Below are 144,179 nucleotides of genomic sequence, written 5' to 3' on the forward strand. Positions count from 1 at the left end.
GGCTTGAATACTGGGGAGAGAGGATTTCTGGGCATGCAACCAGATGGGTGGTATGGCATTTTCAAAGACAAAGAAGAATGGGGATATTTCAGATGTGATGGAGCAGGTCATGAGTTGGCTTTGGTGCGTTTGAGTTTACAGTGCTTCTAAAATATTTAAGTACTGATGTTAAGTTGGGGATGCCCATGCTTAATGTAACCTGAAATCTAATCTAGTCAGTATTATCTCATGACCATCTAGATAGCTTTCATTTGTTTTTCGAAGTCAGTCTTAAGTTTTTTTGTTTTAAAATTCAAACCTTTTTGTAACTGGAGAAAATAGGAGATCTTAGTTTGCATCATATTTGTAAATTAAATGTACACAAAATGTCCCTGGAACTGCTTTTCTCCCCCCCCCCTTTTTTTTTTAGCCTGAAGAGGTGCTGTCATTTAAAGTAGTAAAAATCATACAGGGGTCAAAGGTCTACCAGAGCACAGGAAAACAAAAACAAAAACAAAACAAAAACCAACCCAGGTAAGAGAAATGAAGTTTGTCATAGTATGGAATCTGTGTCTTCTACTCAATCTTAACCAGCGTTTTCTATTCTTCTCCAGATCATATACGTTTGGTGTGTCTACTCAGCAAATACAAAGTATGGCCACATGGTACTGATCTGGCCAATATGTCAGGGTGAAGCCTGCATTTAGACTACCCACTGGGGGTTCAGAAATATGTCCACTCCATGTTCCCTCCAACTAGCTTGAGAAATGTCTCAGAATTTTCCGTGATATTATTCCGAATCACTCCATGAAATAAATGTCAAGTATTTTATCTCCATTTCCCTAAAAGAGAGAACGGGTTGCTAGGGGAAATGCCCAAGTCAGCCATAAAGCATTTCCAAAGGGAAGACATATTGAATGAAAATGATAATTCTTGTCTTGTTTAACAAGCTCTCATGGCAGCTCCTGGGGGTAGTAAAATTTATACCCCTACCAGGACAGCCCCAGAATACGGCATCAGCACACGATGGAGGGCAGTCCTGGGAAACTGAGAACAATGCTGTTGTCAGCTTCCCTGTACTCAACTGAATAATTTGTCTCTGTCGGATCTGGGAGGTTTGCACCTCATGGGGTGGGAGAGGGTGCAGTCAGTAAGAAATGTTTTACCTAGGCTTTTCTCAAGAAAAAGGATGACCGAGTATGGGTCAAAGTGAAGCAGAACTGAGTTTAAAATTTACAGTACCCTAAAACTGAAGCTGGGTACTGATAATGGATTTGTACTCTTTGAGATGCCCTGGGCTGAGAGAAACGGGGCAGCTAGAGAGATCCCAGAGGGACTTGAGGGAAGGAGGTGCAAGTCATCTTATGGCCTCACAGAACACAGAAGTGGGAAGGAACACGAGGTTGCAGTAAACGCTGGGTTTACTCCCATTCCATACTTATGCTTTATGATTTTCGACTTCTCATGAGTCACATGGAATCACTAAGACTTACCTTATAAGGTACTTGTGAAGAAGAAATGAGTGAATGATGCCAGGGTTAGAGCAACACCTGACACCTGGCAGGAGGGCTATACATAGCGGATGATTAATATGGAAGTAAAGGTTCAAGTATTATTATTAGGAAATTATTTTGGAGCATAATTTGTATTTGTTATTGCACATGAGATTCTCATATAAAGAAAAAGATCCATTTAAAATGAAAAAAAAAAGTGACACTTCCGCCTTTTGTCATGAGAGGCAATTCATGTTTAGAGAAAAATAAATCAGAATATTCTCTCATGCCCACAAAAACCAGTGGGTACGCAGGCTATGCCTAAGAATTTGTGATGATGTTTAAGGCAAGGCTACCATGTTCAGACTTTGAATACTGCCTTTTTTCTGACAAGCCCTTGCTGATCATTTCTGACTGGGTCAAGAAGAGTCCCAGCGTGGTATTTTGGAAAATTCTCTTTTAAAAAGGGAAAGTATCATCTTTTATATATTTTTCCTCCACCCCTTCCTGCTGCGTGAAATTTACATCTAATGGTGGGTGCTTATAGAACCATTTTGGGTCATGTCTTTAATGGAAATCAAGTGAAGTAAATCAACAGTATTGAAAGGTTTGTGATTTCAGATACCCGACTAGTACTATGCTAGCTTTGGACTGCTGTATTAATTGTGATAAAAGCCATGCTTCTTTAGAAAAAAGAGCCCCTCACTCTGATGACTAAAACAAATTAGAAATTGATTTCCTTTTCCTGGTTTGGAAAAGACCGAGCGCCTCAAAAATCACCCAGGGACCCAGACTGTTAGGGCACTCTGCCGTTCTAAATACGCGGTTTCTAGCTTGCTTAATTTTTATTATTTCAAGCCAGTGGAAAGAAAAGAGCACAAGGAGCACACACCCAGTGACAGAAGGCACATATCACTTCTGCTCACGTGGTTTGGGTGAGACCATAGCCTTTCAGCCACACCTGCATGCCGGGAAAGCTAAGAAATTCTCAGCTGGACAATCAGCTCCTGTGCCCAGCGACCGTTTTATTACAATAGAAGAAGGGTATAGTGTTTTAGTGAGCAAATTACAGTCTCCACCAAGACCGCTAATCCTCATATTCTGTCCAGATAGTAGAAAAATATCATCCATCTTGTTTAAGGTGCATTTGGGGCTTTTGTTGTTCGCAGTTGTACATAATCTTAATCGATACTCTCTTTTCTCATTTCATGGTTTATTCAATGAACTTCTTATCTGTAAATCATATATTTGGATTGGTAGATAAATGCTACATTACATTCCAGCTCTAAAATTCTAAGAATCATCAATCCTTTCTTTCCCAATGTTCTTAATGAACAACTTACAGGTTAAAAAACAAGCATTTAATTTTTCCCCCCACCCTATGGCATTGTAGCAGTCACTTGCAGAGGGCCCCACGGTAAGCTCGTTTGTGTGAAGGTGAGAAGGCAAGCATGGCTGCGAGCTGATTCCACCAGAAGCTGGAAAGGATAAGTCTTTCACTGATGGAGGATGTTGATGGAAGATTTTCAACTACGGTGAAGAATAGCAGTTAGAATATCAGGTTGGAGAGTCTCTTGTTCTAGAAGGCTTCATCTTCTTAGCCTTCCTAGCAAAAGTCACTCCCACAGGATAAGGGGGTTATATTAGTGAGAACACTTTTGTTTGAAAGCGACTGAAAACGTTAGCCAAAAGGATTTAATAAGATATGACTGATGTATCTAGAGATATATTTGTTTGGGGAGAGAATTATTTCGAGGAGAGCTTGAGTCCTGGTTCAGATGATGTCACCAGATATATTTCTTGGTTCTGTTTCTTTGGAGTTGGCTTCTCTCTTTCTGTCTCTCTCATCACCACACCTCCTTCCCTAGAAGATTCGGGTTTACAACCACACAAAAGAGAGAGTCTGCCTCCCCATTCAGTAGTTTGAGAATTGAGTCTCACTGCCCTGATTAGGCAGCCTTGGTTTGTATCCCTGTCTATGGCCCACGCACTATGACCAGGAAAGTGGAACAAACAGATGACTTAGCTTTGTTCCCACACTGCACCCCTGAAGGACAGGCAGAGAAAGCTTGAAGCCAAGCACACAAGCTGAATGTGGGACAGTCAGGGCATTGTGGCCGTAAGAAGAGAAAATAGAATAGTGAGTGTCAAGAACTCCATACATTCCTTTCATTTTTGTCCCAGACGTGAAACTTCAAAGGGACAGAGTTCAAGGTCTCATCTAGTTAATGTTTCCATCTTCAAGTGCAACATCTCTGAGTAATGTACAGCCCTCCCAAGTCATGTTAAGATGTTGGTGCTCGTGGTTGATTGACCCATGGTTAATGAGTAAGTTTAACTAGCCCAAGATACTCAGTGCACAATGGTAGTCTGTTGTCCCATGACTAACTAGTAAGTTTAACCATCTCAACACATGCAGTGAACAATGGTGGAAAAAGGACAAGGTAACTGTAACCAAAACATTTATTTAGAAAGCAGGGTGGGTGGAAAACAATGCACACTGAATTCCAGGTCATGGTATGCATCTTAGTCTAGGGGCAGGGAAAGCAGTGACTCATTGCCTTGACAGGGAAAATTTTGTTCACTCGGTCTGGTTGACCTTGGTTTTATTCTCTGACATCATTGCCCATCATCATTTTTTTTTTTTCTTATTGCTCCTGTTTCCAGTCTGTGGAAGGATCTCCTTTGTGCCTTGTCTTGCTCAAGAATTGGGTACTGGGGAAGATGCTCTTTCAAGATGCTTTTTTGGAACCCACTTCATTTTGGTATTTTCAGAGGTCTGGGAATTATTTTACATGTTAGCCAGAAATTTTTATTGACCTATCTCCTTACCTCAGTCAATATCACATTCTAGCTACTAACTTTTGCAAAACATCATTGAAGGAATTAACTTTAATATAACATTACTCTTTTACTTGAAAATGATTAGAAGCTCAACTCAAACTGGTTTAAGCAAAAGGAGAAATTTATTGATGTAGATAATTGAGAAGTCCAGGAATAGCATTGGCTTCAGGTAGAACTTATTATGTTCAGATGTACACTTATCTATCCATCTACTTCTTCTACATCCATTCCATTCTCAGACTTCATATGGGGGCTTCCAACAGCTTCAAAATCATACCAGAATATCTTGGAGGTCTTTCTCCTTCCAAGCCAATTAAGATAATTTGGCTAAATAAAAAAGGAACAGATTCTGAGTAACATAGACACTTGCATGCACACAAAACCACACCATACAAATCTACTTAAAATGTGGGTGGAAATGTGGAGCTTACTGGTGTTTCCTCATATTCCCCATTCGAGAAGAAATCTGAAAGCCTGGATTCTCTACATGGGGGACTGAGTCTTAGAAAACATGTCGTTTAACCTAGATGTCACCAGCCCGGTGGAGAATGCCGTGTGAGAAAAGTTGCTTAAATAATTTGTTATTTTTGATTTTGTTGTTCTAAGTACATTTTGTCCCTGAGACTCCTGAAGAACAAACATTTACATCAGGGCAGCAACAATAACATAGTGACTGAGATGATAGTAGCTATGTAGCATTCTCTCTGACCTGATGGTTAATTTGTGTCAACTTGGTTAGGCCATATACCTAGGTATTCTTTCTAAACATGGCTTTGAATGTTGCCTGAAAGTTTTTATTTAGATGAGATTAACATTTAAATCCATAGACTTTGAGTCAAACAGATTCATGTCATAATGTGGGTGGGCCTCATCCAATCACGTGAAGGCCGTAGGGGAAAAAAAAGACTCAGGATCCCCTAGGAAGAGGGAATTCTACCTACAGAAAGTCTTTAGAATCAAGTTGCTGCATTAGTTCTTCCCCAGGGTCTCCAACTTGCTCGTCAACCCTACAGATTCTGGGCATGCCAGTCTCCACAATCACATGAGCCTGTTCCTTAAAATAACTTTTCTTTCTGTCTCTGTCATTCTTCTTACACACACACACACAACACACACACACAGACACACACCCTGCTAGTTCTATTTCTTTGGAGAATCCTACTACAGAGAATCCTACTACGTAGAGCTAATGTAGGTATGGTACTAATACATTGGGCAGGGTCAACTCAGTTTCCTATCACTGCTGTAACAAATGACCCTCAATTTAATAACTTCCAACTGCACACATTTATTACCATTAGTTTCAGAGGTCAGAAGTCTGACACAGGTCTTGTGTGGCTAAATCAAGGTGTCGGTAGGCTTTCATTCCCTCTGGAGGCTCTAGGAAAGAATCGGTCTCCTTGCCTTTTCCAGCCCTAGAAGTGACTTGAATTCTTTGGTTGGTAGCAACTTCCTCCATCTGCAAAGCCTATGGTGAGGTATCTTCCAATCTCTTTCAGTTTGATTCGCCTGACTCTATCTTATAGAGACCCTTGTGATCACCTTGGCCCCACCATATCTCCCTTAAAATCCTTCATTTAATCACACCTGCAAAGTCCCCTTTGCCATAAATGACACACTCACAGGTTCTGGGGATGAGGACATGGACATTTTAGAGAATCATTATTCTACCTACCACAACTCTTAAAAAAAGATTGGCATTTTGGGATGCCTCCAGTCACCCATTCAACAAGTACTTACTGAAGGCCTACTACAGGCTGTGATCTGGGACAACTTTGTGCTGTTCTGGAAGTTGGAATTTCAGCCAGCAGTACACAAGACAGATGCGGTTTTCACCCTGTTGGAGACTATACCTAGTAGGCCCTGACACACACAGATATGAAAATAAGCACATATAATCAGGCAATTTTAAATACGGATAAGAACCTGCAAAGAAAAAGAAAAAAGAAAAATAATAACATGGAGCAGTGGGATGTCTAGAGGTTGGCTGGATGGTTTCTGAAGTGCAAGTTTTTGAGCTGCAACTTAAAATATAAGAAGCTTCCAGCCACGCCAAGATATGTGAGAACATCTCAGGTGGAGAAAAGAGCCATGGCACAGGCCTCAGTTAGTAATACATGTGGTATGTTTGAGAAAAACGTCATGCTAGTGCATAGGGAAAGCACGATACAAGAGAGTCCAGATAGAAGTAGAGACAGGTCCTGTAGGGCAGGGGCAAGGAGTTCGGATTTACTAAAGGCCTCAGCAGGCAACATGACTTCCCTCACAGAATGTTCCTTGGTAGAGAAACATGATACCAAGAAGGACCTGCTCACCAGGTGAGCTGTCAGTGACTCTTTTCTGGCTGAGGAAAAATTGGTCAAAAATCTTCTCTTCAGCACCTTATCCCTGATAGCAATTTTACTTTTTCCCAGAGAATATTTCTTAACCACACCAGCAGTTTGCCACAATCAGTACACGGGCAAAACTTAAGCAGAGAGCAACAACTCTTTGAGCTTACATATAAATATCTGAATTTGCTGATCCTTTTTCAAATGTGTTTTACTTGTGTGGAAATAACCCCTGAATATTCACAGAAAAAGAGAAAATTAGGTGTGTTATCTTTTAGCTGAATGATTTGGTATTAGTTTCTTTTCACTACCCAATAAAAAAGCACGGATGACTTCCCGGCTCTCCTGGACTCCAATTTCAACTATGTTTCAAGAAACTCTATTTTAAGTTTCTGCTCTTCACAACCGGAGAAATTCTCTGTGTTTCTCAACACATATAAACCTGGCATGGAAAGAGCGGAAAGGAAAGGGGAAAATTGCTTTGGTAATCCTATAGGGTAATTCAGCTTGAGGGGGAAAAAAGAGTCACAACCTTATTTTTCAAATTCAAATAAAAAGAAATGTATCCTTTGCTGTGGTGGCAGGGAGGCCAGGATGAAAAACGGAGTTAAATAGCAACTGGAGAACCAGAGGCAGCAAAGAGCAATTAAACGAAAAGCATCATAGGAAAAACAAACAAACAAACATGCAAACAACACACAAGGGCTAGCTTGATCCATGGTAAGAATATCAACCTTTGTCCCAGTTCTATCTAGAGTGCTGTCCCTACTAGACCTTTCTCTTGCCCCACAGCCACCCAGTTCATTAATTTATGGTTTATTCTTCCTAAATTTCTTGTAGCAAAAATAAGCAAACGGATTTGTATCCTTATTGTCTGTTCTCTCTCACCGAAAAAGGAAGCATGTTACCCTATGCTTTGCTTTTTGTCTACATAGCTTTTAATAACTCCCTATCAGTTTCTCTCTCTCTCTCTCTCTCTCACTGTGTGTGATTTCACACTCCATTGTTTCATGGTTCTACTGTCATTACTCGGTCTCCTATGAATGAATGGTCTTTTGGGTCATTTCCTATATTGCTATCATGTATAATGATGAATATGTAACTTTGGTTTTGTATCTGTGGGACAGCAGCTTCAGGCAAATTCCTAGAAGTGGGGTGGTTGTGTCAAAGGGTAAACACGTGTGTAGTTTTGCAAGACATTGCCAAAGTCCTTCCAGTGAGATTGTACAGTGTTGCACTCCCACGAGCAATTTGTGAATGCCAGTTTCTCCACAGCCTCACCTAGAATGGGGTGGTAGTCTTTAAAAATTGTGCCAGTCTGATACTTAAGAAATTGTGTCACACAGCAGACTTAATTAGTGTTTCTCTTATTGTAAGTAAAGTTGAATACTTATTAACACCAGAGTTAAGTCCTTTTTCCAGAATTATGTTTCTGTGGTTTTTTGTCCATTTATCTCTAAGCTTTTGATATTTTTTCCTTTTTAGTGAAACATGTGTTCTGTATCTCTGTGACACCTGAGTTTTTTTTTTTTTTTCTTTTGCAGTGTTTTCTTTTGTTTGTTTGTTTTTTTTAGGTTTGGCTTATGGTTTCTTTGATATGTGATTTGTTTCTGCTTAGTAAGATTTACCAGTCTTTTCTTTTATTGCAACTGGATTGTGAATCTAGTTGAAAAGGCTTCCTCTGCTCCAAGATTATAAAAAATTCGCCCGTGTTTTCTGTTAATAGTTACATGGTCTCATTATGTACACTTCCATTTCAGATTCATTCGGTATTTTTCCTGGTGCATTGTGGGAGGTAGGAATCCATTTTTATCTTTTTTCCAAATGGCCATCCTGGTGACTTTTTCTTTATTTTTCTTCTTTTCCAGAACTTTCCAAGCTATTCTTTCATGTTTATTTTTTCATATGATCTTCAAAAACATCTTGATGAGGAGTGTGTTTGTGGAGGAATGGGGGGAATTGCACAGAATTTATACATTCAATTGAAAAAAATGATATCTTTATGATAATGGAAAGCATTCTATCCAAGGACAAGTACCTTCTCCCATTTATTTAAATCTCTGTCTTTATCAGAAATGTTTTTAAGTTTTTATCATATATATTCTGCCCATGTCTTGTTAAGTTTATTCCTAAATATTGGGACAGAGGGGGAAAAATTGCAAGAGAAATTTCCTATGGCAACTGCTATTAGTCATTGTCTATACATATAGAGGTTATCGGTTTGTAGGTAAATTTTATATTCTCTACCAATGTTGTTTGTGTTAGTTTTGTTTAGATTTTGAATTTTTAAAGCTTTCTTTGAGATATAGCTCATGAGTAAATTTGGTAAAAAATATATGTTAGAAAAAGAGGCATGTTCAATTTTTTAAAGTAGAAATTTCAATACCTATAAACTGATGTTTAATAATTCTAATAGTCAATGATTTATGTTAATTTCTCTGTATTTGAATGGACAAAGCCTATTGATCTCTTTTAATATTTCCCAAACTAAAAAATTATATTTCTCTAAATTTCCTCCTTTTTTAAAATGAATTTTGTTCTGGTACTTTGAATCTGTTATTTGGCACATAATAATTTGTCTCTACTGAAACTTCATTGTGCACTGTATTGTTGTCAAGGTAAATACATGGTTCATATTTTTTCTCAAATAAGGTTACCATTCTAATTTAATGTTTGTTTCAATAAACAAATTTTTGCACTTTTTTGTTTAAGTTCTCCACTTACTATTTGTTTTAAGTATTTTTCTTCTAAGGATACATTTATTTTTGTGGCTATCATAGAATTTTACTACATGTTTTCAAACTTAATAGCTATCACTAAATTTTTCCCCAAGGTGGATGTAGTGTTTATTCCTACCAGCAACCAAGGATAGCTCCAAGTGTATCATGTTATTTTATAAAACTCTATAATTTATTCCCATCTGAGGACCATTAAATAGATTCTCATTGTGAGGGGTTTTGGTTTTTTCTTTCATTTTTGAACACATTTTCTAATATTTTCTTGGGAATATGTATGTCTTTCACTTCTGCAAACAACTTGTTCAGAGACTTGTTTTTATTTTCCTGATTAATATTTAAGACCTCTTGAAATATCCTAGATGCTAGTTCTTTGCTAATCCTATTCATCAGGAATATTTTCTACCAGTTTTTGGGTTCCATTTTTTTTTTCATCAATCTTTTCTTTTATGGCTTATGTTTTTGTTTGTTTGTTTGTTTGTTTTGGCTTATGCTTTTTTATATCTTGTTTAAAAATCCTTCCCTGAGGTTCTTAAAGATAATCTCCAATATTTTCTTCTGAAATTTTGCAGTTTCTTTCTGCTTTTAAGTTTTTGGTAGATCTGGGATTGACTTTTTTTGCATGGTGTGGAATAGGCATAAACTTTAATGTTTTCCTATAAGACTAACCAGTTTTTCCTGCACTCTGTACTTAATAATCAATATTTTGCCTACTGATCTAAAATGGCACTTCTCTTTTATATTAAATTTCCTTTAATGGTTTATTTATGCACTTTCTATTTTGCTTTATTGGCTTCTTTGTTTTAGCCCATCTTAAAATTATAGAGTGTTATATTTTATTGCTTTATAATAAAGCCTGATTTCTGGTGGGAAATTTATTTCACTTTTCTTGGCTATTGACTATTCATTACTTTTCATGTAAATTTTAGCAACTTGTCAAGACATAAAAACACTTGTTGGGCTTTGTATTTGAATTTTCTTGTTTTTATATGTTAATTTGTGCAAAATAAACATCTCAACTGTATGAGCTTATCTTATCCATGAATATGGTCAATCCCTCCCTTAATTTAGGTTGTCTTTAATGTAATTTTCCCACAGGTCCTATGATTTGTTCTTAGTTGTGCTATTTGTCCTTATTTTGGTATGAATAGTCAGTTACCTTTTAAAGAAATTTAAAAAGAAAAAAAAATACCGTATATACAAGCATATTTAACATTTCTGGTGTACTTCTCTTTGGGTTATTTAGTTTCCCACCTATTATTATTTTTCTCCAGCCTGAAGAATTTGTTTTTAATATTCCTTAAGATGGTGTTGTATGGGCAATGAATAAAATTGTTCATAATATTTTTTAAATTTTTTCCCATGAGTATAGGATTTTAGTGATTCCTCTGCTTTCACTACTAGTATAGATAACTTCTGTTTTCTGTTATTTTGTTCATCAGTCCAGCTAGACGTTTGTTAACTTGATTGATCTTTGCAGAGAACCAACTTTTGCTTTTGATGACTTACTATATTGCATTCTTTTTTACATTTCTTTGATTTTATTGTTATCTTTATGATTTCATTTTCTTCATTGTACTTACCTTATGTTTCTTTTGATTTTCTTTTTCCAATTTAAGTTAGAAGCTTAGATCATTTAGACTTTTCTACTTCATTTATGTAGATATTTAAGCTATAAATTTACCTCTAGGCCCTGTACTAGATGCATCTTATAAAGTTTGTATGTTGTATTTTCATTATCTTTCTGTTTAGAATTTTTTAAAATTTCTCTTGTTATTTTTTTTTTTGACTCATGAGTTATTTAGAATTCATTTAGCTATTTTTTTCTGAAAATCTTTTAAATTTTAATTATTGAGGACTATATTTGATTGCTGGATATAGTATTTAATTATAATGATACATTTTTTTCCTTTCAGCATTTTAAAAATATCATTTTGTCATTTCTTAGTTTGCTGTGTTTCCGGTAAGAATTTTTTTCTGTTTCCCTCTGTTTGTAATCTCTTCCTCACCCTCCCAACCTCCCTGCTACCCTGCCTCTGGCTACTTTTAAGATTTTCTCTTTGTCAGTGTTTTTAAGAAATTTTATTTTGATATGGCTTGTGGCTTTTCTTGTGTTTATTTTCTTGTGATTCAATGATATTCTTGATTCGATATATTGATATTTTTCATCAAATACAAAAAATGTTTGCTCAGTCTTTATGTTTTCTGACCCCTGAATACTTCATGATCTGATTACATGCTTGTTAGTTTGCTTCATATTATCCTACAGGGCATAAGTCTCTGCTTTTGCTTGTTCAGTTGTTTGTTTCAGCATTTCTTTTTCTATTTTCTTAGATTAGTTTCTATTGTTCTATCATCAAATGCCCTCCTCTTTTCTCTCACAGTATGTAGTTTGTTTTTACTATCTAGAAATATTTTCATTTCAGAAAAATATTTTCATTTCATTTCAATATCTGAAATGAACTTTTCAGCTCTAGATGTTCTAATTTTAATATACAATTTCAATTTCTGCCTTCTTTTCCTTTAAGGCTTGATTATACATATAAAATCTATTTCAACTTCAGCAGGCAATTCACTTATAGAACAGCTTGACCTTTTCAAGCTTTAAAAGAATGCTTTGCTATGGTGAGTCTAGTATAGTTTTTACTAATGTACTCCTTTAATTCTATATCTAACACATAAGCTTTCTGGTATCCCTACTGGATGCCCAGCATATTCAGTGAGCTCGCACCACTCTGGCTGGTTGGAACTCCAATGTCTCCATGTGCTTCTGGTCTGCAAGTTTCAATTGTCATTCAGTGCTATGGTGTTAATGTTTGTGTCCCCTCAAATTCATATGTTGAAATCCTAATAGCCAATATAATGGTATTAGGATGTGGGACTTTGGGACTGGGTCATGAGAACAGAGCCCTCATGAATGAGATTAATGCCTTATTAAAAGAGGCTCTAGAAAGATCCTTTGCCCTTTCCATCATGAAAGGACTCAATGAGAAGTCATTGCCCATGAATTAGGAAGAAAGCCTTCACTGGAATATGACCATGCTGGTACCTTGATCTTGGACTTGCCTCGCCTCTGGGACTGCAAGAAATAAATATCTGTTGTTTGTAAGCCACTCAGTCTGAGGTATTTTGTGATAGTATTTCAAATGGACTAAGAAAGAAAATTGGTATCAAGAAGTGGGCTTGCTTCTGTAACAAATATCGAATAATGGGGAAGTGGCTTTGGACTGGGTAATGGATAGAGGCTGGATGGGTTTGGAGGTACAAGCTGGAGCAAACCCTTGTTGTCATGAATGGAACCCTAAATTCAATTCTCTTCAGAGCCCAAAAGGAAAAGAGACATATAGAGAAAGCCCAAATTTTCTTAAAGAATATGCAAGTGGTTGTGAACAAAATGTTGGTAGAAGTATAGATGGTAAAGGTCATTCTAATGAGGTCTCAGACAGAAATGAGGAACATATTATTGAACATGGCAGAAATGCCATCCTTGTTACAAAGTGACAAAGGGCTTGGTTTAATTGTGTTGGTGTCCTAGAGTCTTGTAGAAGATAGAACTTGTGAGGGATGAAATTGGATATTTGGCTGAAGCTATTTTTTAAGCAAAGTGTTGAAGGTGCAGCTTGGCTTCTCTTGAATGCTAATAGTAAAGTGAGGACAAAAAATGACTTGAAGATGGAATTACCAAAAAGGAAGCAGAATTTAAAATTTTAGAAATTTTTCAGCCTATCCCTATTGCATGAAATAAGAAAGTGTATTTGGAAGAGGACACTAAAAGTGTGACCAAGTGACCCTCTGATAAGGAGATGCATATGTGTGTGAACAGCAAACTTAATCAGTCACCCCAGCAGAAAAACAGCCAATATAAACTCAGGAGAAAGGAGACAGAAAGGATTGAAGGAACGTTGTCAGACTCATTAGGTTTTATAGGACAGAACCACAAAGCTACTGAGCTGTGAATGTGCAAAATTCTTTATGACAGAGGAAGAAGGATCCCAAAGGTGATTTAGAGGTCATTAGAGCTGCCTCATCAATTTCAAAAATGGGGGTCATTGCCTGGGTTTCAACAGACCAGAGAAATCATGCCCAAAGTTGTGGGGGTAAAACCCACCCAGCAGAATCATTGGGACAATGACTATCTCCACCTAGCTTTTGAAAGACATGTCTGCTTGGAACTGTGGGTAAGGGGGAGACCACTGCACAGAGGCGATACTCTGGGATGGGGCCACCCCCGGAATCCCACCTGGGAGAGCCATAGGCATGTGATCAATCCATGAGAGCTGCAAGTGCAATAGAAGTTGTGCCCTGGAAAGCTGTTGGGGCAGGACAGTCTGTCTAATGGGTTTAAAAGGCTGAACCTTTGTCCCAGTGGACCATAAAGTTTAGGATTTGCTAAGGACCTGTTACCTCTTTCTTCTTTTCTAATGTTCCCCTTTGGAATAGAATAGGAGTATTTATCCTGTGTCTTTGCTGCACCTGTATTTTGGAAGCACACAACTTTTTTGACTTCATACCTTCACAACTGGAAAGCAATTTGCTTCAGGATGAATCCTATTACTGGTATCTGACTTAGATAATATTCAGATAAGACTTTGACTTAGACTTTTGATTTGATGCTGGTGTAAGTTGAGATACTCAAAACTATTAGAACTGTAAGAAATAAGTTTCTAGAAACCATAGAAAATAAGTTTCTTTTATTTATAAGCTACCTAGTTCCTAGTTTTGTTATCATTCCCCAAATGGACGAAGACTTTCAGTTTATCATTACCTAATGAGTTTTCTTTCTCCAGGAGTTCTTTGTTTTGACTGTAGCATCTCACTGTACACAGTGCAAACTTTTTTTTTTTCTTTTAACATTTACCAAAAACTTGAGACTCCTTGCAGATTTGGGGGGAAATTTCTCTGAATAGTTTTTTTTTTTTTTTCTTTCCACTTAGCTCCACAGATTCTAGTTACCTAACCCTCCCCAAGTGCTGCTTTATGTTTCCTCAATTTAGGGAGGCTGCTGTGGTTCTCATTGGATTCCCCCCTTTTGCACCACAGCCTAGAGAATGCCTCCAAGGAGAAACCTGGGGACATCACAGGGCTCATCTCATCATTTCACTCCTTTCAGAAATCACAGTCTTGCAATGTTTTTTTGCTGTTGTTGTTTGCTTGCTTGTTTGTTTGTTTTTGTCCAAAGTCTAAAATTAGTTGGTTTGTGTATTTTGTTCACTCTAAATCATTCGAATCTTGGGGCACCTGGGTGGCTCAGTGGGTTAAGCCTCTGCCTTCAGCTCAGGTCATGATCCCAGGGTCCTGGGATAGAGCCCCACATCGGGCTCCTTGCTCAGCAGGGAGCCTGCTTCCCCCCTCTCCCTCTGCCTGCCTCTCTGCCTACTTGTGATATCTGTCTCTCTATCAAATAAATAAATAAGATCTTTATAAATAAATAAATAAATAAATAAATAAATTGTTCATATCAGAAGGGCTGATCCAGTACTAGTTACTCCACCATGACCTGAAGCAAAAGTTTTCTGCATAGCACTTTACTCTTCAAAGAAATAGAGACTATTATTGTTAGGAAAAAAGTCTACGGAACAAAAGGTCAACATGCCCTACTCCCATAGGAGTTTCCTTTTTGAAATATTCAATAAGTGGCTGTTTAGACAATATTGAATCCCCTCCAGTAATGAGGAGACCACAATTTCCAAAGGAAGCTTACATCTCAGGCTGGTAGGAAAGTCTTCTGCATCATAAGAACTCTGTCTCTCTGTAACTCCTCCATCATTCCTGTTTTATTTCTCAAGCGTGCACACAGAGGGTCTACCCTGTCTTCCACTAAACAGTCCTGCACACAGTTGGCAATAGTACCATGTCCCTGCAAGGCCAACACTTCTCCAAGACTAAGCATGCCTGGTTTCTTCCACATGCTTCCAGATTGAGCAGGTAAGATGGAAAAACAACTGTTCATTATTCTCCTCCTTGCCCTTAAGTATATGCCCCAAGACTTTTGAAATCTCAGGAGAAAATGCCCTCCGAAGCCCTCTTGCACTCTTAACTTGAATCGGAGATGCCTAACTTCATCTACAGATCCCTCAGCTGTTGCAAACATGCTGTGTCCTTAGCATCTTTCAGCATCTCCGAGGACCATGTGAAAAGAGCCCTTTCTTAGCTGTGTGACCCAGAAAAACCACTCCTGACCAAGCTTTCAAATGGAGCTACAGAACAAGGAAATAACTGCTTCCTTAACTAAGAATTGGGAACTTGAGGAACAGGAAGAAATTATAATTCTATTGAAGTATATGTTTCTGTTTCCTAAATGATAACTTAAGAATAAAATTGGAGATAAAATTTCAGGCCTCTAAAAGTCAGTAAACAAAGAGGAGTGATACTTAATGATTCTAATGTTATTTGTTGCTTTAGTTTATCCTAATATTGAGATTTCAGCACTTTGATTTTATTCTGAAATTAGGATTAATCTTACTTAATAAATGTCTCATAGTCAAGTTGAAAAAATACATTGTCTTGCAAAACATGTTCACCTGCTTCTCTTCATTTCTAATAAGGATGTGTCTGGGGGCAGTGGGCTTCATAGCCCAAACCTGACAGTGGTTTTAATTGGTTTCTAATTCATTTCTTTAGGCTACGCCTTATTTCTTTTGGTCCCTAGGTCTGTACTAATCTGCATAACAGCATTAACAGAACATTGTGAAACATAATTCTCACTCATTAAAGAAATGCAGATGCTAAATGTCACACATTTACATTTTGAAACAGTGACTTCCTTCAATCTACTTTATCTTATTTAACTTTTAAAAAATGATTTCCCAAGGGCTAAAGTGTAGGAAAACCTACTAGTAACTTTACCTCAGGCACTTTAAAAAAAATTTTTTTTTTTTAAATCACACATAGCAGTTCTGTCCAAGTGTCTCCTTATTAGCATGGGATGTTTACATGACTGCAATGGATTCTGCAACTGACTAGAACCCATACACATACTCTGTTTTCTAAGACAGAATAGTTGATGGCTGATCCTTGCTTTCTCTTCATGGGCTCTTTATTTGCCCAATTAAACTTGTCTCATAAACTCACTGCTTCTTTATGTAATGATTAGGCTTCAGGATTAGATCTGATGTTGGAGTCCGATCTTTGGTTATTCAGCTTTACTACCCATAGAGAAGAAACATTTTTCAGTGGCTTATGGTGAAGAAAAGGAGAGAGAAGATTTGAAGTGTCTGATATTTTGCAACCTGTTATATTTTCTTGTCACTGCAAGCCATGAATGGATTTAAGCACATAAGCACACACACACAAAACAATTGATCACAAGATGGGCCGGGGAGTTATCCTGAAAGAGAACTTGGCTAGATACTACAGGTTTCAACTGCAAGGGACCAGAAAATGAACAGCAAGGAGTAACCTGCAACTTCTATCCTCTGATCTTTGCCTTATTTTCCTAATACTGGCTGACTGTAAGTGACTGTGAATCCACAGGCACTTACCATCACCAGCTAGAGTTCAAGAGCTTTCTAAGTTCAGTGAATTTTCATTAGCTTCTCTGGCTCCGTTCTACTTTCAGCCTTTCCTTTTTCAACTTGCGAAATATATTGCATTCCTACCGTGGGCCAAACCCCATGGTAGGTGTGGAAGATGCAAAGATAAATGTCAAAATCCCTGCCTTGAAAGAGCTCATAAGACAATACAACTGGGAGTTGAAACAGAGTTTAATAAGCCTTAGAATTGAGCTATACTGGGTCCAAACCTAAATTTTGTTGCATCAGAGAGCTCCTGAAAGAGGTACCACGTGCACTGAATCTTAACAGATGGACAATTAGCAGGCAACGCCACTGGTGTAGGCTTCAGAAGAGTGAGAAAGGAGGCATCAGGTACAAGCGTGTGGAAATCCAAGGAAATAAGATGAGCTCAGGTAATGCTGAGTGGTTTTGTGTGGCGGGGCCACTGGGCATTTGCACGTACATTTTAAGTGGTTTGTTCGGTGTCCTGAGGTGGTGACTGAGGCTGGGTTTAAACCGTATCTTCCTGAATCTAAAATCTGTTTTTAACCATGGCTATCCATACCATAAGATTTAAAAGCATACAGCCACAATTAGATATTTGGTAATATAAAGTTTATTATTGTCTCAATGGATCTTCTTTTGCAAATTGTCTCAGGCAATTTCATCTTGGAGAAGTAGGCTTAATTTTGCTGTTTATTACAAAGTTTTTTACTTTCATTCCTATAAAAAGTATTATTTGTCTAAAATTTCATGCTTAGCATTTAAAAATAATAAAAGGTCTCACTCAGTTTTATATCAATGACAGTTTAATTGCAAGGATCTACTTAAAGTAGAGTAATAATAGGATTCAACTCAAGTAAAGAATGGAGAATTTGAGCTTTCACTCATCAATACAACTCTATTCTGTAAGGAAATAATTTTGTCATCAACTGCCTTAATCTTTTCTCAGATTACCTCAATTACATTTTGTTCATTCTATTATTGGGTTCTTCAGAGACTGAAAGGCACAATTTTGTTATCATATTTTATTTTAAGTAGATCAGGTTTGTAGACAATTTGGTTGCAGGAAACATCAACAGGATTATCTTCCCTATCAAATAAAGGGTGCTAATCTCAGATCTTTGAAGTGTGTAGTTCTGGAAGAATAGTTCTGAAAGCAGTAATAGAGTCTAGGGCGGGGTGAGGTGGTGATGGCAAAAGGCCATTGCTTTCCCAGAAGTTTTCTTCCAATATCTTAGACCTTGCACAGATATCCAAATACCATTAACCACAAGCAATTGGATTATTTGCAGTCTGAGCTGTATTTCAGCCAAGTTATTTGCTAATTTGCTTGTTCATTTTCGGATCAGTGTTTCATAAATTAAATAATGTTTATGCTAAGACAAAAGTTAAATTTATACTACTACTACAGAGCTGAAAATTTCTACAAAACCAGCTTTGAATTACTTTTTAGAAAATAGCAACAAAAAATATTTGTATGGCACTAGCCTCATACTTATCAGAGCCCAGACATGACTTCCGGTCAGTATAGCTCCATGAAAGAACACTATAGTGAATTAGGCGAGGTAGGTGCTAGTATCGAGTCTTTCAACTCTAACTGTAGGAAGTTGGAACAGATATTCACCTTCTGGGTTTTTGTTTTTTATGACAAAGACACTGACTAGGCAAGATGTCCCTGGGATCCATTCTAACCTTAAATGTTTACATTTCTGATCCAAAAGGAAGGGATTTAGGTATGACACTTCTATTTTGCTACATCCAACATCAAATGACACCCACTTACCTTGCAACGCTTAGGGGGTTCCATTAACTTCATGTTGTTTCACGGACTTTGGGGGTTTTCTTATCTAGTTAATTTATAAAAGGATGGGTTTGACATATATTTTGGAGATTGATTTGGCAAGATTTGTTGGTGTTCTGACTGTGGGCAGGAAGGAGAAGGAAACATCAGAGATGCATGTCCACAATGTTTATGTTTCTGGTATAAACCACTGGGGGGATGTTGAAATCAGAAACACTGGAAGGAAACCATATTGAAGGACACTATCACAAATTTAACTTTTGAGAATTTAAGTTTAAGATGCTTCCAGGAACTGAGTGTACATGCAGCTAAATATAAAAATCTACTGTTTAAAAGACGGATCAGGCAGAGAGATGATAAGTATGGAAGTCATCAGCATCATGACATCTTAAAATGTTATTTTAAAATATTTTATTTATTTATTTGACAGGCAGAGATCACAGTAGGCAGAGATGCAGGCAGAGAGAGAGAGAGGAGGAAGCAGGCTCTCCGCTGAGCAGAGAGCCCGACGCGGGAATCGATCCCAGGACCCTGAGATCATGACCCGAGCCGAAGACAGAGGCTTTAACCCACTGAGCCACCCAGGCGCCCTTAAAATGTTATTTTAAACTGGAGATATCGATGAGATGGACTAGGGAAAGAGTGTAGATCGTAAAGATCTGGGTTTGGGATTAAGCCCCAAGAAATTCACACATTTAGAGTTCTAGGAGAGGAAGATAACTTGCAAGGGGCCAAAGAAATATCCAGACAGGCAGAAAGAAATCAGGAAAGTGAGTGTAATAAAAACCACTGTCAGAGAAGTATTCAAGAAGGGAAAAGCCAAATGTATTGAATGCTTACAAAAGGTACAAGCCAAGAGATCAAGGTAGAGAGTAAGCTTACTCTTTGGCATATCTCTTCTGATCCAAATGCATACGGAGATAAAATATAAGATGAAAGCTAAATACAGAGCCAGGTTCACAAACAAGGCAAATATGTACAAGTGAAAGACAATGCCAAGTGATGAGTGGGAAAAAAGCCATGAGGAAGCAAATGGGCTAGAAGTCTAAGAGAGCTTATATGAAATGTCTGAAGTTTTGGAAGATTTATCAGGCTCACTTAAGTCAGGAGCAGAGGTGGGGTTGGAAATGTTACTCACTCACATAGTCTGAGACTCTGACATATTAAGCATTTAATCTAGGGTGGTTTAAGGACACCTAAGTTGAATAAGTGACTAAGGTTAAACCAGTATCTTATTATGAAATAGAAAATCCTGTCTACCACTGTAAAACCCAGCTCTGGACTGACTTGCAGGAGCTAGGTGAACCTCCAAACACTGGAGTGCCCCAGGGCCCAGTCTTCCAACCTCTTGTCCGGAAGCATTTATTCTGATGACCTGGTCATGTTCATATTTTAAAATACCATCCATGTCCTGGTGACTCCCAAGTTTACACTGTCAGCTTGGACACTACCCTTTACTTCAGATTCACATATCTAGTTGCCTGCTTGTTATCTCTATCTGGATATTTCAAAACAGAACTCCTCATTTCCCCCTAAACCGTGTTCTACTCACGGTATTCCCCATCTGGTTTAATGGCAAATCTGTCCTTTTCAACATGGAGACTGAAACCTTTGGTGTGATCTTTTGCTCTTCTCTTTCTCTGAGCCCACATCCCATCTGCCAGCAAATCCTGACTTCTCTGCTTTTGAAACATATCCAAAATATGACCACCTCTCATTATCTCCACAATGGCTCCCTTGGCCCAAGTGCGCAATCTCTCACCCAGATCACTGCAATTCCTTTGGAGCCCCCTGGGTTATACTGTTACCCTCCTATTGTCTGATAAGGATATGGCGACCTGAGGGAGACTTTAAAATATGTCAGTCATTTCATACCACATTTTGGCTTAAAATGTTTGAAAAGTTTTCTGTCTCTCCAGAATAAAATCTGAAGTCTTGATAATGCCTCATGTTCTAAAATGAAGAATGATGGTACCTATTATTAGGTACACATGTGTAAGTAGTAATAATACAAAGCCATACATAGGAATGAGGAGCTTGAATTGTTACCTGTAGTGAGGGAGAGAGGGTCCTGAGTTTCTAGACAAATATACAGGGCTTCAGTTTGCGCGGAAGGCTCGGTAAGGGGATAAGTGTAATGGGGCCTGTGCAATCTCAACTGAAATTGCCCTGAAGAGAAAGAGACATGGGGCTGATAGATGGGAGGGACCTGTGGCTCCAAGGCGTTGCAAGCCTGATCACTTGAGCTGGATGGATGGGGGTTGTGGTTGATTCACAGCTCTTTTTGTGAAGGTCTCCTCCCTCAAACAGGTGCACAAATTCTGTGGGACACTATCAGTGTTGCTGAGTTCTGGCCTTTGCACTTTCAAAGTACACACCTGACTTCTCCCAGGTTCTATAATCATCCTGGGGCCTGAGTAGGGAGAATTTCCACAGCAGCTGAGTACCTACCTGGAAAGTGCCTCATCTGTGTCTTGGTGATGAATCCAGTCTTTTGATCCACAATCTGTATTCCCTTAGAGTGAATTTTCTACCAGTCGTTATTGTCCTTTTTGCCTTTGGCCTGGTTTGGGGCCTTGTGTTTCAAAGTTGGCTAGACATACAATTGTTTCATCTACCTTTTAGATTTAAAAAAAAAAAAGAAGTTGAAATGTACTTTGGGGAGACTATGATAAAAATATGTTCATGGAAGCAGCGTGAAAGCAGGAACCATACCTAGCAGATAGTCCAAGCGCAGTGACTTCTTACAGGCTTGTGGCTCGGCCACCACTGGAATGGCTGTCCCCTCCCATTGCAATAAAGGAGTTCCCTTTGCCTGTGGAGAGTGAAGATGTCTTAAATTACTAAGCAGGAATAGCTGTACCATGGACAAAACATCCCAGTACACTTTCATGTCTTTTCTTTCTTTAACTAAGACTCTCTTTTTTGCATTTCTGAAGTAAATTCTTATCCTCCAAAAATCAATATAAATGTCTTAAAGTTGCTACTACCTATCTTGCAGAGTTATTAGGTTATAGAAAATATACACCTACTTACCATATAATTAATAAATATATAATATATATAATATATATTATTATATAATGATAAATAGTATCATTTTCTAGAGAGCTTGTGATCTTTTTGAGTTATATATAGAGAGAGAAGTATATAGAGTGCATATATACATATGTATATCATAGGTATATGTATATTATATATGTATACATACACATATATATGGATATGTACCTCATACACATATCTATATATGGGTGTATATAGCCATATCTAGATATACCCATATCTAGAGATATATCCATATCTAGATATATCCATGTCTAGATATGGATATATCTAGATATGGCTATATACACCCATATTTATCCTATATTTATGCACTTTCTTTACCACTTGGCACAATGCCAAGAAAATGCCAGAGCCTGGACAAATTTGGATGATTAATCTGAATATTTCCAATAGAGTACCTACAGACTATGCAACAAGAGACTAAGAGAGGTACTCAAGAGACCATTTGTAGGTTCACAAAGAATGAAAATAAAGTCCGAGTATCAAGTTGACCCTGACCTTTAGAGAATGTAGAGGGTAATGTGTCTTAAATAATGAGCTGTATTTGCACAATATCTGCAATGTGTCGGTCCCAGCCCTTCAACATATGGCACATTCCAGACCTCCTTGTTCTCACTGCCTTGTTCCTACGTGTTTGTTCTGTAATTAACCTTGGAAAAGTCCCCTCTCCATCTTTACTTCTCTCTATCCTTCCTAATAATCATTTTGCCAGCTCAGAGTTGTGGCTTGATCAACGTCTAAGGTTTTGATTTCTCAGACTCATTACCGGCTGGCGATATGCCATGGTCATCAACATTAACCATTTCTAGTGAGTAGGAAATTAATTTATCTACTTAAGAAATTCACGGTTTTTTTTTTTTTCTTAATTGAGTTCTGTTGCTCTGTTTGCCTGAGAAAGATTCAACATAAAAATCTCACTTCTTAAAATAGGAATTTTGATTTCAAAGTCTAAATCATTTCAACTCAGTCATAAAGATTTAAAGAGTGGAATAATTTGGATGTCAGGAGAACATAGGCTTTGGAATGACAGGTGGATTTGAATTCCAGCTCTTCTACTCAGTGGCTCTTTTCTTTGGGTATATCCAGTGCTTTAAAACCTCTGTTATCTCACTGTCCTTGTCTGATAAGCTCAGATAATAATAATGTTTGCATCCTAAAATTGTATAATTAAGTGATCTAAATAATCCATGTAAAACACATAACAATGTGCCTACTTTGAAGTTAGTTCTACATTAAAGTGTGAGTCCCTGCCATCATGGAAATTACAATTTACTTAGGAGATAAATGAACATATTTAAAGCTGAAGAAAGATTTCTGGAGAACGGAGCTTGAGTGAGCACCTTTACTCAAGGAAAAAGATAAGGGCTGACATCTGTGATAAGGACTTAAGTTTTACCAGGAGGGCAGAAGAGGAAAGATCAGTGAGTGCCTTTGTAGTGAGCTTTATCACTCAGAGAACCTTAAAAGAGTAATCAACACTACAATGAAGGATTTGAGATTTCATCTGAACTCTGAGCTAGGGATCTAACTTGGGTAGATCCCTATTAGGCGAGCAGTGGAAGGGATGGCATGAGCTGCTATATTATAGCAATAGGAATAATTTTTTATCTATCTGGGAAGGAATGAGATAATCAACTGACTAGAACTGAAAGTTTGCTCAGGGACCAGCATAAAAAATTTGGAGAGATAGGTTACATCTATTTGGGGAAGATTTAAAATATGCAAAGTTACTTTTACTTTATCCTAATGGAATTTTGGAGAACTGGCAGGTTAATGATGTGATGGGACAAGACTTTAGTCTGATTATCTCTGGCTGTTGTGTATGCAGGATGACATCAGATGTAGGAAACACTGGGGCAAAGCAGCTTGTTAGATGATGGCAGTGACACGGTTTGTGAGACCAGTGTAGTGGCAAATGTGAATAGAGGAGAAATGGCGTTCCCCGGAGCCACTCTCAGTAGAGCACTGGTGGTAGATTCCAAGCAGGAAATTAACAAGAGGTAACTGTCAAAGATGATCTACATAAGCATTTATTCATCAAACCCAGAAGGTTTATTCCATTCACCAAAGAAATCTTTGAAAATGTCCTTTGGGAAAGCATTCACTGAAATCTGAATGACCAATGAGACAAAACAAAATAGTATGTTATTTTTAAGTAACCTATGTGTTGACTGGTTTATCCAGAGAGACCAAGTAAATATCAATGCCAGTATGCTTTGCCCGATACCCAATAACCTACAGAATTAAAATGAGAAGACAAAGATACCTTGTGTCTTATTTGCACCTTATGCTCTTTTGGATGGTGGAGTCAAACTTAGCAGAGATCCTAAGAGTTCCTGCTCTTCTCCAAATGTGGCTATGGCTTCTCTAACAAGAAACAGCTTGTTGGACTGTGTCAATTATCCTGTGACCTGAAAGTTCCTCCTGCGGTTGGCTTTCACCCCTTGTGCATATCTGACTTTACTCTTTCCCTTTCCTCGATGGTGGTTAATGCATTCACTCCTCATCATTGACAACAGGATCACATTAGGGGATGCACCCCAATGAGGAAGTAAAAGTAACACAAGGTCACAAAAAATTGAACTGAATTAAAAACGTAGTAAGGGGGCGCCTGAGTGGCTCTCTGCTCAGCGGGGAGTCTGCTTCCTCCTCTCTCCGTGCCTGCCTCTGCCTACTTGTGATCTCTGTCAAATAAATTTTTTAAAAATCTTAAAAAAAAATAAAAATAAAAATAAAAACGTGGTAAGTGGGAAAGTGTGCACATAAAATTACATCTTTTAGCACAACCTTTAAAAAATAAATTGCATCAAGAGAACAGACCTAAAGAGATCATTTAATCCATTCGAATGGCTTCTGGTAGAGCAATGGTTCCTGACCTTGACTGTATACGACAGTTATGTGGGGGAACTTCTAAAAGATACCAATTGCCGGATCTCATTCCCATAGATTTTTTTTTTCCTAAAAAAATTTTTCCTTGTGATGAGAACTTGTAAGATCTCTTAGCAACGTCTAAATATATAATACGGTATTATTAACTATAGTCACCACGCTGTACATTACATCCTCAGAACTTATTTTATAATTGGAGGTTTGTATATTTAATGTTATATAGTGGGGTCCCTGCTATCCATAATGTTTTGAAGTTTCTCCAGGATCACTATCAAGTGCAGTCAGATTTTAGAGATAGCCCCCAGGAGGGTCAAAAACACCAATGCCTGAATTCAACTCTCAAGATTCTCAATTAAGTGCTTTTGGGTGGAACCCAGGCCTTTGGAAATTCAAAAGCTCTGCAGGTGATTCTTATGTAAAACCAGCTTGAGCATCTGTGGCTGATCTGTGGCTCTCAAACATCAGAATCCTTTGGAGAGGTTGTTGACAAAAAGTTGCTGGAGCCCATCCCCAGAGACTGACTCAGTAGGCATGGGTGGGGACAGAGAATTTACATGCCTAGTAAGTTCCCAGGTTTGGTTGCTGCTGATCACACGTAAAGAAACACTGAAGCAAAAGTTATTCATGTTAAAAGTATCTCCAAGCAATTATGGGGGCAGGGTTTGTTGGGTGGGGGTTGGTTAAATAGGCAACGGGGACTAAGGAGGGCAAGTGTTAGGATGAACACTGGTGGTGTATAGACGTGCGGATCATTATATTGTACACCTGTAACTACTATTAATTACACTTTATGTTAACTAACTGGAGTTTAAATTAAAACTTAAAAAATATGTATCTCCAAGCAGAAGATTATATAATATGTTTATAAATATGTTCTAATAACTTCTGTCTTGCCCTCATATAATCTAACTGCTTTCCTCTCTTTTTTAAAAGACTTTTTATATTTACTTATTTGAGAGAGAGAGAGAGCACGCACTTGGGTGTGTGCATAAGTGAATGGGGGGAGGGAGTAGACAGAGGGAGAAGCAGCTCCCTGCTGAGCATGGAGCAGGATGAGGGACTCCTTCATCCTAGGACCTTGGGATCATGACCCGAGTTGAAGGCAGTCATTTAACCAACTGAGGCACCCAGGTGTGATGAAGTTCTAGAACCTAGGTGAGGTTTGGTGGGCTGAGGTCCGGAGCCGATGACCAAGAAAGAATTCTTGAGATCTCTTTGGTGCAAAATGGTGGTTTATTAAAACACAGGGACAGGACCCCTGGGCAGGAAGAGCTGCTGCCCCGGGTTGTGAGGGTAGGCATGTTATATACCTTGCAGTTGGGGGAAGGTGAGGAGAAGGGAGGGTTCAACGGGAGTTTTCATATGCTAAAGAGGGCCTACAAGGTGCCAGGATATTGGAGGCCTACCGGAGGCCTTGCCCTTGCAGGCCTTGCGGGTTGATCAATGTTGTCTTCAGACCAGCCATTAACATTAAGATACTTGGGAGACTTTTTGGTGGGATGTCATAATCCTGCTATCAATCGTCTTTGTTAGTGAGATTTAGGACATTTGTAAGCCAAGGGAGACTCCTGTCTAGCAGGATTGTGAGCTCTGCAAGTTAACTATTTGCTTATTGTTCATGGCAGTCAGGGCTGCTTGAGGGATGCTATACATAGGACTGAGGGGAAGTGGATGGAGGGGGTGTGTACAAGGCGCCAGCTTTTGCTTTGTCCTCAGCCAGCCTCGTGCTCCCTCATCAGGTGTCCCTCTAACTGGTTTCCTTAGCAATATTGTGATACAGTCAGGTTTTCGTTTTTTGCAGTTAAGAGGTTATTTAAAGTTGACATGATCAGTGAATCCATATTTACTCTACTTGTTAATTTCTTCACTTTCTATCCTAACCCCCTTTCAGAAGAGTGATTAATTATTTCATAATTTCAGTTCAGAAGAATCTAAATAAATAATTGCTAAGAATTCATAATTTGATTTTTTGCTAGCAAGGGTTAAGGTCCACTAATCCACATTAATTCTTTAAAAATTGTATAAACACCAAAGAGTAGGAGGCACTGATAAGACACAATTATAGATATCATATAATAAAACTAAGTTAAGGTCATGTTGACCCATAGTGTGAAAGAATGGCCATCCACTAAGCACAAAAGGAAACAAATTGTCATATTTTATTCCTTCAGTGGTTGTAAAGGGAAGAGGGTATTTGGAGGAACAGGATTAATAAAATATTAAAATAACTAGGAAGAAAGACCAATAATTAAAGATGATATGTAATTCAGACCCAGTCTGAGCAATAGCTCTTCTCTTTTGATTCTGCATCTTTAATTACAGAAATAACAGAAATAACAGTTCTCCCTAGATCAACCCTCCCCTGTCATCTCCAACAGGTATAAAGACAGTTTAAACAAACAAACAAACAAACAAAAAAACCCTTAAAAAACGATTCATGCTTTTGCTTCCCTTTTTTGCTTTTTTTCCACCTACTTACTCTGGAGAATGTAAAAGGGTAGCTGAAACATTGAGTGCACTGACTTCTACATGGCAGGTCCCTATCACATCCCAGTTGTCCGATTATTCCACAAATGATTCTCTCGACCACTGGCAGTGGTCTTAGAGGTAAACAAATCAGAGAGAGGCGAGGGGCGTGGCTGAAAAGCATGAGGCAGATGGAAATCTTTCCTCTTCCTTCCAAAGGCAGATTATGATGAGAAGGTAAGGGCTGCTCAATCCAAGAAGAGTTTAAACAAAAAAAAAAAAAAAAAAGGATTTTGTAAAAAAATACAAAAAACAACTGGCTCCATGACTCTAGTTTTTAATTATACAGAGACTTTATTCAGGGGACCAAAATGTGGACAGGGCAGCCAGGAGGAGGATATTTTCAAACAGGCCAGTGAGATTGACACCTTTTATATTAACACATATATACTAGTAGACTTGAAATTTGAAGTCAGGAATTTTGCTCAGTCAAGCCTCTATGTTTTGTTTGTATATTAAGGTCAGGTTATTAAATGAAAGAGCTCTCCATCCTGAAGTACTCTATTACACCACTGCACTTAATTAATCATGGACATTTTACGTTGAGTTCCTTTGGGATATAAGAAAATTCCATAAAAAATATTTGGAAGAATAAATAATACATATCTTAGAAAACAAGGAGTAAAATGCAAGGAAATTTAGATGAGTAAGAAAGTTTTCATGATTCTTTAAATAAACAAATACATATAATAATAATAATTGTGGTACCCTACAATTGCACAGCACATTTACATTTCCAAATATCTTGTTTTATCATTAAAATAACCATGTGAGTCAGGTAGATACACAACATTGACATGTATAAACTGAGGCCAGGAGAAGTTAAGTATGTATTAAAGTCAAAAAAAGCTTGTTGGTATTGTAACTGAGACTTGAAAACACATATTCTAAATCCCGGCATTAGTCATCTCTTTTCTGAAGATAGTGTCAGAATATAGAAGTAGATCTCAAACTGTAGACACTGTTCTGATGAGGGAGCACGAGGCTGGCTGAGGACAAAGCAAAAGCTGGCACCTTGTACCCCCCCCTCCATCCGCTTCCCCTCTGTCATATGTGTAGCATCCCTGCCATGAACAATAAGCAAACAGTTAACTTGCAGAGCTCACAATCCTGCTAGACAGGAGTCTCCCTTGGCTTACAAATGTCCTAAATCTCATCCTAAATCTCACTAACAAAAACAATTGATAGCAGGATTGTGACACCCCACCAAAAAGTCTCCCAAGTATATTAATGTTAATGGCTGGTCTGAAGACAACATTGATCAAGCTGCAAGGGCAAGGCTTCCGGCAGGCCTGGGACATCCTGGCACCTGGTAGGTCCTCTTTAGCATATGAAAACTCCACTGAAACCTCCCTTCCCCTCACCTTCCCCCAACCCCAGGGTACATAACCTGCCATCCCTCACAACACGGGGCCTGTCCCCGTGCTCTAATAAACCACTTTTTTGCACCAGAGACTTCTTAAGAATTCTTTATTTAGCCCTCGGCTCTGAACCTCACCCCACCGAACCTGACCCAGGTTCTGGGACTTCATCAGTTCTGCATTCCAATTAATTTTCCCCAAAAGGTAATTAAAATAAACCACTTAAAGATAATGCAAATAAAGCACTTTGTAAATGCCTGACACATAGCAGCATTTACTCTCACATTCAGTAGTCATTTTTTTTTCTGACTTGACTAAACTTTTTCATATTCTATTAACTCACATTTATAATCAAGATTTAACATGAATGTTTCTGGGTCTCAAATGAGGCTTTGTTTGATTCAACAGCTATTTACTGAGAATCTCCTACGTCCAGGGCAAGGTTCTCCATGCCACAGATAGAAGGGTTAACAAAAGAGATGAGGGTTCAATTCTCTTGTCACATTCTTAAGACTAAAGGAGGAAACAAACAAACATATAATTAGAGATCATGATAAAGCTTTGAAGAAAATATAATGCTAATATTATAATTTAGAAATGTAATAGTGAATGATAGGGGAGGAACTTGAGAGTCAAATTAGATGTATGGGACGCCTGGGTGGCTCAGTGGGTTAAGCCTCTGCCTTCAGCTCAGGTCATGATCTCAGGGTCCTGGGATCAAGTTCCGCATCGAGCTCTCTGCTCGGTGGGGAACCTGCTTCCTCCTCTCTCTCTGCCTGCCTCTCTGCCTACTTGTGATCTCTGTCTGTCAAATAAATAAATAAAATCTTAAAAAAAATTAGTTGAGGGTCAGGTAAGGATCCTCTGAGAAGGTGACATTTGACATAAAACTAGAGGGCATGAAGGAGGTAGCTGGGTGCATATCACTGGGAGGAGAGCATTTCAAGCAGAAGACTTATAGAGATGAGGTACAAAGGCCTGGGGGACGGGGTAGTGAGGGTGGTCCTCAGCAAGAGAAGGATTCTGTAGTAGTCAATTAGAAAAATTCATGTTGAAAATAAGAAAAATTACTTAGAATTATTTATTGGGCTGTGTCAAAGTTCCGTCTATTATACATACACATGAAGGTTAATAGGTTGATAAAATTATCTCTACTGTAAAATTTTATAAGCCAATCTCCTTCAAGACAAAGGGGAATGCTATTTGACCATTCACTCTGGAGCCTGCAACACTTTGAAAGTCAAGTACCCTGGGTTCCGTGAAGCAACAGAGGGCTAAAAAAAAAAAAAAAAAAAAAAGTAAAGGCTTTCAAATACCCCAATTAAAAAATGGGCAAAAGGGGGCACCTGGGTGGCTCAGTGGGTTAAAGCCTCTGCCTTCAGCTCAGGTCATGATCCCAGGGTCCTGGGATCCAGCCCCGCATCAGGCTCTCTGCTCAGTAGGGAGCCTGCTTTCCTGTCTCTCTCTCTCTCTCTCTCTCTGCCTGCCTCTCTGCCTACTTGTGATCTTCGTCTGTCAAATAAATAAACAAAATCTTTAAAAAAAAAAATTGGCAAAGGATCTAAATAGACATTTCTCCAAAGAAGATATGCAGTGACTTATAAACATCTGAAAAGATGCTCAACATTATTAGCTATCATAGAAATGCAAATTAAAACCACAATGAGGTAGCACTTTACTCTCACTAGGATGACTGTTAATAAAGCAAAACAAAACAACAACAGACAGATAATAAGAAATTGGTGAGGATGTGGAGGTTTGAACCCTCATACATGTCTTCTTGGAATGTAAAATGATGTAGCTATTTTGAAAAACAATCTGATAGTTCCTTAAAAGTTTGAACATAGAATTACCATATGAACCAGCAACTCCATTCTAGGTATAGATACAAGAGAAATGAAAATCTATGACCACATAAAACCTTGTACATGATTGTTCATAGCAGCAATACTCATAATAGCCTGGAAAGGGAAACAACTCAAATCAATGATGATATATATATATGTTTATAAAATGTATTACATCCATACAATGGAATATTTTTTGGCAATAAAAAGAAATGAAGTACTGATACATGTTATAACATGGATGAAATTTGAAAACATTATACTAAGAGAAAGAAGCCATAAAAGACCACATACTTTCCGATACCATTTATAAGAAATGTCCATGATAGGCAAATCTATAGAGATAGAAAGTAGATTGGTGGTTAACTAGGTCTGGGGAATACCAAGGGATTGGGTTGTAATGGCTAAGAGATGCCGTGTTTCTTTTTGTGGTGATGAAAATGTTCTAAAATTGATTGTGGTTCTGGTTGCACAACTCTGTGAATATACTAAAAACCATTGAATTGTATACTTTCAATTAGTAGACTGCAAGTAGGTGAATTATATCTCAATAAAGCTGTTAAAAAACCAAACAAGCAAAACAAAACAAAACAAAAACAAACAAACAAAAACAAACAAGCATACTTTGTTTTTCATGATCAGTCTAGGATCATCTATGCATCCTGAAGAGACAGGAGAATATCTCTTCCATCTCCTTTACTTGTTTTATAGTTGATCTTCCCAGTTCTTAGGACCTGGAACTCAGGTTATTTTGAAGAGTGATTTGGAAAGTTCAAAAGATTTCCATCATTTACCTGACTTTCCATCATTTCCATCTAAATCCAGATGGAACTTTGATGGGTCAGAGTATTCTAAGTTTTCAACACCATATTGACATAAGGGCTTTGGACACAATCCTTCTACATAAAAGTAGAATTTATTTTATTTTTGTCCTCTTACCTGGATTCTTGTGCCACATCATCCCACAAGCAATTCATGACTTCAACTCCAGGCCACCTGATTGGTGGATTGAAAAACACTATAACTGCTATTTATTTGACTCCTCCTCTTTTCTTTTTCTATTTTATTAAGGAAATGGCTCTTAGTATCTCTCCAATCCATCTAATTATTAGCTTAACTAGATATGCTGAAATTTATTTGAAACCATTCCCATACTAAATATACACAGACTTAGGTACAATTGCTCTCCAGTTTTAAAAAGTAACTATTATCTTAGTTGCAAAGACAAGCCAAAGAAGAGAGTGCAATTTTAAAAAACATACTTAAATAAATGTACTCAGGCATATTAAATGGTAAGAGGAAGTAATTTCATCAATTACAAGGCTGCCTCTTTTAAATTTAATTAATCAAAGATTACAAACTCTTTAATGGAAAGGTCTGATTTTTAATTCATATTTCTATATCCAGAATACCTTGAATATCTTGAATAATGCCTAGCCTACAACAGGGCTCAATGTGAATGAATGAGTAAATAAATGATTGAATGAAAGACTGAATTAGTCACGTCTTGTCTTGACTGGAGTCAAATAGGATCTGGATCCAAGACATGATTCTTTACTATTTGTGTGACTGTGTATCTAATGCAGTATATCTAAACTTTTTTCTCACCGGTTACAGGGGTTTGCTGATGTTGCAGTGAGGGTTAAAAGAACACACTTCCTGGAAAAGAGGCCACATTAAAAGCCACTCTAGATTATAGGTTCATAGGCGTTACTTCCAGTAATACTTGGATTACAAAAGAAATATAGAATTCACAGGTAGTCAGGAGAGAAAAGAGTAGAAGACAAAAACCAAGGCATTTTGCCAGTTAAACATATTTGTGATCAGCCTGAAATTTTTTAAAAAATTGAAAGGTATGGAAAAAACCATGAGTAAAGAAGCCCCCAAATCACTGCAAACCGTCATCAAGGCATCATGTCTTCCACCATGTCAAACAGAAATGTTTTTCTTGCTGCCCTGACAACTTTGATGATGGCAATTTGCAAAGATATCAATTATGATTTAAAGAAAGGTCAAAAATAATAATTCCAGCTGTGGTTTGAGGAAGCTAATTTGAATTTAAAAGTAGAGCAAAGTCCTTTCTCATTTCCCTCTTGCCATACAAACCTTTGAATACTGCTGATTCTTAACAGATATAATTGCAGGGCATCGATGGAACACCCCAAAGAAATATTCAAAGAGGGGAAAATCTACCAGTAGTGTGAGGAAGACTCCCTGACTGACTGACACATCAGGAAAACAGATGAGGTATGATGGGTTCCCAAGCCCAAAGATTGTTCCTCTTCCAACATGGCACCCACACTTCCTTCTCTGCTTCCACTGCTTCATCCCGTCTCCCATGGTGGTTACCTATGGTTTTGAGTAACAGACTGTTCTGTTGTTCTGTCAGTCCTCTGGGGTCCACTGAGGACTCCAATCTGCTCAAGAAAAAATATCCTTTCATTTACTATTCATTATTTCTTCCCATATCTCCCATTTTATCCTTGAAGTTTTTGGGAGTCTACTAGAATGTTCACTCAACCTCCAACTGTTGTTACTTTTTGGTCATTTTGGCAAAGTAGGAATTTTCAGTTACATGATTGATGATTTTGCTAAAAATTTTTCTTGACAAGGAAAGAATCTTGGTGGAGATTATATGAAATAAACATATTTGGTCAACTCCCAACGTTTCTGGTTTGATTAGCTTCTTCTTGGGCTTATATGTCTGAACTTTCTGCCTAATGTTCGGAATACTTTTTAGAAAGAGTTATAGGAAAGACAGGTTATTTGGTAAAGTAATAATATTACTTAAAGATGTGAGAACGAAATTATATAGCCTACAGAAAAATAGTCAATACATTCGAATATGAGATTAGACATAGGAAGTCAATTTTGTTAATTTCTTAAAATTATGAGATAAATCTCCAAATATTTATCATGTGATGCTATTTACAGACGAATTTCTTATTCCTAGAGTTATTATGTGTGCTTCTGAAGAAATTTTAACTTCATACCCTTATTTGATAACTGGTATTTAAGATTGAAACAAGTAAACATCCTGTAAAGTTAAAGAAGTATTGAGATTTCTCTGTTTCTGTTAGCCTTTTCGTTCTAGGATAGCATTCACCAAATAGATTATATATAGGAGCATAAAATGGCTTAATATTTCAAATGATTAATCTCATTTGGGTGTGTTTTCCAACTATAACAAAATTAAACTAGAAATCTAGATGAAAAAGATCTCTGGAATTATCCCCAAATACCTGGAGACCTAAAAAAATTAACCATTACAGAAGCTATGAGTCAAAGAAGAAATTAAGCATTAACTAACTAACTAACTAACTAAATAAATAAATAAAAAGAAAACATCAACTTTTAAGAGATATAGCTTAAGTGTTGCTTAGAGTTTTTGCCAAAACTTCTAGAATAAATATAGGACACACAATCTTTATATCATTGGGTAAGCAAAAATTCTTAGGACACGAAGAACATGAGTTTTAAGAGGAAAAAAATGATGAATTAGACTTCACCAAATTAAAAACTTGGTCTTTAAAGACACCATTTAGAAATTAAAAGGCAAGCCACAGATTGGTCAAAAATATTGACAACACATATTTCTGACAAATAATTTATATCCAGAATACATAAAGAACTCTTACAACTCAATAAGACAAACAATTTTTAAAATGAAAAAAGATACAAACTTAAAACTCACCAAAGAAAATGTATAAATGGCCAATAAGCCCATGAAAAGATGTTCAGCATCATTAGTCATCAGAGAAATGCAAATTAAAAAGCAGCAATAAAATAGTATACACCTAATAGAATAGCTAAAATTGAAATAATGGCAGTGCCGAATGTTGCCAAGGATTTGGAACAACTGAAACTGTTATCATCATTATAGGAAAAGTAAAATTTACAATCACTTTGAAAAAACAATTTGGCAGTTTTTCTGTTTTTTTAATAAGGTTCAACATCCATTATCATACAAGCCTGCAACTCAGCTCCTAAGTATTTTTTCCAAAAGAAATGAAAACACATGTCTACCTGAAGACTGGTGATGAGTGTTTGTGATAGTAGGAAACTAAAAACCAAACATCTATCAGGAGGCGAATAAATATATTATAGTATATCCATGCCACAGAATACTTCTTAGAAGCAAGAAGGAACATGTCTCTGATATTTGCTACAACGTAAGTGAGTATCAAAAACATGCTGAGTAAAAGATGCATACATAAAGAAATATATACTCTATGATGCTATTTATATGAAATTCTGCAAAAGGGAAACCAGTTTATGACAGAAACCACACTGGTGATTGCCTAGGGCCAGGGTGAGAATGATGAGTTGAATTCCGAGAAATTTAAGGGAACTTTTTGACTTGATGGTGTTTGCTTTGGTGCATATGTTTCTCAGAACTCACTGAATTGTACACTTAATAAGGGTGCATTTTATTGTATGCAAATTAAGCTTCCATAATATCGATTTTTTAAGAAAGTGACCAAAACAAAAAAATCACCAAGACTGATTTTATGTTGATGGGCTAGAGTATGGGGAGTTTATATATTTGTTCTTCTCATTCATATATATATGTTTATACATATATATATCTCCAAGTATTTCTTCTATGATAGAAAAGGATCAATAGATTCTAAATCTTTTATACAAATTTCCATACAGACTTACTCTATGTCATTTTATTCTGCCTATAATTACTTTGCTTTAAAAAACTGGAGCTCTAAGAGAATATTCAACATCTTTCCCATCTTTAGACTGGGAAAGTAAAAAACAATCCCTCCCACACAAGGTCCCCTGGATACATTACTCGCTAGAGAATGGTCCAAGCTGGAGGGCTCAGCAGAAAAATTGTTTACCATCACTCAGCGGGCTCATCCTGACCTCTCCTAAGGAAAGTTCAGTGTCTTTGGAACATAAGGGATACTGTTTCTTTTAAGCATTTCCACAGGGAACTGCTGATCTCTCCTTGTTCTCTTTGTTCCTCTGGTCTAAAGGACACTTTAGCAAGGTTAATATTTGAAGACCAACTTTTATAGGCAGGCTGATTCAGTAAATTGTTGAAATGGTGCAAGAATAATTTTGGGTACATTAATTTCAAAAATTAAAAAAAGAATATCCAGGCACAGGGCCATGTTGCCCTTCACTACTTGGTAAATTGAAATTGGTCATTCCTAGGAGATATTTTGTGCTTGGGTTTGGAAAGTTGGTCCAAGGAAGGCAGACAAAGGTCTGTTTGGATAAGTGCTCAATTAGATTTTCCTGTTGAGGTTGCACTGAGCTGATACACATTTTTGAGTGATTTAGTGCATTTTGATTTTCAATTTTCTGGGTCATGTTTTCAAGTGCTACAGAAGGCAAAAGAACAAACTTGATGAATGAGTGACATCAAAGGGGAAACAAAGCATTCCTAACAGATTGCAAGAACCCCAAGAAACATTCAAGGTTTCTTTTCATTTATCTTTCACTGGCGATTCTTACCGTGGCCATTCATTCCCTTTCTCATTCTTCTGTGTTCTGTCGTTTATTCACCTATCCATTTATTCCTTCATTTGTTGGCAAATTGACAAATATTTTCTGAGTGTGTGGAACGTGCCCTCGCCTTGAGGATATGAGAGGAACAATAAGAGCTACCAGTACCTCAACTTCTTAGGTTTGTGGCAGTAGACACGTGTCATGGCTAATCTGGAGATGAGATATGATGTTATTCATTTTCTAGATGAAGAAAATGAGACTAACTCAGAATTTAAACTTGAATTACCACTGATTCAAAAACCGAGACTCATTTCACTCAACTACGCTGCCTCCCAAATTCCATCTTAAGGACAAATGAGAAAGGTCACCTAATGATCAGGACAGTTTAACAAGCTGGAAAGTAAGGGTTCTAGTCCTGGCGCTGACAAACTAGACTTATGATTTTGCAGAAGACACTTTATTTGTAAGAGATTTATGTATAAATCCTCTGTAAAGGGGAAGATGTGTTACATTATTTTTATGATCTCTTCCCTTCCAGTTATAAACATTTCTAATCCTATTATTTTTGCTTCAAAAATTATAAACAGTTGACTTAATAGTTCAAGTTTCAGAGATTCTGTAACTTTCTAAATTATGATTTTGCTTTCCATTTTGTCTCCTTTCTAAGCAGCTCATCAGTTAAGTTCCAAAATAAAAATGAGAGGTATTGGGCAGCTAGTCCAGGGAAGTCAGACATTGAATGGACAACCGAGTCCAAATAATATCAAGCCACTTAGGAGACTGATGACTTTTAGGCTCCAGTTTTTAACTTTCTAGTTGGCACTGGTCTTTGAACATGCTAATATCATGACTTTCTCAACTGGGTGATTTTTACATATTTTAAGCTTAATTACAGAATAAAGAAAAAGTTGTGTTTGCTGAGCCGGAATGCTCGCCAAGTGTGAAAGAACTATATCTCAGCTGTATGTCCTGTTACACAGTGTTCTTGGAACTTCTCATATGTCGTTCTGTCTGTTCATGTGCAATCTGAAAACTCACTACAATTAGCAAATGAAATATTTATATATGCTGCCACACAGTCAGTCCATATGTGCAAACTATTGCAAGTTCCTCCGTAGCATTTAGCATCACCCACTGGTATGTTAGTTTCTTAAAATAGCCCTTCTGGTGCCTTATAGGAAATAGACCCCGAAATCATGCATTTTCCTTGCTTCCCCTGTTTACAGGCCCGCCTTGCTGAGGTAACCTGTCTGTTCTCCAACAAAATTCAGCACCACCGATGTGAAGTTCTCCCTTTCTACCCTCTGCGTTAGGCACTGAACTCACAAGCAACGTCGTGCTCCAAAGAGCGGAATTCATCCCCTTGAGCTAGCTGGTTAAGATTTTGTTTTTAAAAATTCCAGTCATTGGGACACCTAGGTGGCTCAGTGGGTTGAACCCTCTGCTTTTGGCTCAGGTCATGGTCCCAGGGTTCTGGGATCGAGCCCCTGCATCGGGCTCTCTGCTCAGCAGGGAACCTACTTCCTCCTCCTCTCTCTCTCTCTCTCTCTGCCTACTTGTGATCTCTGTCAAACAAATTAAAAAAAAAAAAAATTCCAGTCATTGCCTGAGCACAACGGATTGAGAGCACACACTGAGAGTCCCATAATGAAAATGTAAACCTTCAACAGATACACTCTCTATAATCAGCACATGAACAGTAAGAAAATCTTGTTGACTCCTGAAAGCCTTTCCCGAAGCTGAAAACCCATAAATGGAAGGGAGGCAAGCCTCTGATTCACTTCTGAATTAAATCAAGGGGCAGCCAGCAGTTGAAGGAATACAGGGCAGTTGCCCTCAATAAAATACTAGTAGGTAGGCTCCCGCCCCTCCTAACACGGATTGCATTACACTGAGTCAATGAAACGGAAAGGAAGTGAGTTCTACCTGCAGGCTTAGGTTTGTGTGCAGCTTTATTTGCCAGAAAACCTCAGGTCAATGAAATCACAATAAGAGGAAGAGAAAGACAGAGAGACAGAGGGAGAGAAGTGAAATAGGACAGGAGATGAGTGGTGAACCCCAGGGGCTGGGTTCTGGTACTCCACGCTCCTGGACTGATGATCGAGTCCATCCGAGTTGCTGAAGCGCGATGAGTGGAGAAAGTCCTGATTATTAGACCAATACAAATAAGATGGTCTCTAACCAAAACACAGCTCATGTCTAGTTCCAGGAGATATCGATGCCATCAATTTATGACCACTATGTTTTTTAATAATACGAACCTTGTTAACAATGCAAAATCTCTCGTAAGGTATAATTCCACAGCTCTTAAGAACAACCTTGAAAAGAAGGTGTCTCTAGTACAGCAATGGTGTTGCGTTGCTAGCGTTGGAAGCAGGGAGGGATGCATTATTTCCTGTCTTTTTATATCGTGATAGATGTGTGGTGGCATGGTTGAAGCGGCTCCCGCTGTCTCGAATTGTTCCCTTCAAGCCCTGACCATGAACTGGGCACTGGGATGATTTGGACACTCAACAGCCTCAAGGACACAAATTTCTCCCAACGTGGTAGGGAGAGCGGGAAGGGAAGAAAAGAGGATTTTGTCATTGTGCATTACTACCACCAAGGCAAACCCAGAGCCCCGAAAAAGACTAAAAAGTGGAGATTCCAAGACTCAGTTTGCCGTGCTTAATTGTGTCCGTATAAGTTAATGGCATCAGTTCCTACAAAGGAATAAAAATATGCAGCGCTATTTAAGCAATGGTTTAAACAAATATAGCTTATTGTCAGGGAAAAGTGCTAAGTTGGCCGTTCACAGCCAAATCTCTTTGCAGGGCCTGTCGGCTGCACTGTTTTCCCCACCATGACAGATTGGATTTAATTGAAAAGTTGCTAGTTTAGAGCTGTCGCTGAAAACTTGCATGGTGAAATGAAAACAGCCTGGTGATGGTCCTTCAGTCTTTTTTTATGTATCTTCTTTATCCCGGTCATCGTTTTTTTTTTTGGTGTTTTTTTTTTTTTTTTTTTTTTTTTCTTTTAAGAACCTGGTATGAATATTTGCTAAAGCCATCAAAAATCTTGAACGAGGGGAAGTACTCTCTTCTTTTCTTGAAGTTCAAAGTCTCAAAGATTTTTACTGTTCCTTTATCTTGCCCCCCTCATTAATGAACTTCGTGTGCCCTGTTTATAATAGAGGAGGATTTTTTTTTTTTTTTTTTAAGATTTTACTTATTCGTTTGACAGACAGAGATCACAAGTAGGCAGAAAGAGAGGGGGAAGCAGGCTCCCTGCTGAGCAGAGAGCCTGATGCAGGGCTGGATCCCAGGACCCTGGGATCATGACCTGAACTGAAGACAGGGGCTTTAACCCACGGAGCCACCCAGGCGCCCCTAGAGGAGGATTTTTTAAAAACTGTGTGAAGCCTAGTTAACTTGCCGTCTTAACGAGGTGAGCTGCGCAAACTGGAATGAATATTCTGTGGGACAGTCAGATAATGGAAGCTAAGGTTTGAAAGGCTGCAAATATTGGAGTTAACGCATTTATTTTCCCTAAATTTCTATTTCAATATACACTACTGTTAAAAGATAAGCGGAGGCATATTAAAAATGTTAAGGGTTTATTTGAGCAAAAATGAATTCGAATCGGACAGCTTCCAGTCTAGCAGATAGAAAGGGGTTGCTGCCCCAAATTAAAGACTTGTACAGGCAGATGGGAGCAGGAAGTTACGGCAGGCCATACAACGAGTTGGTTGTTGCAACTAACTTTACAACAGGAAAAACAAGGGTCTAGCGCGCAGTTTGCCTACGAGGCTGCTCAGGCGAGTCCTGATTGGCTGGTTTAAGATTCCATTTCTGGGAGCACTAAAACTGTACTTAGGTGAGTCTCTGTTGGGTAATGTGGGACTAGCATAAGTAACTCCGTTTGGGCCCTGTTTTCTTGTTTTTAACACAGGTACATGTGATTTGGAGTCTTTATGGACAAAACAGGTCTCAGTAAATTATCATCTAAAGATCAAAATTCCTTCACAAAATTAATAGGCGATTTCTGTGTTCAGAGCCACACTATATGCAAGCTCTGTGAGCTCATTCAAGGTAAATAGAAAGCATGGCTGCTAGCGGGAGAACAGTAACTTGCCTGGATTTTTCAGCAAATATCAGTGAGTAATTATGATGAATGAGATGCCAAGGAACCCAATGCCTTGCTGCTCAAATCTTCTTCCATGAACCAACATCATCAGCATGACGGGGGCGCCTGTTGGAAATGTAGATCATCAGACCCCTCCCCAGATTGATGGAGTCAGAATCTTCAGTTTAACAAGACACCCTCTCCCACCCCCGCTACGCACGCGCACGTGCCACACACACACACACACACACACACACACACACACAGTGATTTGGATGCTCTGAAAATTCCAGAAGCATCTCCCCAATGGATAGGTGAAGGACACCTAGTGAATTTCCTTCAAAAATTTAGGAAAGTATCGCTGACTTCAATTATTCTAGTTTTTAACCACATAGTTAAACCTACAGAACGGATGGTTACATTTAGAAAACAAGGAAAGAGGAAGGAAAGATGGATGGAAAGGAGAGAGAGAGAGGGAAAGAAAAGGAAGAAAGAAAGAGAGATGGAAGGACGGGGGGAGGGGGAGGGAGGAAGGAAGGAAAGAAAGAAGGAAGAAAAGAAAGAGAAAGAAAAGAAAGAAAGACCCGGAGAGCAGGGACTAAGGACCGTGTGGCATGATGACAAAGACAGCTGCACACAGGTGGAGAGGACACGTTAAGTAGCTATCACACTGACACGTATTAGCATCAGCTATGTAAGCATAATTATTGGTCAAGGGCAGATTGTTGTAAAACAGCTAATAAACAGGAAACATTAACTTCCCTCGCACAGGGCCTTTGCAAAACCAATATTAGGCCTATGTGCTCTGTACATGTATTTTCTCTGAAGCCAATTAACCTCTTTATTGGAAAACAAGGGCTTCGTTATTGTTGAACGTGGCAGCTAATCCTTCACAGTAGATAACTTTCATTGAGCATGAGTGGAATGAGCTGTATTTACTCCACTGACTGACATTCCTGTACAATTAAAAGATTAATTGTTTAATTTCCTCAGGATTGGTGCTCATGAAGGCGAGCAGATCCATAAAACTAAAAACTATGGTTTTTCTCTCCTCCAAGGCCAGGGGAGCCATGGACATTTATATTTGGATGGTATATATATTTTTATGATCCTGCCCATGTAAGGATAGATGAGGGCTTGAGTATCTTTGTAGAATCAATTTTTATGCTATTTCTTCCACATAACTTTGAAGGTTCAGACTGAGATAAGATATGGGACCACAGATTGGTCACATCACTTTGATTTTTCAGACTTGGATTTTTTTGGCTGATACACAGCACATGGAGGAAGCCGACAGAGAAGAATAATGAACATGTAGGCAGTGACCACTTCAGTAGATATAAAACGCTGGAAATACGTTTAATAACAGCTTATATCATTCAAGTGGGTGCCCACCTGGAGTTTCAGGAAGACATTTCATGAGCAAGGGTGCCAAAGTCCATGACCTTGATGAACTTGCCTGGAAATCAGGTAAGAGACGGGTGGGCAGACCAGGGGGACAAAGCCTGAGGATGGCAGCCCTCTGTGTGGAGCGTCTATGTATATCCATGTGTGTGTGTGTGTGAGTGTGTGTGTGTGTGTGTGTCCTCACATGCTGCGGTATTTTTTGGTATTTCACATTCGTGTTTCATCACCTTCCCCAGTTCCCCTGACTCCTCCAACCTTTTTGGATCCCCTAACTCTACTTTTCCATTTCTCTCTTGATTTTCGTCTCCACATATCCAAGTTAAACTCTATTCATCTTTGTTTCACCTTGAGGGTTGAAATTTCTTTTGTTTCCTTTATTTATTTTTTTTTTTTTAAAGCCACTTCAGTGTGTGCAGCTGTAGGGATACAAATATCCAGAACTGGCCTCTAGGTCAGGGCTGCTCAGTACAAGGGTCATGTGAGCCACCCCTGTAATTTTAAATTTAATTGTCATCTGACATTTTCTAATAGCTGAGTTAAAAAGTGAAACAAATTCATTTTAATAATATTTGTACTAACCCCATATGCCCGAATTACTGCCATTGTAACATGGAATCCATATAAAAATATATTTTTTTGCAATTTGAAGTCCTCTGCCTATTTTAGAGTTACAGCATCTCTCAATTCAGACTAGCCACATTTCCAATGGTCAGTAGCCACATGTAACTGGGGACTATCACTATCATCAGATGTTAAACGTTATGTCAAAGCGAGAGACTTAAACTTTTTTGCCATGAATGAGAATTGCTATTTACAAACAAGTTTGCATTTCAGGCCCAGGGAAGAGCCATCTTCAACAATTTTCATCAATGACTGTAACACGCAGGATGTTAGTGTATATGCTGAATGACTGTCAATGGAAAAGCTATTTTTTGGTGGAAGCTTTTTCTTACTATCTCTTATTCAAAAGACACAATTGTGTAGATACAACTATATATTTTGTTCCTCATTCATTTTTGGGGTGAGGATAGTTTCAGAATACATTGAAGCTGCTTTATTGGCTTTACTTCTCTCAAAAGGCTCCTGTACACCCAACTTCTCATGTATGTTCTTCCAGAGAAATCAAGGGACTGGGACAATTCATCCTGAAAAAAATTAAAAAAAAAAAAGCAACTTTCACCATTTATATGGTGCATTTCATTATAGGTTAAAAAATTCAGTTTTGTCTATGCTTAGAATATTGTGATAGTTCTAAAATATAGGTGCTACTCATACCCTGTCTTCTTTTCAAAGCTCCCTTCTGTCTCCTGAGAAGAGATGTGCACAGCACACCTTATTAGGCAGAAAAGCCCATGGGATATCTTCTCTTTCAAGTACTTTTAAAAATCTCCTACTTTTGTTCTGGCATTTCTGGCTACCTTTATCAAGGGAGAGAACATAATTCTCAATGTCAACTCTGTGATCTAGATCACAGAACAAAGTCTGAAGTTGGTTCATCAATGACAGCTCATACTATCTGTTGGACACAAGTTAGGGAAACTCTAAGAGAATGGACAGAACCCCCATTTAAGAAGGCCTGGAGTATGAAAACCCAAACCCATTACACAGCTCCATTAGAGGGGCTTTCTCTAGAGGCAAAATGTTTCTTCTTTTTACCACAGGATTGCTTTCAACCAAAGTCTCTCCATCTTCCTTGCACTTATGTATTTGTTTATAAATCAATAACTACTTGAAAGAGAGACAAGAGAAATGAGAAAATGAAGAATAAGTGTTGGGGACCAGTGCCAAATTGAGAGCCATCAAAAATGAAGATAAACCATTTCTAAGGGGAAAATAAGGCTTACCGTTTAAAGCTTCAGTTTCTGTTTACTTGCCCCTTAATGGCTATCTGCACAAATTATGAAATGAAATAGTGACCTTATACTCCATAATAGCCTTCTTAAAATTAATGTTCATGAGCACCCCTACACACCCACCATTACATACAAACACAGAGAGACATGTTTGCAGCTTCTTTCCAGACAACTCCACAATGCCCCCAGGAGGTGATGACCAACTGATTAATGTTTGTCTGAGGAGCGCCACTGCACGTTTCCAGAGCTGCTGGAAAGCCAGTTCTTACCAAAACAGCTGCGAAGCCAGACTGACTTCTAACCTCCCCTGTTGAATACAGGAACTCTTGGCACAATTACAGTGCAAGTAGCACAGAACCTATGGGGTTACCATTATAGAAACAGACTTGGCCAGCAGGAAATGTTTACATCCTGCATGGAACCCTGATGTTCGACATGAAACCAGAGCGACTCATCATGGTTAGAGAAAACAAAAGCCTCCATCTTTGAACTTGCCTCGTAGCCCAAACAAACAAATATTCTTACTTCCTTATTGTCAAATGCCTCACTTCCAGCTACTTTCACTGAACTTTGGATGCTCCTGAGATGCAGGAAATTAACAGTCCTGCTGAAATACAAGCCACTTCCACCAGGGAGAACAGTAAACGACACAACCAAGAGAGATGAACGCTGGTTGATCTTTGCAATTCCTCAAACATCTCCTAGGTAAGTCCATTGTCCATTAATAAAAATGAGCTAGGCTTCTTACTACAAAAGCAAGATAGCCAGGTTGTACTACAACTTACCAAATTTGAACCTTAGAACTCAAGAGGTAGTATTAACATGCTGACTTATACTTGATTCTCCATGATCTAGATCTAGCCTTGGGAAGGAGGCTTAGGAGGACTAAAAGAAACATGGGTTGAAAGGTTGAGGATCTGGAAGAGAGGGGAGTTAAAGTCTTTTTCCAAGTTCCAGCAGCCCTTGGCAAAGGGATAGTACCAGAAAACCACCTGGTCACCCAGTTTCCTTCCAGTAACTGGACAGAAGACAGAGGCTTCTGTCTTCTTCATACTCAGAGAGTGTGGCTCTCTGAAGGACTGTTAATTAGTTTTATGAGAAACTTACACCTGATGCCTTGATCATTTCCCCTCCCCCACTAGCAAAAAATAAAGGGACAGGAAATATAGAAGATTGTTTTGATTGTCATCTTTCAACATGGCTGATATGTGTTTTTTTTTTTTTTTAATAGCAAATCATTGGTTTTACTCTTTCCTTAAAATTTTTTGCTTATGAAATGCAGAAGCTCTCAGAAGCCAAACAATTTTTTTTGACTTCAGCAGGCTACTATGATTAGACTATATTTGTTTGTTCCTTTCTTGTGTTAAGATGACCATGCAAATGTACCCACTTCCTAATTGCAGAAGGCCAAGAGGAAATCAGGCAGTCAAAAAGAAATTGTGAATAACCATTCCACTTCCAGGCTTATTTGAATTTTATAAGCATATATGGACAAGGGAATATTGAAAAGCCTTTAAAGCAATGTGCAGGGGTGGGTTGCAGATGGGTTTTAGGACTGGGAACATTCTGATTACTTGGGTGAGTTTATGAATGTATTTCATCTCTGAGCTTCTGTTCCTTCTTCTACAAGATAAATATCTCTGTCTTAGGACAGTAGGGTATAGTGGATAAGAGTTCAGGCTGTTGCTGACACATCTGCACTTGAACATGAGGAAGGAAACTGCTTCTCAATTTAAAAAAAAATCTTAAAATTCACCATTGTGGTTGTTTCTTCATTCAAACGACATGATAAAATTTATTTAAATCATGACATTATGTATTAGATTTTCTATTACTGCTGTAACAAATTGCCACCAACTTCATAACTTGAGATGATGCAAATTAAATATCTTACATTTCTATATTACATATTACATATTTACATAATGTAAATATCTTACATTAGGTTAAAAGTTTAACACAGATATCATTAGGATAAAACAAGTTGTTGGTATGGCTTTATTACTTTCTGAAGACTCTAGGAAAGAATCTATTTCCTTCCCTTTTCTAGCTTCTACACTCCCTGACTCAGGACCCACTTTCTCCATGTTCATAGTCAGCAAGTTTTTTTTGTTTGTTTGTTTGTTTTAGTAAGCTCCATACCTAGCATGGAGCCCAACCTGGGGTTTTACTTCAAAGTCAGCAACTTTACGTCTCTCTGACTATAGCCAGAAAAGTTCTCTGATTTTTAAGGACTCATAATGATTCCACTGAGTTCACTTGGATAATTCAGGATATCCCCCCTCATCTCAAAGTCCTTAACTTATTCATATCTGAAAAGTCCCTTTTGCTATTATGTAAGGTAGTCTGTTCATAGTTTCCTAGGAGTACAGCGTGAATATCTTTAAAGGCTATTATTCTGCTTATCATATCCTGGGAAGTGGCAGAATCTTATAAATGCTCTTTGTTACTTACAAGAAAATATCTTTGCAACCTTTATTCTGTTTTAAGGATACACGTGAACAATTTTAGAACTAGTCCTCTGAATAGTTTCCTATTGTCAAAAGTGGTAAGTAATATGAACGTAAATTAATTAGTAAATGAAAGTAAATACATACATACAGTTTTGGGGTCAGGTTATGTTTAAGATATTTTCTTGATCAAACTGTTTTTCAAAAATTATGTAAAAAGTGTTGAATAATCAACAAATAATGTAATATAATATAATGTAGTAATAACAACTAACTTGAGTATACTATTCAAAAATAATAATACCAAAGTTATGTCCTAATCACCACCCAAATCAGATATATTTCTGCCCCTTTTAAATTTTCCCACAATAATGAAATATATCAGTGACTCTCATATTCTGATTTTTTCTCACTATAAGTGCAGGCTTTTTTTTCGACTCAAATTGTTTTCAACTTATACCATCCAATTATACTCAATGCACAATGGAATCCTTTTGTAGCATATTCTTCTCAGTGTTCTTTGCTGGATGCTCCCTGCATTACTAAAATTTAAATGCTAGTATTACCTAGGAGTCAGCGCTAGGGTACTGTTATTCAGTTATGCTTAATCAACAAAGAGGCTGATCACACCTGGTCCCATAGCTTTATATAACTTCTATTTCTGACCAATGACAACATTATATTCCTAGATCCAACCTCCTTCAAGTTCCCATATGACATTTCTATCTAGATGCCTAAGAACCTTCTGAAACCTACAACTTCTGAAGTCTTTCACATCTTGATAAATGGCAACTCTATTCTATCTGTCACCAACTCTGGAGTCCTCCTTGATGATCCTCTCTTCCTCTCACAATCAACATAAATAAACTATGACAGTTCAACTTTCCAAATGCATGCAGAGTCTGACCCTAGTCATACCACCACGTTCACAGTTCCTCTAGTGCAAGCCACCACCATCTCTCACCTGGATTATTGCAACAGTTCCCCAATGGTCTTCCTGTTTGTATCCTTGCCATCTCCTCTGCTCAGAAACATGCCGTGGCTTCACAGATCACTCAGAAGAAACTACAACATCCATATTATGGATACAAGACCCTACATGATTTGGTGCTGTACTTCACTGTTCTTATTTCCTGCTGTTTCCCCATTTACACAACAAATTCCAGACACACTGGCCTCCTTGGGTCCTTCAAACTTGTTGTGCTGCCTACCTTCCATTGATCCTCCAGATCCACTCTTTACATTTCTCCCCTCTACTCTGTGCCCGAAGAGACAGGCATCTCTCTTCAATCTTTCTTCTACTTCTCCTTGAACTCAACTTGCGTAAAAGAAATGAAAGAAAACAACTGCGAAAGGTATAAATATTGCTTAAAGGTAGAATGAGAACTGAATCAAGTCGAAGACCTAGACAAACAAAATTTGAGTTGAGAAAGGCTGAAAGTTCAAGCAGCAGAATTTGACAAGCAGAATGAGGGCAAATCTAGATTTAGCAGAAGAAAAGCATTGTGCTCCAAAAACACCTGGAATTGATAACTGATCCATTTTTCCTCATCCATTTTTAGGGACAAAATAATAGGCTGGATTGATAAACAAAAGATATGTGTGTTCATAAATATTATTTATTCATTACAAAGTATATTTAAGACATAAATAGTGTTTATTGAGTAGTTTGTTTTCAAAATTGTGGAGCTAAAGCAGAGAGAGCATAAAATAGAAGTCAGTCAAGTTGCAAGAGCCAAAATCACCTTTCTGTCCTTATAATTATTAAGAGTTACAAACAGACAAAATGAGCAATACCACCTCAAATCACTGTGTAGCTTAATGGCAGTTGTGAGTTTCAGGAACTATACATGAATTTTTTTTTTGTCAATTTCCCCTTACTTTCATAAATAGCATTCCCAAACATTTTTGCATTAAAATTGAAATTGAGGGGATGAATAAGAATTACCTAGTATTATTAAAAAAAAAACAAAACTGTTCAGGTCTTTAAATATTAAGACTACAGTTTAGGGACACCTGAGTGACTCAGTTGCTTAAGTCCCTTACTCTTGATTGCAGCTCAGGTCGTGATCTCAGGGTTGTGAGACAGAGCCCTGTGTAGGGCTCTGCAGGGGGCATGGAGACTGCTTAAGATTCTCTCTTCTCTCTCCCTCTGCCCTCCACCAACCCCCAGCACTTGTGTATGCTCTCTCTCTCTCTAGAAAAATAAAAGAGAAAAGAATAAAATAAAATAAATTGAATTTAAAAAAATAAAAGAGAGCAGTTTAATCCCTTCCCAAATTTATTGAGTATCTTCTATGTGTTACTCACTTATCTATATTCTAAAGATACATAGATGAGTAAGATTTCTGGTTCCTGATCTGAAGGATTTTATGGTCTAATAAAAAATAACAAGTATTTTGCAAATAGTGATTATTAACAAAGGTTTACTAATAACATGAATAAAACACCGTGGAAACCAGAAGAAGAGAATTGATAATAATATTTCATGGAGGAGAATCAGACTAGGAAAAGATCAGTGAAAGTTTTAAAGGAAGAGACATTTTAATTGAAACTTGGAAATTATTTTTGTGTTCAGACTTTGTTAAGAAACATCACTCAGGTAGAGAAAACAATGGATGCAAAAATGGGTTTTCAGAAAATAGTGAGAATAAGCAAAAGAGTGGATAGGCATAAAAAATAAGTGGCATTGCGGCTCATTAAGGCTAGCCTGACTCACATGAAAGATGGAGAAGGTCATTTGTGTTCTATACATAAAAATATGGAGGAATGGGTAAAAACTGACAGATTTGAAAGATTTCAGAGTTAGACTTGACAAGACGTAATGATTGATTGGATTTGGATGGAGAAAATGAGAGAAGTCAAAGCTGGCTCCTAAATTTCTAGCTTGAGGAACTAAATGAATGATGGCATTCATGGATAAAATATTAATAGAGTATGAGGATCAAGTATGAAGACTTAGATGGTGGGGACAGCTTGGAATATGATCTAAATGAGAAGCTCTACAATTTCCAGGTGGAGGTGTCTGGTAGAAAACTAGAAACACAAATCTGGAACTTTGGAGTTTTCAGGACTGGAGAAATAGGTTTGAGTGGGATTATATAGGTAAAACTGAACACGTGGCTAATTCATGCAACTGAAGAAATCCACCATGGCAAGAAATCAGGAAAGAAGACTGGAGTCCCTAGACCAGAGACAAATTGCTAGTAGGTGTTCAGCCACACAGACTTTGCCCTGTACAATGCTAGAGACATCATTCACTTGGACTGTGAAATGAATGGTGCCTACTGGAGTTATTCGGGGAGCTACCCTGACACTGGAGAAAATATACCAAGTATAATATTTCAAGAGGAGGGGGAGGGCACAGGAAAATCACAAAGAACACCAAATATCTGGAGCAGAAAGAAAAAAAAATCAAAACATAGGACTGAATGGAAATTGTCAGAGAGATTAATAGGGAAACCAGAAGTACAGTGTTTAGAAACAGAGGAACCATTTTCAAAAAGAACATAATCTACAATATGAAATTCTGAAAAAGATCCAATGAAATGCAGGATTTAAAGATTTTATTTATTTATTTATTGGTACCTGGAAATAGTAGGTGATTGCTGGTGCCAGCAAGACTGAGATCCAAGTATAAGTCACAAGTCAGAGTGTGGTAGCATTAAATAATGACTTGGAAAAGAGAAAATGGAAGTAATAAATGGAGACTGTACCTACAAGGGTATTCATTGTGTACTCCTGTTGCTCAGATAAGCATTTTATCTCTTTTCTAAATTCTTCATCTTTCTAGTCAGAGACTATTTCTTTGACTCGCGCACAGAATCTAATGGTGCTCTTCAAAAATTGTATGTTTTAAATTAATGAGTAGGCATTAAAGTTTTGCTCTGATACTATTTACCTGACTCTACAACTGACATTTTACTAATTATTTGTTTACATGTCTGTCTGTTTAATTATAGTGGAAATATCTACCTCTAAGCCCTCTCTAATAGATTGCTAGTAGTTGTTTGAAGATCTGTGTTCAGAAGGATTCTGAGGTATTATATAAGCTCGACGCAAAAGTTGAAAAGTATCTGTCCCAGAAGGGGAATCGGGAGTGCAGCCTGCTTGTGTTGAGAATGGGGAATTTTTCCATCTGCCTTTATAGCCCTAAAACCCTGTACACTGTCTGGTCTAAGCAATGAATAAATGGTCAGTGAATGAATACACAAATGAATGGATATATTCTGCATTACAGTGGATTTGACTTGGGTCTCAATAAGTAAGCAGGATTGAATTTGACTGGGTCAGTGCTTTCCAGCCAACCAACGTCATGATGCACTACTTATGACATGGGCTACAAATGATTTGCTGTTAAAAATAATTTACAAAACCTTGCCAGTTGTTTCATCAAAAACAATAGATTGAATTTATGGTGTGTAATAACTACATTCTCATTCATATTCCGACTTGATTTCCTGAGTAAAAGATAAATGAGGAGGTTTAGAGCTGAATTTCTGGAAGCATAAGAAACTCTGTTTACATGCAGCTATGGTGGTGTTTCCCAACATAGGCTTTGTCCATCATGATAATGAGGTACAAAGAAAATCAGGAAAACTGTTGAATATCTACAGATAGCAGAGAGGAAAATGTCAGGGGGAAAGAAGATATCCTAGGATAGAGAATGATAGGAGCCCAGAGGCCAGAATGTGCTTGGCATAAGAGAAGGTCGGACACTAGCCTCGTTAAGTGAGTTGAAATGTTCTGTGGAGATCCTGTCGAGATATGAGAAGATAAGGTCTCTGTACTGTCACTCACTGGGTAAAAATATCAGAAAATAATGCTTTTCCTTTACCTGGAGAAAAGGAATTGTATTTCTACGTAATGAAAGATTCAGTGTGCCTTATTACCAAGCAAAAACATAATAGAAATAGAAATAAAAAGCAATTCGGTAAGGTGGGAGATTCTGGTTCAAGGAGGACAATGTCAGAGAAACATTTACTGGTCAGGTTTTTCAGTCTAGCCTCTTTCATAAATGAAATAGCCATTATCCTAACAGTGCATGAAATGCATACAATATAAGTAAGTAATATCGTTTTGCTATTCGAGGTCATGTTAACCTCCTTGAAGATAAAGCCAAGCACTCCCTAAGTTAATCATCACTTACTTTGGAGTTTGGTGGCTGTTTCAGCTTGAAGTTCTGTCCAGAAGAGGCGTGTGAAAGGCTGTTGAAATGCTATATTTATTTATGTAAGGTCAGACTAACCCAGAGTATTATGAAGTGAGAAAAGTTTAGATTGGTCCACAGTTGTGTGTGATTGTGCAAAAGATAAGCCATTCTTTGCCACCCTACGAGGTCACACTACTCTTAAATGCTGAGTGCACTTTACTGAAATAGTAACCATTCAACTGAATGTGAAATAGACTTGATGCCTAACATGTCTTGAAAGTTATATTTCAAAACATTCTTTTCAGTGTTTAAAAGAGTAAACTTATATACTGAGAGTAGTATCAAATCTTGAGAATTACTTCAGGGCATCACAGAGAGACCTCAATTATGAAGTTTAGTATTTCACTGACTCATGTCTAAACAATCAGCATATATCTTGCTGAAGAGCAGGCCACTGGCCTGAAAATTAACAATTAATTTTATATTAAGTTTGGCAGAATGGGAACGGCACAGTCAATACTGCTAGCAAACAGCATGATTTATATATCACTTTTAATTAAACATGAATTCTTTAAAGTTTTTATAAAAATGAACACATTAAATTTACTTCCCTTATCATTAATGTTTTAGTAGGTATATAATGGGTGCATTTTTATACATGTGTATTTTTTTTAAGATATTGTCCATCTCTTGCACCTGTCTAAATGCCAATATATAGATCAAAGCAATGATCCCAAAGATGAATGACTCAAAGGAGACTTTCAGATCCACTGATAATGGAGCTGAAATAAATTTGATATTTTAAGTGATCTTTCCCAAAGAACAGTGTGCTATTTGGAAACAGCCATTCATATTTTTCTCAGCATTAAATGTTTGTCAGCTTTTATAATCAAAACTCAAGCTAAAAACTTATGACTAAGTAAAATTCAGAGGGAGAGAGGATATTTCTATATGTCTAGCTTGGATGAAGAATCTTCAATAGGAAGACTGCCATTTTTTCTTTTTCTTCAGATATGCACTTTTTTTTCTTAGTGAAAGTTCAGGTTAGAAATCTATAGAAGAAATTTAAGACGATTGGCTTTAAAATGAGAAACATAAAGTGAAAATACATGATCTCAAACATTGCTTTCTGTGAGAAACCCACAGTGCAAGATTTAATGTGGCAAAGGAAGCATGAATGAAAGCACAGATGACAGGAAAACATTTACTTCTAGAAATCTAACAATAAGCCACGAAACTTATTAAAGGAGAATCCTCCCACAAAGGAATACCATACTATATATATATACCATAGATAAGACTTTAGAAATATAATAATGGCCCTCTAAAATCTAAGTCATATTCAATGTATTGTTTGAGGAATATTTTATGTAAGCTGTAGTAATAGACCATTTATTAGTTTCCACACACTGTGCTGGATACTGGACACACGGACACACAGAGGAGGTAAAAATAGACATGACTGTTGATCATCCAAAGCTTTACAGACCAGTGAAGGTGACAGACCATCATAAAATCACACTGGAGAGTGTACAATTACAAATGTTGCCTATAGGCTCTCAAGAAAAAGAACAGGGGTTTATGACAAAGAAAACTGGCTTGCACTGAGGAGTGAAAGAATGTTTGATTTTAAGGTTGAGTAGAAATTAACTAGGGGAAAAGGGCACTCTCAAATATTTATTGAGTGAATGAGAATAAATTCCAGGTAATTGTCCTGTGGCAGGAGGCAGCGTGATTCACCTAAAAACTGAAAGTCAGGGAGGTTGGAGCACAGAGAGTAAAGTGTTAAATTGGTGCAGGAGAAGTAGGTTAGAGAACAAACTATGCTGGGATTTGGTCTTTAACTCAAGAACAAGAAGAAGCCTTTGGAGGCTGTGAGCAGAGTGAAATGATCAGTTTATGATTTCAAGCGTTCCCTCCAGCCACAGTATGGAAAATGGAGTCCAAAAGGCTTGACTATGGCTAAAAAGTTAGAAAGAGGGGCGCCTGGGTTGTTCAGTGGGTTAAAGCCTCTGCCTTCAGCTGGGGTCATGATCTCAGGTCCTGGGATCCAGCCCCACATCGGGCTCTCTGCTCAGTGGGGAGCTTGCACCCTAAACTGCTGGACTGAATAGAGTTAGTAGAAGGGAGCAAGACAATGAGGGGTAACTGTGGCATGCTCCTTCCTGGAAAAGTGATGCATCTCATTGGCCTTAGGTCTTTTCTGGGTAAAGGAAAGAACCAATATGTGGACAGGTAGGTAGATACCCTTGGGTCAGAATTTGAGCTAAGTTTTACCATCTTCCAACTTTTACCCCAATACATTTAACTATTGATGTCTCTAAGTAAGAAACTCTACCTTAGTTAAAATGAGTAAAGTTGAGTTACTATTACTAATCAATACTTATCTTTTACATCTTAATTGTTTAAAACTTTTTTCTTTTCTTTTTATAATATCTTTAGGAATTCAAAATGTGAATCTCTTTCTTAATCAAATGGGAGAAAATGACAGGCTTCCTCTCATCCCATCACTATGTAGGACTCTTATTTTCATAGCGCCTTTGGTAACTAACTAGATAAGAAACATTTTACTGCAAATCATTTAGGCACTTATCAATAACAGTTCAGAAAAATAAATACCTTAGATACTTAGAATCACTGAATTTTAAAAGGAAGCTTACATATATCTGTGGCATCTTTAAAGAACTAGGAGTCTATATGGGAAGGAGATTGAAAAGCTGTTCTCTGAAAATGAAAAATGAGACTGTAGGGAGTTGGTTTTAAGTAGTGTGTTTGAGAAAGGGCCATTCTTAAAAATAAAAGGGTACTCTAGCTCTTAAGTAACTTATAATAGTAATAGACATAGTGAAGGAAGGTGTAAATAATTGTACAACACAAATTAATCATATTTTAAAAGTTTTTTAAATTGATATAAATCACATAACACAAAATTCACAATTTAAATATTTTCAGCCCAATCCCTACATTGTATAATCACCATTATCTAATTCCAGAACATTTTTAACAGCCCCCCAAAACCCTATATCTATTAGACTTCCATCCCAATCACACCTCACCCACACATAAACAATTCTCTGACAACCATTAATCTATTTTCCATGTGTGAGGATTTGTTTGTTCTCACATGTGGCCTTTTGCACCTAGCAGATTCTGCTTTGCATAAATTTTTCAAGGTTCATCTGTATTGTACCATTTAATAGTACCGTGTTCCTTTTTTGTGGTTGAATAATATTCCATCGGAGACACATATTATATTTGTTGATTCGTTCATCAGCCGATAAACACTTAGGCTATTTTTACTTTGTGGTTATTATGAATAATGCTACAAACATTGTACACAAGTTTTGGGGAGAACATATGTTTTCACTTTCCTTGGGTATATACTTAGGAGTGGAAATGTTGGAGCATCTGCTAATTCTGTGTTTAACTTTCTGAGCAACTACAAAATTATTTTCCACAATAACTGCATTATTTTATATTCCTGCCGGCAGTGTATTAGCATTTGACTTTCTCTAAATTTTTATTAACACTTGTGGTTTTTTTTCTTTTTAAAAAAATTATCATTGCCAATCCTAGAGTGTGTGGAGTAGTATCTCATTGTGTTTTGATTAGTGATGAATTATACTGAGTATCTTTTCATGTGCTTATTCATTCCTTTCATATATTCTTTCTACAAATGTCTATGCAGATGCTTTGCCCATTTTTGGTTGAATTCTTTGTCTTTTTATTGTTAATTATAAACATTCTTTATATATTCTAATTACTAGACCTTTATCAGTTATATGATTTGCAGATATTTTCTTCCAACCTGTGGATTGTTTTTTCACATTCTTGGTAGTGTCACTTCAGCCTCAAAAGTATTTAATTTAATGAAGTACAATTTATCTATTGTATTGTTGCTGCTCATACTTTTGGTGGCCTATCTAAGAAACCATAGCTTAATCCAAGGTGATGTAAATTTATACCCATTTTTACTTGTAAGACAAGACAGACAGATGTAATCAAATGATAGATTTTGATAGAGATTGAGAGAGATAGGATCAGTGGATATTAATAGAGTAAAAAAGACGTATAAGAAGTTGAAACTCTCAAATCAAAAGGCAGATTCTCAGATTGTATTTTTAAAAAGCATATTCAGTAAAATGCTATCAATAAGAGATATACTTGGAAAAATATGCAAAAAAAGACTGAAAATAAAGGGATTGGAACAGATATAATGGTCAAATATGAACAAAAAGTAAAGATAACAAATTTTAATTAAAAAAGGTGTATATAAAGATAATAATTTAATAAAAAATTTCAACTAAATCACAAAGATACTGGCAAAGGAAAAGTAGTTAAGAACATATAATGATCATCAAAATATATGTACCTAACAATATAAACATACTGCCCCCTTCTATATACATAATATAATTTATATGAGTTTATATATATATATATATATATATATATATATAGTATAGAAGTCCGATATACTGAAGTAGATAAATGAGCAATTGCAGTTAGAAATTAATGTCTCACTCAGAAATGCATAGATCTATAGGTAAAAATAAACAATTTATAAAGGATTTAAACTAAATAATCTATGAGCAATATATTGTGCAAAATATATAAAAGGTTCACACAAATGAACAATGCCGGTGGAATTTTGATTGGGATGGCTTTGAAAGTATAGATTGCTCTAGACAGTATAGATATTTTAACAAGCAATCTTAAAATTTGTATGGAACCAGAAGAGACTTGGAATTGCTAAGGAAATGTTGAAAAAGAAAAACAAAACTGGGGCATCACGTTGCCTGATTTCAAGCTTTACTACAAATCTGTGATCACCAAGACAGCATGATACTGGCACAAAAACAGACACATAGACCGGGGTAACAGAGTACAGAGCCCAGATATGGACCCTCAACTCTATGGTCAAAATATCTTCAACAAAGCAGGAAAAAATGTGCAGTGGAAAAAAGACAGTCTCTTCAATAAATGGTGTTGGGAAAATTGGACAGCTATGTGTAGAAGAATGAAACTTGACTGTTCTCTTACACCAGACACAAAGATAATGGATACATGGATAAAGACATGGATGAAAGACCTCAATGTGAGGCAGGAACCTATCAAAATCTTAAAGAACAACATTGGCAGTAGCCTGTTTGACATTGGTCACAGCAACTTTTTCAACACATGTCCCCAAAGACAAAGGAAACAAAAGGGAAAATGAACTTTTGGGACTTCATCAAGATCAAAAGTTTCTGCACAGCAAAGGAAACAGTCAACAAAACAAAGCAGCAACCCAGGGAATGGGAGAAGATATTCGCAAATGACACTATCGACAAAGGGCTGATATCCAAAATCTAAAAAAAACTCCTCAAACTCACAAACACACACAAAGAGGATAATCACATAAAAAAAAAAATTGGGCAGAGGACATGAACAGACACTTCGCCAAAGAAGACATAGAAATGGCTAACAGACACATGAAAAATATTCATCATCATTAGCCATCAGAGAGATTCAAATCAAAACCACATTGAGATACCACCTTACACCAGTAAGAATGGCCAAAATTAACAAGACAATAAACAAGTGTGTTGGAGAGGATTTGCAGAAAGGGGAACCCTCTTCCACTGTTTGTGGGTAACATCCATGAAAGACTTTGGACTCTGAGAAACAAACTGAGGGTTTTGGAGGGGAGGCGGGTGGGGGGGTATGGTGAGCCTGGTGGTGGGTATTGAGGGTATGTATTGCATGGAGCACTGGCTGAGGTGCATAAACAGTGAATTCTGGAACACTGAAAAGAAATTAAATTAAATTAAACTTTTAAAATAAGAAAAATGTACAGTTCTCTTCAAATAGAAAAATAGTCCATGCATTATTTTCCAAGAAAAGGGTATCTTTGGGGCACCTGGATGGCTCAGTCGGTTAAGTGTCTGCCTTTGGCTTAGGTCATGATCCCAGGGTCCTGGGACCTATCTCTGCATCGGGATCCTTGGTCAGTGGCGAACCTGGTTCTCCCTCTCTCTCTGCCTGCTACTCCACCTGCTTGTGCTCTCTTTCTCTCTCGGTCAAATAAATAAAAATGCTTTAAAAAAAAAAAAGAAAAACTGTATCATTTAGTTCTGATTAACCACCACTTCAGATGTTATATTCCCTGATCACAATGTAATACATTAAAAATATGTAATTGAAGAATATCTTTTTGGGTGCCTGGGTGGCTCAGTGGGTTAAGCCGCTGCCTTCGGCTCAGGTCATGATCTCAGGGTCCTGGGATCGAGTCCCACATCGGGCTTTCTGCTCAGCAGGGAGCCTGCTTCCTCCTCTCTCTCTCCCTCTCTCTGCCTACTTGTGATCTCTCTCTGTCAAATAAATAAATAAAGTCTTTAAAAACAAAACAAAACAAAGAAACTAACTAACTAACAAAAAAAAGAATATCTTTTAAACCCACATATCTGCGGGGCGCCTGGGTGGCTCAGTTGGTTGAGCAACTGCCTTCGGCTCAGGTCACGGTCCTGGAGTCTGCTTCTCCCTCTGACCTTCTCGCCTCTCATGTTCTCTCTCACTGTCTCTCTCTCTCAAATAAATAAATAAAATCTTAAAAAAAATAAATAAAAATAAAAATAAAACCACATATCTGCAAAGCTGAAAGACACCAATAAATAATCCATAGGTTAAAGAATAACCTATAAGGAATTTTTTTAATGCAAAGAAGAAAATGTCAATAAAAATACAGAACAAAGGCAGAGCAGTAATTAGCAGAAAATTTAATGCTAAGTAAGCTATCATAAAATAATAGTCACTAAAAACCGAATAGGCAAATGACTAGCTGCACAATTTGGAAAAAAAAAAAAGAGCAGCAGATCATACCCATAAAATAGGAAGAAAGTGGGGTGCCTGGGTGGCTCAGGGGGTTAAGCTTCTGCCTTGGGCTCAGGTCATGATCTCAGAGTCCTGGGATGGAGCCCCGCATCAGGCTCTCAGCTCAGCAGGGAGCCTGCTTCCCCCACTCTGCCTGCCTCTCTGCCTACTTGTGATCTGTCTGTCAAATAAATAAATACAATCTTAAAAAAAAAAATAAGGAGAAAGGGACAGAAAACTATGACATTGAAACAAACCAAAAGAATGAAGGAAAAATGAAGAGGAAAATAAAACCAGAAGTGATTTTTTTACTTGCATTTAAACTATAGACAATGGTATGATGGAGAGGTTAAAAATCAAAATAAGATACACATGAAACTAGTACTATACTGCATGTTAAAATAAAGATTGAAAGAGGATAAACAGCTACAAATCAAAAAAGAAATTTACAATATGATAAAATGCCAGAAAGAATTATAAACTAATACATTTGGAATCACATAATAAACAGACTTTTGCATATTATAACATGTGAAAACTAGCAGAAAAGTAATACAATCTTGAATAAATTAATAACAAATTGAACAATAATCAATTTCCCTTTCTTCCCATTAAAATAAAGAAACCCTGGCCAAGAGAATTCTACAGGCAAATTTGATCAAAATTTTAAGGCACAAATAATCCATATTTTATTACAAATTCTTTCAGAAAATAAAGAAGGAGGAAACACTGACCAAGTCATTTTGACAGACTACTGTAACCTTGATTTCAAAAGCAGATAATGATAGTACATAAAAAAGAAAGATATGGGCCCATAACTCCTCTAAACAAAAATACAAAGCTCTAATTAAAATAATAGCTAAATATAACCCAGAGTTAAATAATAACAACATTAACCTATCATGATAAAGAGGGCTCACCCTAAGAAGACAGGACTATTTTAACCTCAGAAAAAAATCTGTCAGTCTAATTCAGCCCATGAATATGTTACAGAAGAAAGAGTCATGTGATTATTTCATAGATGCAGAAAGATTATTACAGAAATTTCACAATGTTTGACATAGACTCAGAAAATCACATATAAAATGAAGTATGATTAACATGATACAGACAATGTAACAAATCCAAGAGAAAACATCACATTAAGACAGAAACTTTAGATGCCATCTCTGGGAGACCAAAACAAGAGAAGGAAGATCATTACATTTCTACTGTTTCATATAGCACTAGATAATTCTCCACTGCATTTAGTCATTTGCACACAGAATAGACTGTGAGTATTGGTAGGGAAGAGGTAAAAATATCATTCTTTACAAAAGATATGTCATCAACTACATGGAAAACCCCAAAGAATCAATAAATTATAAAACCCAGGGATAAAATTAAGTAAAGGGCCAAATGAATGAGCAGTTTTCAAAATTCCGTAACATTAATCTAAATTAGAAATAACTAGTGGGGAAGCAAGCAAGAAAAAAAGGAGAGAAGGGAGGAAGGAAGGATGGGGGGAGGGAGAAAGAGAAAGAAAGAAGATGCAATTCATAATATTAACAGGATCTATCAAGGAATGAAATCGAAAAGAGTCCATACTCTTTCAAAGAAGAAATGAGTTAAACTGTAGAAGAACATAAAGAAGATGATTATATGAAGAGGATGCCATGTTTCTGTATAGAATGATTTCATATTTTAAAGGTGTGAGTTCTCCCCACCTACAAGTCCCCCAAAATTTTCAATCAAAACATGACCAAAATTTTTTGAGAAATTAAACAAACTTATTCTACATGTATATGTAATTCTAAATGCAAATTAGGAACTCAGGCAATATTAGGGGGAAAAAAGCAGCGTACTAGGATTTATTGCATTCCCAGATAGTAAGACATAGTGATGACAACTGAAATACTGGCTCAGAACAGGCAACCAGTGAAACAGAATAGAGAGCAGAAATGCCCAGAAAAGGGGGCATTGTCAGCCAGGAAGGGAAGTGTGGCTTATTTAGTAACTGCTTTGGGAAAACCGACTCAGAGAGAAAAACAAACTTCACAGAAATAAAAACTTACATGTAATAGGTCAGCCAGAACGCAAATAGTAGATTAAGAAATTATGATTGTGACCTGAAAGAAATTATGATTGTGGAGGAAAGTTTCTTAAACTAGAGCCAAAAACCACAAACCACAAAATCATGACACCCCAAACTGATGAATTCTGTGCAATGAAATACATGGAAGAAGAAATTAGCATTCCACATACCAGTGATAGACCGGGAGAAGACATACTTAGAATCCTAAACTATTAAGTGATTATTATCTAATCTAAATTATAGAAAGCATTTCTACAGATTGACAATAAAAAGATAGGAAACCTTTTTTTTTTTTTTAAGATGGACAAAAAATATAGAATATGCACAAAAGGATAAACCTAAGTAGCTAACAAATGTTTGAAGAAATTCTCAAACTTTTTAGTGTTCACAAGAATGCAAATTTATGGGGTACCCGGATGGCTAAGTTGGTCAAACTTCTGACTTCTGATTTTGGTTCAGATCTCATGGGTCGTGGGATCAAACGCCACAATAGGTCTGCATTCAGTGGGGAGTCTGCTTAGGGATTCTCTCCTGCTCCCCACCCTCCCCCTCATTTGTGCTCTCTCTCTCTAAAACAATAAATAAATTTTTTTAAAGATGCAAATTAAATAAAAAAGAAAAGACAGCTAATGATTTTCTGATTGGCAATAAAACACAAATAAATACCAAACATTGGTTCAGGATGTGGGAAAACTATTGTGCGATTGCTTGAAGTGTTAACAAGTATAGGCCCCCTGGAGAACAATATGATCTTACTCACTAAAATTAAGAATATGTATTCACTATGACATAGCATTTCGTTCTTGGAAGCATATTCCAAAGGCTCTCTAATAAGTCGATGAAAAAAAAACAAAGCAAAAACTGCTAGTGGATTTGTTTGTATCCATCACTAGGTGACAGATATTTAAATTTTGGTGACCATGATGGAATAATATGTAGTTTTCAGAAGCCATGAACTAAATATACAGAGAGCAGGATGAATACATGTGTTTAAAAATGTGTTTAAAAAAAAGGTAAGAAAGAGAGTAAGATCTACTATTCTTATAAATTAAAGCCCATACATGCACATAAAATATACAGCATACTACCTAAACCTTGTTAAGCCGAAAACATTCCTTTCTAATTTACAAACACATGCTTTTGCAAAAACATATAATGTGGACATGAGAATCATTGTTGGGTTATAAAGACCAAGTGGGGATTAGTGATTAAAGTTTCGAAGGGAAAATAAAATAAATCAAATAGAACCCCTCAAAGAGCAATGAATAAATATACCATTAGTTGAGGCATCTGATATGCTCAACTAAAGAAAGATCTTCAGTATAAGATTAAAAAAGAAAGAGGGACACCTGGGTGGTTTAGTCAGTTCAGCATCTGTCTTCGGCTCAGGTCATGGTCGCAGAGTCCTAGAATCAAGTCCAGCATCAGACTCCTTGCTCAGTGGGGAGCCTGCTTTTCCCTTTGCCTCCTGCTCCCCCTGGTTGTGCTCTCTCTCTCTCTCTGACAAATAAATAAACAAATAAGTCTTTTTAAAAAAATAGAAAGAAAATTAAGGGAATCACTAAGAAGCATAAAGAACAGCAGAAAGAATAAATACATTATTGTGGCAAAAATATAAATGAATTAAACTCAACCATTAAAAGATAAATGCTTGGTTTAGAAGTTTTAAGTAAAAGGAGTAAAAGTGTCCAAATATAAGATGTTTTCAAAAGCATACCTACAAAAAATATAGTAAAGAGTTGAAAGGAAAATGTATGAAGTAATATTAAGTAAACAATAAAGGAAGTGCATTATTTTACTTTAATAAAGGTTATAATTCATACCATCTCTTCCCCAGTCTTTCTCAAGGAGGTTATTAAAATAGGTATTGTAGTTAAAAAAATGAGTGGCAACCAGAATGTATAAGATGAGATAAAATTGTAGACTTAAATGTTTTCAGTAACAAACAAAAAATAAGTGTACAAAGCACCCAGTTCAAAATTCTAGAAAAAATAAACCAGAAGAAACTATATGAAGCTAAAGACAAAATAAATAACATATGAACAAGAAAACAAAAATAGTCACAATGAAATTAATATTTACTGAACCCTGCAAAGCACTCTATTTTATGAGATTGATCTCACGTAATACAATAGTGCTTTTACATGAGAGCTATGTTCTCATCATAGATGATGAAAGATAGATTTATAAAGTTTAAATTTTTCCAGGTCATATATTTAGGAATAGTATAGACACAAACTTGGTCTCTTAACGGGGAAACAAGTGGTCATAGCCACTAATTTATAATGTATAATGGATATATGAGTATAAAACTGAGTATTTTATTTTATTTTCTAAATTTGAAGGATATTTTGTTCCACAAAAGGTAAGAGTATACATACTCTGGGTTTAGTAAAACAAACATGATGAAGGTGAAACAAAGCTTTTAATGAAGGAAAAAACTGAGTATTTTAAAATTATGTTTGAAAAGAGAAAAAAATCTAGTTGGCTTTAGCTATGGAAAGGAAAAATTGAAAATTTACATAGGGTAAATACAATAAAGATTAAACTGTGAGTATAAAATGTACAAATCATACCAATAAACTAAAAAAATTGATTGAAAGTATAATTTTCCATGAAAAGAAAAATTACCAAAATATATCTCAACAAGAGTTAAGAAAACGACACCTACGCAAGAATGTCCAAATTGTCTCCAAAATTGACTTAAAAAATGTTAGATCAAAGTCCTTACTGGGGAAATTTACTCCTCAAACTTCCAAGGGACATATAATTCATATCCAATACTAACTGCTTAAACAGTTTAACACTACAGATTAACCAGAATGGTTAAAAAGACTGGCCACACCAAGTGTCAGTGAAGATTTGTTTCTAGAACTCTTATATATTGCTAGCAAGGGAATAAATATTAAAACAACTACTAAGATAAAATATAAAGAAAACTATTTTGGGGTAAAAAAACCAAACAAACAAACCCAAACCTGGCAGTTTCTTATAAAATTAAACGTTATCACCCAGTTGTTCCACTCAGAATGTATTTCACAAAAGAAATATTGAGTATTTCACAAGAGAAATTGAAAACACAGGTCCACAAAGAAACTTTGCAAGAATGTTTATGGAAGTTTTATTCATATTAGTGAAAATGTAGAAAGAGAACATGTGTTTCTCCACAGAAGAACGGACAGACTGTACCATATCCAAAAAAACGAAATATTAGCTAGGAATTTTACAAATTAAACAACTGATAAAAAAATAACAAGAATGAAACTCTAAAATGTTTGCGGAATGAGGGAGACTTAAACAGAAGAGTACATATTATATGACTGCATTTATGTGACATTCTAAAACAGGTAAAACAAATCTGTGTTGGAAAGAAAATTAGAGTAGCAGTTGCCTCTTGCGGACAGGCAGAGAATGACTTAAAAGAGACACTAGAGTTAACTTTCTGAGGTGATGGTAATCTTCTGTATCTTGATGAGGGATTTGGTTACATAGTTGTATGGATTTGTCAGAACCCACTGAATGGAATGAGAAAGATTTATGCATCTTGGGGCACCTATGTGACTTAGTTAAGTGTCTTAAGTCTTGATTTCAGCTCAGGTCTTGATCTCAGGGTCATGAGTTCAAGCCCCTTGTTGGGCTCCACACTGGGTATGGAGCCTAATTTTAAAAAGAAGAAGGAGGAGGAGAAGGAGAAGAAAATATTTGTGGATTTTATTGTGTGTAAATTTTACAGAAGGAGAAAGAGACAAATATTGAACCTTAGTAAAATGGATGTTGGTATAGCTAGTGGGAAGTGTACTGATATGTGAAACTTATTTCAAAAAGCAGAAAAGTAACAAATTAAAATATAGGTAAAAGGATAGGAATATGAATGGATAGAGAATAAAGCAACTTTAAAAATATTAATTGCAGGACCTAGGTAGTTACTGTACAAGCATTCAAGTACAATTTTTATATACTTTTGTGTATGTTTGAATTTTTTCATAATAAAATGCTGGAGAAAGCATATTAAAACATGAAAATTGTTGCAATGTATGTTACCAAGCCATAATAACTCTGACAATGAAATCTGGCAATAATGGCATACATATGAATGTACACACACACACACCCCACAAAAGTTCCACAAAACCATCTTACTTGTCTATAATTCTTTTAATCTTAAAAAAACTAGGGGCTATAAAAATTTATTTTTAAAAAATTATGGTCAGATTTTATCTTAGGAATGTATTGGTTGTTTACTATTTGTAAATCTCTTAGTGTAATATGTCTCATCAGAGTCAAAGAAAAATTTTGTAATCATCGCAATGGATCTTGAAATGGCTCTCAATAAGTTTAGATCTAATCCTAGTGGAAACAAAAAAAGTTTCAGCATATTAGGAATAGAAGTATACTTCGTGAACATGTTTTTTTTACAAATCTATGACATGTCAATGCAGCTCCAAAAAACAAACAAACAAACAAACAAAGAAATCCTTTCTGGAATTTGACCATGTGATTAGACATTATCTCAAGACCGAAGAAGAAAAAAATAGTCATTAAAACAAAATAATGAGGTTGTACTAAAAGGAAATGAATTACTTGGTGAATGACTCGAAAAAGAATGAAAGTGAAACCAGTGCTTCTTAACAAGGTACCACGGGATGCCTGGGTGGCTCAGTTGGTTGGACGACTGCCTTTGGCTCAGGTCATGATCCCGGAGTCCTGGGATCGGGTCCCGCTTTGGGCTCCCAGCTCCATGCGGAGTCTGCTTCTCCCTCTGACCTTCTCCTTGCTCATGCTCTCTCTCACTGTCTCTCTCTCAAATAAATAAATAAAATCTTAAAAAAAAAACCAAAAAACAAGGTACCTGCAAATCTTGGAGATCTTATTTAAATGCAAATTCTGATTCAGTAGATCTGAGGTAGAGTCTATGATCCTGCATTTCTAGAAAACTCCCAGGTGATTCTAATGCTCCTTCTCTGTGAATCACACTTCATGTAACAAAGCATTATATGATAAAGGAGGTATTTAAAATATGATTATTTAAATCATTTGATTGACATTTGATCAATGGATATATACTGGGATATTCTATTACCATCTAGAAAGAATAAAATCTTTTTTTTTAAAGATTTTATTTATTTATTTGAGAGAGAGAGAGAGAATGAAAGTGAGCAAGCACTGGGGGGGAGGTCAAAGGGAGAAGCAGACCCTCCCCTCCAGCCCACTGAGCAGGCAGGGAGCCTGACTCTGGACTCCACCCCGGGTCGCCAGGATCATGACCTGAGCCAAAGGTAGCCATTCAACCAACTGAGCCACCCAATCAAATTCTTACTTCAGGGGCACCTGGGTGGCTCAATGGGTTAAAGCCTCTGCCTCCGGCTCAGGTCATGAGCCCTGCATCAGGCTCTCTGCTAGGTGGGGAGCCTGCTTCCTCCTCTCTCTCTGCCTGCTTCTTTGCCTACTTGTGATCTCTATCAATTAAATAAATAAAATCTTTAAAAAAAAAAAGAACAAACATAACAGATAAAAAAATTTCTTACTTCATATAATATATAAAAATTACTGCAAGTACAATAAAGTTTTAAAATAAGGTAGGTTTAAAATGTGTATAAAATATAGTTACGTTTAAAATAAGCTAGCCTTGGGGCACCTGGGTGGCTCAGTGGGTTAAGCCTCTGCCTTTGGCTGAGGTCATGATCTCAGGGTCCTGAAATCAAGCCCCGCATCGGGCTCTCTGCTCAGCGGAGAGCCTGCTTCCTCCTCTCTCTCTCTCTCTTTGCCTGCCTCTCTGCCTACTTGTGATCTCTATCAAATAAATAAATAAAATCTTTTAAAATAAGCTAGCCTTGTTTCAACTAGATAAAGGTGAATATTTATATATTTGGGTGTGAAGAAGGCTTACGATCAGCTCTTAAGATAGAAACATAAAGAAATAAGATTAAGAAAGGTATTTAAAAATTTAATTTCTGTATGCCAAAAAATACTTAAAATATTAAGTCAAATAACAAATTATGAAAATATTTGCAGCATGCTTAATCTAAAGGCTCATGTATTTAATATATAGAAAGCTCCTACAAATAAATAAGGTACAAACATATTTAGTAATGGAAGAAACATAAGTAAAGAATATGTGCAAGTAATGATTCAACAAAGACATTTTAATGGCCAAACAACAGATGCAAAAATCTCAGTTTACTGATAATTAAGAACAGCAAATTTAAAATATAAAATATTTTTCTTATTAAATTTGCAATATTAAATAAGGATAGTTTTGGAAGGAGTATAGGGAAGTGGCATTCTCATAACTGGGTTAACCATTCTTTTATTTATTTTTTTTTTTAGGATTTTATTTATTTATTTGATAGAAAGAGAGAAAGTATAAGCAGGGGGAACAATAGGGGGAAAGGGAGGAGAAGGCTCTCAGCTGATCAGGGAGCCCAATGCGGGCTTCATCCCAGAACCCTATGATCATAACCTGAGTTGAAAGCAGATGTTTAACTGACTGAGCCACCAGGCAACCCTGGCATAACCATTCTTTGGGATTATTGATCAATAGAAATAAGAAGACTTTAGGGGCGCCTGGGTGGCTCAGTGGGTTAAAGCCTCTGTCTTCGGCTCAGGTCACGATCCCAGCGTCCTGGGATTGAGCCCCGCATCTGGCTCTCTGTTCAGCAGGGAGGCTGCTTCCTCCTCTCTCTCTCTCTCTCTCTCTGCCTGCCTCTCTGCCTACTTGTGATCTCTGTCTGTTAAATAAATAAAATAAAATAAAATAAATCTTAAAGAAAAAAGAAAAAGAAAAAAAGAAAAAGAAATGCACATAAATATTTATGTCTGAAGATGTGTACCACCACAGAGTTTACTATGGCAAGTATATATGCACTTCTTATAGTCATAATATATGGATGCAAAATAAACAGTTTATAAAATTGTGTACTCGTGGATCAGGTTCTTTGGCTACAAACACAAAAACCAGCTTTGTCTCAGGCACTTACAGATGGCACAGGTAAGAACGACCAGACAGAGGAGTCCAGGAAACAGGGTAAGATACAGATAGGACTGGAAATAGAGCAGGGATTTACTTAGCTATCTTTCCAACTTGTCATTCAAGACAAAGGAGTGCCAATGTTTTCTATGCCCAGCCCCATCCCACCCATATTTCTGTCACTTCACTTAAGATCCAAAGTCCTGGAAGGAAGAGACTAATTGTTCCATTTTGGGCCAACTGCCAGTCCTTGGTTGGGGGAGGAAAAGGCTTTTTGATTTATGATCCCGCCAAGACTATACACAATAGTGAGGTAATATTGAAATAAGGAATCAGGAGTTATTAGAAAGGAGAATAAATGCTAAATGAATCCAACTCATCACAAATATCCAGTTTTTATAGTTTCCTCTTCAAATATGGATGCGTGAGGGTCTATAGACTGTACATATAGAGAAAAATTCCAGAATATAGTAACATAATATTAATAGTAGTGATCTTTAAGTCACAGATGATGGTTGAATTTTATTATCTTGGTTCTTTTCTATGTTTTCTAAACTTTTAAGAATGAGAACCTCGTTGCTTTTTTATTAAGAAATAAAAACAATAGATTTTAACACAGTTTGCAAGACATGATTAAAGAGATTTCTTTCAGTTGATTTTCAAATATATTAAATAAATGGAACTCTTATTCCAAGAGCTATATTCCTATACCGACTATTGGTATGTATTGCAATATTGTAAAACACAAAGTTTTCTTGATTTACATGAAATACCTCATAAGGTTTCCCCTTGATGCTGCAGAATGAAACTTAAAGCAGACTCATGAAAATGCACATTGCACTGAGGAAATTGCTTCAGTTTTGTGGAAGATTGGGAACAGTATCATCTATCCAACTAATAATTTTCTGACAATGAATTCTACAGAGAGATCATCTGTCTGCTGCTCGTTCTACAGAGAGCCCTGCATATCAGAGCCAAGAATGCAAACTTCCACATGTCTGGTCATAAAGTTCTGGGAACATCTCCATTTTACATGAATGTGATTTAGTTTTTACCGCATTAGGATTTTGAATTCTGAATCTACTTGTTCATAATGCAACCCCAAGCTCAGAGTGATTAGGATCAAAAGCAAAGACAGGATATGTGTAATACCAATTGTTATTCACTTTGTAAGTGCCTTGTTTCAAGTTCAAGTTCTTCAGTGATCATAGTTTAATAATGAAGGAACATAATAAGCAGGGTATATGATTAGAATTCTCAAAATTTTAGCAAGAAGTGCAAACACATCTATCTTCCATTATCAGCAGAATAATAAATATGTACCCATACATTAGAACATTTCACAGAATTTTGCTCTTCTCAAATTCTAATATCTTGAACAAATACAATATTCATTGAAAAAAATTATTTTCAATTCCCAGAGATTAGATTCAGTGGTAAATGAGCATAATTACCAACACAAAAATGTTCTCTTTCCACGATTGTACTAAGTGGTAACTTCCAAATAAAAGTTAAAGAACACTTAAAAGTTCACATGATTCATCTACTTTCTAGAAAGTTCAAGAACAAAAATGAACTTGTTAATCATCAAATTTAAAGTGGCAATAGCAGTCAAAATCAGTTTTGAATGTTATATGCAAAAATGATTTTAATCTCTTTCAGACAGAATTGGTTTGCTGTCTTGAGGCATAATTTAGTAAATGTCACTTTTTTTAGTCTTAATCTGTTAATGTGGTCTCCAAAAATATCGAGGAATAACCAAAGTGCTAAAATAAATAAATAAGTAAATAACCAAAGTGCTCCAAAGACTTATTTAAGTAGATGCCTCAGTAAAAAAAAGAAGGAAGGGAAGATACGAACTATCTCAGGGAGGGCAAGAAGAGATGACAATTAATTTATGTTAATAAATATAAAATAGCACTGTGAAAATTGGGGAAGGGGATGCTTAATCAATCAATATTTGCCGTTAAAGCCTTTCCAGAAATTTAATTTTGAGTGAGGTTTTGGCAGAAGTTAAGACAGAATTTAATTTAAAGTTTGTTTAAATTTCGGACATTTAGTGTTAAGAAGAAAAAAGAAAATATAGTTATCTATTGAGTTTGCTTATATGAGTGATCTATGTTACAAATATTTTAACCATCTTTTTATTCAGAGCTTTTCTTTGAATTTTTCCAAACCAAGTATTTCCAGTCAAATCTATAAATTGTCAACACATATAAATGTCTGATTTGCATTTATAAAATATCCAAACCTAGAAACAATGTAAGACTTTTTTTTGAAGCAATGTATTTTTGTTCCTAATAAGAGTGTTGAATTGAATAAATTAAAATTCACTTTACCTATTTCCATGCTCTCTGATATTGATTGATATATTTAATAACAGCACTCTAGTTCCTTAAAAATAAAAGAATTGTTCTCAGTAGAGCCACCAGAAAGTCAAATTAATCAAAATAATGAGAGAAGTTTACAGCAGTTTTGTAAAAACATATCTTTTCCAATGATAGATAATAAAACAACTCTCTTTTCCCTTTTTGTAAATCAATGCATTGTTAATGCATAAATTTGTTACTAGTTATATTAAGTAAACTCAGCTTTTGTGGACATTTGCCAAACTCCACAATGATGCTCAGAGAAGCAGTAACATTCAGTGGCTATGTTTCTCTTATTATAGATGAAAAGATTCCAAGCTTTTCCATTATATCTAGTCCATCTTGCTTGACTATACACCAAAGATGACAGCCAGCTATGTCTCTTCTGGGGCATTTTGTCTTCTTTCAGATTATGAGCTCCAAATGTTAAATCACCAGGGATAGATGGGAAGGATTTTGGCCTTTTATTCTAAACCACAAGTAAGCTTTCCAGCTAGTTTATGTCTGGTTTCAATAGTCTTCCAAGGCTGTTGGGGAAAAATCAAGTTGTTTAATTTAGTAAAAGGCAATGCCTTATTTAACCACTGTATTTTATTGTTTATTGATTTGATGGGCAATTAATTCTGTTCATGTATTTCTTTTACTTCCATGACAACTGATTTTAATAACATTTATACAGCCCAGCAAAGCAGTTAGATATTTTGTGGAATTCCAAATTGGTGATTATTAATTGTGCTAATTATCTTATTTTTTGTGAAAATCACAAGGGCCCTGTTCTTAAATTTGGAAAACAATTGAAGCAAGAGAAGCCCTCCCACCCCCTTTTTCTAAGTAAAGGCAGGATTAGCTTCACTGGGGTTAAAAGGTCAGAAGAGAAGGTCATCCTTTCTGTCAATATGCAAATGAAAAGCTGCCTCAGACAGAAGGATACAGCTTGATGGACCAATGAACTCGAGTATTATTGTACCAGCAGACATGTTCACAGTTGAAAACTGGTCTCTGAAAATGTGAACACCTTTTTAATGTTCTCTAAAAGCTGCATTTACTCTCTTGATAAGGAATTTAAATAGCGCTGTCACACACCATGCCAAGATTAGCACTGACTACAGAACTTACATTTTACACCACACATTTCTGATGGTAAAAGTTATCAAAAGATACATGAGAAATATTTGGAAGTTGAAGCCTCCCATCTTCAATTTCAGATTAATGAAGTGGATAACAAAGGTCATATTACGGACCATATTTTGACTCTGACGAGGATGTCTTAGAAAACCACTTTAGACATAGGTATGTATTCTCAAGGACTTGAGTCACAGAAACCTAAGGATCAGCCAGATCAGTAAGGTCAGCCAGAAAGACTTTACCAGGCATCATGAAATGCAAACAACATATGGAAGTTCTATATGTAGCATACGTGCCCTCTTCTACTGGTAACATTTCCCACAAAAGATTAAAATTTTATCTGGTGTGGGTGATTAAGTATGAATCCTTTTGTGACAATTTGCCTGTTCTTTAAAGTTGTGGGCCAATTACAACATTGTTTATTAATGGTAGACTCTGCAAGCATGAGCAATTCTAATCAAATTAAAGTTTATAGTGGCTAATAAATCACATTTAGTAATAGGCACATTGTTATTATCATATGAAAAGCCAACAAACTACACAGAGTTTACATAAATGACTGTCAAGCCTTAAATTTTCACTTTCCTCTTTTTTTTTTTCACTATATTTCTCCTGTTTCCATAATCAGGATCAAGGCGGGGGGCAAACTATTTATTTCAATCTTCATTGTAGATGCTTTCCCACAGACACATGTGAAAATAAAAGGTCAGGGGTTTGAACTTTGGCCCCAGGCTGCTGGGCTCTGAACTCTTTCCAGTACTCTTCCATCTTCTCAAACTTCCGGAACATTCTGGGTCCTCAAAGGGCTCATTTAGCTACTCCTTCTGCACTCCAATCTCCCTGCACCCCTACTTTCACTCCCGCAATCTATTCTCTACCTTCTGAAGGACGTGGGCTAACCATGTAACTGAACCACGAGGGTGCTTTTTGAACCTTGGGGTAACATTCTCAAGTCTACTTTTTCATTATAATGTGGATAATGCCATGAGAAGATATAAACATTTCGTCAAGACTGATCAATGGAATAAATCAGATTCATCCTTAAAAAGAACCTTTGTATGGTATGACTTTGTGGGTTAATAGAAGAAAGATCCTGACAGATATCTCCTTCCCAAGGTGGCTGCTATCTGAATTCTTTAAAAGTGAGAAAGCTATCCCTTAAAGAAATTAGAAATCGAAGACTGAAAACAGCTCTATGAAGCAACAAGACAACTGAGTCAGATCAGAATTTCTTTCCTGGAGGGAGTAAGAGAACAAGAGGGATAGAAGGCTTCTGAAGCAGAGGAGACCCCTGGCACTGAGAGACAGGATCTCTGGAAAACTTTTGATTCATGAAAGCCCAGTTTAGTATCAACCATGTTTAACACAAAAAGGAGTATTTGCATGTGCCATTAGTTTCGGTGGAAATAGTAGTTCTGGCCATATTTTTACAGCCGTTCAGTACCTTTTTTTTTTTTTTTACTTAAAATAGCTGCTTGTATCAAACATGCCGTTTTATGCAAACTTCAATTTATTCTACATTTTTCGTTTTAACTGCCTCATGGAGCTCCACTTAGTTTCATTTCAACAAATGTTTGTAAAACACCTACTATGTGTCAGCATGTGCCAACAGCTGAGGATGAATGAATCAAGTTATATATGGCATGGGTTTCCCAATCTGGTAGAAACACCACATTTTAAAAATAAGTAAGGTCAAAACCAAGTGATGCATAGTAGAATGCTGTATGTATCATGAAAAGAGTGAGGGAAAGTGCAATTCAATTGCCTTACTGAGGTGGAGGGGGCTAACAGAGGAGATGCAGTTTGAAATCATTCATTCATTCCATAAATATTTATCAAGCACCTACAAATATTTGGAAAGTACCAGTAGGGGCAGAAAATATAATGGCGGACAATACAGGCAAAAATCTCTGCCTTTGTGGTACATGCATTCTAGTGTATAAGGCAGCAATTGATCAAGGTAAGTACTCTGTATTGCATGTCAGAAGTGAGAATGAAGGACAAAACAAAGAAGAAGGAAATGAAATGTTGGAGGGGATGATATTTTTTGAAAAGGTGTTCATGAAGGGCCTCCTTGAGAAGACAAGTTATAAGTAAATACTTGGTTGGGGAGAAATTTGCCAGGCAAATGAGGATTTGGAGGGAACATCTGAGACAGAAAAGAGAACATGTGCAAAGACATGGAAGCTTATAAGTCAAACTACGTTTAGGAAATAGAAAGTAGTTGGGCCAAGTTGTGTGTGTGTGTGTGTGTGTGTGTGTGTCTGTGTGTGCGCGCACGCGCATACACATGTGCCCTTTGAAAGTTAACAAGAAAAGTAAAAGAAAGGCTGGATTGAGACCAAGATGTGAGAAACATATTCACTGGGCTAAGGAATTTGTACTTCATCAGGACAATAAGGCTACTGGACAAGTTTTGAAGCAAGGGGATGATGAGACTTAACCATAGAGTCGGTTGGCTGCTGCGACATCACTATGGCCTTGGGGCATGGCTAGCATTAAATTGTATGCAACTCCAAGCAAAGAAAGACCTTCCTGAATCATTGTAGGTTTTCCTCGCACTCATACGTGATTTTATTTTGGACATAGATGCCAATGAGAGGAATTTTTGACATGTAAGAGGACCAAATGAGAAGGTGGTACTTTAACAGAAGGAGAGGGTAAACTGAAGCTACAGAAAATAAGGGCACCTTGGGGACACCTGGGTGGGGCAGTTGGTTGAGCCTCCGCCTCTTGGGCTCCGCTCAGGTCATGACCTCAGGGTCATGAGATCTAGCCTACCACTTGGGGCTCTGCAGGAGTCTGCTTGGGGTTCTCCTTCTGCCCTCTCCCTCCATTCTGTGTGCGTGTGCGCATGCTCTCCCTCTCTCAAAAAAAAAAAAAAAAAAAAAAAAGTAAATCTTTATAAAAGTAAAAGAGAAGAAGGGCATCTTCTTATGAAAAGAAGAAAATGACTGGGTGGTCAATGTTAAAGAAACTATGTTGGTTTGGTCATTAATTATTGTCTATAGAAATACTAGTGTTGTGTATTATAACTACCTACTCTTTAAAGTAGTCTTGAAAACAAAACAGTTTTGTTGCTGTTGTTTTAAGCAGTGGTTCTCAAATCCTGGTATGCACAACTTTACAGGTTCCCAAGACTTTTTCAGGAAGTTCACAAAGTCCTAACTATATTTATAATAATACCAGGAAGCCATTTGCCATTTCACTGGGCTGACATCAGAACACCTGGTGAGAAAGCGATGGTCCTGGCACCTTGGCATGAATCAAGGCACCAAATTGCACAAGGGATTGTTGTAGTCTTTACCATCACATACCTGTGCGGGAAAGAAAGAAAGCCAATTTCCCTTAAGAATCACTTTGATTAAGCATTACTTCAATTAAATTTCTACCCTAAAAACGTATTTTTTAATATCATGATGTGAAAATTGAAGTATACACAAAAGTACTTCTGCCTAAGTCTAATGGTGGTCTTAAGGAAAATGTGTTGCAAACTGAACGAGATGCTTTTTTAACGAGAGTACCATCTCTACATGAGAAAATGACTGACTGTGATTGTTCAGACTTGGGTCTCTGGCAAACATCTTCTTGAAAAGAAACAAAATGTGTCCGTTAATTTTAGGGGAAAAAAAACTATTAGGATCTGTTGTCAATGACACAATTTGAATTTTCAAGTTATAATTAGTATTTGGGAAAACATAAATCTACCATCTTGAACCCAATAGCTTCTCAATGTTTAAGATTCTTCTGAGGTGATTGGTGGTAATATTAACCAATGTCGTCTCTTGATACTGTACAAAGATCATTTGAAAGAACTACATATATCGGTAAGCCAATCATTTCCCAAATGGTTAATGCCCCATAATGTCACATGGCAAGGATAGAATATCCATTCAGAGAGCTAGACAGATAAATGGATTTTACTGTGACAGTATGAAAAACTCTTGTAGTTTCTGATTCCTTATTGCAACCAACCTCTAAGAAATGATCAGTTATGGATTTGGGGTATAGATCAAAGGAGAATATCCATAGTTATCCAAAGAGGCATTAAAATACTATTCCTTTTTCTAAACTATATATCTGAATGAGGCCATGTTTTATTCAGATACTTTCTTTTTTTTTTTTAAGATTTCATTTATTTAATTGACACACAGAGAAAGATCACAAGTAGGCAGAGAGGCAGGCAGAGAGAGAGGGGGGAAGCAGGCTCCCTGCTGAGCAGAGAGCCCGATGCGGGGCTTGATCCTAGGACCCTGAGATCATGACCTGAGCCAAAGGCAGAAGCTTAACCCACTGAGCCACCCAGGCGCTCCTGTTTGAATACTTTAAATGGGGCAACATAGTGCAAGAGATTCAATAGAGAATTAGTACGAGAGTCTAGCTGTCTTCTACTAAGCTAGATGTCAGAGAGATAGGCAGAAATGTAAAACCATTCTAACCCTCTCACTGTTTTTTAGGGAAAGTGTAATTATTTTTCATAAAATTGTGGTTTCAGTAATAGGTCTTTTGCTATTATCTTAAAATGAATTAATGAATACAGATTTTTAAAAAAATTCTCAGTTTTAATTTGTAATATGGAAAGCACTGACAGATATAACCAAATGGGGTAAGGTTGTCAGATTTAGTAAATAAAGCTACAGGACACCCAGTAAATTTGAATTTCAGATAAGCAATCAATAACTGTTAATATACATATGTCCCATGTAATATTTGAGATGAACTTATGCTAATAAATTATTCATTGTTTATCTGAAATTCAAATTTCACTAGGCATCCTATATTTTATCTGGCAGGCCTACTTGGGCATTCTCAATGCTTTTTATTTTTCTTTTGTTAAAGATTTCATTTATTTATTTGACAGAGAGAGAGATTACAAGTAGGCAGAGAAGCAGGCAGAGAGAGAGGAGGAAGCAGGCTCCCCGCTGAGCAGAGAGCCCCATACGGGGCTTGATCCCAGGACCCTGAGACCATGACCCAAGCTGAAGCAGAGGCTTAACGCACTGAACCGCCCAGGGGCCCCTCTCAATGCTTTTTTTAGTATAAAGAAGTTCTAAGGCCCAATGGTTTGAAAACCACTGCTTAGATGCTTTTGACTGTTCAGCCTTTTTCCATTTTGCTTTCTTTTCCTTTCACTTACTCAAAATTAGTCGGGTTTAGCTATAATTACTTTAACTGTCTTATTACCTCTAGACTTACTTGCTATTGGACGTTATACTTTTTATAGTTAGTTACAGACAGGTTATTCATCTATGTATTTTTTGCTCAAGTAGAAAATAAATATGTTGTGGTAGCCGAACTGATAAACCTATCATATGTTTTATAGTTTGCTTCATGTAAAGCAATGACGGACCCATGCACACGGGGAGAGATATGATGGAGATATTCTCAGGAAGGTATTAAGTGATGATGGAAATAGCTCCTACACTTATTTTATGTAGATTCTCTTTTTGTTCAACAATAGGAAATTGAAGTGTTTTGTCTAGAAGTCTTATATTTTGAGAACTACGCAAGTGTTCGAGCAGGACCTAGCAGAATGTAGTGCTTCCCAGAGATATATCATCAATTTTTTGCTTAATGTTTACAAGTACTTTGCCTGTCTTGGATTGATTAAATGTCATATTTGCACTGCAAATAATAGCACTTTGCAGTTCTTGTGGAAAACAATAGCCTCCAAAACATGTTACAATTTAAAATTGTGTACGGGAGCCTGGGTGTCTCAGTTGGTTAAGCGACTGCCTTTGCTCAGGTCATGATCTCAGGTCCTGGCATCAAGTCCTGCCCCCTGCTCAGCAGTGAGCCTGCTTCTCCCTCTTCCACTCTCTCTGCTTATGCTCTTTCTCTCTGTATGAAGTAAATAATAAAATCTTTAAAAAAATTAAAATAAAAAAAATAAAATTGTGTAAAACTGAACCCACATTTATGAAACAAGTCAGTCCTATATGTGAGCCAAGAGAAAGGAAATCTATGAAGGAATCAGTGGCCTCCTATGGCTGTTTTCGGTAGAAAAATGAAATTCAGAGTGCCACAAAATCCCTACGTAGTATAGCCCTGACACAACAAATTTTATTCCTAAAAATAAAAATGTGCATCTCAAACAAAACTGAATTGGCTTAAAAGTGTAATCCAAACTTTGTATGTGTACAAAAAAAAAAGTGATATACATTAAAACAAAAAACTGATCCAGGTTATCTCAGGAGATGAGGATTATAGAGAACGTTGGCTTCCTATTTTCTATTCTTCTATCAACTCTATTTATACCTTTGGATTATATTTAAGATGAGAATTAATCCATAAAGATAATAATGCACTTAAAAAATTATCTTTCCTAAAGTAGGATCCTACTTCATAAACTGTTCTTGAACTCTTTGTTTATAATCTGTCTGGGACCTCTTTCCATGCCAGTATCTATAACCATATTTTAATTTCTTTTTAAGATTTTATTTATTTATTTGAGAGAGCAAGAGAGCACAAGCAGGGGCAGTGGCAGAGGGAGAGGATGAAGCAGGCTCCCAGGAGCCCGGTGTAGAGCTGGAGTCCAATGTGGGGCTCAATCCCAGGACCCTGAAATCATGACCTGAGCTGAAGGCAGACACTTAACTGGCTGAGCCTCCCAAAGGCGCCTCTTTTAATTGTTTTATAGCATGTCTACACCAAAATCTTTACCCTTTTCTGTATTAAAAAGCCCCTTTTTTTGCTATTTCAAACAGGGCCACCATAAGCATGATGACACAAATCTCTGTGCAACTGTGGAAAATTCACAGTTCAGTGGGAGGGAGTAAGTGATTGTTCGGGGGTGGTGGTACTGGTGGGAAAAGGATGTATACAATCATTTTTACCATTATGTTATTTTGGGAGAGTTCTACAGAGGACTTTGTCTTCCTAAGAGCTCATGGAAGGTTTTGGAAATGCCAGAGAAGTCATCTTAATTGAGTCCACCTCCCTGTCATTGGGCTGTATTCCATACCTTTAATTGTTTTGTCAAACATCCATTTAAACCCACTGCTAACACGCAGTAGCTGGAAGGTTAAAACCATTTCTCAGACTCTTTGGGCGCTAGGATATGATTTGGGTTCCCCCATGCGCATATAGGAATGTTTAGAAATGGAATCAAGTGTAAGCAAAAGCCAAGTCTGAGGCCTATGTTTTGCTGGCAAGGATTAAGCCAAGGTGGAAGCTATGGCAGAGACTTCCCAACATGGTGGGTGAATTCCTGATTCAGCAGCTTCCTAGAACAGCAGTGGCAGATTTCTGGTTCCTGGCCCAGGAGCCTGGGACTCCAGCCTAGGAAGTCAGCACAATTAGCAGCAGATTCGTGATTTTTCGGCTCTCTGCATTTGTGATAGTGGTTTTCCTGCTCATGGCAAAGGTAGAGTAATTTCTGGAGCTGCTTATTGTTCCTGGTCGTTGAAGCTAGGACTGTTCCTCCATTCCTTCCAATAGATTTGTATGATTTCAATTCTCAATATAAGATCCCTTTGATGCCAAGTGTCACCCACCATCTTGCTTTGGTATAGTCTGCAAGCTACAAATGGTTTTTATATTTTTACCGGATTGGAAGAAAAACGAAAAGAAGAATAATATTCTGTGATGTATGAAAATTTTATGAGTTTCAAACTTAGTGTCCTTAAGTAAAGATGTATGGGAACGTACCACTCCCATACATTTGCCTATCAGCTGTCCTGGATTCTACACTCCAATAGCAGAATCAAGTCATTGCAACAGAGACCACGTGATCTGCGAAGTTTAAAATATTTATTATCTGTTTATTTTTGTATAGGATGTAAGAAAGGAAGGGGAGTTTCTGGGGGGATGGGTTAAATGGGTCATAGGTTTTAAAGAGGGTACTGGCTGTGACGAGCATTGACTGTTATATGTGAGTGATGAATCACTAAATTCTATACTTGACACTAATATTACATTGTGTGTTAACTAACGGGAATTTAAATCAAAACTTGAAAAAAAATGTATTGTCTGGCCCTTCACATAGAAAGTTCACCAACTCCTGATCTAAAATGAATTCTCTTAGTTAAATTGAACTTTGAATAATCGATGCTGTTCTATTTAAAAATGTAAGAATATGGTGGCACAAACTGTAAACATTAATTATGCTGAAATTTTAGCCACTGATATCTTTTCTATTTCTCACATCCTGTCCATGTTGAAACCATAATGCAGAGTTACAGAGGGCTTACAAATTATGGTGGCCATTAGCACTGTTCACCAACTGTTCCTACATCTTCTTGTGGACATATGGCAAATTACTCTTCTATGTACCCTTGATGTTAGATATGACCATGTGACATGCTTTAGCCAATAAAATTTGACCCCAGATTTTTGGGTTCTCTTGGCTCTTCCTTTCCATGTAGAGTTCTGAGTTGCTTTCTCTCACTCTCAGCTGAAGTGCACAGATCTCTGTGAAGTTTTTCTTCAGATCACCTTCCTTGGCTTTTTCTATTCTACTGCCTGATGCCATGTTGACTGTGGCTCCCAAGAGACAACTTCTCTGAAAGAGAACATCCCTAGGATATGTCTAGGACTCCACAAAACTTATATGAATGTTTCTATGCCCTTCTTTTTTTTTTTTTTTTAAAGATTTTATTTATTTATTTGACAGAGAGATCACAAGTAGGCAGAGAGGCAGGCAGAGAGAGAGAGAGAGGGAAGCAGGCTCCCTGCTGAGCAGAGAGCCCGATGCGGGACTCGATCCCAGGACCCTGATCATGACCTGAGCCGAAGGCAGCGGCTTAACCCACTGAGCCACCCAGGCGCCCCTCTATGCCCTTCTGTCTTTGGGTTTTATGCAAATGATAGGAGTAAGAGAGCTCTCCTTGCTTACTCCAGCTGTTACCTTCCTCCTCTCACTCTTAACCTTCTTCTTCATCTTCCTGTGGAGTCAGGTCATTCCACTTCCTCTTCCAGTTGGTGGAGCTTCCCTATGCTGCTGCTGCTTTAGGTCTGAGTAATTACCCTTACCTTCTCCATGGCAATGTTAACCACAGGGATTGAAATTGCCTAACAAGAAGAGAATATATCCTTTTTCAAATATGTTATCCTGATTATATTACCCTCAATAGACCCAGTCACTTAAAAACACAAGTAACATGTATACTTGAATATAGGATGAGGTTTTTTTTTTTTTTAAATTATTCCTCAGAAACAAGAAAGTCATCTAATAGAATCTTAAATATTAAATGGAATTCTCTTATTTTAACAATAAAATTCTATTTGGGAAAGGTACACTGACCCAAAATAACTCAATTAATGATGGAATTAACTTCGTAAAATATGGCAAACAAATGTATGCATACTTAATAATTATTCTTACTTTTAAAAGTAAAGTATTAATGATTAAGTTGTTGAAATGATGACTGTCAAATGGATATTTGTGGCTTAGGGTAAAATTTCCAATGGCCACCTTCTGCATAAGATGTAGAAGAGATATCTCCAACAACTTGGATAGAAAGGTGATAAATTCTTTGGTTTAGATGACCTACCAAGTGGTTGCACTTATAATAAAGACACTGGTTTCTGAAGGATAATTTCCAAAAAACCCTTTTATTTATATTCAGGCATTATAAAACACTCATGCAAGTGATAAGTTTTAATATAGCTACTTCAGGGAATGAGAACATGGAAAAAAGTAGCATTTGTTCATTACTGTATCATTTAAATAATATGCAATTTTAAAATTGTGTGTCCAAATACAATTTTAAATTTTATAAATAGCTTTTTAAGCTACATCCCCAAATGTATGTATGTGATTTGGAAAACCAAGCACAACAAAATAAAACAAAAGCCTTTTTTTAGGATCTTCTCTTTGGAAAACAGATCACCTTGTAGTCAGGTTTGCTTAATATTCCACAAATCATACAATTTTAAATCTCTTTAACCAATATTCTCCCTCAGGGGTATAGCTTGTACTGCTTAGGAAAGAATACATTTTCTTCCAAAGTTTCCAAATCTCTGCTAACTCTGATGAACTCTCTGTAGTTAGCAGACTGATACAGATTTTCAGAAGTTTTGACATTTTCTACTATTTATTATATTCTATGCCAAAATCTCATTTTCTATGATCAGTGTCATTAGTAACTATTGCCTGATTAAAAAAAGGAAAAAATCCTTTCCAAATCTGGATGTACTACAAAATGATGCTATTCCTACTAGTTTTCAGTCCTAAACTAAATTCTAGGTAATTTAAGTGTGATATTCACTTCACCTGAACTAGTCTTTGCTGGACCTGCCTTTCATAAAATTGTACAGTGATTTCTGCTCTTCAGAATTAATTCCAAAGGGTACTTTTTTACATATCATTAAAGATAAAAGAAAGAACCTCTGTAGTCTGAAAATAAGAACTATTCTACAATAGAGATGGGGAGGCAGAGGCAATGGGATGGGGGAGGGGAAAGGGAGAGAGTGAGAGAGGGAGTGAGGGAGAGAAAGAGAATCCAAAAGGAAGAAAAAAGACAACAACAACAGAAAGTGAAAAGCATGAAAAGTCCAGTAGGAAGCTGTGGACATTTGGTGAGAAACCAGGTTGCAGTGTCTAAAAATATGATTCCAAGTTTGGAACCACATTCATTTTCCAGAAATGGCAAATTTCTCCTTGAAGAGCTCTTACAAAATTTAAAAAATATATATTCTTAATTACTGATCTTAAATAAACTTGGAGGAAAGTAAGTATGTATTTCCTAAACCCAGGAACACTTTTGAAAATAACTTGTTCCTACTGTGTTTTCTACTTTTTAAAAGAATCTTCCTGTATCTCACCGTAGAATAGACACATCTCTTTCTTTCCCGAGAACATCGGTGGAAAATAGCAAGTCCAGTGACTTGCTCAGGATCATGCAGCTAAGCCAGAGGCAGAAGAAAGACTGGAACTGGTCCAGGATTCTCCCAACTGAGCTGAACTGATAGCTTTAGCTATGTAACAAGCCTCCCAAATTCTCAACTGGATTCAGCAATGTTAGCAGGAGAGATGCCTAATAACAGGCCTCCTCTAGTATTTTAAGTCATCAGGGCAAGGTGATGGTAATTTAACCTCAGCAATTTTTTCATTCTTACCTTTAACCTAAGGGATGAATACATTATTCCGAGAAGCCACTACTCCTTAGCTAGGATTGTACATTGCACTCCCAGGGTTGATGGATTACTACAGTGGTTTCTATTCTGGACGACAATGAATGGAGCCAACTCCAGTTATCATGCTGCACAATCTCCAGTACTGCAGAATCCAAATCTACTTACTTTTCCTACCTTTTCCCTCTGTTCTAGTATGCACAGGTACATCCAGCTAACGTACCAAGAGCAGCCCTTCTGCAGAACTGACTCCTTACTCTTATCATGAGCAAATTTACATGCGGGCATGCATGGACAGAGCATTGCCTCAGCAAATTCTCATTTTGGACTCAGGGATTAAAAAAGATATGATCACGTTTTGTGGTATTCTCTGTGATTAATAGCTGATTTCTGAAATTAGCAAAATATGAAAGAGAAGAAAACATGGCTCCAGAGTTTTTCATGCCATTGAGGGTACGCTTTTGAATATTTTGACTGACGGGTATCCACAAGCATGAGGAAAACACATTTTCCTCGTCTTATTCACATTATAAATCACTCTGCAACAGTTCACAGGGTATGTTGATACTTGTTGGCAGAGGAGAAGTATATTCAGTTACATGAAGCATTTCCTAGTGATGTGTGAACTATGTAGTGAAAAATCATGATGAAACAAATGTGCTACCTTAGTCTCTGACAGGTGGATGTTAGTATTACTGGGTCAATCAATCCCTTTTTTGCATAACTTCAACAAGGCTACATTCTTCTAGTCCACCTATTTCTCTCACAACTTCATTCTTTTGTTTAATGATTCCTCTTCCCACGAGAACATTACATTCAGGATTCAGTCCTCTCTCCAATTTTTGTTCTTTACATTTTTTTCACCCTCAAAGTTGTCATCTGTTCAATTGGCCATTACCTTTAATGGCTTAATTTTAGACCTTGAAGGCAGGAGAGGAACTTGGTCAAACTTTCCTAATTGGAATGAATTCTAAATCTAAATTCTCTCCTAAAACAGTTTTCAAGTGGATATTTCCACCTTAATTGACTGCTTAGTCATTCACCTCGAATTCAACATCACTAAGACTAATCAGTGCTAAGACCGTCCCCTCCTCACCGCTTCTCAGCAATTCCCTCTTCATAGTTCCCCAATCTTTCCCTGGCAAAGCCCCCTTCATACTACTGTCTGATTAACCTACCTAAGGATAACCCATTCTCCTGCCAAGAACCCAACAAAATGATCCTCTGAGGCTCATTACTAGGACTATCGAGCCTGATGTACAGAATCTGGCAGAATCCAGTCTCAGTCTGTTTTTGCAAGCTCATCTCTCACCCAGGCCTGACATGAACTTTCTGTTCCCCTCTCTTCAGTGTCCCCAAGACATCTTGAACTTCCACACTCTCTCTGTGCAGGTTCCCTCTGTGCTTATTCTGAGAACTCCTTTTCCTCCTGTTTTCCTGCTATTTCAATCTCACCCATTCTCTAGGACACAAAGGAAAGCCCACCTCCTTCGGCGGGACTTACCCCAATCGTCCAGTGCTGAACAGCCTCTCCCTCTTCTGTCCTCTGCTTCTCTTCTTTTGCTCTGCACCACACTCTAAACACTGATTATTCAGAGCCCATGTTGTTTGCTATAATTTCATCTACATTCATAACATCTCCCCCATAACTCATATGCCTCCTGAGAGCCCAGATTACTAAAGAACTTACATATCTTTACATTTATGACTTTTCCACAATAAGGCATCATTGATTTGTTGATATTCATTTATATTACTGATAAACAAACATTGAGAATACATGTGATAGACATATATATGTTGAATTATTTGTACACTTGACTGTCAAGAATTTGGGTCAGATAAAATCAGAATACAAGCAGAGTTTGCAGGTATCAAGGGGAGGAGGACAATAATTTCATATCCAGCACAACTGAAAATAAGGAGGAAAAAGGATAGATAAACAGAGGAAACTATTATTCACTACTTATCATGCATAAAGGGATTAAAAAGGGAGGGGACAAGGAAAATTTGAAAATGCCCTGGGTGGCCAGGGGAATTATGTCTTTAAAAGTAATGCTAAAGATGAGAGAAAATGCAACATTCCTAACAATCAACTCCTGCAGAGGGGAAACAGGTGTGATACTATGGAGGCAATTCTGTATTTGTAAATTAATTAGTGTTTGTCTATGTAGCAATGTCGAAAACTACAACTGTAACAAACGTAAGTAGATTACTTAACATTACCTATATTTTCTCAATGCAGTAGCCATGACTGTTAGAGGGATGTACGGGAACTTCAAGTCTACTTTCCCTGTCAATCTTGCTGACACATCTCAATTTACTAACCCAAACATATGACTCTAAACCCACCCTGTTTTGGGTCATCAGCCTGTTTTATTGGATCTATCTCTTTTCAAAGTAAATAAAATATGTGCTGTTAATTTTTTTTTTAACTGTTACCATGGAAATTTCAAGCTTCAACGTTACTAATGGGTTGTGCTTTTTAATTAACAGATTATTTGATTTTTATAAATAGGTGCATGACCTTCTTAATATTGTTTTAATTGATTTTGTTTAAATAGCTTTATTTCTAAAATTACAATCAATATGGTTCCTAGAAAAAGGAAGCAGAGCAAAAATACTGGATCTAAGTCATTTTACAAGATGTCTTTCTATTTAAGCAAGTTATTTAGAAGAAAGATGAACTTTTAATTACACTATTCAATTATATTTTCTAGGATACTAAATTTATTCCAGTCTGGTGGTTATAAAGCAGCCTTGCCTAGATCATTACAATGGTTTTCTCAAACATATGTTCAAGAAAAACTTGTATAACGACCTGGTTCCCATTAATGAAAATGAAAACTACTACTGTATATAGTTTAGATCATAAGCCCATGAAAATCAGATTATTTTTAATACTTTTTTATTACAAGTCAGAGAAGTTTTTATGATAAGTACACTGGCCTTAAAAAATGCTCATTTAAGTGATTATGCCAGAGTATCTATAAATAGGAGACATCAGATCCAGTGAAAGATTCAGTTTTTCTAATTCTTTCTGTTTAGTTTCCTGTGTGTTTCATTTCAGTGGAAATTTATATTTGTGGAGAACTCTAGAAAAAATTGATCATCAACCACAGATAAGATGAGATGAAGGGAAAACAGCCATAGAGAAATGTCTTACTGTTTCATGGTTATTGATAGTTATTCATCCCACCCCCCCAAAAATTCTCTTATGTATTAGAGTATTAATGTCTAAGTCAGGGGTGTGAAGAGGAGGGAAGGAAGTGATACAGAAGGACAGAGAAGAGGCGGACCAATTCTCATGGCTTTGGGGATACATGGAATATTGATTATTGGCCAATCCTTCTGATGAATGGGGTATAACAGCCTATGGAACCTACCAGATGGTCCAAGTATTACAGATGGGTAAGAAAGGAATTGAATATGACTTAGAAACATGTTAGTGGTACTGGAAAATCTAATGAGGCTAATAAATTTTGCAGACAAAAAGAATTTTGTTGAGCCTAATGATCTTTGAAAATTACTTGTGCATCTGAAATAAACAACTTTTTGATACTCAATTTTCCTTAAAGATACATACTTAAGTATCCTTATTTTCCAGTGTTATATTTGGTCTCAGAAATTTTGCATATTTAAAGAATTCTTTGGTGATAAAAAGAAATGAGCTATAAAACTATGAAGACATAAAGTAGCCTTAAAAGCATATTGGTAAGTGAAAGAATTCAGTCTGAAAAGATTATAACTATGATATCAACTAAATGATATTCTGGAAAAGGTAGAACTATAGAGTCAGAGGTCATCACGGTTTTGAAGGGATAGAGGAAGATGATGAATAGGTAGGTGAAATACGGAGTTTGTAGGGTGGTGAAATAATACATTATATGTTAATAAAAAAAATAAAAATAAAAGAGTGACATGAGGGGAAAAAATCGTAATGGTGGATACATATTATTATGTACTTGTTAAAACCACAGAACTGAGCAATACAAAGTGTGAATCTTAATGTAAATAATAAACTATAGTTAATAATAAAGCATCAATAGGTATCGACTGTAACAAATGAACTACACTAATGCAAGATGTTAATAACAGGGAACATTGTGAGGGGTGAAAAGGGTATATCAAATTATTTGTATTATCTGCTCAGTTATTCTGTAAATCTGAAACTATGCTATAAATAAATTTATTAATTATTTTAAATATAAATCTATTAATTATTAATTATGTATGATACTCTCATACATTTGATTCACCTTTTCTTTTACTAAAAGAAGAATTTGCATTTTTCTTCTCATGGAAAATGGACCATTTTTCTTCATAGATTTAGAAAAAGAACATACTTCAGTTTTCATCCTGAATATTAAAAAAAAAAAAAATTAGTTGTGTATTTGTTTTAATCATTTGTTCAGGGGTTAAAATGCCTACTGCTTGTTTATGGGACAATCACCACATTTTCTCAGTTAAGTCAACTGTAGGATGACAATCTGTAATTTTAGGGAACTAAAATTGTCTTGGACAATTGTCTTGGACACAGAGAAGCCAGTGAGTAGGAAGTTAAGACTATCCCAGACTGGAAAATTTTTTTAAAATGTACTACTCCTGAATTAATGGGGATGCCACAAAAAGGTTAACTTTGTATAAACTGGTTTTCTAGTAGCTGAGGTCAAAAAGAGAAAAAAGAAGTCTTTGAAACAATGCTTGCTCAATATTTAAAGTCCGTTGAGCCAGATGGCTGTGGAACGCACTGAGGCACATTCACCTTTTGTCTTCTTTATGTTATGGGTTCTGATTGTTCTTAACAATCCCAGATATGCCTTGCTTTCAACCTCTTTCTCTCCTCCTTCCTGACCTCACATCCTCTGTATTTCTTCTGGAAAGGTCTGTACAATTGCCTTTTCCATATTGTGACTAGGATTAAGTCTTTAATGGTGTGTTTCCAAATGACCACATCCCTTTTCTCTAAGTCTATAAAAATGTTTCCCATCTTTCCTGAGCCCACTTTTAAAAGGATCACCTATAATGGCTTAATTCATATTCTGAAAATAATTAAAATGAGGGCATCCTATTATAAACTAGTGCTGTGATGTGTGTGATTTCACTTATAGCTTCCTATTTCAAAAAGAATGTGCTTTTTAAACTCTTACTTTTTAATTCACTGTTAAAATGTATTACATATGACAGAATTTCCAAAGTGGTTTTAATTTTAAATTAAAATTGACCACATTTTTATATAAAATTGACCATATGAAATATCAGTAATGCCCTTGAAATTGTAATCTTTTGGCAAATAATGATTTAGTTATACAAACTAGTAAGTCTTAAGATACAGACATACAAAAAAATATATTCCACCTCACAAAAAAGAGGAAAGATGTATATTTTGGTTATAATATAATTATATATATATATATAGTTATATAAGTAATTAGTTTAAATAAATATGTACTATAAATATATTTTAAGATAGGTGTTGAAGATTCATTGTTCTTAGAGTTTGCTGTGTCAAAATTGCATAACTTAAAGTGTTTAGTATAATAAAAAGTTGTCTCAAGTGACAAGACAGAGAACAACACTTGTAAAGAAACTTTTCAAGGAAATAAGTATGTTTCCAGAAGAAATATAGTATTTTCATAGAATCTTTTACACCCAATATATCAGCAAGATAACCATTGTTTTTACTGGAAAGCTGACATAAGTTTATACATTGTTCTTCCCATGAAAGAAATAGTATTTGCTTCCAAAGTATGTAGCCTCTAGAAATTTTATCAACAACTTTTTTTTTGTAAAAGATAATCCTCTTAACATGAGGTTTTGGTTAAAAAAAAAACACACTATAATTGTATATCATTTTCTGAAAAACAGTTTCAGATTTAAGCATACACATTTAATCTTATTTTTTTTCATTGCTTGAAAGTAAAATTCTGTCAGCACAAACAAAAGCAAAGCAACTGTGAAAAAAACTATTGCTTCCAAACACAGAAGACTTGTCTAATAGGTATTAGACAAAACCACTCATCTCATTCTTATGACTGACTTGTCTGTGTGCAAATTCAATGTTATTTCTTTTTTTTTTTAAAGATTTTATTTATTTATTTGACAGAGAGAAATCACAAGTAGATGGAGAGGCAGGCAGAGAGAGAGAGAGGGAAGCAGGCTCCCTGCTGAGCAGAGAGCCCGTCGCGGGACTCGATCCCAGGACCCTGAGATCATGACCTGAGCCGAAGGCAGCGGCCTAACCCACTGAGCCACCCAGGCGCCCTCAATGTTATTTCTATACAAAATTAACACATACCTCAGTGGATGTGAAACACTAAAATGGAAAAACTAGAAGGACAGCAGGCATTTGAAACCAGTAGAGATGGCAGCGGAGGGAGGAAGGGGTGACAGTGATGGTGTGTCACAGAACAGAAACAAAGACCATCTGAGATAAGAGTGTAGGGATGGTCCTTGTGAACTCAGAATATAACCAGAGAGAAAAAAATGTAAAATTATAGCTGTCTGGAAAATGGGAAAAGTTCACACAACAAAGAGTGTTTTTTTCTGTCTTTTGTTTTTTTTTTTAAATTAGAAACTGAGTATATAAGGAGTAAGCCAGCATGAAAACTCATATTAACTAACGCTAGCATTCTAACAGTTGAAAATGCTTTCAAGTGTTCATTCATTGAAATCCAGAAGTTTTTTTTTTTTTTTTTTTGGTACCGATTAAGAACTTTCGGGACCTGGACAAGCCACTGAAGATACCTACTGAAGCAGTGTCACCTCCCATATAAATAAGTTAATAGTGACTTGACAAGATAAATTTGAAAAGGGACACACAGTAATGGAACAAACCAGGCTCTTCAAAGAAATTCAAAAGAATGATAGAACATCTGCTTCAGCTTTGTAGTGGACATGCCAAGTCTGAGAAAGTCTGTCACACACATTCCCCTTAGAGGGAAACATCTCGCCTGCGTCATTATTTCTTGAATAACCCTGCTTTCCACACACTGAACGCCAGTTCTCCCAGCCACTGCTGACAAGACCAGATCAGGGCACTGACCACAAGGCTGGTTAGAAATTATGGCATGGCCTGTGGTAAAAAAGGAGCTAGTCCATGATTTCCTCTCAGAACATATATGGTAAAGCCCTGAGTGAGGAGTAAAAGCAGGAAAGGTATCATGGAAACACAAGACGTGTCTCAGAGGACATGATGCCACAGACCTGAGGTAAAGTTGTCAGGAGAAAAAAAAAGCCCATGAACTCTGGAGAAAGTCACTGAAGTGGAGAGAATAAAACAGAGTGTTAAAGGAGAACAAGAATGGCTGCACATCCACAGTCTGACCCTGAGACGGCTTTGGCCCAGATACATTTACAAAGAAGGTTCTAGGCCACATGGAGACTTGAAGTAACTCAAGATTATAGAACCAAAGGATTTTAAATAGAATAATCTCAAATCAATTTAGCATACACATTAAAAGAAAGATTCTAAAGTCAAGCTGACTGGTTCAGATCCCTGCTCATCCACTATTATCAGCAAGAGGGACTCAATGTCGTATCTGAAAAAAGTGAAGCTATTTCTCTTCATGGACATTCAAGCTGTGGGACTCATTCAAATCCCCACAGCAGGTCAATTGTTTAAGTTATTTTCTACTGATATTTCCGGGCAAAATACTTTGGGAGATGATGATACTCAGAATTCAGCTCTTCACAACATTAACTGGTTTCACTTTGGTCTGTAGTGGATGCGTGGAAGGAAGCGTGCATTGACATTTTTTCAGGGTACAACTACTGGCTTGTCTCTGGCTGTGCTACTCAGATTGGAGAAGTGCGCCAGGCAGTACTCGAAGCTGGTCTATAAACAAGGCTTATCTCTTCTTACAGTTTATTTAACACACTTCTTAAAATACACTTTATTTTTTAGAAGAGCTTTAGGTTTATGGCAAATATGAATGGAAAGTACAGAAATTTTCCATATATCCCTTTCCTTCACACAAACATAGTCTCCCCTATTATCAACATCCCCCACCAATGTGGTACATTTGTCGTACCTGTTGAATCTACATTTAAACACATCATTCTCAGGACACCTGGGTGGCTCAGTTGATTGAACATCTTACTCTTAATTTAGGCTCAGATCATGGCCTCAGGATTGTGGGATTGAGCCCCACATCAGGGTCTGTACTTGACAGGGAGTCAGCTTAAGATTCTTTCCCTCTCCCTATGGGGGAGGGTCCCCCACTTTACCACAAACTATCTCTCTCTCTCTAAAGTACATTAATAAAATATTTATAAATAAATAAATAAACCAATCATTATCACCCAAAGCCCATACTTAACGTTAGGGTTCACTCTTGGTGTTGTACATTCTACGAGTTTGGGCAAATGTATCCACTATTACAGTATCATACAGAGCATTGTTGGTACCCTAAAAATCCTAATCATTCCTCTCTCCCCTCGACCCCTAGCAACCACTAATTTTATTACCATCCCCATACTTTCGTTTTTTCCAGAATAATCATACAATTGAAATCATACAGTATATAGTCCTTGGATTCTTTCATATTAATATGCATTTGGGATTCCTCCATGTCTTCTCATGGTTTGATTGCTCATTTGTTTTTAATGCCAAATCACATTCCATCGTCTGGATGCACCGTGGTTCATTTACCTATTCATCTACTAAAGGATATCTTAGATGCTTCCAAGTTTGGGCAATTATGAATAAAGTTGCTGTAAATATCCATGTGGAACTTTTTGTTCTTTTCAACTCCTTTGAGGTTAATATCAAGAAGTGTGATTGCTGGTTTATATGATAAGAACGTGTTTAGTTTTATTAGTAAATTCCAAACTGTCTTCCAAAATGTCTGTACCATTTATGTTCCCACCAGTTGTGAATGAGAGTCCTATCTCTCCACATCTTCATCAGCATTTGATGCTGTCATTATTTTCATATTAAAATAAAACAAACATTTAATGGAATAATAATGTGTACATATTTTGAAATCTCAAGTTGAGAATTTAAAGAGATTGTTGACTTATGGAACAAATCTTCAGGAATTTATCCCAAGTCTTAGTGCAAAGAGTTTAACTTGACCCTGCCATTACAAGGATGAAAAAGACTAAGAAGCTTGCCATATTGAGTAACCCCTTCATATCCCACCATCTTGTGGCATGAGGAGACTCAGACCCTAACACTGGTTCAGGTTTTGGAATTTTTTTATTATATATTAGTCTTTCATTTCCTTGTATAGATTCTAAATCTTACAAGACTATTTTTAACCATAAACAGCAAAACCTCAAAACCCTCACTGAGGGTTATTTCAAAGAATCCACTGCTTCCAGCTCCTAACAAATATGAAACTTCAGCAAAGAACCAGTTTAAGCCTTTTACAACTGCCGGCATCCTAAGTTCTACCTTTGGATCAGGATTGAACACATGCTGGCATCTCATTCGCTGGGTCCCTCCCAGAACTGTCTTCCTCCCTGGTGTTTTAATATTATGCTTTCAACTTTTATTGAAGGCCTTTACAAGAAAGAGCCACATGAGGCCCATTTCTGCATTTGCTGTGAAATTGGTATAAGGACATTGTCCATTAAATTACTCAATGTTCCCTACCTAAGACCCACATGAGAACTTGCTCTGAGTTTAGTACCAAGAAAAAATGTGCCTTCTTTGAGACAGTAGTAAATTTTCTTCTTTTCTCTTAGTGAGTTATGTAACCCATTGTATTTTTCCTCCTCCTCCTCCTTCTTCTTCTCTCTAGGTTTTATTATTTTTATTTATTTATTTATTTATTTATTTGTTGGCTTAGCTGCCAAGAAACATACAGACAATTTTTGTGTATGATCATACCCACCGTGTTGGCCTTTGTGGTTGGCATGTTGGTATCTTCTTTTATTCTTAACCTTCTGTCTTCTAATTTATTCCAATAAAACTACTGTATAAGTCTTTTTATGTAAGTCAGCCAAAATCTATATTAGAAAAAGGCTGAGCATACCCAAATAAAACCTACAGATGCACTGCTTTACTTGATACAGATTTTTTGAGGTATTTCCTGTTTTGTTTTACAAAATGTTATTGAATTCAATATAGAAGCAATTGAATTCAAAACTGAATTCAGTTTAAGGACAGACACCTTGTTCAGTGTATAATTAAGTGTGATTTAACCATAAGCCTTTGGCAAAATTTTATAGACATAAAGTTACAAATCAGGGGAAAAAAATCTCAGGGACATAATCACTGTAGCCATAGAGAAAATCAATTCATTCATTCATTGTATTAGTAAAGCCCAGCATTTATTCAACAAATGTTTAAAATGTTAGCTTTGTTCAAAGCAGCCCGCTGGTTGCTTTGGAGAATACAAACTTGGTTTAAAAAAATGGATCACCCTCAAGAAATTTATAGTTTAGCAATTAAGAGCCAGTGGGTTTACCAATGTTACTTAAAGATAGGAGTAAAGTATTTCTTGTCCAGCAGGACTGGAGTTCACTATGCCAGGATTCTGGTTTTTTAATGTAATTGAAAAAGAAGTCTTATAAAGATGAAACTCTGGGGGCACCTGGGTGGCTCGGTGGGTTAAAGCCCCTGCCTTCGGCTCAGGTCATGTTCCCAGGGTCCTGGGATGGAGCCACGCATCAGGCTCTGTGCTCAGCAGGGAGCCTGCTTCCTCCTCGCTCTCTGCCTGCCTCTCTGCCCACTTGTGATCCCTGTCTGTCAAATAAAAAACTAAAATCTTAAAAAGAAAAAAAAAAAGATGAAAACTCTGTGATGGGAGAATTTTTTTATGAAGAAAAGAAAAACTTTACATAAAATTATTATTAATAAAGCTGCTCTCGAATTGAAAGTTGCTGAAGAGGATTATTGGAAGTAAAAAAAAAACTAAGCGTGACTTTATTATGATCTGAAAGTGGCTATGAGTGCAGGATTTCTTTTATTTTCATATGAGCAAGATTTTTTTTTTCAAATAACTCTTTCTTAAAAGCAGAAGGAATTACTGACTGCTACACGTGGGCTGACAACATAAACATTTTATCAGTGTCCTAAACTCCCACACAGGAAGTAGGGTTATGGGAATATTTTCACAGCTTGCTGTTGGCCTTTCAAGAATTGAGGGTTGAAGGTTGCTACAATCATTTGCTTTTCATATTCTGCTTTCTTCATGAAGTGAATAATGCAAGAGTCTGGAAACTAACGCTGAGGTGGGGGTTTTGCCTCGAGATGTGTTTAGATTAGTTACCAAGCTTCCCAGCTTGTGGTCATTGAAGGTCACTTGGTTGATAGCTAAAATTTCAATTGGAACCTTGTCATATAATCAGGATTTAAAGCCCAGCTGAGACTTTGTCTTTCCTGTGAAAGGGGAGGTTGTTTTATGATTAGCTTCAGAATGTTAAATTAGGTGTTGGCAATTATGAGCCATTTTTGTAGTTTAAATTGCACTATGGAAACACCTGTCCAGAATAGCAAAGGAAGGCAAGTTAAAAAAAAAAAAAAAGTCTGATTCTATTATGCATGAATAGTCCTGCTTTTATTATCAAACCCTAGAAGCCCACTTAACCACTCTTGAGAAAGAATCTTTTTTGTATCCTCTAACAGTGATTCTCAAGAACAAGCACCTTATTAAAGATATCTTTTGTGTGTGGCACAGAGAAATGATTTATATAAAGAGGCCATTTATAAAATAACTGAAATGTTTTCCAATTCATTTTCAATATTTTTTTTTCTTCCAGTAGTCCTTACGTTCTTAGAAAAAGTCTATTGAGGACCTATGAAACCATGTCCTAAAATGGGCAAGGTTTAACAAATTCTCTTGCATAACTATAACAAATTATTATAAAGGAGACTTGGTACCTTTGAAGAAGAGAATTGAACAAAAAGGTGATTGGGAGGATAGGAAAGAAACTGAAAAAATTTCAAAATCACTAAAGTTCTTCTGGTCAAAATAATATACCAATTTTTATCCCATCACACTGGGATAGGGGCTTGGCACAGAAAAAGAGTAGTAATTTTTTATATCATAATATAGTAAACCACCTTCATGCTTTTCAATATTGCCTCATATTGAAAGCATATTGAAGGCCTCATATTGAAGGTCATACTGAAACATCCAAACAAAACTTTTGAACAAAATAATACATGATAAAGGGCACCTGGGTGGCTCAGTGGGTTAAAGCCCCTGCTTTCGGCTCAGGTCATGATCCCAGGTTCCTGGGATGGAGCCGTGCATCAGGCTTTCTGCTCAGCAGGGAGCCTGCTTCCTCCTCTCTCTGCCTGCTTCTCTGCCTACTTATGATCTTTGTCTGTCAAATAAATAAATAAAATCTTTAAAAAAAAAGATAATACATGATCATATTTCCTATAAGATTAGAAAGTCTATAATAGTACTTTCCCCTAAAAATTTCAGATAGTTGATATTTGCTTGGATTAAAACATAATACAGTACTCAGATGTACAGGCATGTAATATATATACATATATATATATAATGAATACAGTAATTCATATATATGTGTATATATGTGAATTCATATATACAGGTGTGTGTGTGTATATGATATGGACATGTAGATTTCTACCTCTGGCTAAGATGAAGTCACAAGGACTGAATTCACTCTCCTACCCAAAACAACCAAAGGAGAAGAGGGGACAAAATATGTGAATTAACAATGGACATCAGGCAACAAAGGAAGTGATCCTGGAGAGATGAGCTTCATAACAGACCCCAACTTACTGCTTTGGGAAAGTTCTCAGGCTGCAGGATAGGGGAGAGGGCCCAGGAGGACCTGGCAGAGGGATAGAGTCTGGAGGGACAAAGGCAGCCTGAGTTCACTAGCCATAGGACAGGAGAGGATAGAGATGTATCAGGAGAATAAACCAAAAGTCTGCAGAGGGTTCGTCCCAAGTAGCATTCAACATAGTATTAACCAGCACAGGCATGCAAGGAAGCTACCTGAGGCTCGGAAAGAATCATCTGAAAAGATTAGAATGGCATTTGGTGCTCACATAGGGCCTGGAATGGCACATGTTCCCATCAGCCATACTGGCAAACCTCAGAAGTCACAGGGCATGGGGTAGCTCAGAAGACCCCTTCCTCAGTCATGGGGAATAATTAATCCTAGTAAACATTACTCTAGTCCCACCTAATGATTCTTAAAAGCAAGACCTGATGAAGTCAGGCCACTTCCAAGGAACTTAACCATGCCCTAGCACAAAACTCAAGAACTTTTATAGGAATACAAAAATAACCAGCATCATATAAGATGAAATCCACGATGTCTGCAACTCATCAAAGATGATTAGCACAGAAAGCAAGAAAATACAATCAGTGATAAAGTTCAATCAATTGAACCAACCCAGAACTGATACAGATGTTAGAATTAACTTACACAGGTATTAAGACAATTAGGATTATATTCCATAGCTCAAAATGTTGAATTAGGGCCCAAAAATTATTTTAAAAAGACCCAAACTGAATGTACAGAGACACTCTCTAGAAAACTACAATGTGTGAGATGAAAAATATACTAGTTGGTTTTACTGCAGATTAGATGCTATGGAAGAAAAGCCTAGTGAACCTGGAGACACAGCAATAGAAACTATTCAAAATGAAGCAGGGAGAGAAAAAAAAGACTGGGAAAAAAAGTGAACAGAGCATCATTAAGTTGTGGTACAATCTATCAACTGGGGAATTTTAAATTATGCAATTTTTTATCAGTTATACTCCAAGAAAGCATTAACAATATAAATATCGGTACCCCAAGGGATTTATAAATCAAAAGAGATTTATGAACAATGTGATACATTGCAACATTGACTGGTATCACTCTCATAAACACGAATTTAAATAAGTAGTTTGGAGTAATAAATTTATTCACTCAGAAGAATTGTTACTAATAAAACTAAAAAGTATTTTTTTCCATACAGAGAACATTTTTAGCATCTTATACTTTTTTAATACCTTAAACTTCTCTGCATATGATAACAAATCTAATGTTACTGAAATAACATTTGGAATAACCTCTTTTAACCTTTCCAGAGTACATTATCCCAATTCACTTTTTCAACATACAATTAATTTTTTTAGAGATAAAACTTTGGAGTTGATTTAATTGCCAAAATAACTACCTAGGAAATGGAAATAACCTTCAATTATGAACTATGATCAAAGAGAGCTTTTTCATTTTTCACATTGTTTCATGAAATGACTTTCATTCCACCCATCACCTTTTAAGTAACTTTGACATAACATTTTATTTTTCATCACTGATAAAATACTTTCACTTGAATACAGTTTAATGAGACAAACCCTTTGGCCAATTCTAACACAAATAGATTTATGTTTGGAGGAAAAGTGTGACCAGGTGCTAAAACGAAGCTTTCTGGTCTTGATCTTGTTTGAAAGTTTAAAGTTTTATATGAGTACTTCAGTCTGACTCCATTTGGCAACATTGCCAGGTATGAAGGTGATTTCCTAAAGCAAATTTGTAAATTAGTGACAATGGAACATCTCCTCACATTGATTCAATTGATAATGCATGTATTTCTTACAGAATTAGAAAGCCAAATATATCTCATTCTGACCCCATTCTCAGAAAGACTTGCTTAATTGTTTCCTGAACAAGTGAGTTCTTTTTTTCTAAGAATTTATTTATTTATTTGATGGAAAGAGAGAATGCAGGAGCAGTGGGGAGGGACAGGAAGAGAGGGAAAAGCAGCAGCCCAATGTGGGGCTTGATCCAGGACCCCAGGGTCAGGACCTGAGCTGAAGGCAGACACTTAACCAACTGAGCCATCCAGGTCCCCCAATTAATTTTGATGGGAAATAAAAGAAGAAAGTGGATCAAGAACATAGAAGCTGTGGACTAACTGCTAAAAGAAACCATCTCTGAGAAATGTTTTTGGAAGACCCACAGTCTTCTTTTACCACATCTCCTCCATTCTAAGATTTCATCAACTGAACAACGCATCATCAATTTAAAGACAACTTTCACATTTATGCATCCATATAGATGGTAAACTGCATCCCAATTTCAGAAACATTTGAGTCTTTGAATCAAGGAAATGTACTACTTTATCATAAACAATCAGAAACTTAAAATGTCATTATACTTCAAACAAATATATATATGAAAAGCACATTAACAACAATTAAATGACAACTGATGGTAAGAAATTGATTTTTATTCAATTCATCTTTGCAGGTAAGTTTAAATAAACTGTCAAGGAGATTATTATTGCCCACCTGAATATTTTTTTACTTCCACTCTTTCCATATATTTAGAAATTTTAAGGACATGGTGAAACAGAAGGAATGAATTTCTGTGGCCAGGAGAAGTATAGTTATTATTTGGTAGATTATATTTTCAATTTACCATTAAATAATTGTTTACTGAAATTTGCTTCTATCTGGCTAACTGGATGCTGCCTAATTCTGCCTCAGGGATTTAGCTGAGGGTGCATTTTAAACTGCAGGGTAAAATCTCAGATTGCATAGAAAAACTACAGGGTGGTCTACTGAGAGACATAGACAAGGTAAGATTTAAGCTTTCTCAAAATTAGAAATAAAGTATATAAAATGATACCTCTTTCATTAAATCTGCTTTCAATCAACAATCAGCTCATCGATAATTACTCACCAGAACTTAACATGTGCAAAATATCTCATTACGCTTTCATCAAAGTGTAATGATAAAGTGGGTGGTTTAACAGACCACCCAGTGACTCAAAAATCGGCAATGTGAATGCATTGAACATGAATATTGGAAGTTATTTCTTTATATAAATGATGTCAATCTCATGGCTCTGCAGCCAACACCTAGAAAGTAAAAACATTTTAAGCCTAGAGGAATGAAATGGGGATTCAGAGCTCCCAGGGGTACATAAAAAAGCTTGAATCTCTAAGAAGGAGGTTTTGCCTCCATCTACTAAGTTATCTTAGATATGATTCATTCAATAGTCAAATGGTGGCCTAGAATGTGACTTAAAACAGAGGGAAAATACTGTCACCCTCCACTATTCATTTTCAGGGCCAAATGTGCCTGTTCTGCCTGTTTTCTCTGTTCATTAAAAGGTCTGTTCATTTCCTTCTCCTCTGTTTTCTTGCTTGGCTCCCATCAATGCTTCACTTCACACTAATTGCAATTCCTATCAACTTCCTCCAAAGTAGCTGGTGCATGTAATTTGGAAGCGAGCTCCTAAATCCTTAATGCTCACACTGATTTTAAGTTTTCCATTGATTTACTGTAAGAGAACACACCAGGATTTCAAAAAATTTGGAGGACCTCTACTATTGGTCTTGAGTTTGAAGGACATGGGTTCCCCTAGAACCTATGATTTTTCTTTTCTGTTTAAGACAGTTCTCCTAGATTAGTGTATATAAAATTCTCTGTTTTTGTGCATATTTATGGGAAAAAGTTTCATAGCTTTTATCAGCCCCTCACTGATTTTTTTTTTTGCCACCCAAAAGGATGAAAAACAGGGGTCTACATACTTTATACATTCAGCTAACATTTATTAAGACTGTAATATTTGCCACATATTACACTAAATACTGGGGACCAGAAATGAGTAATAGGTCTTTTCCTGAAGGCATTTATTGGGTCAGACAGACACAGACCACCACAGTAGGTACAGCAAATTCTGTGATAAAATTAGCTGAGGGGCACCTTCATGTTATGCGGTTAGTTAAGCATCTGACTCGGTTTGGGCTCAGGTGTGATCTCGGGTCATGAGATCGAATTCCGTGTCTGGTTCCCTGCTCAGCTCAGAGTCTGCTTGAGTTTCTCTCTACCTCTTCTTCTGCCCCTTTCCCCTTCATGCACGCTCCCCCCACCACTGAAAGAAATAAATAAATCTTTTTTTTTTTTTTTTTTTTTTTTTTTTTAAGTAACTGAGTACTCTTTGTGCAAGGAGGAGGGAGAAAATGAAGTTAGGGGAGGCGGAAAGAGTTCATTCAAATTGGGAAATTGTTCATGGGTCTTAAAGCCCAAGGAGAAGATGAGCTAATATTGCTCCATCTCCTGGATCATTGGTGGATTAACTACCCACAGCTGTTGGAGGTTTAGAGCCCAGTGATCCTCATCTGTCACCAGGACTTTAAAAGAATGCAGCCAAAATTCTAACCTGTTCCAGAGATTCTACTGACTGATCTTACTCAAAATGTCTTTTCCATATCTTAGTATTTGTAAGTTTCCCATGATAGTGTTCTGCATGCATTTTGAAATGATTCTGCTGGGCCATTCATCTCAGGCTTGCTCATTTTGTCCCAGTGCTCTTGCTCTGCTACTAATGACCTTCAGAAAGTCTCTGTTCTGCTGAACACATTGGCCTGCCAGTGACCACGATGCTTCCTCTATTTGAGACCAAGGTCTTATACATCTTCTCAGTTGCTAGTGGGACTAGGCATGACCACATGTGGCTGGGAGAATTTGCTACATTCCAGAAGATGGTATGCAACATACTGTTTTATGACCACTGTATTTATAATGGTAATCTGATAGCCAAAAAGATATTTCTCAGGTATATTTGGTCTTCAGTGGGGATCTTGTTACAAATGAAGGTGACTTCCATATCCCACCCAAGGTGGGGGACTAGTTGTAAGGAGGACTAACCATGCGATTAGAGGGTTGGAACTTTTCAACAAACTCAACCCCCTAGGTCCCTGGGAGGAAAGAAGAGTTAGAGGTTGAATCAGTCAATGACTAACGACTTAGTCAAACATGACTATGTAATGAAGCCTCCATAGAAACCCAACAGTTCAGGTTTTTTTTTTTCTTTTTCTTTTTCAGAGATCTTTCACTCTTGGGGGTCCCAAGCTCCAGAATACAGAAACCCCTTTGTTTAGGATCTCATCTTATGTATTTCTTCATCTGGCTGTTGGTTTGTATTCTGTATCCTATCCTTTAATAAACTGGTACACTTGTTTCCCAGAGTCCTGTGAACCACTCTAGCAAATTAATGGAACCTAATGGAAACTTGTTTCCCTGAGTTCTATGCACTACTCTAACAAATTAATGGAACTCTAGCAAAGTCACTGGAACAGCCAGTCTCTAGCCAGTTAGTTAGAAGCACAGGTAAACGCCTGGGGCTTGTGACCGGCATTTGATTTGGGAAGAAGGGTCAGTCTTATAGGACTGAACTTTAACCTATGAAATCTGATGCTGTGTCTGAGTAGAAAGTGCTGGAATTGAGTTGAATTTGTGGATATCCTTTCTAGCGCTGGGAAACTGCTTGGTGTCTTGTGTGTGGGAAACACCCCCTCTCCAACACACACATACCTCCTTACACATGTTGGAATTGAGTCCAGGAATCTTAAAAGATGCTTGTTCCAAAAGCTGTCACTTCTGTGTTCTTCTACTCCTGCTGCTTGCAGTGGAAAGGGCAAGCTCTGTGATTATTAACTCCTTTTCTGCTTCTCCATAACCAGGAATAGTGGAGATTATTCATGTTCTCCATGTTTCTGTTGCCAGTTCTAAATGTGCATTCACAGCTCTGCCTTTTACTCCTAACCACCTGCACCTGCAGGTTTCCCAGACAATTGTTCTTTGGCTACGGAAGCAAAATTGGAATTCACAAATCCTCAGTGCTCCCACTTTCATCCAGCATGCAGCCAGTGACTGGAGGCTGCTGCAAGTAGACATAGTTTCAGATCCCTTGCCTCCAGGAAGGACATTGTGTGAGGGACATTTTACCCACAGGATCAAGTCCTGGCTTGCACTTCACTTGAAATCATACCTTTGCTCAGCTTTTCCTGTTCACACATCCTGCTTTTCCTGTGTCCTTTCCAGTTTCCCCTCAATAAACCACTTTCACCCAAATCCTCTCACATCAGAGTTTGAACTGTGGAAACCCAACCTAGGATGCCGGGTCAAACCCACTCCTGGAAGTTGCCAGGCCTGAGAAGGTAAAACTTTTCTCCAATACTCGGTTCAAAGATGCACCTTATTGCTTACTCCATATTGAAGTTTTCAGGATGTTTGACAATGATCACTTTTTTTTTTTTTTAGAGGGAATAAAAAACAACACAAAAACTGATTCTCTTAGGGTATATCTTTGTCCCAGGATACCAACAAAATAATCTTGAAAAAAGTCAGATATTAGTATTTCTCAATCTGGGTTATATAGTCTTATACATAGTCATGAAATGTGTTTCATGAAGGGAAAAATCTAATAACACAAATACAGCAGAAAGAAAGATTATGATAAGAATTCTAGTATGGCTAAAGAACACTATACAGTCCTGAAGAGAATATGAGCCCAGATACTGATGGGCTTCCCATCCCGCTGGAGTTTGACCTTAATCCTATAAACACCAGAGATAATTAAATGAGGTAATGATATGAGACCAAAAAAAAAATTTTTTTTTTTTAAGACGAAGTTCTAACAGACTGAAGGGAACGACATGGGGAGAGGCTTGGATATACAGATTGGGCAGTCAGTTACATACGGAAATACAGCTTGGAATAGAAGATACAATTTGGGGTAAAGATGGGACTCTAAAGAAAATAAATGGATGTCAGAAGAGTATCCATTAAATACTGAGGAAACAAACCCTACAGTGCAATGGGTGGGCTAAAGGGAAGGAAGAAGGACAGTACATCAATAGAAACCAAGACACAATAGTACTCAGAATCCATGGAGACACAATATCAAGCATCAGCTTCTGCAGAAAATAATCCAGTAATGTGAGAGCAAAATGTGATTTGGCCATTAGAAGGTCATTTGTGGTCAGAGAAAGAAAAATCTCAGTAGGTTAATGAGAGAGGAAGCCAGATCATAGGCATAAGATAAAACATTTTTGAGGGTGAGGGAGACTGGATCACATCGATATACTCTGGAGGAAGGATTCAGGGGAAAAAAAAGCAAAAGAAATGCAAAATAACTACAACAAGATAACCAATATCCTAGAGGATGGGGAAGAATGCCATAGAGAGAAGGCAAAGGGATACGTTGCTCGGAGACAGGAGGGAAGATGGTTCAGGATGGGTTCCATGGTCAGGCTAGGGTGCCAGGGAGAAAGGGCAGCTGCTTGGAACAGTCGCTCTTCAGTTTGAAGAATAGAGTGAACTGCTGGGGGTCAGGAAGATGCAAATGGCATGAGTGCTATGAAGAAGGATGTAAAAAACCTGCAGAGCAGCAACAAGAAATGTAAGAGTCATAATTAGAGGCAAGAGAAAGAATTACCCAGCGGTATGGAAGGCCTGTTGGCTTCAAGTGCCGTTGTCCTCTTCAACCCCATTTCAATGAATGTCAATGTTCAGAGACAACTAGTAAAGAGAAAGAATGATTATAAATAAAAAGAATGGGTAGAAGGGTAGATTAATCTTTGGTTGCATATCGTCATGAGGGTGGCTGGGGTGGATAATGCCTTAAAAAAAGAAAAAAGACAAAATAAGAAAGAAATTGAGAGGGCTGGTAAAGGGGCATTTAAGTGATTCAACCACGATGTTTAGGTTGAGTGGAAAAGGAATTGGTAACAACAGGAAGTTGTCAGAGTCATCTTAAGCTGGGCAAGTTCCAGGGTCTAAGCAGGGGCATGGGGCGGCAGGAATGCAGACCCAGACGGGCAGATCAACAGCTCCGTCAAGCCTCTGGCTCTGATCTGCCATTGTACCAGGGGTGCAATCAGGCCTGTGTCTGCTTGCCTCTTGAGTAGACCAGCGATCCCATCTAAACAGCAGCTCTCCACTCCAATGGCCCGACACCCAGTCTGGTATTGTCTCCTGGGACATTGACCCAGTTGCCAAGTTTATGGGTGCTGGAGCTGCTACAGTTGGTGTGGCTGGTTCAGGGCTGTCATTGGAACAGTGTTTGGCAGCTTGATTGTTGGCGATGACTGGAGCCCATCTCTTAAGCAACAACTCTTCTAAGCCATTCTGGGCTTTGCCCTTTCTGAGGCCAGGGGGCCCTTCTGTTTGATGGTGGCCTTCCTCATCCTCTTCTCCATGCGAGGCTCCCTGGGAATCACCCACCCATCCCGGCTGCCCTGACTTCAGGCCGTGCCTGGTGTTGGAGTGTACTAAGCTTTCCCTTGAAACACAAGCTGTCTCTTAAAAAGAAGAAAACAAGAAAAAAGGAACAAAAAAAAAGCAACAGTCAGATCTGGGTAGAGATCTGGGAAGTCGGATCTAGGGTCAGATTTGGGAGGACAATTCAGGCAAGAAGAAAAGTATAAAGAAAGCTCCAGAAGCAGGATAAGCCTTCACAAAGTGTAATGCCAGTGCAAAGAGGCCCCTTGAAAGCAGAGAATGTGTGCTGGGGATTGGAGGTGGACAGCTGGTGGGCTTTGAAAGCCCAGTGGAGCTTAGAAGCGAATGGCACGCACACGGGGGAGTACATCTAAGTTAATCTTTGAAAAAGGTGAGAATTTGAGGCTTAACAGAAGTTGGGACATAGAGAGTATTGGCAAAAAGCAGCAAAAATGATCCCACTTCTGGCCTCTTGCCCCGAAAACTAGAAGGATAACAATATCCTTGACAAAGTGGGATAGGTAAAAAGGAAAACAGGTCCAAGTGGAGAGGGAGATGAATTTAATGTTAGTTACGATGAAATATGTAAGTAGGAATATCCTCAAGGCTCCAGGAAATACACATTTTAAAATATAAGCTGAACAGTATCAGGGTCAGGCCTGGAGTGTTCTGGTTTTAGGTCTCAGTATTATGTGTGAACCCGCTGTCACTAACCCAAACTCCTCCCCACCATCGAGTTTACCCCAATAATTTCCGAGTCAGAATCTATGCGGCGGTGGTCAACTGGCATAATTTTGTTAAAAAGCTAGCATGTAGATAGAGAGAGCATTAAATCACAGGTGGTATTCGGTAGAGTTCTTCTTGAGAAGTGATTTGATCTTTCAATTGATAAACCCAGCACGGTGCTTTTTGGACCGGGAGAGCAATTCACACACCCAGGGTGGTGGGAGACGAGACGGTAGAGCAGGAGAATAGGGCCTTGCCAGGCTTGGGAAATTCTTCAAGTACTGATTTGAATCACAGTCCAGCTCGGTCTGGGGCGGGGCGGGTACAATGATGCTGGGTATGGCCGAGCACATTAGTTCTAACCATTAGTGTACTTAAGACTCGAGGCCATGAAAATGACTTAAGAAAAAATATGTAACCTCAGGGGCAGATGGAGTTAATCCTCCTTCAAAAACCCGGATTTTATTTTTCTTTTTAAAACAAGATCCTGCTCATCATACTGCAAAATAATTTATTCATCATAAGTACATATGTATTAGTAATTTATGGCTTACAAATATTGTCTCTGAGGCTCTTTTCTTATCCATAGTGCTGTGTAAATTGCCTTTATTAAGCCAAGTCCATGAGATGTTATCTGCTAATTCTGAGGTTAATGCAAGAAACAGGTCAGTTTGCCTCCCTTGATCCTCTTAAACAATATTCTCTTCTTTCTATCTCAAATTTTATTTTCTTTTCCTCCTTGAGCACCATCATCTTGGCACAACCAACTTTCACATCTCATAAGAGTAGAAGCAAAGACTTTTTTCCAGAAGAAAAGAAGACACAAGTTTCATACACTGTTCCATCTTGCATTGTTCCTGCTGCTCACAGTGCGTGTGTCATGTCTTGTCCCCAAGGACGTGTGGTGATTATCCAACATGGTAGGTGTAATTTATCAGCTCCCCCCCACCAAGTATTTGAAGAAACAATTCTACCCACAGTCCAATAAAATCCCTTTTCATCACCGAGGATGTATCTATGGCACCAGTGACTGACCAAGCACAGGTGGTATTTGCTAGGACTTAGAAATGAAATGCTTTCCCCAGAGTGAACAGCTTCTTACAAAAATATTCAGGGTACAGTGTGTTCCTGGCGTGTAGCACCTGTTACCCACTCGTTTAAATGTCTCATGAAGGGGACAGAGAAAAAAATAGTTTCTCCCTGTCTCTGGGAACATACATAAATTTAGCCTACGATTCTTTTTTGGCCACTGAAAAGTTTGAATTACCTTAAGAAAGGCCATAGGATATAATTTCTTGAAGATGCTCTTCACATTAGAATTTAATTACATAATATGACTGAGAGGCGATGGTGGGCAGGAGAGAGAAGGAGAAAAAAAAAAAAACAGATAAAAGAAATGAAAAATAAAATGGAAGGCAATGTTATAAATCCAGACATGAAATCGGGGTAAAAAACAAAACTCACCCATTTATCCTTACTGCGAATGTTTGCATTATGTCAAAATATTTGGTCCTCTGTCTCTATTGGATTATGAAATGTGCAATTTGGACAACAGTTTTTTAAATATTGAAAACCCACTCTCTAGGTGTGAAGATGCTATTGACCGACTTTCTTTAGGAGGTAAACTGAGTTTATATTATTTTTCCTACATTTTGAGATAAACTCAGTCTAAATAGCAACCCAAATGTTGCTTCCCTCCAGACAGCTGGTCTTGACTCTAACATCAGCCACAAAAATACACTGGCCTAACGTTATTTTATTCAGTAGCATCATTGACATTGCTGAAAACACAGGAAAATTTGAATGATTTTGGAAATCAAGTTTTGGTTTCCTTTGTACCATACTCTTAAATGAGCATCACTTACTACAAAATGCACGTCTTGCAAGTACTTTCAAAGCATGTGTGAAGGGATCGTGCATGTGGACACAAGTGTGTGTGCTCACAGGGACACAGACCCACACTCCACCGCGCTCACACAAAGCTGTGGACGTTATGCACCTGACCTCTTCAGCAGTCTGTGACTGTATTGCAATGAAACACCTGTCTGCACGCTCTGGACTACTGCAACTTTCAGAGCACGGCTTATTAATAGCCATCCTGTGAGTAGTCCCCCAGCCTCGTGAGGCTGCTTTCAGAATTACAAACATACTCATAAGAAGGGAATTCAAGGTCAGCAGTCTGTGGTAAGCAAGTCCTATATTTATAAAGTTGCTAGAAATGGAGAACTTATCATTCTTGCTCTCCATGCTTGCTGGACTCAGGACCAGCCGCTATTTTCACAGAATCTTTTTTTAACGCAGGGATGAACCTCTAACGTGCATCTGTGGTTCCAGCTCACCCTGAGGGTTTGCAACTTTAGTGACTGGCCAAGGACTAACACTTTGGCCTGCCTCTCTGCCTACTTGTAACCTCTCTCTGTCAAATAAATAAATAAAAATCTTTAAAAAAAAAAAAAACACTTTTGGATCAGTCCTACCTTCTCTTCTTGCCTGGCGGGCTCACCTCAGGAGCAGGTGCTGAAGATAGAGCCCCAACGAGCCTCAGAAGAACTCATCATTGTCCCTGCAGCTCTGTTCCAAAAGTCGGAGAACGTGCAGTGATTAGAAACGTGCATTTGTTGCGGTGTATGTGTATGTGTGTGTTTTCACGTTGCAGCTTAGACAAAAATGGGGGTTTTCGGGCTTTTCATCAAAGTTCAGTGAGGGCTTGTGCTTAGTTTTGAACTCTGACCAGCTCTTTTAAGACCCCTTTAGATACAAAGATTCCTTGTTTTTGTAGGAAGATGAGCAATGGGGATTTTGCACAATGCTGAGTGTGCAGTTACCATAGAATATGGGTAAAAAAAGATTTATGTGCAGAATTATGAACAAATTCAGAAAAAAATAAAAATATAAAATATAGAAATCATAAAATGAATGTGGGCAGCCAAAGGTGAAACTCTTTCCAGAAATAATTCAAGTAAATAATGGGAAGCTCTTTAATTTCATCCAGAAACTAGGTACTTCCCTCAAAGCTCATTAAAAATGCATAAATTTAAATGTAACAAAGATCTGACAAATAAGGAGATAAGAATAATAATAACAATAATAATGCATAAGCCACAGTACTATACATGGCACTGAATGTTTGTTCCTTCCTCACCCAAATAATTATAAAATGTAATGTTTTAAGGATAGGTGTCAGTAGTCTGTATGAAGAATAGAGGAAAAAAAAAAAGCCTCTTTCTGAGTATTACCAGAAATATCCAATGGTGAGAGTTGCCTAGCTGCCCTATGTAAACATTCTGTTTATCTTGGCAGGCACTTACTTATATGGGGAACCTGGCATTAGTGCAGGATAATGTGATAACATTAACCAGAAAGATTATTTAACTTTCTCTACACGGACTCAATACCCACCAGAAATGTTTGGACATCAGTTTTTTTTCTTGACTTTCCTAATAGGACAAGTTTGCTTTTGGCAAACAATAGAAATATTCTAATTTACTTTATGATATTTTTGCCAAGTACCAATTAATAGTAATTTTCTTTCTAAATTAACATATAATGTATTATTTGTTTCAGAGGTACAGGTCTGTGATTCATCAGTCTTACATAATGCCCAGGGCTCATTACAACACATACCCTCCCCAGTGTCCATCACCCCGTTATCCCATTCCCTCCACCCCACCTCCCTCCAGCAACCCTCAGTTTATTTCTTTCCTATGATTAAGACTCTCTTATGGTTTGTCTCCTTCTCTTGTTTTCTTGTTTCTGTTTAAAGACACATTTTGATAAGTTTTATAATAAAGAGATGTATGCCTCAAAATTTGATCACCAGATTTATGATTTCGAGTTGGGAGAATCTTTTATCACCTCTCCTCTCAAAATCCAACTCCCTAAAATCCATGAAGATAAAACAAAAACAAATAGATTAAAACAAGAAAATTGGATATCTTTTTTTAAAAAAAATCAGTCAGATATCTGTAATCCCAAACCATCATGCTTAAAGACTGAAGGACACAGAGGACTATCTTAGATGAATGGAAGGAGTAAAATCTTGCATGTGCATCTATGAACTCATTTGTCCCTGACAACCCAGAAAGCCTTAGAAATTGGAATTACTAAGAATAATTTGAAGAGATTGAGGAAAGTATTTGAATAAACACCGAGGGAGCAGTTAATCCCACATCCCTGGTCCACACTCCCTCTGAGAGCCTTCAAATGACTATCCCTCTTCTAGCACACCTGCAGGCATAGGCCACAGCAGAGAGCAAGATACCATACTAGGGGAAAATGTAGAATTAAGTTAAAGTTGGATTAATAAATTTTCGATCTGAGACTTCCCATTTCACCAAATTCCAGAAAGCTGGTAGCTATGTCAATTTCCACCAGTAGGTGTAACAGAAAATATACTGTACTATACGGCTTCACAGAAAATCCCAGGAGGAACAGACATTTGGGGATTTTACAACGTAGAAGCTGACCAGTCAGTCATGGTTATTAACACAGGAGGTTCAGCAGTGCAGAAACACAAGCCACACCCACAGAACTTCCTATTCAATTTTTAAGGCCTTGATCTTAATTAGACACAAAACCAAAGAACTGAAAGCTTCTAAAATTAAACTGAGAAGAGAACCAAAACAAATTCAGGAAGAAGAAAAAATACTGTAATTAATATCCTTGGAGAGATAAGAGAAGTATTGAACCCATGGAACAAAACCAACAGGCATAAAAAGAAACATTCATGGAACAAGAAATAGATAGTAAAACATGAAAAGATAATTGCCTGAATAAAAATTCAACAAAAGAATTGGAAGATCAAAAATACAAACACATAACCAATAGGAGTGAAAAGATGAAAGAAAAATAATTAAGCAAAGAGGCCCAACATCTGACTAACAGGAGTTCCATAGAGAAAACCAGAAAATTCCCACCTCTGAAGGATGTAAGTCTCCATTTTGAAAAGATCTACCATCAAGTGCCTGAAGCTATACATGAAAAGGGGGAGGAATAAAGAAGAGACCCTCTAGAGTAAAAGGGGGTACACACAAAAATATCAGGAATAAAAATTGCTTTTGCTTTCTAAAAGCAACATAGAATGCGAGAGGAGAGCAGTGTGATGAATTTCAAATTTTTTTTAAAAAAGAGAGAGCACATGATCAAATGGAGAGAAGAGCAGAGGTTGAGAAATTTCAAGCAGGCTCACCACTGAGTGCAGAGTCACATTTGGGACTTGATCTCATGACCCTGAGTTCATGACCTGAGCTAAAACCAAGAGTCAGGTGCCTAATCCATGGAGCCACCCAGGTGGCTAATTTTTAATGTGTATGATAGCCAACATGGTAGTCTCCATCCAAACACATTATCACCCACATATAATATTAAAAATGACATAAGCATTTTAAGAAATGCTGTGTCTCAAAAAAGTTCATCTCTCATACTCTGTTTCTCCAGAAGCTATGGTAGATTCCATCTGTAATCAGGGATAAACCAAGAAGGTAGAAGACCCATAATCAGGAAACCAATCCAGAATGGAGGGATCAAAAATGGAGAGGAGCAAAAGGAATTCTCCAAAGACTGCAAAGTATCCAAGATGATAGTTGGGCAGAAGCCTGCTCACAGAGCAGAGCACTTCCAGACTGGACAGAAGACCCCAGAAGAGAAGTTTCTGGTGGAAATAAAGATGAAGAAGAAATATTTTAGATAGCTACTAGAAAGTATATGATGACTTAGCTATAATTTTAAGATAAACTGAGAAAACAGTAGAAAAAGGTTATTAATTCCAGGGAAAATTCTATAGGAATGCAGTATAAATACAGCATGCTACTTGGTTCAAACTGAGAAAACAGTAGAAAAAGGTTATTAATTCCAGGGAAAATTCTATAGGAATGCAGTATAAATACAGCATGCTACTTGGTTCAACAGTGAATAGTGTTTGCCTTAGTCACACTAAAGATAACATTGACTGTGGCTTTATTGCCAAACTGTGAAAGAGTTGGATAATGGTTAAAGTTAATAATTAGGGGCACCGGGGTGGCTCAGTCGGTTAAGCGTCTGCCTTCAACTCTATTCATGATCCCAGGTTCCTGGGATCAAGGCCCAAGTTGGGCTCCCTGCCCAGTGGGGAGGCTGCTTCTCCCTCTCCCTCCTGCCGCTCCCCTTGCTTCTGCTCGCTTGCTCTATTAAATAAATAAATAAAATCTTTAAAAAAAAAAGTTAATAATCAAAATCAAACAATATTGTATACTACTTAGGAAGAAAGATACCAGTACCAGAAAAGCTAAGAAAGGTGGTATTTCTTATCTCCAAAGGAAGATCTCTGTGTCGAATAAGCTTTTGGTAATGGGAAAGGAGGATAGACACTACTATAAGCTTTCAGCAATAGTTTACTTTGGAAATAAAGAATCAAATTAGAATTAAATTTTTAAAAAGCTTATGACCCCACTAAAACAACTAATAAAAACTGATTTCCAAACACACAATGAAGACACAGACTCTGAGCCCTACCATACTCCAGATGTTCCAGGAAGTATAGCTTTAAACAGCCCATTAGCTCCTCCTTCATTTATCTGGAATTTGTCATTGTTGTGCATTCACCATGTCACTGAAGGCGAAGTAGGGAATGAACTAGAAAATGTCCTTGCCCTCATGCAATGTATATCTCATCTGGAAGACATTAGATATAAAACATTGGTTCTAATTCAAGGAGGGAAAGGGTGAGAGAGAGAGAGTTCTTGAAGGAATCCAAGGGACTGATGGAACAAATGAGTTTGGGTTGAAAACACTTTCAAGATCCAAATAATCCCTTCATGTTGAACACATTTTTAAAATGAATTATATAGAAATATCCAAGTTTTTGGAGAAAGGTTGTTTTTTTGTTTTGTTTTGGGGTTTTTTGGTTTTTTATTTTAGTATTTTCTTGAGAGAGGGAGAACAAACAAGCAGGGAGGAGGGTCACCGAGAGAGAGGGAGAAGCATAGTCTCTGCTGAGCAGGGAGCCTGATGTGGGGCTCAATCCCAGGACCCTGAGATCATGACCTGAGCCAAAGGCAGACCCTTAACCAACTGAGCCACCTAGGTGTCCCAGGTTGTATGTTTTGTAATATACCATATCAATTCCATGGTAATTTCATTGGGGAAGGAAAGAATGCATGCTATTGTTTCTGAAAAGTTAGACATAAAGTTCAAGCACTTTTGTGTCAAACATTGTGGGACAACTTTTCCTTAACTTTAGCCCTAACCATAATGAATTCTCTTCTGGGAGAAAAAGAACCACCAAAAGTCATAATGTGTCAACCGAGGAAGGCTATGCCAAAGTTATATTTAATACCCCATCCTTATTATATTCACAAAATGAATTGAAATTCACTGTGCATGCCCATAAACAGGGCTGTTGTCAGAGGGCTTCCATTCCCAAGCTCTCTTGTCTACTGAACGCATCTGAGCTTTAATCAACAATAGCATCTTACATTATGTTTCACTTGTGAACATGATGCAACAATGATGCTATGGCATGATTGTTCCTGCAAAATATTCATTTCACGTTTTGTCCATTTATTGAACATTTTTGGACCACTACAATGTATAGGGCCCTGTTCATAAGCAGTCCATGGTAACTACTATGAAACTCACATTCAAAGATGAAGAAACAAAGAATCCATAAAGCAGTAAGTGCATATCCTCAAAATCTTCCAACAGAGATAATCTCTATAAATAAAATACAACACAGAGAAGGAAGATGCTGATTAAAATGGAGTGGGTCAAGAACATGCTCAGAGCAATGGGAAACCCATAGCATCCCTTGGTCTAGTAATAGGTCTGATAGGTTCCTTGCCCTTGGCCAGAGAATTTCCTTTTTCTTTTCTTTCTTTCTTTTTTTTTTTTTGATCACCTAGTAAGCAGTTTGACAAGTTATCATTTTATCCCCATGGTCCAACATAGAAAGCTTTTCTTCCCCTGTTCTCTGGACTTTCTCCTCTGATAATCTGAACTGCTTGTTTGTTTTCATCTAGACCTTATTTTTCCACATTCTTTACCTAGACATCAACCTCCTGATTTTGAACCTAACTCACATGTGATATGATTCCTGCAAAATCCCTTTTTGGAACTCAATTCCTTTGGGACCTGGAATTGTATTTCTGTATGACCACAAAGAAGTGCACTCTGAGTGGGAGACTTATAGTTTTCTCACTGCAAAGTAGATGAGAGGTTGTTTTTCTTTTTATTATTTATTTATTTATTTTTGTTGAGGGGTGCTGCTTTCCTTTGCTGGTTCAGAACACTCTCAAATTTCCCACATGGTATTTGGCCCTTTCTAGCATACAGGATGATAAGACTTCATGTCTTCCAGGCTTCCAATCCTCAAGGGACTTGAAAGTCTTTGAAAATCCATTTTACTAGCAAAAGGAATTTTATTTTATTTTATTCTTGTGGGTTTTCTAATATTGATGCTAGGTTTAATTAAAAGTGAGGAAATCCTGAAAATGAGTTGTACCAGTTAATTTTCTGTTCTTATACAATTACTATAACCTAAGAAATAGCTGGTGTCTGAAATGTGAGAAAAGGAGACTGCAGTGTAAATAATTTTCTACATAAAAGATGCTAAATGAAAAGGGCAATTCAGAGTTTTATAAGCTACCTACACAAACACAGTCCACCACGAATGCCCAGGCAGTAGCTAAGTACCGCTCCCAGGCATGTCATTGGCTAATGGGCTTCCTAACCCCAAATTCTTCTCTGCGGTTCCACAAGGAACATAGTCATGATCTCATTTAGGTCTCCCTGTTGTGTCTTTGCCACAAAGTATAATCTTTTCCTGTCTGGGGTTCTTTTCAAAATGCAAGCCACTGCACACTTTCTTTTTACAGGCTGGATCCCAGGTCTGCAATGCTAGCTCCTGCTGTGTTGAACATCTGTTTGGAGTCTTCCTACTTATTTTTCTTTCCCTACTTGCTTTCCCGCTGGTTATTTCCCACACCCAAATTCCTTGACAAAATGGGGTTAGCAACATCAGTTTGCTTACTTCCCAGGACTCCAGTCTTTTACATTTTATAATATCCCACACACAGAGAATAATAGCATTCTTTTTTTTTTAAAGATTGATCTAATTTAAAAAAAATATATATATATTTTAAAATTTATATATATTTTAAAATGTATATATATTTATATATATTTTATATATATATTTTATATATTTTTTAAATTTTTAAATTTTTTAAAATTTAAAGAGAGTGAATCTCAAGCAGACACCCTGCTGAGCGCGGAGCCTGCTCCTCTCAATCCCCTGAGATCATGACTTGAGCTCAAATCAGGAACTGGAAGTTTACCCAGTAGAGCCACACAGGCATCCCAGAATAATAGCATTCTATGCATGCTATGATTCAACAATCTGTTGAAAGAAGCCATGGAAGGATGGAAGCCTCCTTTTTTTGACTCCCATACATGGCATTCAACAGAAATGACCCTGCCTTCATTGAACAAAATGTTTGGACTCCATCACCCTATATATCTCCTGTTGAACAGGGTTTGAAAGGGCCTAGATTGGGTCATATTATCCATAATAATTGAAAAAGGGGAGCAGAGTAAGTGGGGAAACAAGGTATTTTATATAAAGCCATGTTGAACAAAGAAAAATTGGACTGACTCTAACACCGCAAGAACATACCAGAAAGTGCTTTAAGCCAAGTGATTCGAAGTACAAGAATAGAAAAGGATGTTAGGGTTCTTTTGAAAAAAGCAAGATGGAGCTATGGCCATCAAATCATTGCTCAGTGTTACAGTAAATCAAGTACATGGTCACAGTCCGGAGAAAACCTAAAAATCATACATTTATTAATCAGGAATAGACAATCCTCTTTACAAAACAAAACTCCTTAAATAGAAAATGCTCACAATTGACATATTCTTCTCATTTGAGATATCAAAAATTCAAAGCATAATTTCATAATATATGAGAGGAAAGAAGGCTTTCAACAGCCCCCTTTGGCCCACATCTGTATCCCCATCTGCAAAGCAGGTTCTGGAGAATCTTTCCTCCATTTAAACTTTCCTTTAGGGGTGCATGGGTGGCTCGGTTGGTTGAGCGACTGCCTTCGCCTCAGGTCAGGATCCTGAAGTCCCAGGATTGAGTCTGCATAGGGCTCCCTGCTCAGCAAGGAGTCTGTGTCTCCCTCCACCTGCCCTTCCCTGCCTTGTGCACACACACACACACACACACACACACACTCTCTCTCTCTCTCTCTAATAAATACAATCTTAAAAAAAATTAAAAAAAGAATAAACTTTCCTTTACAATTCATGAACATAAAATCTAGAACTAGGTTCAGTGTAAACATTATCAGGCAAACCAGATCAGTCTTTTATTTCTAATCTTTGCCTTAACATGTTTTAACAAGTGCTCATCACTTAAAAAAAAAATGATTTTAGAATGAATTTACATACTAAATATCTAGATCTGACCATGAAGTGCCAAGCAGAACTTCCAAAGGCACTCCTGGGCACACTTTCGTCACTACTTGACATTGGATATACTGCATTGGGGTTCCCCATTCACTGCAGCAGGAAAAGCTGCACTTTAAGCCCCAATTTCCAGGAGTGTATCCCCTCACTGAGCAGATGTAACGACTTTCCATTGGTTTTTAAGTCTCTAGGAGCCGAGCTGTAACAGCTGGCAATTAACCTGCTAGTGGCTGAGGCCAAAATGCTTAGTCCTCCACCTGAAGGGAAATTCGTGAATATCAAAAACTTGCCAAAATATCTAGTCATGGGCTTTGATGAATTTCTTACGGAGGCGACCCACAGTACCTCCCTTCAGGAGGTAGGTGTCCCTTGATCCTATTCTAGAGCTCCTCTAACAGAAAGAGAAGCCGAGTAACAAGAACTGCAGGGTACATGGGACAGTTCTTGGCCATTTGGAGACCGAACCCGATGTGTTACTATTTCCTTTTTTTTTTTTCCCTTTAAGCAGATGATTCCAAGACATGTGTCATGTGGATTCTCAGGCCATTCCATAGTACAGAGCGACTCATCAGTCATAGCAGTGGCCAACTGAAGAACTCAGCTTGGGTCATTTTTCCTTCCATATATTTCTCTGCCTCTCCCTTGTTCCTGCTTCCATGGATTCAGACTCTCAAATATGCTATTTAAACATAAGTATTTGGTGGATGGAACTAGAAGGTATTATGCTAAGCAAAATAATTGTCAGAGAAAGACAATTATCATACAGTTTCACTTGTATGTGAAATTTAAGAAACAAAACAGGGGATCATAGGGGAAGAAAGGAGAAAATAAAGAGAGACAAAATCAGAGAGGGAGACAAACCATAAGAGACTCTTAATCATAGGGAACAAACTGAGGGTATCTGGAGGGGAGAAGTTTGGCGGGGTGAGGTAACTGGGTGATAGGCATTAAGGAGGGCATGTGATGTAATGCGCAATGGGTGTTCTCTAAGACTGATGAATCACTGAACTCTACCTCTGAAACTAATAATATATGTTAATTAAGTGAAATTTAAAAAATAAAATAAACATAAGTATTTGAGGCTTTCAGGGGAACCCAGGCTGATGGGGTCATTCTGGTTACACTGTAAGAAGTAGTGTCACAGGATGTGAGCCCCTGTGAGTCCAGCTGCCCTGGGAGACACCACATTCTTCTCTGAGGAACCGGGATTGAAGAGGTACACTACTCCTTGTCCATCTTTGGCTTGTAAGTTTCCCAAGTAAACCCATACTATGTGTGATTATATCATTTGTCCTTACCCTCCTCCCCTCCTGCCACACAGAAAGTTACAGGGAATCATTTTTGTGTTTTCCAAGGCTTTTAACAACAGTCACATAGTTCTGCAGAAAGGTGTGCAGATAAAAACGGACAGGGTACGTATGTGAATGTATTTGTAGACTTGTCTTGGGGTCGGTTGGTAGGAAAAGAACTTTTAATTTCAACGATTAGTAAGTCGAACTGTTAAAGTAACTTGAAAGGACACGTTCATTATGAAACCTTGGGACATCTAGAAACCATTATTACTATCTCTCGCATCTTTGTTGTTGTTGTTGTTGTTGTTGTGTGAACTTTTTTTTTTTTTAATTTTTTATTTTTCATAAACATATATTTTTATCCCCAGGGGTACAGGTCTGTGAATCACCAGGTTTACACACTTCACAGCACTCACCAAAGCACATACCCTCCCCAATGTCCATAATCCCACCCCCTTCTCCCAAACCCCCTCCCCCCCAGCAACCCTCAGTTTGTTTTGTGAGATTAAGAGTCACTTATGGTTTGTCTCCCTCCCAATCCCATCTTGTTTCATTTATTCTTCTCCTACCCACTTAAGCCCCCATGTTGCATCACCACTTCCTCATATCAGGGAGATCATATGATAGTTATCTTTCTCTGCTTGACTTATTTCGCTAAGCATGATACGCTCTAGTTCCATCCATGTTGTCGCAAATGGCAAGATTTCATTTCTTTTGATGGCTGCATAGTATTCCATTGTGTATATATACCACATCTTCTTGATCCATTCATCTGTTGATGGACATCTAGGTTCTTTCCATAGTTTGGCTATTGTGGACATTGCTGCTATAAACATTCGGGTGCACGTGCCCCTTTGGATCACTACGTTTGTATCTTTAGGGTAAATACCCAATAGAGCAATTGCTGGGTCATAGGGCAGTTCTATTTTCAACATTTTGAGGAACCCCCATGCTGTTTTCCAGAGTGGCTGCACCAGCTTGCATTCCCACCAACAGTGTAGGAGGGTTCCCCTTTCTCCGCATCCTCGCCAGCATCTGTCATTTCCTGACTTGTTGATTTTAGCCATTCTGACTGGTGTGAGGTGATATCTCATTGTGGTTTTGATTTGTATTTCCCTGATGCCGAGTGATATGGGGTACTTTTTCATGTGTCTGTTGGCCATCTGGATGTCTTCTTTGCAGAAATGTCTGCTCATGTCCTCTGCCCATTTCTTGATTGGATTATTTGTTCTCTGGGTGTTGAGTTTGCTAAGTTCTTTATAGATTTTGGACACTAGTCCTTTATCTGATACGTCGTTTGCAAATATCTTCTCCCATTCTGTCAGTTGTCTTTTGATTTTGTTAACTGTTTCTATCTCTCGCATCTTTAGTGAGTATCATTAGCCTACCTAAGGAGATAATAGATAAAGCCCGTAGCATGATATGAAGCCCATGAGAAGCCTTCGTTAAACTTTTGTTTCCTTCCCTAACTACCACAGTAAATTATGTTTTTTTTCTCCAGCTTTGTGGAAACGAACTGAAGAATAGACTTTCCTGAGTAGGACATACGTTCAGAAGTTTGCATTACACTTTGGTGGCCCTATTAATGTCAGTGAGTTTCTCCAGAAACCAGTATTGATGCCATTTAAATATTTGAAATGGTTCATTGGAAACATAAACAGCACCAGTAGGTTGATTCTGTGTTTTTTTTAACCTAGATAATGGATGGAGAACTAGGTCCTAGCTGATTTTCTTTGTTCTTCTACTCTAGATTCTTAAATTTCAGGTAGCACATCAGAAAACATAAAACTTGTTAAGGTCCTTATTATAGTCTAATCAGCTTTAAGGATCTGGAATGCCGTAGGCCGAAAATTCCTTAGAAACTGATTTTTACTTCTTTCCTCCAATTTCTCACTCATCACTCAGAACAATCTTTCTCTGCCAAAATCTGCCAAGAGCTGGAGATGAGCAAAAGAACCTTTATTTGCTCACACATAGATGACATTTTTCTATTGTCCCATGCATGTGGCCACATGTGGCACTGTGTTTTTGCTTGTAATAATATTGATTCGCCCCCTATGCCCTCTGGAATATACCGGACTATGGAGAAGTCTTGTAATTTCTACTCAGACCATCACTACAAATCTAAGATAATACCTACTGGTTAACATCCTGCATTTCCTTATGATCAATTCAATAGATTTCAAGCTTGAATCAAGGTCTTTACGAATCTCATTGATCTTCCACTTGTACCCATGAGAAGAACAGGACTTATCTTCTTCACCGTACAAATTATTCTTCTCATAATGACACCTGCTCTAGTTCCTTGATGGAAATAATGGGGTTATTTCAAATGATGGTCTTGAGGGGGTCCTGGGTGGCTCATTTGGTGAAGCATCTGCCTTTGGCTCAGGTCATGAACTCAGGGTCCTGAGATGGAGCCTCATGTCATGTTGCCAGCTCAGCAGGGAGTCCACTTCTCCCTCTGTCCCACCCCTTTGCTCGCATTCTCTCTCAAATAAATAAATAAAATCTTTACAATAAATAAAATAAAATGATGTTATTCAGAATATGTTGAGTTCTGACACCAAAATATTCACCATGAGCAGACGGTAACTACACTCACAATGATGAGCGTTTTGCAATACACACAACTATCATTTCACTATGTTGTATACCTGAAACTAATACGATATTACATGCTGACTTCACTTCAAGTAAAAAAAAATATTCACAGTGAGGTTTGGTTTCTGTTCCATAATAATGAATATTATTATAATGCATGGCCAGAATAAAACCTCACCATTGTGTGGACTCCCTGAAGCCATATTCTTTAGAAAGTCTTTGGGATACAGCAGAATATTACTTTCAATAAATCAGCCTATTCTTTCCAGTGTATATTAATATTAGCTGCTTGTTATATTTATATTTATTTTTCTGATGATGTGTTTCACTATCTGTATTTCCCTATGAATTATGTTATCTAAGGGAAGGAAATACACCTTACTCATTTAAATATTTATAGCTTTGAGTGTATACCAAGCCTTTTAAATGAATTATTGATTTGATGAATTTGGTTTGGTCTCAGTGACACAACTCGGAATGTTAATACAAAATGGAACAGCTTCCCAAACTGAATTTTTGGAAGATCAGTATATCCTGAAAGTTGAATATAATCAACCTCATTAATTCTAGGATTACTCTCCCTATTAATCAGTAGTTCATACATAAAATAAATATCATGTACAAAAAGCGTAGATTCTTCTATCTCAATGAGTCTTTCTCCAAATATATCCTAGGAAGAGAATCATTTAGGGGTGATTGTTAAAAATCAGTTCAGATTACTTGGCCCGATTCCAGACATTGTGATCAGAATCCCTAGGGCTAGAAGCCAGGAATTTTCATTTTTAATAAGCTCCCTAGTTGGTTCTTCAAGCCACTAAAGAATGAGAACCGCTCATCTAAAAGCTAACATAAAATAAGTTTAAAACTCTGCTCTGATGGTAGCAAACTGTCACTTTGTTTTCCACACTGGATCTTTACTCTGAAGTACTTTACAAGATGAGAATCAGCATTTTTTTTTTTTCCAAGTAAGACTCCCCCTATTTGCTAAAGTAAATAATAGCAAAATTAAGAACGAGCTATAAATTGTGCTAAATGCTGATAACTTGAAATCTCCAGAATGGAATAAATTACTGACTATTGCACTTTAAATGGACATTAAGAGTGTTCCAAATTACCAAATGTTTTACCATTTTGATAAATTGGTTTTAATTTTTTATCAGACTATATTTAAGCAGCATGCGCCAGACAGTTCCATTAGGCATCCTCAATGGCATTTATTTTCCTTAATGTATACTACAAACTAAAGAGAGTTTAGAAAGCCTGATGCTCTCCTCCAGTGCACAGCTAGGAATAGTGCCCCCTGGGTGTGGGGCTATGTTTACACTATGAACCCCAGGAAATAATACGAAAGTATGAGAGAAGCATAAGTTAGAGCATCATTAGTCTTTGACTTGATTTTGCAAATCTTACTCACGAATAAAAAAAAAAAAAAGACAGAAAATTTCACCTGGTTGAAATGAAACAATTTGATAAGGCAGGCAGAGAGGTTTCTTCCACTTTATGGAAAAGGAAGGGGCAGAGAACATATAATAAAGGCAATCATGTCCTGAGAATCTAAGAGAAGCATAATTAACTCTTTGGCACCATGAGATAGACTCTCGCTGTGTATGGTTCATTGCCATTAAGAACATGCCTGGAGCCTCTGGCCAAGAAGAATTACAGGCACTTGTTATAACTTTAAAATATTCATGTTTCATCTACAACACCACACATTTTCAATTGACAACTATGGAATAAAACAAACACACAAACAAACTTTTTTCCTCCCTTTCCTGGCATAAGAACCCTACATAATTAACTATTTCATCTAACAACACTGATAGTTCCCATTACAAATATGGACTTCTGGCACTCTGTATCTTGAAATCAACATATTACATGAGTTTATCATCTTATTTTAATCCACATGTTAAGATTTATTTATCTATTTTAGAGAGAGAGAGAGAGAGAGCTGGGGGAAGGGCAGAGGGAGAGAAAGAGGGAGAAACCTCAAGCAGACTCCGCACTGAGCACAGAGCCTACATGGGGCTCTATCTCACAATCCTGAGATCATGACCTGAGCCAAAATCCAAAATCAAGAGCTTGGACGTTTAACTGACTGAACCACCCAGGTGCCCCATTTTACCCACATTGGGAGAGTGAATTTATCCACTTAGAGCTGATTGAGGCAAATTAATGTGTTTTGATTGAAGACTGAACTCTGATGTTGAGAACCATGGCTTGGGTGGAAGGAACAGCCCATGCAAGCTTGCCCCCAGAGAAGCTGAAAGTTAAAAATGCACAAAAGCCAGCGGTCAGAATTTTGAAAGCTTAAGAGACTTGAAAAACAAACCTGCTGACAATGAGAGCCTAAAGACAAAGAATGTCATCTGGAAAATATTTGCAAAATAATAGTGACAATATAGAATTTATACACACCTAAGCAAAAACCATGCTTGAATTTCTTTTCTCATCTTTCTTTGTGTTGAAAGGAAATTCCTTCCTCTTTTGCATAGAAATGGGAATAGTTTTAATTTCATAAGAGCCAGATTTAATGCACCTCTGAGACTCAGCATTAAAGAAGAAGGGGAAAGTTATGTAATGTGAGTTTTCTGTTAGGGTACTGGTTCATCACTAGTGACACCGGGTGCTTTGGGTATCAAGACTCAGAAAGCAAAAATCACTGTTTGCTGCATGAACTATGTATTTGCAAGATAGGCCTGTAGCTGGCAAGATTATCTCTGAAGTAGACGTATAAGGATAACATTCCATTATTTAAATTTGTTCTTATTATGTTCAATTAGCCAACATATAGGACATCATTAGTTTTTTTAAAAAATTTTAAATTATGTTTTTAATTTCTTTTCAATGTTCCAGAATTCATTGTTGATGTACCACGCCCAGTGCTCCATGCAATATGTGCCCTCTTTAATACCCACCACCAGGCTCACCCAACCTCCTCCCCTCCTCCCCTCCAAAACCCTCAATTTGTTTCTCAGAGTCCACAGTCTCTCATGGTTCATCTCCCCCTCCAATTTCCCCCAACTCACTTCTCCTCTAACTTTCCTTCTCATTCTCTGAATTTATTTCCTTTATCCCAAGTTTCAGGAGGACCACTTGGGACCTTTTCCATACTGGCCCCTCCCCACTACCACCCAATCTCACCATATGAAACAACCCAACAGCAGATCTACAAACATAATTCCTTAATGCCTCAGAAGCCAGTAGAGTGACTTCATATGCCAGACGCTTGCCACCTGCAGGTTACATTGAAATTAAGTATCTCCTTTCTGCAGAAATCTGCCACATTTAAACGATTAAAATTTCTACAATCCACTCTATCCACAGAACAGATCCTTTGTCAGCCTACTTTATAACATTTTATTAGGCTCTTAACAAAACTTGTATTTTTTATGTATGTTTTTGTCACTAAATATACTTAATGATGTGTTCCCTTGTCAAAAATACTAGGTGTGGCCATTCAGGAAACGTTGCACTTGTTTTCCAAAATTACATGGTTATTACTTCCTTTCAATAAGGTACACACAATTTAAATTCAAAATGTGGTGTTGGTCGCTGAAAATAACAACTCAGTAATAATAATTAACTTAGCATTTCGAGAGAAGTTGAAAGCTTTCGAGGCTTCACGTGGATTACTTTCTCTGATAATCTTAATGACCACTTATAACATATACAACACTGACATCATCTCCATTTAAGGAGGAAATAAAATATTCTAGTGGACTATACCATAACTGTACACTAATTTATCTGTGCAAAATGAAAGGGAAATTTTCCGAAGACGCTTGCCACATGCAGGTTACATTGAAATTAAGTATCTCCTTTCTGCAGAAATCTGCCACATTTAAACGATTAAAATTTTAAGGGAAAATTTCTTTAAAAATTTTCTGAATTCACCTCTATTTTAACTAAATGTGAGACTCCATTCTTCACAAGAGCTATACGTTTGCTTGTTTGTTTTATAAGAGTGGAGGTTTCTATCTCAAACATTCAGAAATTCTGGGGTTAGTCTATGTGTGTACTTTTTTTTCTTCATTACTTGGAAATAATTGGCCTATATTAATTTTTGAATGGAGGCAGGATGATATGAAACACTTATTCACAAGATTTCTGGTAATGGTTAGTTAACCCATGCTTTCTCTTAAGGAAGATTACAAACACTGGGAATCAAGGACACATTTTTTTTTTTCTTTTTTAAATTTATTTGACAGAGATCAAAGTAGGCAGAGAAGCAGGCAGAGAGAGAGGGGGAAGCAGGCTCCTCACTGAGCAGAAAGCCCGAGGCGGGGCTCGATCCCAGGACTCTGGGATCATGACCTGAGCCGAAGGTAGGGGCTTTAACCCACTGAGCCACCAAGGTGCTTTTTTAAAGATTTTTTTTTTTTAAAGGACACATTTTCTAAGGAAAGAGGGGATGGGTAATGAGTTTTGTGATGTTTTTATTTTATTTTTTCCCAAGGGCTTATTTAAATTCCAGTTAGTTAACGTACAGTATAATAATAGTTTCAGGCGTGGAATCTAGTGATTCATCACTTACTTAAAAACACCCAGTGCTCATCACAAGTGCCCTCCTTAATCCCCATCCCCCATTTAACCCATTCCCCTCCCCACCTCCTTTCCGGCAACCCCCAGTTTGTTCTCTATAGTTGAGTCTGTCTCTGTTTGCCTCACTTGTCATCCCCTATGTGCATATGTTTCGTTTCTTAAATTCCACATATGAATGAAATCATACAGTATTTGTCTTTCTCTGATGGACTTATTTTGCTTAGCATAATATTGTCTAGCTCCATCCACATCGCTGCAAAGGGCAAGATTTCATTCTTTTTTATGGCTGAGTGATATTCCATTTTACATCGCTGTGTCTATGTACCTCTCATCTATTTATCCCATACACACCACATCTTGATCCATTCATCAGTCAATGGGCATTTGAGCTCTTTTCACTCTGGAAAAAAAATATCCTCAAAAAGTGAAAAATAGAACTGCCTTACAATCCAACAGTTGCACTACTGGCTATTTACTGAAGGATACAAAAATACTGACTCAAAGAGATACATGCACCCTAATGTTTATAGCAACTTTATCAACAATAGCCAGATTATGATGTTTTTGATTTCAGATTTTCATTTCAAAGTCTTTTTATAAGATTTTATCTATCTGAGAGAGAGAGAGCATGAGCAGGGGGAAGGGCATGTGCAGACCTCCTGCTGAGCATGGGGCTCGATCCCAGGACCTAGAGATCATGACCTAAGCAGAAGGCAGACACTTAACCAACTGAGCCAGCCAAATGCCCCTCAATGATTATCTTTCAAAATCAATTTATTGGTTATAAACCCATGTAACTCCTTCTTTTAAGGAAGAATTTATAACTTAAAACTTCTGTTTTAGTCAGCTCACCTGCCATAACGAAATACCATAAACTTGATGTCTTAAACAACAGAGACTAATTTTCTCACAGTTCTGGAAGCTGAGGTCCAAGAGTAAGGTACTGACCTATTGTATTTCTTTCCTTGCACCTGACCACATTCTCCCCATCTTCCCATGGCCTTCTCTCAGTGCATACACACAGAAAGAGAGAGCTCTCTGGGGTTTCTTCTTATAAGGATACCAATCTTATCAGAGGGGAGTCCCACCCTTATGACTACATTTAGCCGTATTTATTTCCTTAGCGGCCCCATTACTAACTTGGGGTTGGTGCTTTAATAAATGAATTTGGTGGAGGACACAAACATTCGGTCCATAACAGCTTCTTTCAAAGAATGTGGTTTTAGGTTTGGAAGCCATTACTTTTCAAAATGAGGAGTTTCATGCAATTTTTACCTCTAACAAGGTTTTGTATATTACTTAAACTTGATAAAAATTAGATCATTATATTGATGCATTCAAGGTATGAACTATAGCATAGCATGGTAGCTAAGAGTATAGATACTGAGAACCTCCCTATCTGATTTTACATCCTAGCTCCATCCCTTCCCAAGTGTTGAGGGAAATCTGCCTAATTATCTCATCTCAGTTTTCTTAACTATAAAATAAAAATAATAGAGGGTGTCTGGGTGGCTCAGTCAGTTAGTTGGGCCTCTGCTTTCGGCTCAGTTCATGATCTCAGGGTCTTGGGATCTCAGGGTCTTGGGATCGCGTCCAACCTTGTGCTCCCTGCTCTCCAAGGAGTTTGCTTCTCTCTCTGCCCCTCCTCCTAATCATTCTCTCAATCTCTCTCTCAATAAATAAATAAATAAATAGAATTTAAAAAAATAAAAAATGGAAATAATAGAAATAATCTACATAAGGTCATGGTAAGAATTAAATGAAATCATCCTCAAATGGATTTAGCAAAGTGATTTGGCATATCATAAGCACATCATGCTTATTCATTATTGTTTTTATCAAAATGACGCTAATATTTTTGCTAAAAGCACAACACCGGGTTTGCAAGATACATACATGGTCACCTTGATTGGCCAAAATTTCATTTTCACTTTCCCTGATTCACAAGTTCACTCTTCATTGATTCTCCATTGGAAATTATTTTCCATCAATTTCATTTATAGGCTGATTCTCTTAAATGACTCCTTGGTAGACGAAGTTATTCTTTTTCTATAGAACTACCTAATGTCCCTAAATATTCTTTCCTTTTGATAGGTGGCTTTCAAATGTATTCACATCAAGGATGATCAGACATATTCCCAAGAACTTATGGAATGACTTGAAATTTTCCCAGTCTGTGACTAAGTAGCAAAAGTGGGCTGTGACCCATGAAAACCACCTGGCTTTGGCATCATGTGAAGTAGCCTTATTATTTGGGGGTCTTAATACAACCTGTAGACATTCAGTAAGAACATTCAAACACTAACCACTTTAAAAGATCGCTCAGCAAGGGGCACCTGGGTGGCTTAGTTGGCTAAGTTTCTGATGCTTGATCTCAACTTAGGTCTTGATCTGTGCTCAGGTCATGATTTCAGGGACTTGAGTTCAAGCCTTGCATTAGGCTCCACACTGGGTGTGAGGCCTACTGAAAGAAAGAGAAAAAGAAAGAAAGAAAGAAAGAAAGAAAGAAAGAAAGAAAGAAAGAAAGAAAGAAAATAGATTACTGAGCACATTCTCCCAGTTAAATGTTAAGAAGGATTTTGTATAATAATGATACTTTAGTCTAAATGTTTTAATCAGCACTTTGTTTAGCCTGTGGATACTAAGAACATTCTTAGCATATCACATTCTTAACAAATCAAGGGCATCTGTAATATAATTCTTTGACTTTTGAGTCTCCTTTCTCTAAATACCCATCTACTATCTATCTACTCATCTAAGAGTTTCCTTCTTCTGTCTCCTATTTATCTCTATTCTAAGAAGACAAATGGATCGGATCTGATAGAATAGCTTTGAGGTAGTTGTATAAGTGTCCAGTGGGTGTATGGGGTCTATTATGATATTGTTTAGCCAGTGTTGAATTTTATCTTCTCTCCGTGATGCTATTACTGCCTAGGAGATAGGTGGATTGGTGATTTCTCCTTTATGAACTACATACCATACATTCATAATCATTTTTTTTTCCTACACTCTCTCCAATTTTCATGTCAAAAATATATAGGAAATGCTGTCAAATAATTTCTTCTCTCTGGGGCGCCTGGGTGGCTCAGTGGGTTAAAGCCTCTGCCTTCGGCTTAGGTCATGATTCCTGAATCCTGGGATCAAGCCCCACATCGGGCTCTCTGCCTGCCTCTCTGCCCGCTTGTGATCTGTCAAATAAATAAATAAAATCTTTAAAAAAAATAATTTCTTCTCTGGCAAAGCTTTCCATCCATGCTTGGTTCATTGTAGCCTAGCATGCAAGTACAGAGTGAGGTATGTACCCCAAGTCTCTATCAGGTAAAATAACGTGACCTGGAGACCTCAGAGCACAGAGGGATATCTTAGGCATATCTAGTCATTAGGCCTGGATTCATGCATTTAAAATCAGAAGGACTTCCTTATTCATCAGATATTTGAATTTCTGTTGATTTTGTGGACATTACCTTTTAGGTTTTCTGCAACCTGAACAGACCAAGGACATCCATCATAAACCTTCTCTTGCATTTCTCTTCGCGAATCTTCCCCATGCTGTCCTCTTCTATCGGCCCCTCTCCCTTGCTTAAGATCTCCCCAATCTTTCTAGCATTCTGCTTTGTAGATATTGCTGAATGCCAGAGACCCAGGTTCCAGTTTCCCCTACATCCTTTATTGACATATGATCCTAGGTTAATTATTCAATATCACTAGAGCTTGGCAGTCTCATCCATGAAAGGAGAATACTTTATTTGCCTAAAAATAGCACCAAATAATGTATTGGCTTCTCTTTGATCTAACATATTTCAGTTATCTGTTTCCACATAGTGATTCTTTACCTTCGGATTTCTGTGCTCTAGTGGATTTAGGTCTTTATTTGCATCATGTGCTTTTCCAAATCAGCTCCTGATCTCATCTTCAACAAAACCACACTGAAAATCCACATAACAAGATTAGGTATTCAAAGCTATATTAGAAATCATTTCTTCCCACAGAGGAGCATACACTCTACTTGAAGGTAAACTAAAAACGTTTTTAAAAGTATAAATATCAGTACGGGGCACCAGGGTGGCTCAGTCGGTTAAGCATCTGCCTTTAGCTCAGGTCATGATCCCAGGGTCCTGGGATCAAACCTCATCCCTGGCAGGCTCCCTGCTCATTGGGGAGCCTGCTTCTTCCTCTCCCTCTGCTTGTTACTATGCCTACTTGTGCTCTCTATCTCTCTGTCAAATAAATCAATAAAATCTTTAGAAGTATAAATATCTATAAAAGTAGCATGTGATTTGTCCCAATGAGTGCTATAACATTCGGTGCTGTAAGACTTCAGAAGGCTAAGCTGATAATAGAAGCCTTCCAGAGGAGGTGGGATATGAGCTAGACATATGAGATGTGGGATGACCTAGAGAAATGGACAGACTGTAATTGCATGCCTGGCTGCTGGCAAAACAGTCACAACAAAGGTCAGATGCAGAAAGGTAGCTCTTTGATAGTTTGACTAGAGTGTCAGGGTTACAAGGAAAGTGATTTAACAGGTTACAGCTGGGCTATCCACTATAGTATCTTCTGGCCCCATTTGGCTATGTAAATTTAAATTTTAATAAATTAACATTAAATAAAATTTAAAATTTACTTTTTCAATCATTAAATTGAGCATTAAATTGCTCAATACTGTATGAGACTAGTGGCTACCACATTGGACAGTGCAGATAAAGAACATGTCTTTCCCCACAGAAAGTTCTGTTGGACAGTGCCATAACAGACTTAAAATATCTAAACTGTTTTTGTACACAGACAACTTTTCTTCTCAATGAAGGAGAAGAACTCCCTCATTATATTTGTAAAGTTAAGGAATTTTCAAATTGTTTTTAAAGACTCTAAGTTCATATCTGTAAAATTTCTTTTTGAGGATGTCTGTCTTACACATTACGCTCCCTTTGGAATTCTCTTTTTCCTTGTTCCCCAAAGGAGTGGGTCAAGGATACTTCCTTAACAGGATCTTTTGCATTGGTTCTATTGTTTTGGGGACTAGGAAAGGATACATGACCCCTGGCCAATCAGACTGACTCTTCTAGGGATTTGGCTGGGGACACTTAGTCATGGGACAGTTGCTGAGACTCTGAATGTGGGAATTTGCAATCCTTAAGTGGTCTGTCACTTCCCAATTTGTACAGAGATAAAAAGGAAGACAATAAACAGAATAGCAGCACTTTTTAACCTCAGCCCAGGTATCTGATCCAGGGAGAGAATTCAGGGAGCTCATAAACATGGAAGGGGAAAAAAAAATTACATTGGTTTTCACAGCTTCTAACTATATCATGAATTTAGGCAAAACTATAGTAGTACCAGCAACACCTATGACTTTATTTCCAATAGAAATTGCAGATGTTTTTATGTTAGGACCATCAAAAAATCTATCCTTGTTTTGGAATTATGGTAATTACTGACATACTGCCATATCTTCTTATTGACTATATTTTAAAGAAACACATATATTAATAAATTGCAAACATTATTAAAAAATCAAATCAAACTTAATATTTTATAATGGTGTTTTATATATTTGGTTTCCTTTCTAATTCTGTATAATGTATTTCATAAATTGAAAGCACTTTCTGAGAAGGGTCCCATAGGTGTCCTCAAAGGGCTAAGGGCATCCATAGCATGAAAGTGGCTATAACCCTTGGTTCACATAGAAGAGAAAGATGAGATCAATATAAGGAAGAAGAAATGAGAGACTCCACATTGTGGGGAAAAAAGATCTTGGTGAATTTTTACTTTCCTTTTTCAATATGACCCTCATTTTGCTTTCACTAGGCTGAATCCAACTTTAAGATGTCTTTCTTCCATCGGTGTCAGGTGTTAGCATAATTAGCCCAGTCATTTCATTGTCGTCCAGTGAACACGTTTATCAAGCAAAAGAGATGAATTCGTTCAGATAGAGCCAGGTACAGGTTAGACTTCCAAGCCATTACAGCTCTTCCAGGACTAAGTAGTAAATCATCACTTCTTAAGTAACCCCAACTCTTTTTAGACCAGTTCCTTAGGCTATAAAAACAACTCCCTAGAGAAAAATAAATGCAATGGAGTAGGCTGAAGGCCAATATCTATTATGTTTGCTGAAATGCAAAGCTACTCCAAGCTTACTGTGTGTGTGTGTGTGTATGTGTGTGTGTGTGTGTGTGTGTATCAAGCCAATAGAAGCTGATTGACTTTTATAGACTCCCTTTTTTGTTTTATATACCTCATTATCCTCTTCTAATATTATAACCATTGGCTTTTCTCTTTAGACCAATACAGACAGAATCTCACCTCTCTTTCTACGAACAAAAATTGTTGGTGATGTTTTTGTATTCACTCATAAGTATTAACTGAAATTTATATTTTTCATCTAACACAACCAGAGTCATCAATTGCCCCAAACCTAGGCTACAGTCCAAAAGGCCTTTGAATTTTCAAATGAGTCAGGGTTGACTACCTCGATCTCCAGACAAAAATGATCCTTGTTTACATATTGTCTGTGGCTGCTTTTACCCTACAACTTGCACCTTAACTAGTGCAAAATTAGGGGGGAAGGAATGACAAGGGGGTAGAGGCAATTCACTTTTTTATTGTGACATATTTAAATGGTGAATTCCACTTTCCTCGATTAGCGCCTACTTCCCAGTAAGCTGTGTGCTGGCCTGAATTAATCTGTCACGTCCCTTCTGTTTCAGCTGGCAAAGCAAGGTAGGCCTTGAACTGAGTGGACCTCCCCTAATAAGCAGTTCTGATCTCTTTTCTCTCTTCTTCCAGAAAACTGAAAACAGTACCAGAGTCTCTCCTTATTCAGGATTCAAGTTAATTTCTATCAAGCCTGGAATAAAGGAACTTTGATCCCTGACAGCTTAGGTCAAGTGTGGAGATGCACACTTGATCATACCAGCTGCGGTGTAATTTGGGCTCACAAGCTTGCCTTTTAAGCAAGAAAATCTGTCTCATGCATACCATGGTGTTAATGCATTTAACTTGTTCAGTTTAAGACTCTAAAGACTTTGTGTTGGTCTTGGAACAATCAGGAAGATTTCTTAGGCAAGGAGGAATACGGAAAGGGAAGAGTATGAAAGAGGAGGGAAGAGAGGGAAGACTCAGCAACAGAGCAAAGGCACGGATTACCTGGAGGTGAGAGATAAGGCACAAGATAAGAATGAGGAGGGAATGTGGATAGGCAGACTTTGATTACTTTGTCAGTTTACCAAGAGCTTTCTTGGCAGAGCCTGTATACTGTTGCAAAAGAAGTGAGTTACAAATTTGGAATACTGCCATCCTGTGATGAGACAGGACTGTTCCTCCTCTGGAAGAAGGAAGGGAAGCAGCATGAATCCAGGATCCAAGCCTGAGTTAATCACCACTAAATCCACAGCGTGGGGCACAGGGCTTGGCATGTTATGGGTGCTCTCATATTGACTAAATGAGAACCACGTGTCCGTTTTACTTTCCTCCTCTTTGTTACTTTGACCCTGGAACATGGCATAATGAGGGAGATGGTCTATGGGACCAGGGAGATTGGTCTTTCAGCCAAATCTAGCCTGCCATCTGTTTTTGTAAATAAAGTTTTATTGAAACTCAGCCGTGCTCATTTGTTTACATATTGTCTGTGGTTGCTTTTACCCTACAACTTGCACCTTGAGTAGTTGCAACAGAGACCATCTGGCCACCAGAGATGAAAACATTTACTATTTAACACTTCAGTTTGCTGAATCCTGGTCCATGTTAAGGGGGTGGGAGTTTTCTTTGAGGTTAAAATATCTGGGGACTCGTGGGGTGCCTGGATGGCTCAGTTGGTGAAGCGTCTGCCTTTGGGTCAGCTCATGATCTCAAGATCCTTGGATTGAGCCCTATGCTGGGCTCTCTGCTCAGCAGGGAGTCTGCTTCTTCCCCTGTCCTTCCCCTGTTCCTTCTCTCTCTCTCTCCCTAATAAATAAAATCTTTAAAGAAATAATTGGAATCAGAAGAACTTTGGAATGCTTCAGGGCAGTGTTTCAAACAGAATGGGGGCTCTACTTCTCACTACGGGGTTTTAAAAAACAGAGACTTATGTGTATCCAGTGAGGGTGGGTGGAGAAACAGAAATTCAGATGTCAGGTTGTCAAAGTTACCTCTCTCTTAGATGTTAGAAAATCTTACCTTGGTCTTAGGAATAACTCTGGTTGTCCTTTTCTCACCAAACTCTGGCCATCCTCACTCTAATGATTAAGAGAAGAATGCTCCTGAATTACTTGAAAGAAAGAACCCTAGTTAGTGATGGGTGCAGGCAACCGCTCGCTAATGAAATTAACCTGCAATAAAACAAAAGTGGATTTGATTTGAGCCCTTGCTCTGTCTTCTATTGCAATGCAGAGACTTTATTTTCAATGGACTGATAGGAAGGTAGAAAAATAGAATTTTGTAGCCTTCAGTTTCCCAAATCCAGACAGTAAGTGACAGATCCAGAAAATCTTAGCAGCTCCTTACTCTGCTCTCTTCTTTTCTCCCTTTTTTCTAGCTGCCAAAAATACTAAGTATGGCTATGTTTGAAAGTCATGCTAATTTCAGTCATTTATGTGCACGACTTGTCTGTTACGCCATTATTATCATGTAGCACAATTACAATTAGTAATACTATAAAAGATGTATCCATTAAGTTACCAATGATTTTATTTTCCATTTCTTTGGAAAAGCTCAGGCAATATGCAGAGTAGTAAATGCATCAAAGTAAAGTAGTAAGTCTAAGACCTCTATTAGAGTCATGGTTCTTTCATTTAATCATGTGTGAGCTTCATAAATTAACTTCTTTTAGTTCTAGCTTCTTCAACTATAAAATGAGGGTGATTATAACTTACCAAATTTGCAGGGTTGCTGTGGTTATTGGAGGAGATGATGTAAGAGGTAACAAATATGAGGTTACCGATATTTTGCTCTAGGAATCTGGTGGGTCATTCCTCCTAAAACAAAACAACATCAAGCACAACACAAAAAAGGAAAGGAAACAAAAGGAAAAAAAAAAAAAAAGAAAGAAATTTCTTGTGAAATTGGTGGATACTAGTTGGAAATACTCTCCTGCCTTCATCCATTCACCTTCCCCTGAAGCCACTCCCAAAATGGAGAAGGCCTTTGTGGTGGAAACACTCTGATCTCGCCACCAGACGCCAGTCACCACTGTAAGAAATACTGACTTCAATTTAAAAACAGTTGAATATATGCAAGACTTAGTTTTACAAATGATTGTCGGCCAGTTCTTAGACAATTAATCAATGTCAACACGTATATGCTGATCTAGAGGGAAAGGGCTCTAGAGGGGAAATCAACAGTGGATTTTGAAATGAGGCTATCCCAAAAATAAGGCTTCTTAAAGGTTTTAATGATACATCTGATTTATTCTGGCAGCTGTTTGCATGTTTCAGGTGGTGTTGCTGTTTTAATGGAAGAACTACAATGATATTGAATAATACTTTTATAAAAATAGGACTTGTATAAATAACTTCTAATACCAAAATCCAAGTCATTCCGTTTTATGTATTGATTAACTTGCAGTTTTTGAGGGGAGAATTTTAAAACTTGCTATCTTAAGAGTGATGCAAGTTTTAAATTCAAACTAGTAAAAATATTTCTGCGTATTTCTGAAAGTAGTCAACCCTGTTAACTTCCACTTAAAGCCCAATTATTCAGGAATGTTATAGATGACTATGGGTCTTTGGGGAAAAATCAGCTAGACTTTAAGTGCCCATTAGCTAAAGCTAAATGATAGTGAAACACCTAGAAAAGTACATGTGGTATATATCCATGTGAGCACTAAATTAATTCACCATACTAGCTCAGCTAAGATAAAATATTAACCAAACATTTCCTATGGCATGAAAAAAAGATGGAAAATTGCAATAAGGAAAGTTGCAAAAGCTCTTAGGCTATACTATTGTGTCATAGGAAGATGCATTTAAAAATATTTACTGAATGTGGGGCACCTGGGTGGCTCAGTCGTTAAGCGTCTGCCTTCAGCTCAGGTCATGATCCTGGGGTCCTAGGATTGAGCCCCACGTTGGGCTTCCTGCTCAGCAGGGAGCCTGCTCCTCCCTCTCCCACTCCTCCTGCTGTGTTCCCTCTCTTGCTGTGTCTCTCTCTGTTAAATAAATAAATATAATCTTTAAAAAAATATATTTACTAAATGTTAGCAAAATACCAAAGAATTACTTAAAAGGTTTATATTATTGAGAAGTGTCCGTCCTATCAGAGGATAGGTAACTATTATATTACGTAAGGCTTTGATGGTAGTGTTCTTAATGAGCCACCAGAAAATCTTAAGACAAAGAATAACAGTAATTATTGGTAATTAAATAAATCTAATCCAATCCAATAAATCCAAATTAAATAAATCTAATCCAATTCAATAAATCCACTAAAATATGTATACACATATATATGTGTGTATATATATGTTTAGCCCCTCCCAAGTTCAAGAACTGTTGTTAATGCTCCAAACAGGTTTGACAAAACACAGGACCCTTTCTCCCCATCAGGATTCATACAGTCTGGCTGTGGGGGTGCAGGGGATACATATAGATATGTGAGAGCAGGAGAAATCCTGCAGTACAAAGATGTAAACATAACTGCTGGAGTTTCTGAGGTCCTCACTACAGACCAGGCACAAAGCCAAATAAGAATCCTCTTATTTAACCTTTATAGGAATCTTATGAAGGAAGGTCTATAATCAGTCCCATTTTACAGATAAGCAAACTCATGATTATGGGGACCAAATATCCACCTCCCAAGTCACAGTGCTGGAACCCACAGAGCCCGGGTTCGAGTCTGGCCCTGTCAATATCACGCGTTCAGCTTTTCACAAATTCAGTGACGCTGTGAAGACTGCGGGCTTAGTGCCAGGTTTTGAGTTGTTAGCTTTTCCCATTCCTTGCTTGGTGACCTGGGGCGAATGTTTTAACCTCTAATAATAATAATAGTTTTCAGATGGTGAGAGGTGAGTTTGGAGAGCCAGCCGTGAGCGGCCGCAGAAGTGGAGACAGGAGGAATGTGTGTCTCAGGGATTTTGGCTGGCCCGGAGACGAGCTGCTTCGGAGCCATGGGAACTAAGCCTGGAATTAGGGAGAAAGCAGACTGTGCTGGGTCTTAAAAGGAAAGGCATGGGATTCTCATTTCAGGCTATTAGCAACTGGGAAGCACTTGTTGAAAATAACAGTTTGAACTCATATGTTCTGTATTACTTTCCTAGGATCAGGCCTGAACAAAAACACTATCCTCAAACTTCCTGGGTCTGTATCTTAAGAGATTGATTGTAAATACTTCAACATGATGCAAGGTCAATAGTGATGTGTTTATTGTATAATCCTATATAATATTCACTCAAGGCAGATGTTAAATACCGAGTGAATAAAGTAATTCATATTTCAAAGACGCTAAAAGCATACACAAGCTTTTTTCACACACTGTGTATCTCTTAACCCCCAGCATGTGATAAGAGGAAACTACTGAATGATGTGAATGGACAGTATAATCTTACTGGGTTACTTGTTATTCTAAACTACTGGTTACTTTTTAAGCTAACTAATTTGACTAATAGCAGACATAGGAAGACAATCTTTGGCATGCACCTCAGGATCCCAAGAAATATATTTTCCATGTCATCCCATATATAGCAGTTAAGTAAATACATTTTTACCTCTCCCATGGGGCCAGCCTTTGAAAAGTAACTCAATGTATTTAGGTTGTGAGAAAATAAACTGTCTATATTCTCATGGCTTTCACATCACTTATCCCTCAGATGTCTTCTCTTTTTTTCAGCTATTGCAAAATCCTGATTGTCTCTCAATTCTATACATAATCTAGTGTAGGAAATTAAGCCTCTAAGCTCCATCTAACATTTGAAGAAAGCAGGAATTTGACTAAAATTCGTCTTTTAAATGGGCAAAGTATTACATGCTATTTGCTAAATTCATTTCTGAAAAATAAGACATCTCATCTCAAAGTGTTTTATTTCTATTTTCTATCACTTTAATAAAGTTTAATGATAACTACAATATCCCCAAAACAGTCCATTGAGGAGAATATTACACATCCTACACATTGCTGGGCAAGAACTGAAGATGTTTCCTAATTTTTGCTCGAGGCAACAACAGAATGGTAAGAACTTCATCTCTCTTCCTTTTTGCTCTATCTTCTTTCTTCTGAAATCCTACTAAAATATTTTAGGGTAAAAAAAAACCCTAAGGATAAATTAAGAGAAGGTTTCTCACATTATGTTTATATTTGGTTTTACGGTGCGGTTGAGGTGGGAGAGAGTTCGTGTTCCATGATCAACCAAGTTTGAGATAGGTTTCTTCCTGGTAAAACAAAGCTTTTAATGTGTTTGTTACATTTGGGAGTCTAAATGGTGAGGTCATAGTGGTAGCATTTTTTAACGTATTTACCACAACATCCCCCCTTCACAGACCACCTGGCAGAGCCAGTGTTCCAAGAGTGCTGACAGAGCGCCACAGAGAGCAAACCCATGCTCTCTAGGGATATGGAAGAGGCCAACTTGAGGGAGAGCTGGTTTCCTGAATTGAGATTCTCTCTTAATGTGACCCGTGGTAACCCAAGGAACAACCTGTCAAAGAGCGGAATCTTCCCCTTCTGGTTTTTTCATAACAAATGTGAGGCTCATGGTACACGTCAGGTCTTGCTCCCACAAACCTCCCCACTAGACTGTGCTCTCAACCAGCTTCAGAAACGGGACTCCAACTATCTGCAGAGACTCCAGTCATCGCTTGAAGAAGGCACAGAGCAGTTAATGCCGTTAATAAGGGGTTCCTCCAGGCATTGACCCAGAACCCGTCTCCTTGGTGATTCTGTGGGCCTCTTGGCTGAGCAAAGGTCACTGAACTCCCCAGCTGGATCCTCTTGTCAGCACTTTACTTGGGATTTAGTTCCAGAAGAAGGGAAGGAGCCAAGACATCTTACAAATTGCTTCTTAGGAGGGAAGAAAAACTGACATCTCAGGTACTTAGGGATGAAAAAGGCAATGAGTCATAACCCCTTCCACGTTGCTGTATTTTGCTAACTCGGTTGTTTCACCAATTTGGCTTTAATTTCCAAATATTAAAATAAAAAAAATACTATTTACTTGCCTCATCTCATGCTGTGAGGATTTAATGAGGTAATCATATGTGTTATAATTTTAGCTTCTCCTTCCTACAAGTCTATGTCTCCAGGCAAGTCACTTAAACTCTCTGGGCCTCAGTTTCCTGCAAAATAGTAACAATAGTGTTTTTCCAAGCTACTTTTTAAGGTGATAGTAAGAAGCTAAGGAAGATGAATGTCCTCTAAAAGTGATATATATTAGTGCACATCTGTGAGAAATTAAAAAAAAAATCCTCCTTTATAGTATTTATGGTCAAAACTTGAGTCATTTTGGATGACTTTTCATAGAGTTTGGCTCCTTGTCACTGTCAGGTGGAAAATAAAGTTTGTGTGAAAATTTTAATAGGTATTTTTGGATATAATGTAGGCTTCCACAAATTCTTCAAGCCAAATATATATGTATACATTAAAACAATTATTTTTAAGTTCTCATTTCTGGATTCATTTTATTTTCTCTTGATTTATCTAAAGATGTAACGGCAGAGGATAGGATCACCGTACATTCACACCTGGGTCACTGTGTTCCTCAAGTTGTGGAACCCAACAAAAATACACATGTCTCGGTCAGGCTGAAATGTTCTTGGCTGTCCCTGCTTCGTGCCCCATCCAAGTCCTTCCATTCCTGCACAGAACTGGTTAATGTTCTTTTTAATGTTCTTTTCTGGTGTCCCTGTTCCTTCTGACACTTTGCTGGTGGTGTGCCATAGACTCGATCACCACAGGCCCTCCATTCCTCTCATGTTTCCCTGTAATGTGACTTGCATTTGACTTGTGGCTCTGGGAAACGTTTGACCCTGAGACAATATCCCAGCATCAGCCCACGGAATCAAAGACCCTAAACAGACTTGACGGAGGGGGATGGTGGTGGCTGGTGGAAGGGTTGACTTCCTTGGTCAGGAGTGTCAAGGGAAGAGACATGTATTCGTTTCCTACAGCCGCTATAAGAAATGACCACAAACGCGCTGACTGAGAACAACATACATTTATGATCTTATAGTTTTGAGGTAAAAATCCCGAATGGGTCTTCTGGGCTAAAATCAGGGTTTGGCAGGACTGCATTCCTTCTGGAGATTCTAGGGGAGCCCTTTCTGCTTCTAAAGTCTGCCCACACTTCTTGGATCATGGCTGTGTCAGCCTTCTGTTTCTGCCAACAGATCTCCTGAGTCTCCTCCCTCCCTCTTTCACTTAGAAGGACACTTGTGATGTCACTGCGCTCGCCTGGAGAATCCAGGATAATCTCCCCATCTGAAGCTCCCCAATTTAAACCACCTTGGAGACATCCCTTCTGCCCCGGAAGGGCACATATTCACAAATTCTAGGGATTAAGATGTGGACGTCTTGGGGGAGGGAGTGCATTACTCTGCCTGTTACAAAAGAGAAAGAGCTAAAAGTGGGGAAAGAGGAATGAAGACCTAAGGACCCAACTGACCACAGAAGAGAGAGCAGAACGGATACCTTCTGTTCCTCTCCTGGCCCTGCCTAGCCTTGTACCCTGTGATCTCATCCTCCTTTTTCCACTGAACGGAAATTGTTCTGAAGTTCATCTCAAAGATAATGAGCTAATCTAGGCTAATGTGCTCTTCAGGCTGCATTATCACCAAGACTTTCTATAGAAGAGCATGTTCCACTTTTATTGACCTCACCACTTAGTGAGTTGACTGTTGAGAATTTGTGGCCAGAGAGAAAGGGAAGGAGACCCCACTGGGAAGATGTTTTGCTGAGAAATCCTCTCAAGTCACCCCAGGCAAGGAGTTGCCTTAATAGACTTCCTTTTATGTAGGCCTGGCTCTGGAGACAAAATTGTTCTTCCTACTGAGAAGAAAGATACTCCCAGGCTTTTTCCGAGTATGGCTTCCACCTATATTTGTGAGGAAAACATACCCCTTGGTGTCAACTGGTGACTTTAGGATCACCAAGAACTTTAACCACAGCATTGGAATCAGAACACAGAAAATGAGGCTGTTCTTAACAATTTTACACATTCACTAAATGATCCAGATATGGAAAATTATCTGTATTTCCCTATAAACTAGGTTCTTTCACATGGTTTCTAGCAATGCCATTTCCTTTCACTGCAATGCTTTTTCACCTGACTTTTACTTTTTTTTTTCTTTTTTCTTTTTAAATTCATGGTCTTCACTGTGTCTCAGAAAGTTTCCTTGACTTCCCTGTTCTGGAGCTTGGATTCTATCCAATGCTCGTTCGTGTCCTGGCACACATCACATTATTATTCACATGAAAGCCTTACGCTAGACTTTAAAGACTCAAAGGCAAGACATGTACTTCAGTTATCTTGGGATCCTCACGGGATGTTCCATAATGGTTTGATGAACTGGTAGGTGAAGGAGTCCTCCCAGAGCCAGTGAACTGCAGCTGTAGAAAGCAAGGATGGGGGGGCAACCCACAGGATAGCACTGGGAATCTGGCTATCACAGTAGGGGTTTTTTGGTGCTTTGTCATATCCATTGAACTGAATTCCTAAGCTTTGCTTTCATAATGAAGACAGCACCAAAGAGAGTAAGAAGAATTCTAAAAGTAATAGGAGAGGCCCAGATCTGGGAAATAAACATCATTCATTTACTTTTGTTTCAAAATATTTTAATGAGATACTACATGTGTTATACTCCCCATTCAAGCTCCCACCAAATGCCTGGCATACAGTAGGATTTAATATGTGGTTAATGATTCATTCCCTATTTCTGGCTCAAAGGGACAGAAGAGGTAAAGCCCAAGTCAAGAATTATACAAAACGAAATTTAAAAATTGCATTGTTCTGAGCCCACATCATCGGAATGTCGTGTAGATGATGAACATTTATTGGCTTCCTGCAGTGAGGAGACTTTTGCTGTAGCTGATGAGCATCAACAAAAACGTATAAAATAGATGAAATCTGTCCTCAAGCTTTGCATTGTTAACAGAGGAAGTGGGAAAAATATATACAGTAAAAATGATGCAACAATGTATATTAGAAGTTATTCTGACCTTGAGAATACTATGAAATATGCCCAATTGGCCTCCTGGAGTACAGATCATGGCAAAACTGGGTCATGGGAAGAAGAAACACAGTTTCCTTCCCCACATTCCTCACTTTTCCTTCATTGGGTAAGACTCATGAAGTACACCTCATACAGATGCTCCAGGGAGGAACCCATCCCTGCTGTTAGAGGGTGGCCTGATGAAGGCAAAGCTTAGGAATTTGGGTCAATGGATGTGGAACAGCAGGCTATAACTCCAGTTGTGATTGACAGCTGTTTCGCAACTCTCAGAAAACCCAAAGATGAAGCCAACACAGAGGGGACAGAATCAAAAAAATCACAAGGAAATGGAACAAGAACTCCAGCTGAACTCTATCTGAAGCCTTCCCTATCTCAGCACTTTTGTTAATGTATTCCACTTATCTTTTATCTAGTTTGAGTTGGGTTTCTGTTCCTTGCTACAAGCTATAGGAAGAGTGTCTATGTCCATCCTCTTTTGTCCTCTAGTTGATCTAGTATACAGAAATGTTTGGGGAGCCATTTGAAGTCACCTTGCTGTAGAAAGTACTAAAATCATTTAGTGTCCATGAGAAAAAAACACAACATAAGAAAGAGACAGTAATATTGGTCTAGAATATCAGATTTGAATGGTGCCAAAATGGGGGAAACTATAACAATCAAATTCAGATAAAATCCGAAAGAAAAAAAAACGCTCTTCTGTAAGAATAGTGTGAGGGTTGAAAGAGATCTGTCTGGACATTCCTAAGGAATTCAAAATGCAGTCACATCACTAGAGAGGACAGGAGCATTTAAGGGTCAGAGAAGGTTGAATTGTTTCTCTGTATCACTCAATCAGTGATCATCACTGACAGGATAAATGTAAAATTGTTACTAAAGAATACTTTCCATTGAAAACAAAGATGATTCACTAGCATAAATATAAAAAAAGAAACAACAGGTGGCGAATACAACTCAAGACATTAAATTTCCATGAGTCACTGAAGCCAGATGGCATGCATTTGAGAATTCTGAAGAAATTTAAGATCAAAGTATTTTGGATACTAACAATATGGGCAATTTATCATATAAAACAACTATTAGACTCAGGGAGATTGCCAACTGTATTATATGACACTATTAGGAGAAGCACAAATTGTTCATTCAATTCAATTAAATGCAATGAAACCTAACGAGCTTATTGGACACCACCAAGTGCAAAGCCCTGTTCTAGGCACCAGGCACTCAAAGGTATTTAAGACAAGGTCATGTCCATCATATTCTCACAGCTGAGAAGACTGTACATTGTCAGTAGCAGTCAGCTATGCATAATGCCAAATGGACTAAAGATTTTATGAGAACAACATTTAAAGCAGTCTCTTATAAAGCATTTTTCCATTTGAAAGGTGAATTAGAGATCAGATGAAGGCAACTGGACCCACTCCAGGTGGGTTAAAAAGAGAAGATCTTGGTGCTTAAGATTTGTGGAAAGACTGGAGGCATGGACCCTAAACTGAGTGTATGGTTGATGGATCCCTGCAAGGAAATCTGGGAATTATAGTTTTTATCACTATTGCATTATAATACAGTACAGGTTATTGGGTAACTAGGCAAAGGGGTGGACTGGAAGGCACGTGAGAGAATCCAATCCATACTCTTACCACAAAAGACTAGATTATCTCCCTGCCCATTTACAATTTAGTACTTCACTATCTGCTCCTACCTAGGATTCACCCCAAAGTAGCTCCTTTCCTTGCCTGTCTTGTTTATTATCTTCACCATGCACCCAAGTGACTGAGACAGAAGTCTTGGATTTGGCCTCAGTCACTCCCTCATTCACTGAACTATCAATCCTATGGTCAGTAAATCCTGTTAGTTCTAGCTCAAATGCCACTGCCTTCATGCAAGCCCTCTTCACATTTTTAAACAGACTGTTATTAAGTTTCTTTACTAGTAATCTAGCAGGTTATTCCCTTTAAAGAAAATATTCCATGTGTCCTAACTTTCAGAATTGTCTTTCTAAAATCAAAATCTCATCACATCACTCCTTTGTGTAAAACCCTCCAAAGACCCCCGATTTCCTGCCCAGTGATATTTAAGCTTCTTGGTAGGGCAGTCAGAATGCTTCCAATTAGACACTAGCCTACCACTTCAACTTCTCCTTTTCCAGTTCTATAGCCCTTTTATCCTGTCTGATAATTCTATACTTCTTACCACTCCCCAAATATACCAGACCCATCTATGACTCTGTTCCTTTAAATATATTGTTTTTTGTATCCCGGATTATACTTTTCCATAGTTAACGAACTTCTCTTCATGCTTTAAAACCCAGTGTCAATGTTACTTTTGTTTGCAAAACATTCCCAAGCAGCATTCATTTTTCTCTCCTTTCCAGTGTTATCTCATATTTTTCACACTGCTATTTGAGTGTGTTTTGTGATGTATCTCTTTCCCTCATGTTGCTCGCCCTCTGTGAAACTGAGATTGCCTTTAAAGCCAGAGCAGAATCTTATCCAGATTTACATACCGTTCCCCAACCCACACTGACCTCAGGTGCTGGTACCTCTGGGTATTTATTGAATGACCATGTGAAGAAAATACAAAAGCATTTATAAAGAACTTTTTAAAATAAAAGGAAAATCAAAGACTTAACACTATTCTAACCTTATTGTGATAGAATAATATTCATCTTCTCTTACCTGACTCCAAGAGAAAAGTGAAAGTATGTTAGGGGAATAGGTAGAGTGTTCTTTTTTAAGATCTCCTCTGTCTCTAAAAGATGTAAACCTGGCAGCCTGACTTGCAGGAGTCAAGACGAGTACCCAGGAGTTTCTTACAGGCAGCTCTGGCTCTCTACCCAGAATGAGCCAGCAAAATCCCAGAAGCCTATATACGGTTTTTCTTGGATGATGTATATGTTTAGATTATAGTAGCTGGATGGCTCCAGGGTAAGTTCCTGACTTGTACGGGAAACTCAAAAGAAAGAAAATCTGCTCAAATCCAGAGAGAACATAAGCCAAAGACTTAAGTCAAAAAACTTAAGCTCATTTTGTACTAATTCCAATAACGGTGAGGAAATCACAACCTGTAAATGTGACCGGAAGGGCCCCAGACCGACATCTGGCCCCTGAAAGAAAAATAGCAATGAAGGTCGATTAAACATTATTCTCATAAGCATTAGCTTTAAAGCATGGATTCCCAAAGTGTATGCTAGGGAACGCTGGCTGGCTAGGGAGTTTGTAGTTGAGCGTTTGGGAAATGAATGGACTATATTGTCTTCTGGGAACATCACAAAGATGGACTGGTATAGCAAGTCTCTGAGAAGTGCTCTTAAGTGTTACTCTGGATCCAATGTTTCTCAAACATACGCAGCTACTCTTGTTTTCATTCAACAGCTTTGCAACATCCAGCAGAACCAGTACCCCATACTGCTGCGGGGAAGAGGGAGGGTAACGAACTAAAGTCCAAGGTGATAGTCCTGTGATGGCAACTACATGATTGGAGGAGCATGGCCCTATCACTCTAGAGACACAGGAAGAACAAGACGAACTCTAGAGTGCTTAGAAGAAGGATGTGTCCCTTCAGTGGCCCCCAGGAAGGTCCACCCACATCCTAATCCCCAGGACCTGGGAATGTTATCACACATGGCAAAAGACACAATTAGGAATCTCAGAGATTATCCCAGATTATAAATGTAATCAGATGTATCTTTATAAGACTGACACACAGAGGAGGATGTGTTGTGAAGACAGAAGCAGGGATGAGAATACCAACGTAAGCACCAGAAGCGGAAAGAGGGCTAGATTTTTCCCTGGAGCCCCTGGCAGGAGTGTGCCCTGCTAATCCTTTGACTTCAGACTTCTGGCCTCCGGAAGTGAGAGAGAATACATTTCTGTTGTTTTAAGCTGCCAAGTTTGGGGTCAAGTTTGTTACAGCAGCCACAGGAAACACATACACCCAAGTTCAGTATCTCTGTAACAGAGACGCTGAGCAATGTTCTGCCAACTTCCAGAGTGTTCTGGAAGGTAAGGGATGAGCCTGCCCACTTCCACCCCTGGCATCCCAATTTTGTTTAATAACCTGCTGTAGAGCTTCTTGAACCTATTTATATATAATAGCCTATATAATACTGTGAGGCAATGAGTTTCATAAATTTACTACCCACTGTGAATAGCATCTTGGTGTATGGCCTTTTTTAATGGCACAGTGCATTTTCATGATGAATCCATTTGTCCCTTTTTTCAACTTTTGCTTAATGCTTCTATCATTAGCTTAAATAAATGTGGGAGAGAATTGAACTCCACTAAATAGGACAAAGGTCAGGGAGGAGAGGTTGGAACCGTTAGACCACATTCACGAGACACAGAAAAGACAACTCCTTCTGAAGATGGAGGCTTCTGTGGAAAGGGCCGTGCCTGTTTGGTGGGCTGAATGCACACTGGCCGTGATAGCAGAGGACGGCTGTAAGGCAAATCCTCATCTTGGGAACATTTCCACAGGACATGGCCCACAGACAAAATCATGCAGAGGCACAGAAAATTTAAGCTCAGCACCAAGACCCACCTCTGCTGAACTACAGGAAAAGATTTCCTTTCCGTCCTTTATAGGAAAATAACCATATCATGAGAGCCGTGTTACATAATCCCTGATGAAATTGGTGAAATGGTGTTGAAGATTGAGCCCTTAAACATGTCTTACTGCTTGTTTGGACACCTGCACTGCACCTTCCACCAAGAGTGTCTGATTTATAAAAAGGAAAAAAAAAAAATCAATGTACTCTAAAGAATTGGAATTTGGAGTTTATATGTTAAGGGCCAAATAGATATTATAAAACAGAGCATACAAAACTTTGGTTATTCAGCATTAGTTCAACTGATGCATCTAGGACACTTAGTTCCAAACCTTGTTGTGCCTGAGAGTCACCAGGTCATAAGTTCAAAGAGCAGGTTCCTGGGCACCCTGTTTTTCCTGATTCAGTAGCTGACAGGAAAGAATGGGTGATGAACAAAGTGTCTTGGGATGAGAAATGTTCTTCTAGAATGTGTATGTGTGTGTATGTATTAAATTTTAATATCGTAGTGGTCAGCTCTCTCCTCTCTTTCTATACGTGTTACCTTTTGCCTTGGGGATAAGAACATATATATTATTAGAGCGAGAAAAAAAAATGCAAACACCTCATACCAACACATAGCTACTAAAAAATTAAATACATAAATACTATTCAAACTATCAACTTAATCATCTCGGAAAAAATTGCATTATGCATTCAAAGAATACCTCTTTTGTAAATCTTTATACTATCACAAGAGATTTGGAGACTAAAAAAAGAGTAAAAGCAACTGCTAACGTTTAGTGAGGGCTTCCTGTGTGTCAACACTCTTCCAACTGGTTTACACACAAAGATGTGTTTAATTCTCACAGAAGCTCTAGAAGGAGGTACCATGTTTACCCCTCTCTTATTGATGAAGAAACAGAAGCTAGGGGCACCTGGGTGGTTCAGTGGGTTAAAGCCTCTGCCTTTAGCTCAGGTCATGATCCCAGGGTCCTGGGATCGAGCCCCACATCGGGCTCCCTGCTCGGCGGGGAACCTGCTTCCCCCTCTTAGTCTGCCTGCCTCTCTGCCTACTTATGATCTCTCTCTGTCAAATACATAAAAATAAAATCTTAAAAAAAAAAATAAAGAAAGAAAAGGAAACACAGAAGCTAGCAGCGGTCCTGCTCACAGGGTCCCTTTACTAGCGAGCAGTAGAATGAGCTCAGGCAGCATGCAAGCATCTTTGAAACATTTACTTTCCATAATTTCATTTATTGGATCTCAAACCTTTGTACAGCACTTTGTCATTGAAGGTCTTCTACATAGCTATTTCGTTTTTCTCTACTATTTTTAAGCCACACCGATGTCCTCTTTTTCAACCTCCTAAGTCTGTATTACTCCACAGAACTGTTTTGAGACTCCAGAGTAAAAGAGGACAAAATGCCACGTTTCCTACATCAAGCCTACCAGGAACTTGAACGTCAAAGACACCTTCATCCCCCGTGAGGTGGACGGATGGTCAGGGTGCTTCTGGAATGCTACAGTTCCATCTCTTCCAGGGTCTTTTAATACACAGCACTAAGAAATCTCTTCTCACAGTTAAAGCAGCATGGGTCCAAAACTACAGGGTTATCAACCTTTAAGACTGCACACCCCTTTCATTAGCAAGAAGGGATAATGTCTCTATCACAGATTAAAAGCACACC

General features: G+C 37.6%; 1 long non-coding RNA gene across 2 annotated transcripts; it reads left to right on the top strand.

Moving 5' to 3' along the window:
• Nucleotides 1–43,500: 43,500 nt before the first annotated feature.
• LOC309847798 lies at nt 43,501–105,329 on the top strand. Of its 2 annotated transcripts, XR_014302630.1 has the most exons (6): nt 43,606–43,662; nt 43,758–43,908; nt 99,038–99,128; nt 100,037–100,152; nt 103,688–103,863; nt 105,245–105,329. It is a non-coding gene; the product is annotated as an uncharacterized lncRNA (long non-coding RNA). The 2 variants fall into 2 exon arrangements; XR_014302629.1 differs by having other exon boundaries at nt 43,501–43,908.
• The last annotated feature ends 38,850 nt before the right edge of the window (nt 105,330–144,179 follow it).

The sequence above is a fragment of the Mustela nivalis genome (genome assembly GCF_964662115.1).
Source record: "Mustela nivalis genome assembly, chromosome: 1".
Classification (NCBI taxonomy): Eukaryota; Metazoa; Chordata; class Mammalia; order Carnivora; family Mustelidae; genus Mustela; species Mustela nivalis.